This window comes from Antechinus flavipes, chromosome 3 (assembly GCF_016432865.1).
Source record: "Antechinus flavipes isolate AdamAnt ecotype Samford, QLD, Australia chromosome 3, AdamAnt_v2, whole genome shotgun sequence".
Classification (NCBI taxonomy): domain Eukaryota; kingdom Metazoa; phylum Chordata; class Mammalia; order Dasyuromorphia; family Dasyuridae; genus Antechinus; species Antechinus flavipes.
The window spans coordinates 120,216,123-120,360,301 of record NC_067400.1 but is presented as its reverse complement, the minus strand read 5'-3'; the positions used below and the strand labels follow the sequence as shown (position 1 = coordinate 120,360,301).

General features: G+C 34.4%; 2 protein-coding genes across 8 annotated transcripts; one reads left to right on the top strand and one right to left on the bottom strand.

Moving 5' to 3' along the window:
• Positions 1 to 33,952: 33,952 nt before the first annotated feature.
• Positions 33,953 to 91,601, bottom strand: UCHL3 (ubiquitin C-terminal hydrolase L3). Of its 7 annotated transcripts, XM_051983929.1 has the most exons (9): positions 91,473 to 91,601; positions 81,875 to 82,031; positions 80,924 to 81,009; positions 77,095 to 77,142; positions 71,351 to 71,464; positions 48,916 to 49,107; positions 44,751 to 44,826; positions 37,053 to 37,111; positions 33,953 to 34,194 (listed from the first exon to the last, which is right to left on the bottom strand). In XM_051983929.1, the coding sequence occupies exons 1-9, from the start codon at positions 91,545 to 91,547 to the stop codon at positions 34,111 to 34,113; spliced, it is 891 nt and encodes a 296-aa protein (XP_051839889.1). In that variant the 5' UTR covers positions 91,548 to 91,601; the 3' UTR covers positions 33,953 to 34,110. The 7 variants fall into 7 exon arrangements, 5 of the variants coding, with proteins under 5 accessions (XP_051839889.1, XP_051839891.1, XP_051839890.1 ...); XM_051983931.1 differs by lacking the exon at positions 48,916 to 49,107; XM_051983930.1 differs by lacking the exon at positions 71,351 to 71,464.
• Positions 91,602 to 132,851: 41,250 nt separating this feature from the next.
• Positions 132,852 to 142,042, top strand: COMMD6 (COMM domain containing 6). The gene is made up of 4 exons (XM_051983934.1): positions 132,852 to 132,944; positions 133,039 to 133,050; positions 140,553 to 140,705; positions 141,880 to 142,042. Exons 1-4 carry the CDS (start codon positions 132,867 to 132,869, stop codon positions 141,928 to 141,930), a joined length of 294 nt encoding a protein of 97 aa, XP_051839894.1. The 5' UTR covers positions 132,852 to 132,866; the 3' UTR covers positions 141,931 to 142,042.
• The last annotated feature ends 2,137 nt before the right edge of the window (positions 142,043 to 144,179 follow it).

Here is a 144,179-nt window from a genome sequence, read left to right as displayed (position 1 = left end):
ACAAATTTATACTGGGCCTGGAATCAAGAACACTCAAGTTCAAATCTGGCTTCAGACATAAACAAGCTGTTTCATCTTGGGAAGGTCACTTTACCATGTTTGTCTCAGTTTCCTCATCTGTAAAATGAACTGAAGAAAGAAGTGGCAAACCATTCCTATCTTTGCCAAAAAAATCTCAAGTGGGGTCACAAAGCGTAGACTGTGACTGAACTATACAAGAAAACCCAATTTTAGCTTATCCATGTAATTTCTTTGGTATCCTCTTATTTCTACCACATAACCAAGACAAATGGAATCGATTCTTTTAAAAACATAACTACATTTTACAAAATAAATAATTCTTAACTTCTTTGTTGATTTTTAAAACTAAGGAATTCGGAGCTTCTATGCTGATCGCCAGATCTGTCAAAAGGATAAGATATTGAGTTTATAATGGAGATAATAAACCAATATGACATCAAACTCTAAGCTTCAATTTATGGTTTGGCTCCATTTTAAAAAAGCTTTAAGAACTGCAAGCCTGGTTCTTTTGAAGGAAGAACCAGGCTTGCAATTCTTAAAGCTCTTATAACATGGTTAAACTAAGACACTATTAGTTATAAAAGTAATATTTACAACTAATTACAAGATTTGGGAAAAAAAAAAGAATAGAAAGAAAAAAGTCGAGGCAAAATCAATAATGGAGGTTATGTGGTGTGGGATAATGAAGACTGAATATAACAGCTAGGTTGTAGTCCCAACTCTGTTGGATTGACTATGTGACCAACCATGTGACTGTTGTATCGATTCTGTGAACTTTATTATGAAATCAAGCTGACTTAACCTACCACCAATTTATATTTACAACCCCCACTGGGCCTCATTTGCTGCAATCTTTCTACTCTGTTCTTAGATATTCCTTATTTCTTCCTCTGGACAGTTGCTTCAAGATTTTATCTTATTTCCTTTCTCTCCAGTCCTATTCCTCCTACTTACAGTAGATGACATGGTCTCTTATTTTACACTGATGCTAAGTTCTCTTCCAGTTCCCAAAATATATACAAAACCGGAAGGGTGGCAAGTGGAAGAGGGACTCAAAACCAAGGCTAAATATCAATTTGTTATTCCGTCATTTCAGTTATGTCAGAGTCTTCATGGCACCATTTTGGTTTGGAGGGAGATTTTTTTGGCAAAAATACTGGAATGGTTTGCCATTTCCTTCTCCAGCTTATGTTACAGATAAGGAATGCTGGCAAATAAGGTTAAGTGACTTGTCCAAAGTCACACAGCTAGTAAATGTTTGAGGCTAAATTTGAACTCATGAAGATAAGGCTTCCAAATTCCCAACCCAGTGCTCTAGCTACTACATCACCTAACTGTCCTAACTAGTATGCTGCAACAACAGTATCAGTAAAGTTGGGCCTTGAGATTTCTGACCTCCTTCCCTAACTGATCGTAAGACATCTCTCCTTAGATCTCATCTGTATCTCTAATTCACTAGACCCAAATATATATTGGTTTTTTTCCTCCCTAAACTGAATCCTCTTTCTCATCAGACTCTTTCTGATTGTCATGTCCTTTGTCTTCAGCATTTTTTTTTTCTTCTGTGAGGGCTGACCTTAGATCCTCTCAGAATTGTCCGTGTGTTTTCCTCAAAGTAATTTTCTCTGAGGAGGTACTCTGTCAAAGGTAATCTCAGATTTAGATCTGCTGATTGTACATGTATGGCCTATATCTGATTGCTTGATGTCTTGGGGAAGAAGGAGGAAGGAGAAAAGAGGAAAGAATTTGGAGCTCAAAATGAACAAAAATGAATGTTGAAAACTATCTTTACATGTAATTGGGAAAAAAATACTATTAAGAGAAAAAAAAAGAATTAGATGTGTGTTTCTGTTGCTTTTAGATTTTGTGGAAAGGAGTCAAAATGCAGACAATTCTGAAAAAGCAGTCCCTCAGAGAAAAGTACTTATTCAAGGCAAAGATCCCAGTGGTTCTTAGTTCCCAACAGCTAATTTACTAATAATGGTTTTTAGGAATTTGAGTTTGATAGCTTTGAAACCCCAATAACTCAAACTTTTTGGTGAACATAGGACATTAGTCTATTTGTGGTATGTCTGACAAAAATGTTAATTTTGGTCTGTCACCTTAAGATAGAGATGAGTCACTTCACAAAAAGCTACCCAGCTTTCAGACTGGACAGAGGCGACAGAAGAATAGAAAACAGAATCATCTGAGCTCAGACAAAAGAAGCACAGCTACGACTATCCCTTCCCCCACTCCACCTCTCACCCCATGCTTGAAGAGGGCTGAGCTCAGACAAGCCCAACTGAGAACTGTGAGAAGAGAGGCTCAGAACTTGGACTGTCTGCCCCGTACTCTTTGAAAGGAGCCAAGCCCAGCTGAGCTCATGAGAAGATAGCTCACAAGCAAGAAAACAGCCAGACTCAGAGGTGAGAGAAAAGCTTCAGAGCTTGTCTTGTCCCCTACTAAGCTGCCTAGGGGAAGGCAGGCTTTGCATGTGCTGTTTGAATTGAGCTGATTGGAGAATCAAAAATGTGCAAGATTTTTCTTCCCCTCTCCTCTTGCTTCCTCTTTTCACCCTCCCTCCTATGTATTCTGCCACATATGTGACACAAGACTAAAGCAAGTTTGGAACTGAACTCTCTGCTTCCTGCTCAATGCTAGAAGGACTTGGAACTTTGGTATTATCCAACAAACACTGGGTATTCCCTTTGTCCTTCCCCTGCCCTCTGACCGTGGCAGGTGAGGCAGAACGCTGTCAGTTTAAAGAGACAATTTCCAACTTACTCTCTTCCTTTAACTCTCTTGCTCATTAACAACCTGATTTTTTTTTTTTTTCTCTTACGGGATGTGGAGAATAACTGGAACACTTTCTCCCTGATACCTTTGACTCTCTTAGGTGAATATCAACTCACCTAAGCAAGCTTGTTCCTCTCCCCCCAACCTCTTTTCCACATTGTGTTCCTTTTCCCAAATAGGTGACCAAACATCATTCTCAAGGTGGATATGTTTAGGCTTAAAGGCATCCTTTGCATTCTACAGTTCTAGATCCATCAGATAGGGCTCACTGGAAGTATAAACGCCGCTGGAAGAAGGAATGAAGATGTTTGGTTGATACAGAACTGAGACAAAATGTAGATTGCTTATTTATCTGGGTCCACAAACTGCTTTATATTCTACTGAGGTTTAAGTATCACCCTCCTGAGATACTGTACAGTAGTTCTTAAGTTAATGAGTTTTGGTTTAAGCTGTCTGTTCAAATGCTCTGAGTCTTTGTGTCTTTGAACATTATGTTTATGTGTAGAAAAATAAATACTGCCTCATGCCTCATTCATAGTGTACGTTGAGTACTTTTGTATTACCCTTCTCACTTTGGGGAGATTCTAGATATGTGATAAATAAGTCTTCCCCAGGGCACAAGGATAAAGGACACAATGAACCAAAGAATATGAGAATAGGGAACTTGGCACCTTTCATTAGAGGCAAGTTTTTCCAGAAATGAAAGAATCCCATGGATATAGAACTTGAATCCAAGTCTCCTTGACTATAAAATGATTCCCTATTCATGCCATGATTCTTCTGTCCTTCCTGGATGTCTCTGGTGGAAAGCAGAAATGAGGTTGCATTGACTTTGGAATGAATGCTGAGATATGTGTTTCTATTGTTTTATAATTCTCTCCCAATTTAAAAAAAATTTTTTTTGTTTCAATGCTGAGTTCCTGTCTGGTAAAATGCAAGCTGAATTTAGATGACTTTAGAAGTTCCTAAGAAAATAAATGGACACTGGGAAGTAGCTGATATTCATTGTAATTATCATCCAAGATAATTCCTCATTGAATTCTTTTTACATGTCAATCTAGAGTTGAATGAAAAAAAAGTTGCATTTGTAATTTAGGAAATTGAATTGAGCAATTATATTATAAATCAGTAATTAAGAAATTTAATGTTGTTTAAGAAGTAGAAGAATGGGCTAAAGGAATAGTTTAGATATGAAAAACCCAGAAGTAATATATAAATATAATAAACTAGTATTTAATTGACCCAAAAATATGAACTACTGGAGTCAAAGAAAGAGAGGTTACTCAACCAATCAATCAATGCAAGGCAGATGGAAAGGATTAGTACTTATTCCCTGTTAAGATATAAGATTAAATAAGAAACAATATAAAATAAAAAATACTTTTCAGAACTGATACTTGTCAATTTAGACCAACAATCTGGTAACTTCAACAATATTTCTTAATGCTTTTTTAATTCTTTGTAATTTCTGTATGACTGTAGGACTGTTTCTACTACTCAGTCTTATCATTTATAGACTGACATCATTCACAGTACCAGTATCACCTGAGTTTAGTTGATTTGGTCCATGTACTACATGGGAACTTCATGGATATACTTCTGCCTTAGCCCAAAATCTGAAGCCTTCTCTCATTTCTATTAGGAGGTAGACAGGACCTCCTATAAATATTCTTAATGCTTCTAGCCTTACCAAATTGGTCTCCATCTATGACCTAAGGATTTGCATCTTCAATATAGATATAATGTCAAGGACAAATCCCTGAAGCTCTTTGGTAATTGTTCATTTTTTCTATCAGGTTTCAGCCATCCTTTGATGATATCTGTGGCACACTCTATCAGATTATTCCTTGATTTAGAATTTAACTAATAATCTGAGCCCATGCCCATATAATTTTTAACTTATTTCCTCTACCACCAACAACTTTTTTTCTTACCTATAATGGGCCTCAGTTTGCTTAGAAAGTTCTTGACAGAAATAAAGGGTTTGACAATTGGGTTTATTTTTTTCTTTAATCTTATTTAATATTTTTCCCAATTGCTTGTAAAAACAATTTTAACATTCTTTTCCCAGAAAAAATTTGAACTTCAAATTCTCTCCTTCCTCTCTCCCTCCACTGACAAGTTGAGCAATAGCTAAGTTATACATAATAGATCAAACAATATTGCTGTAACTGTACAATTTTCTCCTGGTTCTGCTCATTGCACTTCACTTCTGTATGTGTAAGTCTTTCCATGTTTTTCTGAGAATATCCTGCTCATCATTTCTTAAAGCACAATAGCATTCCATCACAATCACATATAAGAACTTGTTCAATAATTTTCCTGTTGAAGGGAAATTTCCAATTCTTTGCCATCCCTAAAAGAACAGCTATAAATATTTTTGTACACATAAGTTTGGCAATTAATATTCAATTTCCCCTTTATCTGGGAATCTCTCTGGAGATAAGAAAGTTCCATAGATTTTAGCAATAAAGTATGGTTTAGTAATCATTGGTCTTTCATCCAGTAGATGCTTTTCTAACTATTTTACATTCCCTGAAAGAGGCCAGAACATAATACATAATCAATTCATTTTCCTCATCATATTCAGTAGATACCAAAAACTACTGTCCTCTACCGAAGTATGCTGGCTTATACTAGCTTCTGAGAGCCTTTTGGTAATTTTCCTTAGGAACATTTGCACTTCAAAAATTAGCAAACACTATAAATTATGGCTTGATTTATTGCTTTGTTGGTTGTCTAGTCACTTAAGGAAGTGATAGAAAAATGTTAATAATACAGATTGAAATTAAAAGTACATCAATTATTTATAGTGATGCCTTGAATCACATTTTCCAGGTTTGTTAGCAGGATTTATGCTTGGGGGATAGGAGAAGGTGGAGGTAGAAGGGAGGCAGAAAGAAACATGTTCAAATATGACCCACTAATGAAATTCTAGCAGTATTTAAACAGATAGTTTTAGCTTGAGCTCAACACTCCATCAATATCCTGGATGAGCCCTAACAAAATGTAATCCAATTTCCATTTGGTAATCTGTGGCACAAAGCCCATTTGAGTGAGGATCTTCTTATTTGTGGAGATTGATTTTTCAATGCTCGCCCCCCCACCCCAAATAAGGGGCAGACCTAATGAGAGCTTGAAAAAGGACAGATACTGGCCTTCTGGTTTTCAGCTTTGAGAGAGAAGACACTTGTTTCCAACATCTCTTCAGATTTCTGAAGGAAGAGAAAAACTCTGGGAAGAAGCTGACTAGAGGCCCATTTACTTCCCCTAAGATTTCCAAAGGCATCTAAATTCAGCCTGTGCCTGATGAACAAACCAGGCAAGAAGCATTCACTGAAGTAGTAAATAAAATATTTAATCAGAACAAAATTGCAAAACAAACACTAGAAAAATACATCTCAATATCCTTTCCAAAATGACTACCAACTCATTCATCGCTAATTTCCACCAGAATAACCAAGGAAAACAGATGTCTAGGAATCAATCTATGAACTTTTATGAGGAAGATGCTGGACAAGAGGAGGCCAGGTAAAGAAAGCCTTATTCCCTGGTCAACTGACTTAACCAAGATTATTCAGTCAGCAAGTAGCAGATCTAGAATGTGAAACTCAAATTCAAATTTAAACTCCAAATTCATTGCTCTGTCCCCTCCTCCATAATGTCTCCATTTTTTCCTATTATATGCAATAAGAAATAACTTAACATTTTGTTTTCTGAAATGTTCTATCAAAATATCAAAATGTTCTGTCAAAATCCATTAAATCTGCCTATTGCCCATTGTAATTGTGTAAATCTCTGTTTCAAATGTTCTCACACTGGACCATATTTAATGGCATCAAGTAAAATGTTCTCTTTTCTAAAATATAATCATTCTCTGGGAGCAGTTTCTTGGGGAGCTTCTGGAGGCAGCCTTCGTTTCAGTTCAAATCAATAATCACCTCAAATACAGCCAGCTGTTAAAAGTCCAATCCTTTATTGTCTCTTCCAAAATAGCCCGGTTAGCTTTCCTGGGTTTTGAGAGCTTTTGTTGCTAGTCCTTTGCCTCTGACAGCTTCAGCCTCCAGCTCCCTCTGAATCCAAAACCTCCAGCCAGCACAAAGATGGAATATCGAATGGATATGACTGCTCCTCTGAGAGTGGGCTTGTGGGAGTGACTTGTGAATCTCCTCCACTGAATCCTGAATTGTGAATCTCCCAAAGTCTCTAGTTGGCTTGTGGGAGCTCCTTATATATGATCTCTTAAAGGTGTGAACTCTAAAAGTGTGAGAGGTGTGACCTCTAATGTGTGAGCTAATGTGTGAACTCTCCCAAAGGTGTGAACTCCAAAGGTGTGAACCAAGTACATAAGCATTGTTTCTATCAATTCCAGTGACTTAGCACCCTGTTTCAAGTTCTGGCCCATAACAGTCAAGAGTACAAAGCAGTTAACACTTCCTTACCTCCCCAGTCTTACACACAAAAAAAATCAGTTTAATTTCCCTTTTTTTTCTTTCTTTCTTCCCTGTACGTAATTTTGTTGTATATTTGAAAGGAATAGCAAGTTGTACATAATAGATTTGCAGTTTCATATGCAATTTTTATTTTATTGTACTATCTTATGGAAATGCTTGTTTTATTACATAAATTAAAAATTAATTTTTTTTAAAGAAAAAAATTGGGGTAGCTATATGGTACAGTAAATAGAGCACCAGCCCTGAAATCAGGAGGATCTGAGTTCAAATCTGGCCTCAGACAGATATTTAATAGAGTCAAGTGTATTCTAAAATAGAATCATTCTTTGGATGATTAACACTTACTAACTGTGTTTCTCTGGATAAGTCACTTAACCCTAATTGCCTCCAAAAGAAAAGAAAAAAAATTAGATTTGAATGCATAAACTTTTCTTTAAAAGGGAAAAGTCACAAAAGAGCAACATTCTGTAACTTTAATTCAACAATCATTTATTAAATACCTGTGACATACAAGTCTTTATGGTAGGTTCTAGAAATAAAAAGATAAAAAGAGGACATTTCCTACCCTCAAAAAACTTACATTCTACTGTAGAAGTGAAAAGATACAAAACACACTATAAGTAAAAGGTAAATAGTAGTAGAGAAATCAAAAAGCTTCACATAGTAGGTGGCACTTGAGCTGAGCTTGAAAGAATGATGAAAAAAAGAGTCTGTTTCTAAACATAGGAGATATCTTTCAGGAATGTTCTAAGATACAGAATGTTAAGTTTGGGGAATAATTAATGTCACATTTGGCTGGGCAGTAAAGCCTATGAGGAACAATTATGTGTGAAAAGGATGTTGTCAGAAAAACCTGGGAAGACATGATTTAATACAGAATGAAGCAAGCAGAAGCAAGGGAACAATTATATAATAATAATATAATTATAAAGAATAACAACTTTGAAAGATGAAAGGATACCAATCAATGTAATAAATAATCACAATTCCAGAGATCTAATGATGAAACATATTAATCTTTCTCTTGACAGACAGGTAAGAGGTAGAGTGAGACTTTTTTTAAACAATAGCTATGGTGGGATTTTGTTTTGCTTGACTATGTATATTTATTACAAGAGTTTTAATTTTATTTTATTTTCCTTTATACAGAGAGAAAAATATTTTAATTGAAAATTTCTTTTTAAAGAACTCTAGATAATATAAAAGTACAGATATAATTTTTTTTTAAAGGAGTCCCTGATGCTAAGTGAAATGAGCAGGACCAGAAGATCATCGTACACAGCAACAACAATACTACATGATGATCAATTCAGATGGATGTGACTTTCCAACAACGAGATGATTGAGGCCAGTTTCAATGGTCTAGTTATGAAGAGAGCCATTTATATCCAGAGAAAGGACTGTGGAAACTGAGTGTGGATCATAATATAGCATTCTCATTCTTTTTGTTGCTGTTTGCTTGCATTTTGTTTTCTTATTCATTTTCTTTTTTGATCTGATTTTTCTTGTGCTGCAAGATAATTGTACAAATATGTTTATATATATTGTATTTAACATATATTTTAACTATACGTGTACTAGACTACTTGCCATCTAGGAGAGGGAGTGGGGAAGAGGAGGGGAAAATTTGGAACACAAGACTATGCAAGGATCAATGTTGAAAAGTTATTTATGCATATGTATTGAAAATAAAAAGCTTTAATAATTTTTTTTAAAAAGGAGTCATATTAAGGTTAAAAAACTTTGACCCAATTTGATGAGGGCCTTAAATATCAACCTGAAGTATACATGGAAGGAAGAAGGATCATTTAAATTTACTTTGCCTCACTATATTAAGGACTTGGCAGTGTGGGATGTAAGCAAAAGACTTTCCCTTTTAGTCCCAAAATTTAGTCCCAAATTAGGGACTAATTGTAGGTAAAGATTGATTACATGTATATTAGTCTCAGATGTTTTTAATTCCCTTTCCTTTTAACTATTTTCATGAGTAGCCAAATGCAGTTCATGTGGATAGAAATAGGGAATAGCAGCTAGATCAATATAGATATCTTTATTCTCTATCCAGTGGTCCTCAAACTACTGCCACAGGCCAGATGCAGCAGCTGAGGACATTTATCCCCCTCACCCAGGGCTATGAAGTTTCTTTATTTAAAGGCCCACAAAACAAAGTTTTTGTTTTTACTATAGTCCAGCCCTCCAACAGTCTGAGGAACAGTGAACTGGCCCCCTATTTAAAAAGTTTGAGGACCCCTGCATATATTATAGATAGATAGATGGATAGAGATAGAGGTATCTATACTATGGAATGATACAGAGAGATAGCTCTGATATTTAAACAGGAAACTCAGCTACAGGGACTGAAAGTTACAAAATGAAGATATTGTGCATTGATTATTTCTATTCCTATTTTATCTTAGTGTAAATAAAAAGTTTAAATTGGCTTACCTTGTATTCATGTGGAACACATCTGATCTCATTCCATCCCCATTTCACCATACCAAACTGCATTTTAAAAAATTCAATACCTCTAAAGGAGGCATGAATAATAAGCATTTGGAATGCTGGTAGAATTGCTTAGGGTTATTCAGATTGTGTAAACATGGTTATTCAGAAAGAAAAATAGGATTCCTGGCCCCTTTGAGTCAAAGATTTAGATAAAATTTATGCTGCATTTTTTCCTAATGAGCAGTAAGTTGGAAGTATAGTATTATTACAGGAAAGAAAAAAATTTCAATCAGTCTTGTAGAATTGTAGTCTGCTTACAAAAGCTATTTTGGGATTTTTCAAGTCAAACAAGTTTCGAGCCAGAAAGAGAGAAAAATACTTTATTTGTAGTAATGAAATATGTTCAGTTCATTCCATATTTCTGATAGGGCATCTGAGTTATTCAGATTATGAATATATGCCTTAGCTATTTTTTCTCCGAAAAATGCTTTAGACCTACTTTCAAATTAGCCAAAGCTGTAATACATAACCAAATTTGGTTAATAGGTAACTAAATTTTTTGGATACTTTCATTACAAGGGCAAGATTTAGACATTGTCCCACAGGGAATTTGCTCCTTATGTTACCTTTCCCAATAGCATTATTCTACTTCATTCCATCAGATTTTTATTCTAAATGATACCCTTCTAACTTTAAATGAGTCTACAGAAATTCTAATATTAAATTTTTCAAGGAATCACTTTTTTATTAGTTATCTAAGCATTTATTGGAATGGGAGGGAAGGAAATAAATACAGATTTTATCTTCCTAATACTAGACTGTGATCTGGAGGACAGGAGCTATCTTTTGCCTCTTCTTGTATCCTCAGCCCTTAGCACAATGTCAGGCACCTAGAAGGTACTTAATAAATATTTATTGAGCACTGGTGTTCAACTCATTCTAGATATTAGGAATGATTAGAGTCAGACCTTTCATTTTATTAGTTTTATTCATTTCAGCCAGCATTGCATTAAATGTATGTTGTTATTTATATCATCAGATTCTAGTTTACAAGACATTTTCTTTATATTTCACATTTTTCCCCTGAGGCAAGATATTCAGTAAGTTTTGATTAAGTGCTTACACCATTCTTATCATTAAGAATATAAAGACAATAACGAAATAATTCTTGTTCTCAAGGGCTGACATTCTGTCAGGAGGAAAGAGGAGCATGGAAATACTGTACAGAGAATGGTAACAACTCCAAGGACCAAGTGTAACGTTTTCTTCTCTAAAATATAATCATTCTCTGGGAGCAGTCTCTTGGGGGGCTTCTGGGAGCAGCCTTCGTTTCAGTTCTGTGTAATAATCACCTCAAATGCAGCCAGCTGTTAAAGTCCAGTCCTTTATTGTCTCTTCCAAAATAGCCCGGTTAGCTTTCCTTGGTTCCAAGAGCTCTTGTTGCTAGTCCTTTGCCTCTGACAGCTTCAGCCTCCAGCTCCCTCTGAATCCAAAACCTCCAGCCAGCACAATGGTGGAATATCGAATGGATCTGACTCCTCCTCTGACAGAGTGGGCTTGTGGGAGCTGTGACTTGTGAATCTTCTCCACTGAATCCTGACTTGTGAATCTCCCAAAGTCTCTAGTTGGCTAGTGGGAGCTCCTTATATATGATCTCTTAAAAGTGTGAACTCTAAAAGTGTGAGAGGTGTGACCTCTGTGTGAGCTAATATGTGAACTCTCCTAAAGGTGTGAACTCCAAAGGTGTGAACCAAGTACATAAGCATTGTTTCTATCAATTCCAGTGATCTGCACCCTGTTTCAAGTTCTGGCCCATAACATCTCCAGCTTTCTTTTGATTTAGAACATAGGTGGTTCTGACTCTCAAGGAGGTGGAACCCAAAAAAGAAGGTGATCACACCTTCCCTGACTGCTCAAAAAAGAAGAGAAAACACCATAAAAAGGTGGTGGTCACATCCTTCTGACTTCTCAGGAAGGGAGATGAAAACATCAAAAGAAAGGGAAAATCAAATCAGATTAGCAGGTTTCTGAAGGGGCTCACTTGATACAGGTATACATAAATCCATCAATATGGTAGGTATTACACATTGTCCATTAATTCATGTGCCAGGAATCCAATAATTCCTGCAAGGTTTGAAGTCCTGCAATAGTCTCATCAACAATTTTTCATCTCAAGCAATCCAATGATTCCTGCTGGTTTTCAAGTCCTGCAAAAGTCTTATCTTGTGTAAAAGAATCCATTGATTCCTGATGGTTTTCAAGTCCTGCAACAGTCTTTATCAACAATTTTTCATCTCAAGGAATTCAATGATTCCTGTTGATTTTCAAGTCCTGCAACAGTTTAATTCCTTCAGTGTCAGATGTTTTTTAGATCTTCTCCTTTGTTTTGAGGTTTTTTTCCTTTTCTGTTTCTCTCCAGGTGCTCATTGCCACCTATCTGTTTCCTTCTCCATCTGTTTCCTTCTCTGTCTGTAGGAATACAAGCAAACCCTCTCCTCCAGGCAGTTAACCTATCTAATTCTCTTCTATTTACCACTTTCTAAATCTCTCCTTATCATCTGGCAATTACATTGGAGCTGTTTGCACTGGACACTGCCCTGTTGGTTTAAAAAACCTGTATTCTCCTCAATTGTAATCCCTTTCTGTTATCTGATTGCTTTTTTGTTGGTTGATCATGTAATCCTTTTCTGCCATCTGATTGCTTTTTGGCTGATTGATCACATCAGAGTCCTAACCTTCTAAAGACTCTCTGGGTGTAAACTCAGCTGCCATCATTCCTCATCTGTCTTTTCTATGATATCTTGGAGCTGGGCCCTGCCTCTCATTTCCCTGGGGCAATCTACAATCTGAGGCCCAGTGGAAGCCCTTGTGGCATTTTGGACATGGGGTTTTGGGTTTTCGCTCACCTTGTCCTCTCACATATTTCCATATCTGCATTGGCCTCTCAGATGTCCAATCTTTCCACACTGAAAACGTCAAGTTTCTCTAGAAGTCCCTTGCCAGGAAGCCCATGGACCTTGTCTTTCCATGTTCATCATAGTCTGGGTATAAAAAGCACTTGTGCCCACTGTGGCACAGTATCTTATGATCTCTAAAGAAGCATCTTTGTGTAGTCCCCATATAATTCTTTTGCAAACCTCATTGGCATTTCCCTTAGCCAGATGTCTGGTCATTATTTCTGTAGCTACATTTTCTCCAGTGGTTCTTGTGACAGCTATTTGCAAATGTCCCACAAAATCCACAAAAGGTTCATTGGGACCTTGCTCTAATTTTTGTGAAGGCTTCCCCTTAATCTTTTTGTCCAGGGAGGGAACCCCAAGCTTTTATTGCAGCCTTAGAAATTTGTTCATACACTGTTATGGGAAAATTAATCTGTTCTGAATTCTCTCCATACTGACCTTCACCAGCTAGTTGGTCAAAAGTGATTTGTATATTAACTCCAGTTTGCCTATTGCATTGGGCTTGAATACTACATAATTCATGATACTCCAAAAGCCACAACAAGTTTTGTCCACGTTCTAAACATGTCCTTACTATGGATTTCTAGTCACTAGGGGTTAGGATTTCATAAGACAAATTATCTAGTAATATCTTAAAATAATATGATGTAGCCCCATAAAGAGTGTAACCCCTTTTCAAATCCTTATTTTTTTCCAAATCAAAAGGAGTGTATCTTCTCCTTTTTTGACCTGAAGAGTCAATCTCTTCAATCACAGGGTATGCATGTATTAAATCAGATATATCCTGTCCTTCAGGACTTAACTAATGTATTTTCTAATCTTGTCACAGGCTTCTTCATAGATGATTCTGTTTGTGTCACTGCCTCTCCCCCTCCTCCTTCTCCCTCCACCCATGAAGGGTTAATTGAGGGAGGAAGGTCAGGGGAATGATCTAATTTCTCCTGCTGTTTTTTCTTGTCTGATTCTTCATTCTTTTCACCTAGTTTAGTTTGCACATCCCTCTCATGCTATTTCTTCCTTTTCCTTATTCTAACACTTATATAATCCCCTAAAGCCAGTTGTATTAAATTATATGTATTAAGTGTGTCTTTGGAAATTGAGCCAGGTCCATTTTTATTGTAGAATTGACAAAGTTGCTCTCCTACTAATTTCCATTCCTCTAGATCCAATTCTTTTTTTCCATAGAGAACCAAGGAGATGTGTACTGTACAGTTTCTAAAAGTTCAGTGATCTGCTCCCAAATTATAATCAAGCCTTGGCTTTTCACAACCCTGACAATGCTCTCTACACATTTTCCTTGAAGAGAAGGCTGTTTTCTAAACATCTGTCCCATTTCAACTGAAATATTACTTTAGCCCTTAACAAAGTTCCCTTATTGTACTCACTCTAATTTCTGGGTCAGAGAGAATTTTCCACTGGATCAGGATCAAAGGCTTTTCTACTGAAATCAGGATTGGAGACTTTTCTACTGAAATCAGGATCGTGTCTGTCCATGTTCGGACACCAAAATGTAGTGTTCTCTTCTCTAAAATATAATCATTCTCTGGGAGCAGGTTTCTTGGGAGGCTTCTGGGAGCAGCCTTCATTTCAGTTTGTGTAATAATCACCTCAAATACTAGTTAATATTAATAATACTCAAAAACTAGCTGTTAAAGTCCAATCCTTTACTGTCTCTTCCAAAATAGCCCAGTTAGCTTTCCTTGGTTCTAAGAGCTCTTGTTGCTAGTCCTTTGCCTCTGACAGCTTCAGCCTCCAACTCCCTCTGAATCCAAACCCTCCAGCCAGCACAATGGTGGAATATTGAATGGATCTGACTCCTCCTCCGAGAGAGTGGGCTTGGGGAGTTGTGACGTGTGAATCTCCTCCACTGAATCCTGACTTGTAAATCTCCCAAAGTCTCTAATTGGCTTGTGGGAGCTCCTTATATATGATCTCTTAAAGATGTGAACTCTAACGTGTGAGCTAATGTGTGAACTCTCCCAAAGGTGTGAACTCCAAAGGTGTGAACCAAGTACACAAGCATTGTTTCTATAAATTTCTATGACCTAGTACGCTGTTTCAAGTTCTGGCCCATAACAACCAGGGAAGCCTTGAAAAGAACTAAAGGTTCTAAGAGATGAGAAAGAGCACATTCTAGACTTTCAGGATAGATGGTACAAAAGCATGGAAGTGAGAAATGAAATTTTGGCTGGAATGTAGAACAATGAGGAATAATATAAAATCAACCTACTGAGGTTTTGACCCTCCATAACTGTTAACTACAAATTCAGAGTATTTCTACTATACTATTTTACTTTTTTAAAAGGTACCTATTTGTTCATAATCATTGGGTGAAGACAATATATAAAATATCTGTGATGGTGTATGGGTATAATTTTTTAAAAATCCCAATGAGAGGTAAATTCTCAGATCTCAAAATCTATGATCAAAAGTTTGAACAAATGATTGCGTATTTGTCATTAACAGAGTTAAAGTACACTAATGTTAATGTAGGAGGGCACCAATCAATTTTTTTTTTTTATTCTTTCTTCCCTCGACCATTTTTTTGCCCTCACTTCTGGTTTGAGACTGACGCAGGGGAAATCCTCTGGCAGTTTAGGCTAGATAATGGATTAAAATGAGATTCTGGGAGGTCATTCAATAGTTAGCAAAAATAGATTTTATTTAGCCAAAACAGAAGAAGGATATTTAAGAAAGAGACGTACTAAGAAATCCTAGAGTTGATCCAGTTGAGTAAAGCTCACTTGCCTGAGTGGTCCATCACTATCTATAAAGCTAGCATCAGAGAGCTGGCCTAGAGCTCCTTGTGATTGCTTTCTACTCAGGTGACCAGCAAGAAAGGTTGTTTTAGAACCAAGATTTCTACCGTTTCCCACAAAAAGCCACAAAACTGTCTTGGGACTGATTGCCCCCTTTCTCCCTTCATATAGTTTCTTAGTTATCTAAGAACATATAAGTCCTACCTAAGTGGAGTTTGGAGCTCTTACCACCTAGTTACTATATCTTACCCTGATGATCAGAAACATTTCTATATAGAGACAAAGTATGTGTGGTAAAGGGTAAGAATTGGAGTAGGGAGCTACATACTGCTAATTTTTAGTGCCCTTATTTCCTTGTTATATATCCTTGCTGTGTAAGTGCAAAGTAAATTTTCTCAATGACTTACAAATATCTCATTTCATTCCAAAATCGAATCTAAACTAAGAGTTCTGGCATAAAGCCCTAACAGATAGTGACAACCTGAACCTTTAGTCTCCTTGAATCAACCAAGTCTCTAGGAGAATCTCAATTCTGATTAAAGAAAAGCTAACCTAACTTACATTGGAGAAGATGTTAGGATATTATTCATTCTACACCATCCATCCCTGCACCATAATAAGGATTCCAAATTAATTAAACAAATTTATTTTTATCACAATATAATTAAAATTAAGAATGTCTGGCATAGTGGTTAATGGGCTGAATTGGGAATCAAGAAGACCTGGGTTCAAATTCCATTGTGCCCACATACAACTACAGCAATACTCATATAGTCAGCTCAAAATTATTTATATTATGCTTACTCAAATACTCCAGTAGACCTGTGATTTCATTGGTGTTAATTCATTATGCATATCTCAAACCATCCATACTTGCTGTTGGAAACAGCTCCAATATCATCACTCTGTGTTTAGGTTCAATTTGGGGATTAGCCTAACAAACAAGGAATAAGGAACTTCTCTTGATGTTGCTCTCCCTCATCTCCAGATGGTCAGCAGTAGGAAATCATGAAAAATATTGTGGCCCACCAAGTTGCAAAGGCCTAGATTATATGGCTGGAGCTATAGTGGGTCTATAGCTTGGTACAATTTTGTTGCTTTGTACAGAAAGCTAATCCCTGGCACAGGGGAAGGAAGGAAAGAGGAACAGTAGACTTAATCCATGTTGTTAGAAAATGATGTAGCTATTAGTCTCATCATACTTTCCCATCCTTGAGGATTCCTATGCCCTGACATAAGCTCAACACATGTAGTTCACCCAACATGCTCAATTTCTCCTGACATGCCAAGACAATGATGAGACTGCATGGACTGTTCACTGATTATCTCTTTCTTTTATCCACATGTAATTCAAAATTCATTAGGATCATATCCCAGAAATATTTTAATAGCATCAATCCTTGTTAGCAAAAGTCAATTTTCTAATAATAAATTCAACCTTCTAAAAGGGGGTATGTATGATTCTTTTCTTAGTAGCTAATAGAACATAGAATGTTAAAGTTGTTAGGACATCAACTTCTCATCAAAAATAACAATCCCTTTTTCAATATCATTTATTTATTCAGTGACCATTGATTAGTTTATATATAAAGCACTAGGGATACAAAGGCCAAAAAAAAAAAAAAGTCCCTGTCCTTAAGGAGCTTACATTTTAGTGAAATGGGTGTGGAAAGAATATAATATGTACACAGAGAACAAATACAAGATAATTTAAGGCAGGAGATGTCCTAACAACAAAGGGGATCAGAAAAGGCTTTCAGTTAAAAGTATCATGAGTCACAATATGAAGGAAGCTCTAAAAGATGGAAATGAGAAGGGAGTACATTTCAGGTATGGAAGACGACCTATATAAAAGCATGAAAAAAGAAGATTGGATGTTGATTTGGAACACAATCAAGTGGACCAGTTTGACTGGAGCATGAAAGCATTGTGAAATAATTCTGGAAAGGAAAGCTTGAATATTCATTGATTACAATTATCAAATGTTAGAGCTGAGAGATAACCAAGACTAATCCCCCTCATTTTATAGGTAAGGAAATTGAGGTCCAAGTACCTAGTTCTTCTAGTTTCTAGTTCAATATTCTGTCCCTTGTGTTGATTTCCTCTCTGAATTTTTGACTGATATTGTTGTAGAAAAAATTTGCAATACTAAGTCCACATTCAATTCAATTTTGTTCAAAAAGTATATATTTGGTGCCCACTGTATACAAGGAACTCTGCAAGAATTTGAAGGTAGAGAAGCAAATATGCAAAAGTTCTGCCCTAAAGAATTTTACATTCTACTAGGACTGTACAAAACATAAATGGATAATTAAATACAATTTAATTATTAGAGAAGGGAATGGACACTAACAACTTTGGGATCAGAAAAAGGCTTAGTATATGGGGAGGGGGTACTTGAACTGAACTTTTAAAAAAAATAATTATAACTTTTTATTGATAGAACCCATGCCAGGGTAATTTTTTACGTTATCCCTTGCACTTACTTCTGTTCCGACTTTTCCCCTCCCTCCCTCCACCCCCTCCCCCAGATGGCAAGCAGTCCTATACATGTTAAATATGTCATAGTATATCCTAGATACAATATATGTGCGCAGAATTGAACAGCTCTCTTGTTGCACAGGAAGAATTGGATTCAGAAGGTAAAAACAACCCGGGAAGAAAAACAAAAATGCAAACAGTTTACATCCATTTCCCAGTGTTTTCTTTGAGTGTAACTGCTTCTGTCCATCCTTAATCAATTGAAACTGAGTTAGATCTTCTCTTTGTCAAAGAAATCCACTTCTATCAGAATACATCCGCATACAGTATCATTGTTGAAGTATCTAATGATCTCCTGGTTCTGCTCATTCCACTTAGCATCATTGAACTGAACTTTGAATGAAGTTAAGAAATCTAAGGATCTTGGATGAGGAAATAATACATCCCCAGTGTGGGGGACAGCCTGTGCAAAGGGATAGAGATAGAACATGGCGTCAATTTCTGGATACAGCTAGCAAGCCATCTTTTGTGTTGAAAGTCTGAGAATGTGAATGGGAACAATACTGTCCGGTCTTTAAGTTCCAGACTGAGGAAAGTTTGTAGCTTAGAAGCAATAGAGAGTTAATGAAGATTTCTGGGAAGAGTGATATGGTTAGATGTCTGTTAGAGGAATATTAATTTGGCAGCTGTGTGAAGGAAGGATAGATTGGAAACGGAAAGCCTGAAAGCAGTGAAAACAACTAGGAAATATTCTGGATTGTCTGAGGGTTGAGGTTCAGGACTGGAATGTAGCACAAATTCTCAAGGACCGTAAAATGCAATTAAAATCAATTTTACTCAGATTAAGGTGAAAAAGGATACAATTCCTAGCAGATAGAATGATTTCTCATTCACCACAGCAATGTCAATGTCAAGGACAGGTCAGAATTCCCCCCCAGAGTAGTAGAAGTTTGGCTAAAGTTTCTGAGGTCCACCTCTACATAGAATGAAATTTTTATACCCCAAATCATCCTGACTAATCAAGTTCTGAGGCCTAACTTGTTTCCTTAAAAGGCAACCACTACAGCCTAAAATAAATATTTTTCTTAATTCAGAAGGCTACAGCAATACTACACCTGAGGAATGATGAGTCCTTAAAATAGGATAGTGGTATTGTGAGTGGAAAGAAGGGAGCAGATTTGAGAGATGTAACATGGGACAATTAATTAATCAATATCTGACAATAACTTGCCATAGTTTTCTTTTGAAGGAGCAAGCATCTTTTGATTTCATGGCTGCAGTCATAGTTTACAGTGATCTTTGACCACAGAATTTAAAATTTAACACACTCTCTCTCTTTTTTTCTAGAAAGTGATGGGACCAGATGCCATGATCTTGAGTTCTTTTAATGATTCAAGCCAACTTTTACACTCTATTTCAATCTCAACAGGAGGCTTCTTAATTTTCTTCACTTTTACCATCACCTACATATCTCAGATTGTTGATGTTTCTCCTAGAAAAGTAAATTCTAGGTTTTGATTCATCCAGCCTGACATTTCACATGATGTATTCTGTGTATAAATTAGATAAATAAAGAGACAATATATAGCCTTAAAATACTTCCTTCCCAATATCAAACCATCAGTTGTTTCATATTTGGTTCTAGTGCTATATACTTTGATAAATACTGAGGGAAAAAAAGGAAAAAATTGTCCCTGCCTTTACAGGGTTATTACATAATGTGAGAGGAAAAATGTAAACAACTATGTATAAATAATATGTGTCCGTGTGTGTGTGTGTGTGTGTGTGTGTGTGTGTGTGTACATACACACAGGACCAAATGGAGATAATTAACAAAAGGAAAGCATTAGCATTAAGGGAACTGGGAAAAATTTCTTCCACAAGGAGAAATTTTAGTACCACTTTTTATGTTTAAATCATGAATTCATTTCAATCTTATCTTGGTATAGGATGTTAGAACTCACTATTTGGCAAAAACTGCTGGGAAAATTGGAAAATAGTATGGTAGACATTAAGCACTGACCAAAAACCTAACATCCTGGAGACTTTGGTTTTTTCAAACACTAGATTACTACAGTCATAGACTATTGTGTCTTGTGAACCTAACCTATTGTACTGATCCATTGCTCTGTTTCTTAGCCAGCACCAAATGGTTTTGATAACTGCTACTTTATAATATGGTTTTAGGTCTGGTACAGCTAGGCTACCTTCATTTACATTTTTTCATTAATTCCTTTGAAATTCTTGACCTTTTGTTCTTCCAGATGAATTTTGATACTGTTTTTACTAGCTCTATAAAATAATTTCTTGGTAATTTGATTCAAATGGCATTGAATAAGTAGATTAATTTAGGTAGAATTGTCATTTTTATTATATTAGCTGAGCCTACCCATGAGCACTTGATGTTCTTCCAAGTGATTAGATCTGATTTCATTTATGTGAAAAGTGTTTTGTAATTGTGTTCATGTAGTTCCTGTTTTGGCTTGTAGACTTCCAAATATTTTTTATTATCTACAGTTATTTTAAATGAAATTTCTCCTTCTATCTCTTGCTGCTGGATTTTGTTGGTAACATAAAGAAAAGCTGATGATTTTTGTGGATTTGTGTCCTGAAACTTTGCTAAAATTGTTAATTGTTTGTATTAGTTTTTTTAGTTGTACAAGGAGAAATTTTAACTAATTCTTAAAGGAAGCCAGGGAAGCTAGGAGGTAGAAAGAATGAAGAATGGAGAAAATTCTAGGCAGCCATTGAATATGCATGGGCTCTTGTAGAGTATGTGAAGGGGAGTAGCATAGAAGACTGGAAAGGTAGTAGGAGGTCAAGCAATGAAGGACTATAAAACCTAAGCAGAGAGATGTTATCACTTATTTCTGTATCTATGATCTCATCTTTCAGGATTATATACTGTCAATAAATGCCTTCTGTCACATATACATACAAGATACATACACATATGTTATTTATACATAGTTGTTTATATTTTCTCTCTCACATTAAGTTATAAGTTTGTAAGGGCTGAGAAAGTTTTTTCCTTTTCTTCCCAGCATTTCTAATCTTAAACTTTTTCCACTTGGGATGCCTTTTTGCCTGAAAAATTTTTGCACACTCTGGGTATATAGGTTTATAAGATAGTTATACAAAATAATTACAATAAATCATAAATAAATTTATTTTAAAACAACTCTTTGGTATACATGTAATAATAATTTCTTCAAATTTTGCATATTAATGAGATGGGTATATTTATTTTTACATAAAGAATTAAATCTTGGAAGAATATTTGATACCTTTTGCTGTTGCCAAATTTTTTACAATCCTCACATTCAGTTATGTGACCTCACAGTGAGTTGCAATCCACAATTTAAGAAGCCTTGGTATAGAGGAAAAAACCTCAGACTTGGATTTTGGGCTCTGGCACTGATTAGGATGACCTATTCTAGACAAACCTCTATCCCTTTCTGAAACTTAATGGTCTCATCTACAAAATAAGCATCCAAATGAATACATTTCTAAAAACAAGTTCAACTACATCACCTCAGAAGTGTTTATAGGGAAAGTGGTTTGTAAATTTTCAACTGTTAAAGAAAAATAAGCTATTGATTATGAGTCTAATAAAAAATTAACATTTAAAAACATTTAAAAATGTTTCTAAAGTCACATCTACAAAAGTACTGCACTTGTTTCATCTCTGAATTCTCTGAGACTACTACCAGTGAATACAAGCCCTAGCAGGTCCTACCAGACTGGAAAGGATTCATGTACAGTCCTGCTATTAAAACCAATCTGATTTCAAAGAGCTTTAATGTCTATTGTTTGAAGACTAGCCTGATTACTTTGGGAAAGGCTCCTCACTAGGTTGGATGCAAGGTCATGAATTTTTCTGACCACAGCAACTCCCACAGGCCACCTACACCACAGATGTCTTTTAATCTGCACTGATGAGGGACTAGCCACATTGATGTTTGGAGCATTGATGTGTAAGTGGTGCAGTGGACAGGGGAATGAGGAACACCTGAGTTTGAATCTTACCTCAGACAGGGGACTGCTATGTGACTCTTGGCAAGTCATTTACCCTTTGTAATTTAGGGATAATAACACCTACTTCATAGAATTGCTGTGAGAATTGAATTAGAAATTATTTGTAAAATACTTTGTAAAACTCAAAGTTTTTTTTTTTATTATTTAAGATCATGGAGAATATAATGCTTTGTCTTGGCAATTGGTCTTATTTTTTTCTGCTTATACATGTATATTAGCTTTTTTAAATACACATTTATTTTTTTTACTTTTTTTTCTTTTTTCTTTGTTTATTTATTATAGCTTTTTATTGACAGAACATATGCATGGGTAATTTTTCAACATTGTCTCATGCAATCACTTCTGTTCCAACTTTTCCCTTCCCTCCCTCCACTTCCTCCCCTAAATGGCAGGCAGTCTCATACATGTTAAAGTATATCTTAAATACAATATATGTATACACATCCATACAGTTCTCTTGTTGCACAAGAAAAATCAGATTCAGAAAGGTGAAAATAACTTGGGAAGAAACACAGAAATGCAAGTAGTTCACATTCTTAAATACACATTTCTTTATGAATCTTGTTGGGAAAGAAAAATCAGAATAAAAGGGAAAAAACTTTTTCCCCTCTTCAATGGAGTTGTTATTGATAAAAGAGTTGTAGAATACAATCTTGTGTCAAGACTAGGTACTACCCACATGTGCAAAAATGTTTGTGGCAGCCTTTTTTGTAGTGGCAAGAAACTGGAAACTGAGTGGATGCCCACCAGTTGGAAATGGCTGAATAAATTATGGTATATGAATGTTATGGAATATTATTGTTCTGTAAGAAATGATCAGCAGGATGGTTTTAGAGAGGCCTGGAGAGATTCACATGAATTGATGCTGAGTGAAGTGAGTGGAACTAGGAGATCATTATACACAGCAACAGCAAGATGGATGCGGCTCTTTCCAACAATGATGATTCAGGCCAGTTCCGCCATCTACCTCCAGAGAGAGAACTGTGGGAACTGAGTATGGACCACAACATAGTATTTTCACTTTTTTGTTATCAATTGCTTGCATTTTGTTTTCTTTCTCATTTTTTCCCTTTTTCATCTGATTTTTCTTATGTAGCAAGATAATTGCAGAAATATGTTGTTGGGAGTTCAAATGTTGGAGTTCTTGTTCTTCTCAAAACACAGCCGGTTTAGCTTAGAGCCCTCCGGATGCCTCCAAATCCAAAGGTTCTGTCCTTCAGCTTCTGCCTCTGCTTTCTTCAGCCTCCAACCAGCACAGAGATGGAATGAATCTCTTGTCTCCTTCTCTTGGGGCTCGGCTAGCTTTCTGGTGAGTCTTTCAGACCAGCTTGGTCTCAGTGGGGGGCATGCAGGAGCCCAGCCACCTACCACAGTGGTGTGAGATGAAGATGAATCTGGCTGTCCACTGAACTCTCCCTCGTAGCTTTATCCTTTGAAAACTCTTCGTCTGCCACCAGCCAGCCAAGCGGAATATATTCTGCCTTGCCTTGCCTCGGAGAGAGGGCTTCTGGCGTAACTCCACTGAAATCTGTCAAAGTGCTCTCTGCACCAGAGTCGCTCCTCTCAAATCCAGCTGAACTCTCTTCTGTGACCAGCCAGCCAAGAGGAAAATTGCATTCTCGAATAGCTCTCTCTCCTTATATGCGAATCTTCTGAGAGAATGGGATTATGGGTTTTCTCCCATAGTGCTCTCTGGCCCAAAGAGCTTTAAGGGAGGTGTGAACTCCCTTGAAGTTAGAAAGTTTACTTTGTGAAGCTAGCATACTTGTGAACTCCAATGAGTAAAGGTGTGAACACAAGCCTTGTATTAATTAGTTCTACTTAGTACCTTGTTTCAGGTTCTGGCCAAAATCTTCTTGTAAGATTAGATCAACTCTGATTAGTTAGCAGTTAGTAAGGATTCCAACAATATGTATACATATATTGGATTTAACATATATTTTAACATTTTTAACATATATTGGATTACTTGCCATCTAGGGAAGAGGTTGGGGAGGAGGGGAAAATTTGGAACACAAGGTTTTGCAATGGTAAATGTTGAAAAATTATTCATGCATATGTTTTGAAAATAAAAAGCTTTAAGAAAAAAGAGACATAGGTACTTAAATTTTTATCAACGGTTTAAATGCAACTGCCATTGGGTATCTGTAGAAATTTCCTCTATCACCAGTTTTGCTATCATCAATAAAAAGGGTAACAGTTGAATCATTCTGAAAGACTCCAAAGTAACGCTTTGAAGCCAGGTTAGTCACTCACCGAATCATCTCATCCACAGCAACTCTTCATGACAACATGAATAATAGAAAGTTCAAAAAAGGTGAAGGCACCAGCCTGAATCTCTTCTCTACCTCTATTTGCTCTTAATTTAGCAAGAGAAGAACAGGCACATTCTGCAGACATTCCATGCAGAGAAAGAATACAACCACTGGTTACTCCCTAAAAAGGGGCTAAAAGCCATCCTGAAATATTTGTAGGAACTAGGGCAACTCTATTTTCTATTGTAAACATGAAAAAGAAAAAAAAGATGGAGGCTCAAATAAAAAGGTAAATAATTAGCTTAAAACATCCATTCTTTAAAAGCTTATTTTGTATGAAAACCAGATTTTTTTCCAGGTTCCTTTAAAAACTATTGCAGTATTATTGTACTCTTATCTTAAATACCTCATATGTGCCCAATTACCAACCATAACAGAATATGGCACAGAGAGTCACTTTTTGTTGATTCATAGTTGAAATAGAGATAAGTATTTAAAGCATTTAGTTCATAAAAGAAATCAATCTCCTCATAAGAATGCATCTCTTAAATTATCTGCAGACCATGCTTTAGGCCTATTAGTAAGAAACTCAAATGGCCTGAATCCCTAATAACTAAGTGCATTGTAACTAAATGTGTATGTTGGGGAAGGGAGAGAGCAAGTAAATGATATGTTTTGGTTTCAAGTACTTATTATTTTATATGTGAAAGGAAAAAACACCCTAGTAAAATGAAGTTACAGGTTTTTCCTCAAAATGAGTTTTCTTCTTCAGTCCTCAGGGAAATTCCAACATAACCTTTTTATATTACTTTTTATTTTTCTGCCAATTGTCCATCATAGGTAGCTAAGCATAATGCTGCACAACTCCCCATTAGACAAGTTTTACAGCATTTTAAAAGCAGTCTGATTTACAGCCTCCAACTAAGCTTCTAGCCTTTCATGTCTAAGATATGAACAAACCCTCCAGCAATTTGCCTTTCATCCTGTAAGGCACAGAGCATGTGTAAGATGCCGAGAGCTCATGTTCTTTAGCTCATTTAATAAATGATAGTAAATAGAGACCTGCCATTAACTTTCAAGCCAACTAAGTGTATGCCATGATGAAAAATAATTTTCCCTCCTCAACAGAGTTGTTATTGATAAAAGAGTAAAACAATGCAGAATGTGTTTTTCACTTTGGTGAACAAGGATTTGCTTTTCATTCTTTTAATTTCCTTTCTCTTCTTCTTCTTCTTTTTTTTTTTTTTAATGGATTCAGGTATGTTCCCAAAATACTTTTCACTACAGTTGTGTATTTATTTACTTTTCAATATTTCAAATACTGGCAAACCAACCTTTTGGTGAGAAGCATGCCCAAACTTAATTAGGTGATACAGTAGTGGATGGAGTGCTGGTCTAAAGTCAGTCATCTTCCTGAGTTGAAATCTGGCCTTAGACATTTACTAGACATTGATTTAACCTGTTTACCTTAGTTTCCTCAATTGTATAATGGGGATTGTCATAGCATCAACCTCCCAACATAGTTATTATTTGTAAAATGCTCAACAATATCTTTTTATATAGTAGAAAATATTTATTCTTTCTTCCACCCCTTTAGTTTTAATTTTTTTAATTTAATTTTTTTTTTGCTTATACATGTATGCTAACTTTTTAAAATACACATTTCTTTATGAATCATATTGGGAGAGAAAAATCAGAACAAGAGGGAAAAATCACGAGAAAGGAAAAAAAAACAGAAAAAAGAAGTGAACGTAAGCATGTGTTGATTTACATTTAATCTTCACAGTTCTCTTTCTGGATGTAGATCTACCCCTTCTTTAGAATCCAGCTTCTTAAACTGTGGTTTGTGTACCCCTTAAGGGGTATCATATGAATGTGGGGGTCATGAAATTATGATTTATCATCAGTAAATGTTTGATTTGTATACCTATTTTATGTACCTATCTCCTCAGGGTCATGTAAAATTTTCTCAGGCAAAAAGGGGTCACCAGTCTGAAAAAAATTTAAGAAGCCTTGCTTTAGAAAATGGCCTATTATTGTTCATTGTCTTGATAGATTTCATAGGGATTTTCCAGAGCATAATCTCAATAAATTTGAAAATACCTTCATATAATGAAATATAAGAGGACTGGGGGGAAGGGGGCAGTTCAATTAATAATGTAAGTAAAAATAAATAAGAAAAATATGAAATATAGGACTTCTAAAATGCTACAATCCAGGACATCATCCACAAAATTCCAAGAAATACTGGTCATGTTACATGAGTAAAGCATCCAACTTTCTCCTATTTCTTTCCAAAGTGGAAAAAGGACTACCCTTGGTGTTTGAAGGCTCTCTCTACCCACTAATTTGCCATGTAACCTCTCTAAGGCTCAGTTTCCACTTCTCTAAAATGAGGGGATTGAATTAGATGATTTCTAAGCAGCTATTCCAACATTCCTGACCTATACCCAATAGTTTAGAGGAAGAGGAGCTCCAACATTCCCTGATCTATGTCCAATAGGAGTTTAGCTGTCTTCATGATGCTGACCTCAAGTAAGTAATGTTAACTTGTGCACATTGGTTTAGGAATAATTTATTTCCAGGCAGCTTTTCAGCAATGAAAACATGATAGGGTCAACATTTGAAAAGCTAAGGAGCAGAAAAAATAACAACTTTTGTTTTCTTAACTCAATCCTTCAGCCTACATATAAATCACCAGATGAAAGCATTTTGGTTTTCTTCTTATCAGGAAATCAGCATTTTCCACACTTAGTTATTATGATTAATTTCACTGGTAGTATTGTTCCAAGAGCACTGTGCAAACACTCATTTTTCTTTTTTTTTTCTTTTTTAAGTATATCCCAGGTCTTTTCTTTTTTAAGTATATCCCAGAGAATCTTGTCCTAAGATGAAAAACACTTAGACTAAAAGAAAATACTACACATTGTAAATATTCATTTTCTCTTTGAAATTCACTTTCTCTTGTAATGAACAAAGGTTCACACTCTAAATTGGTTTTATTTAATCTGGAATCCTTGATTAAATTTTTGATTTTATTTTAATCTTTGATTAAAAATACAGGAAATATATTTCATGAATTGTTGGTCAAACACAAAAGATCATATATCTCCTTTGCTTAATGTTTTCTTCCTGCATGTGGAATTTAAAAATCTACTTTTCTTAATATAAATTATATTAAAAAGAGATCTATTGAAACAGAAAGTTATATTTATCTTTATGGAAACGGGTTGGCTTTGTATTTCCTGTGACTATAAAATGAGAAGAGGAAAGAAAACCTTCAGGCTCCATGTTCTCTAACTCACCAGGGAGAGTTCACTGGCACAGTCAATTTGTGAATTTGGGGGTTAACTGACCAGTTATCAAATATGTTTTATGGTTAGCTTTTATAAGCATTTTTAACACTTGAGCAGTAGAAAAAATAATTTAATAGCTAATTATCAGCCTTTAAGGTCACTTGAAGAAAAATAAACAAAATAGCCATGCTTTTAATTTATACACAGACTTCTAGCAGAGGAATTAACCAACATGTACTGTCTAAACATGCATAAAAATCAATCATTTTTAAATGAATTCTTTTTGCTAAAATGTATTTTTGTAAAGCAAAGAAACTCCCCAAACCCCAAACTCTAAAACATACCACAACACTTGAAAATAGTTTTAACTTTTGTTCAAATATAAAATTTAAATTATGGAATAGGGAGAATAACTTCTAATTATATGATACCAAATAAGGGAAGAAAGTATTAAGTACTTACTATGTATACTAGAGATAAAAATACAATTATCAAAATAAATTCTTACCCTAAAAGAACTTACATTAAAATGGGGGAAAGATGGAAAATGGATGGGAGAGAATATGGAGGGGTGGGGCATGGTCTCACACTGGTGGAAAGATGTTAGTTATACTATATTCTATAAATATTATAAATAGACCACAACAAACCATAGTTTTTATATGGGCTTTATAGAGTCCTTAGAGGCATCTTTCTACATTTAATTCAAAGGAAGTAAATCCTTCTTTCTAGATTTACTGGTTTTACAAGTGATCAAATGCTTAACATATTCAGTATGTCAAATATACAGTATATAGAATCACAAATTTCACTACTCCTCTTGCAAATAATAAGGGAGAATCTACAGCTTTATTAAAATCATCTATTGAAATGTTTAATAAGAGAGACAAGGACAGAGCTCTGACATGTTACTAGACATTTCTCCACATTCATACTTTCAGCTTATTAACACATTTGAGAGTAGAGTCATTCTACCTGTTGTAATCCACCTTATTTAATGGAAAGAATATTAAAGTTGGAACCACAAGATACAGATTTGAATACAGGTTTTATATACAATCTTGGACAAGTAAGTTTTTTTCTGAGCCTCAGTCTCACACCTTTATATCAATTATGAAGTCTGTTAATTCTACCTCCAAAAGATGTCACTCATCTATCCTCCTACCTTTTACCTTAGTTTAGGTCATTTATCCTTTCTTCATTTCAGTTTTTCCATCTCTCAAATTAATTTGTGGGTTTGAAGTGAATTCAACGGTCCCTTCAAATCAAAAATTCATGATTTTATGATTTAATTATTGGTTTCTGGTTTCTCTTCTGTGATTAATTCTTCCATAGATCTGCCAAACTATTATGTCTAAAATGCAGATCTAACCAAGATTCTTCTCTATTTAAAAGTATCATCCTGTTTCAAAAGCAATGAAAACATGATAGGTTCAACAATTGAAAAGGTAAGGAGCAGAAAAAACTTTGTTTTTCTAATTCAACTCTTTAATCCACATATAAATTACCAGATGAAAGCATTTTGGGAAATTAGCATTCAGTATCTCCATATCAAACTCTGGTATGGCATACAAAGCTCACCAAAATGATTCCTATCTTTATTTCTAAACTTATTTCACACCCCTCCCTATTATGCAGCTTACATTTCAACCAAACTGCCCTGCTGGCTCTTCTCTGAACTCAACCTGGTTATCTTTTATTTCATATTTTTACACATGTAGACACCAAGTCTGGAAGGCTATTCTCTTTTTAACTTCAGCCTATAAACCTCTAGTCCCCTTCATGTTTCACCTCAAATACCATTTCCTTATAAAAACCTTTCCTGATTTGCCCCTTTTATTAAAGTTCTTTCTTTCCTAAAATAATCTTGTTTTCTTCTCAAAAAAATATGTAAAGTATTTCATAAAATCTTAAAGTGCTACATAAATGTTAAACACTTAGCTAGCTATCTGACCCTGAACCCTATTTGTTTCAGTTCTTCATTTCCAAAATGAGCTAGAGAAGGAAATGGCAAACCAATTCAGTAGCTTTGCCAACAAAATCTACAAATGGGATTAACAAGTGTCAGACATGATTGTAACAATTCAACAACTATATTATTATCTCTAAATGGTTTCTTTCTCATACACATTAAACTATAATCCTGAGAAGCATTTGTCTTTTCATCCTATATGATTAGCAGAGTGTTTTATACAAAGTGTTTTAATCAATGTTTAAAAATATATAACAATGAATTGAATAGAATTTGGAATCTGGATTCTTAAAATCCTGTGAGGAAGGTAAGCCATTATACAGAACACTGAAGTTGAGAGGTACTGGAATTTATCTTGTAAACAAAGAAAACTAATTAAGTCAAATAGACTAGTCTAAGAGCACATACATCATTTTATATCCATGGGTCCCTTCCCTCATTTTTTTCAAATAAGCATTTACTTTCAATTAATAAATATTATTCACCATAGTTTGCAATAGTTGTTCTATTACACAGTACATCACAAATTATTCAGCCATTTCCCAATCAATAAGGACACACTCTTCCACTTTTTCTTCTTCTATCATAAAGTTGAGCTATAAATATTTCCACATGTACAGTGTGCATACATACATGATGTCAAAAGTGAGAGGAAGGCCTCTGGAATGTTTACCTTATGGTAAATTTGGTTGGATGATCTTAGATGAGTTGTCATTTATACAAAAGGGGCAAGTATTGATGGGTTGTAATCTATCACTGAAGGGTACATCAAAATAAAACACGTGCATATCACATCAATTTGATTATCTGAGAATACCTAGATATCCTCAATATCTATACATACTTGATGTCCTTGGGGAATATACCCAGTAATGGTATTGCCTAGTTGAAGTGTTTGAATAGTTTGGCAGCTTTTCGCACAAAATTCCAATTAGTTTTCTGGAATAGCGAGATCACTTCATTGTTCCATCATTAAAGTACCTCTTTCCACAGTTTCTCCAACACTATTTGTCTTTTATTTTTGCCAATCTTATGAGTGTGAGGTAAAATATTATGATACCCCTGGCGATCCCATTCACTTTTAAAGTTTTGGTTAACACCCAAAAAGAGTCCCAAAGCTCTAATTCATACTTCTCAAGCACCAGTCAAAGCTGAAACACCAAACAGAACTCCTTTGGCTGCATTAAGTGACAAAATTGGTAAAGAGAATATCCAAGTAAAACAAATTCAAACACCACCTGATTCTGGGAAACTGAACAGTGAGAATCAATCTAAAAAGGCTGTTGTAACTGATAAAACTATTGATGATTCAATTGATGCTGTGATTGCTAGAGCTTGTGCTGAACATGAACCAGATCCCTTTGAATTTTCCTCAGGCTCAGAATCAGAAGGAGAAATTTTTACTAGTCCTAAAAGGATTTCTGTTTCAGAGACTACCACTCCCAAACCCTCAGTATCTTCCAACAGTTTCAATAAGGCCAGATCCACACTTATCACTCCTTCAGGATATTTCATGGACAATGGATGATTCCATTGATGAGGTTATTCGAAAAGCAAACATGGGAACTCCTTCGAATGTCCCCACTCAAAAAAAAAAAAAAAAAACCACACTCTGACCTTTTACTGGAGCTCCAGATCTGTAGGGAAAGGCAGAATAGGTGAAGAAAAAGCAATAGGCCTTGGAGCTAAAGGAAAAATACTCAATCCCTATCTCTCATGGTATTGTCTGTTCTTCCTTGAGCAAAGGCCCATTTGGCACCATCCTAGCTTCTATTCCTATCTCAACCAATTTCTTTCCATTCACTTTCCACTTATCCCTAGCTGGAGGCTATTCACTGCCCCCCTTTAAAAAATATTCCTTAGTTTCTTGCCTTCATTACCTGGTGAAGCTGCTCTCTCTGGCGGGAATGCCCTCTGTACCTACGGAATTCCTTCCTATCTAGCCTTTAAAACACATCCCAATATTAGAAATCTCTTACCCTGAAGGAAAGTAGGAAGGCAGGGAATATAAGGAAGGAGGCTAGTGGAAAAGAGGGTATACTGAGGAAAAGGGTAGTCAGTAACTTTCGAGGAAGGTCAGGGTGAAAGGAGAGAATAGAATAAACAAGAGAGTAAATAGCAATAGTAATTGTGAAAAGAATTTTGAAGCGAGTTCTCTGATGGAGTTTTCAATTCTCAAATGTATAGGGAACCGAGTCAAATTTATAAAAATAAGAACCATTCCCCAATTGATAAGTGACTAAAAGTCATTTGAACTATACCCAAAGGACTATAAAATCATGCATATCCATTGACTTAACAGTACCATTACCAGGCATGAATCCCAAGAGATTAAAAAAAAAAAGTCAAAGGATGTATCTACATAAAACATATATAGCAACTTTTTTGTGGTGGCAAAGAAATGGAAATTGAGGAGATGCCCATCAATTGAGGAATGGCTGAATAAATTGTTGTTTGGGATAATGAGTTAATATTATTGTTCTATGGGAAATGAGCAGGATGCTCAGAAAAACTTGGAAAGTCTTCCATGTAATCAAGCAAAATGAGATGTACTGTGTACAGAGCAATAGCAATGTTGTGGGAGGGTTAGCTGTGAATGATTTTGGTATTCTCATCAATACAATGATCCAAGACTACTTTGAAGGACTTAAAATGATTATCCAGAGAAAGAACTAATTTTATCTGAATAGAGATTGAAACTTACTTTTATTTTCTTGAGTTTTTTTTGTTTTTTTTTTTTTTTGGGGGGGGGTTGTAGGGATTTTTTTTTGAGGCAACATTACTTTTATGGAATATGTTTTGCTTAACTTCACATGTACCTTCTCAATGGTGGGGGAGAGGGGATGAGAAGGAAGGGAAAGAATCTAGAATTCAGAAGTTTTTTTAAAACTATTTTATATGTAACTGAGGGAAATAAAAAAATTAAATGAAAAAAAAAAAAAAGCAAAACATCCCAAAAGGGATATCCCTGAGGACCTTTCCTGAACCCCACTGTCAATAATGATTTTTTATCCAATTAGGAAGCACATAAAATTTTTCTTCTCATACCTCTTATGCTTTTATCACATATTATCTTGATAAGGTCATTTGCTATAGTGAGAAGAGCATAGGAATTATAAACAGAAGACCAACTAAGTCTCACTACATAAGCAAGGCATTTAAATTCTCAGAGTTCATTTATTCAACTGAAAAACAGGGGTGATAGCAACATTTACAATACCTATCTCTGGCTGTGAGCTAAGTACTTTGTAACTTTAAAGCAGTTAATGAATAACCATTAAGCATTTACTGAGTATCAAGCAATGAGCCCAAGTGCTCAAGATACAATAAAAAAAAAAAAAAAAGTCCCTGCCCTGAAAGAGCTTATATGGTGGAATCATCCTGTACATGGCATTAAAGTGGAGAGGGAAAACATTAGTAACCTACAGGAGGAGGAGTCAGGAAATGGTTCATGCAATAAGTAGCACATGGTGAAAGTTTTAAAGGGAGCTAGCAGGTCCAAGAGTAATAACCAAAGAGGGACAGTACACAAAAAATGGAAACTGCCCTGCAAAAGCAAAGAAATGGGCAACATAATGTGTACAAGAACCAGCACATCTGGGTCTATTTATCTGAACCACAGTGTGAAGAAAAAGAATAATGTGTATTAAGTCTGGAAGGACTGGCTGAAGCCTGATTAAATAGGCCTTTTATACAAGAGAAGGCTGTACCTCATCCTAGAAATGAGACATGTACTCACTGAAGCTTTCTGGGAAAGAAAATGATAAGGTCAGATCTGGCTTTAAGATTACTTTGGCATCTGGATATAGGATAGATTGTAGAAAAGAGCTTTGAGGTGAGAAGATTAGGAGGCTACTATAACAGTTCAGGTGAGAGGGATGAGAACCTAAATTAGGGTGGTAACCATGTAAGGAGAAAGATATGAGATATGGTTGGTACTAAAATAGACAAAATTTGGCAAATGACTGGATGTGAAAGGAATCAAAGAAAAGTGAGGGGCTGAGAATGCTTCTAGAGCCATGGAGTGCAGTGACTGGAAGAGTGGTGATTATCTTAATAGAAATGGATGTTAAGAGCAGGTAGCGCTTGAGGACATAGAAGAGAAAATTTTGGACATGAATCTGAGATTCCTATGGAAAGTGTCTCATGTGAAGTCGGTAAAATGGAATTGGAGCTCAGGAGACAAACTAGATCTGAGTCACTTATGCACAGAGATGATGACTAAACCCATTGCACAGGATGATAGCACTGAAAGGACGATAGTTATTCTTTCATAAGGCATACAGAGAGGTTGGAATCTGTGGCAATGGAGGAGATATCCACAGCAATGAAATCATATGCCTTTAAATTAATTCAAATATTGTATTTGTATAAACTATCTTGACATTCATCATACTGAGGCACAAAAAGTGCAACTGTGAGTGCCATTTATGTTATTTTGATTTATGTAGAACAGCTGATTTTCCATACATGAGAGAAAAAAGGACACAAAATACAGATTAATTCAAAGTTTAATCCACATAAACTATTATTGGTCAGTATCATCAATATAATCATGAAAATATCAAAATTTGTGAGTACTGGCGTATGGCAGGAGGAATTTTATTTTTGTTACAAATAATACAGTACTGGTGTTTTCACTATGCATAAACTATGCTGCAGAAAGAGCAATTGCATTAAATCTTAATTCTTCTGGGTCACGTTCCATGAACTTCTTGCAAACTTCTATGGCATCCTATAAATGAAAGACATAAAGATACAATATCTCAGTTTATAAACAAAAACACTTTCACCAACAAAGGCAGCTGCTAAGTAAACACTTTGTTATTTTAATTTATACAAGTCATATACAGTAGACTGTTGGTATCTTGAAAATCAGACTAAAATCGACTTATTTCTGTATTTCTACAGCCTGACAGAATTACTACAGGAGTTAAAAGCAATGTCAAAACAGAAGCTGCTCATGAATACAGAGAGGAATAGCAGCAAGGAGCAAGAGAAAGCTAACAGCACTTTTGAGGTTTAATTAGCAATATTGATTTACCCTAGTAGCATATTATAACAAATTCAAAATTCAGAGACTACTATACTTAGCTTATATACTGGTACAAGAAATGAGGGGCTGACTAGATGATAAGACTGGAGAACAAATTAGGTTAATAATCTTTAAGAGTGAATGGTAATAATGCTAGTAAAACCTTTGACTTCAACAAATTCCTGAAAAACTCAATTCCTCTTGCCACCCAACTTTATCACTCCATACTCTCCACTTATTCTCTTAAGAGCTTTCTGTAACTCATTCCTTTGATGCTATTTTTCGGGTCCTTAGCTACAAAAAACACCTTTAAACTAGGATATGCTGGAGCCTATAAAAACTAGCTCTGTTTTCAGTATGAGCATATTTATACTTTAGAAACTGAGAAGAGTTGGTTAAAAATCATGGCTACTTTACTTGCTTTTATTGATTATCAAGACATTAAGAAAGTGAGAGAAAATGTTACTAATGCAGATAAAATTTAAAAGTATATTATGAATACATTTTTTGGGAGGGCAAGTTGTTAAATATCTGTTGGTTAAACTTATCAAATGAATAAAATGGGTTTTTAAAATGTAATTTCTTTAAACTGTACTTTGTGAGCAGAGCTTTAACGTACTATGTCAAATGTTTATGTTCTGACTACAAACATTTACATATAATATTCTTCATTTGTTGAGAGGCAGTGTAATACTGTAAATATAATATCAATCCTACAGCCAAGAGGACCTGGATTCAAAACCTGTTTCAAGTATATGTTAGGTATGTAATTATAGACAAGTCCTCATATCAAAAAGCTCCCAACAACTATCTAAAAAATAGGTTATAAAGATGCTAATCTGATATTGGTAGAACGAGCATTCATGGTGAGAACTCCTAACATAAATGAAATTAGAAGTTTGGATGCAAAAACTCAGTGGCACCTCCTGAAAAGCAATGTTTTTTTCCTCTTAAGTCTGGTGAATTGGGGTTTTCCTATACTTGATTTAATTGGTTTAGGTGATCCACATCATCTTTGGCTCAAAGTGGTCTATGAACAGAAAAATTTAAGAACTGCTATCTTAGACTACTTATTTTAAAGCAATTATACTATTTTTTTTTTAGTACTATTAAATCTTTTAAAGTATTATAGTAACAGTTGAAAACAGAACAGAGACTCTTCATATCTCCCAGATTTCAATCTTCTTATGCTCTGTTTTTCTGATTCCCAAAGAGCTTAAGTTGAGAGGCTTGGTGACACTGCAAGGGTAATCCCATGTACATTGGCTAAGTTATTAGTAGGCATGTGTGTGTGTATAGATGGTAAAGGTGGGATAGAACATATTGTGGAAGGAAGGCTATGCTGGATCAAGCAAGGTGTTTTTTGTTCTATAATATTTCCTACAAAAAATTCTATCAATCAGAAACTCATGTGGATCAATAAATTCTCCTTTTAAAAAGGAGGAAAGGAGGATAGAAATGGGTAGAGATGAAGACAATGAACAACAAAAGACTGAGGTTCATGAGGGCATAGTGTGTCCAAAAGTTAGACACGAAGAGGCAGGTAGTAGAAGGGCTTAGGGGAAAAAGGCAGAAATTCAAAAAAGGACAAACTTCCTAATTTTCCCAGGACCCAAGTGGCAACTAAAAAAGTGCTACCATAAATTACCAAGACCAGAAATAAAACTATACATGCTATTATCTAAAAATTCTAAAAGAAATTATTTCACTTTAAAACTTGTCATTATTTGTCTACCTTAATATGTTATAAAAGAATACATTAAGTAGATATTTAGAAAATACCAACCAAAAGATCCACCTTTACGTCTCACTCCAAATCTAGCATGGACACTCAATAAATGTTCATTCTGATATTTTTAAGTTAAAAAATAAATTGAAAAATTACTCTGCAACATCAGAATAGCTGGGGGTCCTTTAAAAAACCACATTAAAGTAGTATGTGTTCTCATCATGTAGGTACTTCCCTAAATAGTACAATCAGCAACCTGTTCAATCCTTATCCTGTGAGCTTCTTGTCTGCTTTCACTCACGAATCCTCCAAGCATGTCCAGGCAGTGTGCTTAAAACTTCCTCATGTTACATAGTTACCAGTGGATATACATGAGCTATCCATCTGTTGCTATTTGCTGCTCTTGATACATGATGACTAACTTATCACTGCCTCTGAGTTAAATATTTCTGATGAGATTATTTATATCACTCTTGGGTATAATTCTTTCCTGATAATGTTGTATCATACTCATACCTACTATGCGTCATTGTGTTTAGCAGTTATTGCTTGATAGTTTATCATCTGTCAAACATAAAAATGTTTAAAAACACAATAGGACTTCTTAGTTATGCAAGTCTCCAAATCAAATGTAATATTTTCACCCCATTTGGGATCCGGTAAATACTCTTTTACTTCAAATATACTTTCGCTGCCAAGTGACAATTTCATTTTGGTCTTCAAAAAATCGCAAGATCCTGAAAGCATGACAGAATAACAAGAAAGCTACAAAAACAAATATCTTTCTCAAGTTAATTTTATTTAAAGTTGATTTTAAAAGTCTTCTTACCTCTAATAAAGTATCATCACTAGTTTTCCCATGGTTAATTGGAAATGGCTTGCGTCCATCTAAGAAAATAAAATTATTTAATACTCAGCTGAGCTCAGTGATTGACATTCAATTCCTATTTTCTTCAATTACAGACAATTAGGTAATTGTAAACAATGTATAGCATTAATTTTATCCTGCATAGTTAAAATAAAACTAAGCGCCATTTGAAACAAAATCATTTACATTTTATCATTTACAATTATTAGTTCTTTTCTTCCTGATTTAAGAACTGACAATTAATAAAAATATAACTTGTTAGAAAAATAATTTAACTTTTTTGGAAAAAATACACATTGTAACAGAATATGTTTGTCTAATAAAAATTGTTATATAGTCGTTAATATTATCTTTATGTACATTGTTTTTACACAAAATGTCAAAGTGTCTACAGTAAGCAAAGATATTACTTTGAATTCCTCAAAAGAGCCCAAAAGTTTCTTCATGGGAGATGCTCACTGTCTCCCCTGATGCAGCCGTACCACTTCATAAGCTGGTAGCCATCCTTTTGGTATTAAACCGATCTGAATTTAGGCTGGTGTTCAAATAGGAAAGCAAACCACTATCAAGCCCATGCTTGAACCCTTCCAGTTAGAATGTATCAACCAAAACTCCCAAAATAAGACAAATGAGAACTTAATGGCCTTAATTTTTAAATCAATCCAAAGAAAAATATTTACTATGTCCTGGAAAGCATTAGAGTGTTGCCTCTAATATATCAAGCAGAGAAAGTAAACCCCAAACTTAGTAGCTCTTAACCAAAAGTATACAATAGAATTAATTTTCAATCACCTGGTCCAGTGAAATACAGCACAACAGAGCTAAGAGGATAAAGGAGAAAACTACAGCTAGACATAAAAAAGCACTAGTAGCTTTAAGGGCTCAAGTTACATACAAATAGCTAAATAAACATCATTCTTGAGGTTTTTTTTTTTTGTTTGTTTGTTTTTTTTGACCTGTGATTGTCTACACAGTAGTAAAGAAATGGCAACCTCTTGGCAGTTTCGTGTTAGAGAAGGGTCCAGGGCATTGAGGGGATTAGTGACTTGCCCATCACTTAACAGTCAGGATGTTTATCAGAGACATAACCCAAGTCTTTGGCCTCTGCATCCAGCTATCTCTGCTCTAAGCACTGCTTCTTACAGGCATACGAGACACAGAGGCGGGCATATGTGTAGTCAAGAGGAGGCTATGGTGCTTTGGTGTCAGAAAAGACCTGCTCAGGTTCGAGTCTTGCCTCTATACTGACCGCCTCAGGAAAGCCCTTCTAAATCTCCTATAGCTGACCTGTATCAATTAGCGTTTCCTTAAAGCAGTAAAATCACCAGCCTAGCATGCATGTATGTAGACACACACACACACATATACAGCATGAAAATTCTAAGAGTCTTACAATAGTAAATTCAGTAATAGGAAAGGTTTCTACAGAACCTAATATTAACTACAAGAGACATAGATTTGTTGGAGAAAGAAAGGGAAAAGGGTGTTTGTTTTAAAAGCTATTCCCTGAATAAATTTTTCCTCCTCAGATCTATCAAAGCACTCTGCCTTTCTCCTACACATATAATTCAATATGATTTTTTAGTTATTCATGTTTCTGTCATATCTACTACTAGTTTTTAAACTCAGAGAACCTGCTCTTTCTCTGCTTTGTATTGCATAATCAATATCCACAGAGTAAAATAGCTAAGATTTCACTTTGTATTATATCAGTTATAATGTTAAGGCAAAATTTAAATCAGAACACTAAATGGTGACTCAAATTGTCTTGGCCAGATTTATACTCTCATTAGCTTTACTGAATGCAAAATTCTTCATTCAGCAATGACAAATTCAACTTTTTTATGTAAAAATAAAAATATCCCCAAATTCCATGTGATTTTTAAAAACTTTTATATAAACTGACATATAAAATAAGATCTTGAAATGCAATATGTAAACATGCTTAAAACTTCTGATAGTTCACTGCTGCTCCTCAATTTTGGTTCAACATGATATTTCATTTTACCAGTATATATTTTTCATATTTGAAAATCATATTTGATTTTATGTTTTTATGTCAAAACTGTTCAAATTACTTTCCATGGCATTCAATAAATTTTTAACTAATCTAATAACTCAATTATTAAGGGTGAATTGTTAACATTTGTAAAATCCATAAGAGGGATCAATTTTCATAACTATTAAACAGGAAATGCTTTATTGTTTGCATTTCCTACTCAGTTTTTTGGGGGTAGTCTTGTCTAATGTCATATACTGCAATATGACTTAAACTTTGTAAAATATCCTTTTATGTCAAGGGATTTTTTGAACATAAAAGAAGCTTTATTATGTTAGCAGCCTGTATGGTATGATCTTTTACTCTTATTTTTAAATTTTTAAATAAAAAAAAATAGGAAATACAAATAATGTTGATCTCTCCCCCCAAAGACTCAAAATTTCTTTCTGCTGACTTTAATTCACTGTCATTTATTTATTAAGAATTGTAAATTGAATTGTTTGATAACCTCAGTTCACACTGTCTAAAGGACATGGCAAACTATCTTATTCCATAATATTTTGATTCTGATATTTTAGAGCCTTTGTGAGAAACACTATCAGCAGAATAAATCAAATAAAGTGGACATGATTTATCACCTTTATTTTAATAATTTTAACATCATGTTAAAATTGGACATATACTACCTTATTAAAAAGGGTAAAGACTGTCATCCCAGAAACTTTAGAGGCGACTCTGTCATCCCTCACAAAATGAACAAGTAGTATGAATAAAGTTTAGATGGAAATGCTTACAACTGGATTCTTTAAATCAGCATAATGCACAGCAAATTCTGCTTACTTTCTGGTGTCAATAACCACCGATAACCCAATTACTTGATTCCTAAACTATTTCTAGTCATAAACCATTAAATGAATAAGAAAATTTAATATTTGTATTTCTTTAAAAGATGCCTAAAATTAATAAGAAATAGAAAACTTAAAGTGTAAAAATATTATTAAATATTAAGTGTTAAAACTACCAGAATACAGAAAAATTCATGAAGATATCTCATAGAAAATAAAAGGAGGTGACAGAACTCTGAACCACATATGCTTAGAAGAGCAATCTCTAGATTCTGGAAGGAGCTGGTGATATCCAGATATCTCTGCTGCAGGATCTTGTCCTTAGCTGTTTTAGAGGAGCAGAGAGATGACTAAGAGTAAGGAAAAAGACCATGGATTGTGATTTCAAGGTTCCCTGCACCCATCTAGTAACTGGTATCAGAAATTCCACAAATTCCACAAAAAGTTTCCTTCTACTCTTAGAGACTAAATACCTTAAAATGAAAAGTCAATTGAGGGAATTTATTACAAGAAATTCTTTCATTCCAAAATATGGTCAATTACTTTATGAGAAAATAACCTTTAATTATCTTTCCTGAAATAAAGGATACTGAATGGTAGAAGTCTAGAGCTATCCAGAAATGCAAATTAATCTTAAATGAGCCTCTTTTTTCCCCTCCAACACTTTAAATGAAGAGGATAGGTAGGGTAGTACCTTCTGCTTTTTGATCACAGCTAGAGATCCAGGAACATCAGCTAGGGAAAAAGAAGAAAAGGAAGACAAGCCTTTCCCAGGACTACCAACCCTTCCCAAAACAAGGACTCAAGGTACATACATTAATACAGAAAAGAGGTAATAAAGACCTGGACTCTATTTACATCTGGATGATGCTACCTCCAACCAGTTGGGATCTGAAATACTACAGATTTTCAAAGTTCTACTCTTCACTTTCCCTTTATTTTAAGCCTCCTCCAAGGCAACATTTCTGACCTTCTTTACTAAAAAAAGTCTCTACACTCAGGAAAGTTCCTTCTACCCCTGGACTTCTCACCCTGCAAACATTCTTTTTTTTTTCCCTGCAATCTCTTCCAGAAATCAGCTGGCTGCTCCCAGAACTTCCCAACCCAAGCCAATCATGGATTCTTTGCTCCTCCAGTTGCATTCATGAATCTGGACTTTCTCTACCATGCCCTGAAAAGAGTATTCTCTTTCTTTTCTCTTCCTCCTCTTTTTCAGCTTCCTTTTATGGGCCCACTTCCCCCATTTGAATATAACTCACTCAGCTAGAGGAGCTTCAGAGAAATGTAACCAAGAATGAAAGAATTCTAACTGACTTAGATTTGTTTGGGATTAACCAGGACACAAGTTTAACTATCCAAGCACTGTTTAAGTGCTAATATTTATATTGATGCTATGCTGTTATAATTCTAAATATAAAGTGTATACTAGAACTGATGTTGCAAGGGAGGGCCAAGTCCAACTATGGAAAGCTATAGACTTCTTAAGATGAAGCTCCATTTCACAACCTTAATTTCCTACTAGATACCTGGAACTGAATGTCCCACAGATATTTCAATCTTAATCTAACCAAAACTGAACTCTCAATTATCTTTCCCCTCAAGCCTTCCACTCTTCCTAACTTTCCAGTAACTCAAGGTGTTATCCTTGATTCCTCACTCTCTCCTCACCCACATATCCAATCTGCTCCCATCTTCTGTTGATTCTATCTTTATGATTATCTACATTTTCTCTCTGTCCCCTTCTCTCTTACAACAGTCACCACTCTGATGCAGGCCCTTATCTCTTCAGATTTAGATTACTTCAATAGCTTGGTGTTTAGTCTCCTTGATTCAAGTTTTTCTCCACAAATATGCCTTCTAATCAAAGTGATCTTCTTAAAGCTCAGGTCTGACCATATCACCCTCTCGATTCAATAAATTCTAAGGGCTCACAATCATTGCTCTCAAGCTTCCTTCATGTCTCAGCCAAAATCTGACCTTCTATAAGAAGCCCCTCTTAAAACTGCTTACCACTAGAGTTATCTTTCTGATTATCTCCAATTTACCTTGTCTATATTTTGTTTGTACAGAGATATCTCCCTCATTAGACTGTCAACTCCTTGGGATTGGGGACTTTTTAGTCTCTTTTCTATCTTCACTGCTTCACACAGAGCTTGGCATATAGTAGGCATTTAATAAATCCTTGTCGATTTAACTTGTTAGATATCTTTACACACTAGCCAAAAGTACTTTTTGGGAAGAATTCTTGTCTCAGGAAGGACTGAATCTACTGTGTGTTTTGAATGGAGCATGGCTGCAACAGGACAAACAGTAGGAAGTCAAAGTAAAAATAACTAAGGGAAAATCATGATTCTCAGACCATCTTCAGGAGGAAAGAATAGCTTTGTCTATATTTTGATGGTGGAGATGAGCTTAGAGGGAACAGCCAATTTATCTGTGATACACTTGGCTATAGAAGTTTACCAGTAACCTCTCCTTTATATTCTTTTCTCTTTTTCAATAATCAGGATTCCTGTCTATTTTTTATCCTCAGGAATCTTTCTTATTCTTCAAGAATTGCTGATAGTGGTTCTACAATCATACTTACAAATTCTTTCTACATCCTAAGATGCTATGAGGAGCTAGAGACCAAAAATCAAAGAGCTACCGGCTCTCTCTTGATATCTACCATGATTATTTTATTTTTTCAACTGAAGATCAGTTCACCACTTCATGAATAAAACAAAACAGAAGACAGAAATCCAGTTTTCCATAATTCTAGTAATCAGTCATTTAAAGCTTTGTCATTGCTAGTCATGCTATACATCTACTCTAAGCAACAAGTGTATTCCTTATTGCCTTTTTGGCTTAACTGAAATGCTGTAAAGAATCCTTTATTCAATTTCAACAAACATCTATTGTCTGCCTATTATGACTATGAGGCACTGAGAAGGGAAAACAATAATTAAAACATGGACTCAAGCTTACAAACAAGTTGGAATAGCTATCATTCTTAGAATTTTCCATGAGCCCAATTTCATTCTGAGATTTAGCTTTCCTGATCCCATTAGTGCAGTAACACACTTTTATATTTATCTTTTATTTTATGACGCTCCTTTGATATTCAAGAAAGATCTTTGCTAATTAGAGAGGTCTCCCTAGAAGCAAGTTTCTCTTTTTCTTCTCCAACAATATACTTTTTTCCCCCCAAATTATTATACTGTTAGAATCTTTATCCCCCCCTGGTCTTTGGAATTATGCTAGTTTAGAGTATGGTTTTGACTATGCCCAGCACATAAACAGTGGCTAATGTGAATTCTAAAATGACACAGCCCCTTCTCCCAAGATTTCCATAATTTCTACTTCACCAATCAGTTCTTTCTTACTACTCAGAATTAAGCTGATTTAAAGTAGTTTTCTATATTGCTTTTTAAAAAATGTTTCTAGGGGATGAAATCATCAGTAAGTCAAATCAAGAAATTATGACATGCTAGTTTTTTAAAAAAGAATGGAATTTGTAGCAAAACAATGAGACCAAGCTTGCCAGCTGTATAATGTGTATTTAAAAATCTCAATGCTCTGCAAGTAAGTGCTTTCCTCTTTGTATCATCTGTATCTTCTTTCTGAATAGGCTTTCTATAATAGAGCCCTAAAAAACAAAAACAAAAAAAAAAACACACTCGTTTCTCCTTTTTGCTCACTCAAATATACTCTTTGCTTTTAACCTGAGGTTCATGAACTTCCATATAGCTACATACTTTGCATTAAGAAAGATATGCTTCTTTCCCTTAAGACCTCTTTTTAAGCATGATGCAAACATTTCCATTATCATATTTGAGTCATTAGCCCCATCTTTTCAAGTTCTGGATGATACAGAAAATAATAGTATTTCAATGCATACTATAGAATAAGAAAGTAAAACATCCCCAATAAGTATTCATCCTATTGAGGTGAAGCAAGTCAACTCAACAAACATTAGTTACTATGTTAAGCAATGGGACTACAAAGATAAAAATGAAATGACTACTGCTTTAAGAGCCTTTTTTTAAAAAATGGATCAAGGTCAAATGCCTATATGGACTCAGACTCTGTAAAGGGCTGCATTTAAGAACAGCCTTAAATGTTAAGTGTTAAGTACTCAAACAGAGTAGCCTTACTGCAACAGAACTAATTGTATGAGAATGTGAATTAAGATAAAGGAAAGAATATGACTGAAATTAAGGATGGCTCTTTTGATTTTATACCTTATCGAACACCAATTCATGCTCCTAAAAATTTAATCAAAAAAATCAGATCCTGATAATAGGTCATACCATATGATAACATCACACATAAAAGCCTGATAACTAACTGTGGATACTGTCATACATGAAATCCTGTCAACTTTAATGTAAAATTATATTCTAAAATTTGTTTTTTCATTCATTCAATTATCTTGTGATAAAGTCTTGGGATTATCACCAGTCAAGATTAAACCAGTATGTCCATATAGAGATATTAACTTACTAAATAATTAAATCCAAGTTTTAGAATGATTCACAGCAATTTCCGGTAATGGTGTTTTGTTTCCTGATCTACTATAGTACAAAGGCGGTGCTGACATCCTTGAATTTAAGTTTCTTAGACTTAAAACAATTCTATTTTTTCCTGATTAATTAAAAAAAAAACTTAAAAGGAAAACTTAGCAGACACTGTGATAACGTTATAGGTCGATTAATGAACTGAAATAAACAATGAATAAATATCAACTTTAATAGCAACACTTTCTCAGGAATGTAGATATTTTTAACTCCCTTTCCCCTTTCCCTTGCCAAGATAAATTAAAGTAGTTCTTACCTAATTCATAGAGATGCCCATCTACATGAACTAATGCAATAAAATGCAGATCTACTTTTTCATCTATACTTGGTGCCTGAAATAAGAGGAAAAATACATATTATGTGCATGAGTAGTCACATTATTCAATCAAACCAAACATCAATATGAAAAAATACATATTTAATGACACAAAACAGAGCATTCTGTTGGTGCCAGAACTAGACATGGAAAGAGCGTCTTTCTACTTAATTTCACTGTGTCCATACAATTCTGCAAGAGGTAAACTACAATAAAGGCATATTGCTCCAAAGTATATCCCTTTTACCATTTAGTCTTTTATTAAGGTCCCTCGAACAAAAGTCTTTGGTTTTCTCTAGAAAATTAATCAGTGCTAGGAATTTAGATATTCTTTTTCAATTAGAAATTTTTATGAAATAAAGATAAAGCAAAAGTAATACTGTGAAATCATTTGGGAAAACTTCAGGTAATCTATAAAACAAAATTATATTTTCACTTAATCACTCTTTAAGTCTTGCTTCTTGAATACCTTAAAAAAAAACTAGCAGGATCACAAGGAGAAAAGAAATTCTCCAGGCAGGTCATCCTAGATCCAAGAAGTATAAGAACAAATAGGTATATAAGAACCTAAATTTTTTACAAAATGAAGAAATCTGCGCAGTTTAACTCAAAAGGTTATTATGAAGAAAGCACTTTGTAAACCTTAAAGTACTTAATAATTTATGTTATTACTGTTGCTGCTATTGTGACTTTTTAGGGGAGGGCAAGAACAAATTCAATCCCAGTAAACCAGTAACATGTTCATTTGACCTATTAGATAAATTTTTATGCTAAATCAGAATGACAAATCCAAGAATAAAATTATAATCAATGATTCCTCCACCCTACTTAAATCTAAATGACTAATTTTCAGCTTCCCTAAGAAATTAAAATACAATTATATTTAAAATCAATTAGTGTTATATGTTCATATTTTCTATTGTAACTATCAACTTAGGACCAATTAAGTATTACTAGACAAAACTGTATGATTTGCAATAGAATAACAGGCATTATTTTTGCTATTAAAGGTATACTGAAGACAAAAGTTAAAAAGAAAAAACATTCAAAACATGGACAAATAAAAATATATTTTATACAATTTAAGGCATTTTGTGGTAAATTCTGATATCTTTGATCTAAAAAATATAGTTAGCCATATGCTAAATTTCATTGATAATTTTAAAATTTTATACTAAATAGTCATTTGGGGATAGAAGTCTAAAAGTATAGATAGTATTACATCTTTGCAACATGCAAAAAATATCATGCAGTATCTTTTACAGAACTCATAAATATTTTAGGGTATTTTATTTTTCTCACTGTCTCCATAATGATATAAGGATGTTAATAAAAGAGAATGCCATTTAAATATTTCATGATGATAAAGCATATCATCAAGTTATTTAAGATTATTAAAGAAAGAGGAAAGTAAAAAAGCATTTATTGAGTGACTACTTTATGCCAGGCACTACACTATTTAGCATTTTACAAATACCTCATTTAAGAAATTCCATATCTCAAAAGCTAGGGCTAACTCTAAAGTAAAAAACAGTCACATCAAAAAACAATAGCTAGTGGACTGCTTAGATTGGCCAAAAAAAAAAAAAAAAAAAAAAAAAAAAGCTTATGACTTATTAAATTAATCTTAGTTAACAGACCATATGACCACTAAATTTCTTTCCAACTCTAAATCCATCATCATCCTAAGAATCTCCTTCCTCCCACCTTTACTTTATGAATGACAAAATCGAGATACAAAAGAGGAATTTCTCTCCCAGTAACCCAGTCTATTAATGATATTTAGGTTTCCTTACTCCAGGGTCTAGATTTTCTTGACTATTTGGAAACAGCATTTGAACTCCTAAAATGATTAAACCAAATCTTAGGATTCACACTTCTTTAATAATAGAATAAGAATGGTCAAGTGAGCAACTTTTTCATCAAAGTATATTACTGTGTTGACACTGAATCTGTAACATAATGCTTTTCGCCAACAAACATGCAGAGTTGGCTATGAGCTGCTAATGGGGGAAAAAAATCTACCAAAATTTAAAACTTTTCTTGATTTGTTTGACAAAATTATTCTCCCAACCCCAAGTTTATTCTTCTCATTTTTGAAGCTATGCATTTTCCAAAATATTTTTTGTGTTGTCATTTAAAGGCATTAAAACCAAGAAATTGAGGAGTAGGAGGAGGAAACACTTCATATGCAAAAAAAAAAAAATCTCTCTCAAACTTAGCTATGGCTTTAATATTCCATTAAGTACTGGCTTTAAATTTCAAAACCAAAACCAAAACCAGAAAAGACAAAACACCTTTTAATATATTCAAAATGATAATTAAATTTAAACAATGGAGATGTGAAAAAGCCTAAGTGCCTATCAAATCCTTCCTAGTTGGCCAACCTCAATTACAACAATATTCCGAAATACTTTTGAAGAGGAAAAAATCTACAACTATAAGCACTTGTTAAATGCCTATTATGTGCCAAGTACTATGTTAGGCTCTTTACAAATATCTCATTTGAAGAATCAAACATTTCACCATATCAATAAAAGTAAAAGCAAATAAGCAAAATGTATACTGTTACTTCTAGAATGCCTTCAGTTTCAAAAAAGTCGTAATTTAGCTCAAAGGCCAAAAAGTAATTTTGTCAATTTCTTTTAATCATATTTTTACACAACTTCCCTGAGAATATACAATGAATTCCTACATTTAAAAACAGAATGACTTAAATGAATGTTAACTTTTAAGCAAAAGGAAAATAAAGCAAATATGCAATGAAAGATGTTTATGAAAACTTTAAATAAATTTTATGAGAAAATAAGATCTCAGTGAAAGTAGAATGAAATTAAATCCAATATGATATAAAGCAATGGTCCCAAATTCTAAAATTTCATTTTGGTTTAAGGATTGTTCAAGCACACCAGATACTGAATTTGACTTTCATTTAGCATGAAATCTACAGCCTAGTTCCTGGCTTCAAAAACAGGACTCTGTTTCAGTCCTTGGCAGCTATACCAACAATAGATCATTAAACAAAGATGGGCACCCCCATGTTTATAGCAAATTCTACTGCATGGCTCCTCTGGTGACACATGCCAGAAAATATCTAGACTCCACTCTATAGTCTCAGGGGAAAGAAGTTTGACACTAACTTTTCATTTATTTTTTAAGTCTAGGCTAAATATATCAACACCTACATTCTCCATTTAACTTCTTAGAATCATCATTTATGTTTACTTGTAACGTTCTTACATAGTAACATAAACCAAAACTTGAAATACAAGTTTTGAAGGAGGGGTCAGCCATGCAGAAAGGCAATGGTGAGGGGTAGTCATTGTGACTGTTCAGTTCTCCTCTATTATTTTAATAGCTATGCCAGAGTATGTCACTTTCCCTAAGAATGCAGGAATAAACAGTTATGGTTTTGTTTTTTGTTTTTACAGTTTTTTTGCTATTAGTAGCTTAACAAAGAGATTTGAAATGTGGGAACATTTAATAAGAAGAAAATCTTCACCTCCACCCTGGATAAGATCTTTAGAAACTAAATAGGAAGGGAAGATCAGATAAAGATAAAATCAAGTACCTGAGGCACCTCAGGGAATCACATCTTAGACGAAAACACCCTACACCATGAAGGATTCAGACTGAGGACAGAATAAGTAAAGTGACCCCCAGGATGAGCATGGCAGAAGACTAAAGTCATGTTCAATAACATGAAAAAATAAAAACAAAGTTACTGATGGCAAAGAACTTAGAAGCTGCAAAGCATTTGTTGATCAGTGTCAACTAAAAGAAACCAGAAAGATGAGGTGCGGAAGAATATAGATTGACTTTTGAGAGCTTACAGAAACTTGAATATCATGAATGTCGATCAATACTTTTCAAAAGATATTGGCAGGCCATGGAGTGGAAAGATGGATGCTCACCAAGATGACGGCACAAAAGTCAAGCTAGACAGCAAAGCATAAACAGATGTATGCTTGCAATCTCGTGTGGGGAAGGGAAAGCTAATGGTTAAGAAAACCAAGAGAAAAGCATCTTGAAGACTGAAGGAGCGTAAGTGGCAATGGACTGTCCTGATCACGGGAAGAAGATTTGGAAGATTGACTACACTTACAACAGAATGAAGCCCCACAGACGGCAGGCGTAAGAAGGGCCGCCAGCGACGAAGACGGAGAGATGGGCTGGTAGCCTTTGCTGGACCTACATGGTTACGTTTGACCCAGGGCAGGGATGCATGGTGACACAATGGTGAGGCCTTCGTTCTGCAGTGGCTAGAATGAGGCTGGGATGAGGATGGCGAGGACGACTACATAGATATTAAAAAAGAGAACATTTACTTAGACCACATTAACGGGTTAACAATTTTTATCCCTAATAGGCAACATAATGTCACACTTCAATTCAAAGGGTCTGGTACTTTTAATCAAATAGCCTAGTAAAAGATTCTGGTTAAAGGAGGAAAAAAAAAAAAAAAAGGAAAATATTTGACATTTAAGATGTGGCTACCTAAGTGCTCTTGCTTCTCTTTAAGATGTTTTATGAGAACATACTCAAAACATTTATGCAATTTTACTTTGTCTACTGCATAAAGATTTCTATGAAATGGAAAAACAAGTAAGCCAGATAGAAATATTTTATCAAACTGAAAACCCCCCATCAGTCCCAACAGCACACCTGTGATGGAGTGAGTGCAGCACAAAAGGGCAAGGTATCCAAAGCAGGTGAGAATTCTAAGGAAAAAAATCCAGATAAAACTTCTGAAGTAGATCACACATATACAAATTATTCTCTTGTACAAGTATGGTTGCTTAGGTTCTCATGGAAACAAAACTGCCTCTTTCTTTGCACATGACATTTAACTTGGCCTACTTTTGTTAAATGAGAGAAGAGTAAAGAATTTACTGTTACCAAATGGAGTCAGACCTTGATGAGGGAAGAAGTTTGACTTTCTTTCTAGGCCTAATACAACTCCCAGGGTAGTAGAGGACCATCATGTTTAAAGAAGCAAGAAGTTAAATTTGGACTTCAGTGTGCTCATATGTAAAATGAGAGGTTTGGTTTTGATGGCCTCTTAAGTTCCCTTATTTTACTTCTAAAATCCTACAGTCTATTCCAGCAAACACATATCATCAACTGTTTGCTATGGACAAGGGATTGTGGTCTAGTGGTCAAACTACAAACTAGCCCCTGTGGTCAAAGAACTTACTTTCTATTTAGTCAAAATACTCACTCATTAGATGAAGTTTTAACTGTTAACCTTGATATGCTAACAGAAGCTTGATTTCTGACCTAATGGCAGAGTTTAATCATTAGTTTAATATTAGTCAATTAAATTAATAATTATTAATAAATAAAATCATTACTTTGGTAATAAGTTTAATAATTAGAAGCAATATTATATGTTATAAACTAAATTTATAATGAACGTGTAGTTCTATAGTAAGCATGAAAAAACACAGTATTAACATTGACAATCCATTGATTAATACTAATAACATGCTTTACCAACTACAACATAGTTAACAAACTTTTGAATGTAAGCAACACAATTATTTTAAAAAAAAACTGCACTACTACTTTGGCCACAAGGAAAAGCTGCAGGATTTTTCAGGCTCCATAATTAGAATCACTGTATGAAAATTGGAGATACTGAGTTTGAAAAAACCAAAACTTTAGTGGGAGAAGAACTGTTGTTCTATTAGTTTAAAGGTTGATATGTAAATGAAGGGTTCTAAGTTATAAAGAGATGGACTCTAGCTTAATATAAGGAACACTTCCTAAAGTTAATCCTTTCTAAAAAGTGAATGGGCAAAACATTTCTCCAATTAAATAGAACTAATAAATCAGAGCTTCGAATGGTCAAGGTTATTGGAGAGGGAATTTTTTCTCATTTCAGGTAAGAGTTGGACTAGATTTAAAAATCTCAAACTCTAAGATCCTATTTATAAATATTTAATGAATCTGTAGAGCATTATCCTTGTGATATAGGGGCACAATAAATTACATCATACTTGCTTATTGTCAAGAACAGATAATTTGCAGATTCATAAAAAGCTAGATTTGCAGCTAGAAAAGACTACAGACATTATCTAGTCTAGGCCCTAATTTTACAGAAAAGAAAACTGAGGCCCAGAGAAATGAAATAATTTATCCAAAATGACACACATGCTAAATGGGACAGTGGAGATTAGAACTCAGGTCTTGGCATACTAAATACAATAGACAGTCCATTGCATCAAGTCATCAAACAAACTTTTAAAGGATGGCTTATTTTTACACTGTTCTATATAGGATGATGAAGATAACATTTCTGACTGTTAAAAGTTAAAACCTGCTAATACAACCATATTCTCCCCCCCGCAAAAAAAATCTTCATCAAATATTATTCATGAAATGACTGACTTGAATCTGATTGCAGCCAAAGCAAACATAAATGATCTTTATGGGAAAACAATTAGTATCCCTGATTTTATTAATATGTCCTAGTCAAATTGGCTTCAAATAATCACCAAAGATAAGACTTAAATGTCTAATGAAGACTTCATCAATTTATTCTCATTCTTATTTTCCCAGTAGTTCATTATCTCTTATCATCTCTAAATGTAATTTATTTGTAAAGGATGGGGCAAGACTTAGTAAGTATGAAAGAGCTTTTCTGTGTTGCCCCTATTTCTGATGCAACCAAAAGCCCAATTCATTATGAAGAGAAAGAATGGCAAAAGGAGAAAGGTAGGAAAAATAGGCAAGTGTTCAGTGATGACCTAGTTTCAAATCTTTATCACTATTCGCTTATACACTGCAGGAGGTTCTTAATTGGTCTCCTTATTTCCAATCTCTCTCCTATCTAATCCATTCTTTATATAGCTGTCAAAATAATATTCATAAAGCATAGCTCTTTACATGGCACAACTGTATTAAAAATCTTAAGTGGCTCTCCTATTTTAAAAATAAAATATAATTCTTCAGCTTTGTGGTTAAGGTCCTTCATAATGTGGGTTTGTCTTCTTTTTTAGCCCAATTTCCATGACTCCCCTTCCTATATTGTAGTTGAAATAGTCTATTACTCATTTTCCCAAACTGTTCTCCTGCTTCTATACATAGGCAATTTGGAATCAGAACAACTCACCTACAATACATTTCTAACATTTTAACAGACCGTCTATAAAAATGTTTTTAGTCTCAGGAATTGGGTATTAAGGCAAACTCCTAGAAAACAATCAACATGCCTAGAATTACTGTAATCATAAATACTTGTGTATGCCATTTTTATTAAGTACCTAACTATATCACTAAAGGATTTGTGTGCTTTAAGATTATCTACATTTTCCCAGGTATAGTGAAAAATTCACTCTTTTAAAGTGATATTGTTATCAATGAAAATGTAACTACAAGGCAGTGTGATGTAGTACAAAGCTTCTTGAACTGTGGTTTCCAACTCCATAAGGGATCACATAACTGAATAAGGTAGCAAAAAATTTGGCAACAGTAAGATTTCTGAATGCAGCAACCAAAAATTAAACGTGTAATGAATCTGAGAGGTTTCTGGCAGTATTTGCCCATGATGTATTATGCAACTTCACTGCAGTCTTAATTCTGAACACAATACTTGCACACCCTGCACAAACACCACCAGAAACACCTTAGCTCAGATTCAAGACAGGGTCACAAAGAAATTTTTTAGGCAAAAAGAGATAGCTAACAGAAAAAGAAAAAGTTTAAGCCCCAATCTAGTAGAAAGAAATGAAACTTTTAGTTTATAAGACATAGATTCAAAAATATATTACAACAGGAAAAGTAAACAAGTACCCCTCCAAATAAGTTTCCTCATCTGTAAAAAAGAGGGTAATACTTACTCTTCCATTACTACCACAAAGGTTTACTGTGAAGAAACACTTTGTAAATGGTACTGTGCTATATAAAATAAGCTGAAACTCTTATCATGACATAAGGAAGTTACTGGGATATAAATTCAATTCTATATATAAATCATGTGAATCTTTAGTGTAATAAATATTTTTAAGAGAAAAGAGGATGCAAAATTAACTATACAATGTTTCCTCAGTGTTTCACTAGAACTCTGTTCCCTTTGTTTCTGCTTCTTGCAGCTAAATGAGGACTATAAATTATATGTTGGACACAACTCATTGTGCCCCCAATTGGGGTCTTCTTGGCAAAGATACTGGAGTAATTTGCCATTTCCTTCAGAATTAAATGACTTTCCAAGGTCACATGGTAGTGTCTGAGATCAGATTTTTATTCAGGAAGATGAATCTCCCACACTTTGGGCTCTTTACTCTATCCACCTCTATGGCTTAGATGCCCCAATAGTAATAATAGCAACTAGGCTATCATATTTTAACACTTCCAAATCACTTTACAAAAATTATTTCATTTTATCCCCACAATAACCATGGAAGGTAGGTGCAATTTATCTTCATTTTCAGATAATGAAATTCAAGTAGAGGTTAAATGACTTGCCTATGAACACACACCTAGTTAAGTATCTGAGGCCATATTTGAATTTAGATCTTTCTGACTATGAGCTCAGTATTCTATTTACTAGATCACCTAAACATCTCATATAAGCTATCAATGCAATTTTAAAAAATAAATAATATCTTAAGAAACACTTTCAAAAACAATTTGAAGCTCATGCCACAAACCACAGATTTAAATAAGAACAAAGTTCATCTGTTGAACAACATTGCATAGAAGGACTCATGATCATTCCAACAGATAAAGAAACTGACAAAATGTGCTATTTAGGAATCTAAAAATTCTAAAAGCTTTTTTCTTGGAATTACAAAAATTAAATTCAAACACACCAACTAGACCATTGTACTAATTATTAGACCAATAATTGTGACCAGAAGTATTGCCACTAGAAGATTATTTTCAAAGATAAAAGCTTAAATTATAATTCAATTCATAAAAATACAGTGAGAACTGTGTGCGCTACTTAACAGTTACTGTCATTCTTTGATGGAATGGTAATATCCTCAATATGTATAGTCCTTTCCACTGTAGAAACAGACAACTTTCTAATTCTGTGAGATTTTGACTATGTAAATCTTTTAAAGTTATATTAAAAGGATTGGAGTCTTTCCTCTGGTCCTTAATTGTCCTATCTATTCAATTGCTCCCTCTCAATCTCCTTTGTTAGATGTTTTTATCTGTGTCTTGCCCAGTTATTGAAGGTGTATCTTTGAAGGTCCTCTTCTGAGCTAGCTGCTCAACTTTCTTTATATTGTTTTACATAAGCTTTAGCCCATCAGCTTCCAATGTCACATTTCAAGAGAGATATTCCATAGCTATCTCAAACTCATTAAGTCCAATTCTCTTTCCCCACAAGCAGTCTCTTACTGCTGCCTTTCCTATTATTGCTGAGGGCAACACCACCTTGCCAATCCCCAAGTTCATACTCTGGCTGCTATCCTCAATCCTTCATTTGTACCAAGATATATCTATAGTTCCTACCTTCACAACTTCTCTTATATGTACACACACACATACCCAAAGACATGTACATATACTATATGTGGATATTCCCTTCTCTTTTGGTCAAAATATCTCCATCCTAGTTCCAGGTTTGTTGTCTCTTGTCTAGCCTAGTGCAATAGCTTTCTAATCCATTTCCCTGCTTAAACTCTCTTCCCACTTCAAACCATCTTCCACTTAGCCAACAAAGTAATTTTCTTAATGGGTAGATTTGACCATGTCAAATCCCCTTTTTTTTCAATGAACTCCCATTACCTGCAAACGTGGTTTCCTTCTAACTTGCCAGTATTCTTATACTTTACTCTCGTCTATACATCCCATATTACAGCAACACTGGACTCCTTTTAGTTCTTGAACATGACACTTAATATCCTATACCTGTACCTTTGTTCTATTTATTCTCCCAAACTTCAGAGTTAACCCTCCTATTGCCTGGCACACAGCAGGCACTATCTGAATGTTAAGTATTGTTATCTCTGCCTCCTAGTTTACCCGATTACTTTCAAAACTCAGGCCAAAGTCTTCCTTTGTACTTCTACCTATCCCCCAGTTACTACTACCTTTCCCTTTCAAAAAGATCTTTCTCTACTCTGTATCTCTCTCATATATAATCTAATTCTTTACATATTGTCTCCTTGAGGGCAGGGATTATGTTTTTCTCTTTCTTTGTATTCTTAATGCTTAATGCAGTGCTTGAGATTTAATAAAGATCATAACCATTTGATTTGACTATCAGTACAAAAAATAAATTTATTTGTTAAATCAGATTCCCACTATGCGATTACCTGATAATAAAGGTCACTGATGTCTTTTACTAGAATTCTTAAATACAAATCATTGTTAGCAATATGTTGGCTACAGCATATGCCTAATATGCTTCTTTTTTGTTCATCTACAATTCAGCTAAATTCTAATTATGATTCTTCTGAGAACATAGTGTTCCATGAATTGCAATCATACATATCATCCAAAAACTACTGATGTGAAAAAGCTCAGGATCATAAAAAGTACGGCTCCTCTATTTTTACTTTGATAAAGTTAAAATAAAATTATTGGGTTTTTTGAAAAAAGGAATGAGGGAGTTTAATATTCTTAAACTTTCCATAATCTTTAGAAGGACAAAAGCATTCACCTTCTGGGGAGTCAGTTTTATAGTCTTGATACAGAATTCTAATGTACCAAACATTCATTTCATCAGAAGTTAAAATATTGTGAGTGACGGATTTATTAATATTATTTGTGGAACCATTTTTTCCCATTCCTCTTCCCCATCTCCCCACCAACTATCTAGTAAAATATACTGCCACAGCAGAACAATAATACAGGCTTATGGCTGCAATATTAATTTTCAATAGAGTATAACTTTAGTAACCATTTTGGATTAAGATATATAGCACAGGCCCTCTGAATGCCGAATGATTCAATATTGGAATATTAAAATGCAGTTCAATTATTTGAACCTTTGGTGAAAATCTGTCTGCAAGAAAATATTCAGGAGTTATTTTTATGCATTTTAGTTCTGGCTTAATTTCTCTGGTAGCCTAAGATATTGGATACTTTGTTTATTTACAATGTTTCTTCAGATTCAAAGACATCTAGTGAATATGTGTGATAATTAAGAGACCTGATAATGTATGCTAACATCTTTCCCGAAAAGATTGTACATTTACAGATTTTCTTTTGGTCGATGGCTGTTACTTAAGTTTATAAGACTTGTTATTTATAGTTCTTTTTGGTCACAGGCTGCAAAATTGTTTAAGTTGAGAAAATTCTTGAAAAGGAATAGCAGATGTTGAGTTTCCTTTTTTGCTTACAAAAGATAGTAGAAAAAAATGACAAATATATAGTCTAAGCAAAATTTGAAAAGATAAGCGAATATATGCATCTTTTCCTTTACATCTGCATGAATTTTAAAAATGATCCAGTCCAACCCGTTCATTTTACAAGTGAAAAAAACTGAGTACTGAACTAGGTCTGATATTCCAGGACACATACATGGGTAAATAGTGGCAGGGCTAGAATCTAAGAGCCTAGTTTACTAGTCCAGTGCTGTTTCTATTATCCTTTGTTACCTCACACTAATTATACTGCATGTAATCTAAAAGTTATTTACAAATATTTACTAATATTATGACTTGGCAGAGCAGAGTCCCTATTCCTGAAGAGAATTTTCATACATCTGCATGAATTTTAAAAATGATCCAGTCCAACCCGTTCATTTTACAAGTGAAAAAAACTGAGTACTGAACTAGGTCTGATATTCCAGGACACATACATGGGTAAATAGTGGCAGGGCTAGAATCTAAGAGCCTCGTTTACTAGTCCAGTGCTGTTTCTATTATCCTCTGTTACCTCACACTAATTACACTGCATGTAATCTAAAAGTTATTTACAAATATTTACTAATATTATGACTTGGCAGAGCAGAGTCCCTATTCCTGAAGAGAATTTTCACATTCAGTTTTTTATCTTGAATTTTTCTTCAAATAGCAGGAGGTTCTTCCATTGAGGGCAAAATTAAGTTTCACCTAGTATTTAATTTGCCTATCATAAGTATTTCTCTGAGAACATGAACAGATATGTGAATTTCAACAGGGAATAAGAATAAACCTAATCTTCAGATATATCAGTATGGACAAACATTGAAAAGTGGTTGCTAAAATATATTGTCTCAAATTACAAAATCAATATTCTTCACTAAGAAACTGATTGGCCATGAATATGTTATAATAACTTGGCTCTAAATTTTTCTAAAAATAGAATCAAGGAAATTCATTGTGGCCGAGCCCCAAAGAATTTCTTTATTTATATCATATCCTGTTATTAAGGAAAATGTCATTAGAAAACATGTAATTTAATGTACAATAAAGGATTTTTACTTGGTAGGACACCTAAAATTTTTTCAGAATCTAGATAGTTTTGTATAACTAAGAATAACAAATGGCTTACAAGTAAGAGTTTATAGCTTAACAGAAAAAACAAATACTGTAAATCCTGAAGATAGAGCAGTAATTACAGTATAATTGTAAATAGGAGTTTAAATCTTATTATTTCTTTGTAATAGTATTCAAATGTTAGATATACGCATCCTTTAAGACATATAATACTGAGAGCTATTATTCAATATAAAATGATATTATTATAAATACAAATACAAATATAAATATAGCATTACCAATAACAATGAGGGATATCAATAATAGCAAAAATAGTTACATTCATTTATTAGTAATTCATTTGTGTTTTATCATTTTAAAAGAAATATTAAAAGCAAAAGAATGCTCAGAGGAAGGCGAACAGGGTGATGACAGCTGAGGAAAGTGAAGCAGCTGGAAGTGCAATGGTGGCCCAGGGCAACACGTCTGAGTGGGGTTTGAACTCAGGTCTTTTAGATGCCAGCACTCTACCCATAGTACCAGTGAACTGTCCAGAGAAAAGACTATCAATAAAGAAAAGGAGTGCTAGAAAGTTAAAAAGGATCAAAATGGGGAAAAGCTCATTAGATCAGGAAAACTTTTGAGAAAGCAGCCTCGGCTGAATGACAGAAAGAAAAACCAGGCTGCAAAAGTGGCAAAGAGATTGAGAGGAGAGAAGGGAGGAGACCCAGATTGTGAACTGCCTTCTCAGGTGATGAGCCAGATCAGAAGCGTGGTTGTGGCTATCAGCAACAGCTCAGCAGTTGGGGACAAGGAGACAAAACAAAATGGCAGGGGTGATGCCTCAATCTAGGGACAGGTTAGAATAAAGTCACTGTTCATGGAGAGGGTTTTCCATTGGCAATGGGGAACTTCTCTGTGGGAGATAGTGATGAAGGAGCTGAGTCTGCATCTGAATTAGGTGAATCAAGGAAGGAATTTTCCAAATTGCCACAAGTTTTTCAGTGAAATATGAGGCAAAGTCCTCAGCTGAGAGAGTGGGAGAAAGAGGAGCCCTGGGATGTTGGAGAAGAGATGAAATGTTTGGAAAATGAACTAAGGGAAGTGGAACAAAGCCTTGCTACAAAAAAGGTGGGGGAGGAGATGTAATGTGTATCTGTAGTGGGACCAGTCAATAGGGTTTCATGATACTCTCCAACTCCATTCAGCAGCCTGTGGACTGGAGGAAACACAGAAGATAATGAGAGTAATCCAAAGCTAAGGTTTGGCAGGACGAGACAAAAAACAATGAGATCCTGAACTAAGGTTGAGATCCCATGACTGAACAGAAGGGAACCTCTCATTTTTCCCTCTAAATTCTTCAAAACTTTTCTATTTCTTTTTTATCACTCCATCTCTTTCAGCCACCCAAGTTCATAACAAGATCTTTAATTTTTTCCTCTTATACTGCTATCAAGTCTTGTCAATTCTGCACCTACAACTTGTCTAGAATCTTACTCTTTTTCTCTATTCATATGGGCATTACTCATGACTTAAGATTCTTATCATCTCCAACAGTCTCTTAATTATACTTCAGGTTTCTGGCCTCTCCTCTCTTCCATTTCATTTTTCACTTTTCAAAATAATTTTTGTATTCCAAAACACAGATCTAGCTATGTTACTTCTCTGCTCAAGAAATTCCAGTGGCACCCAATAACCTCTAGAACAAAATACTAAATCAGTGGGCATTTAAAACCATTAATAACTCAGCTCTCAGATAGACTCACTGTACTTTTTCCTCTTATGAATACATTTCAGACAAACCAGCCTACCTGTGGTCCTCTGAACTCAATACTAACTCCTGCTTCTATGTCTGAACAAGCTGTCCACATGCTCAGATTTCTTTACTTCCTCATCTCTAAACTTTTTAAATCTTTAGCTTCTTTTAAAATTGCTATCTCCATGTTTTGCATAATTTCATAAGTACCTTCTTAATAGAGTGGGAAGGAAAGAGAATCTAGAATTCAAAAGTTTTAAAAACAAATATAAAAAGTTGTTTTACATATAACTAGGGAAAATAAAAGTATTCAACATATAAACAACAAAAAGATGTGTGCTATTTCCTATAAGGAAGTCTTTCAAGAACCTATTGGCCCTTTCTCCCTCATCTTATCTCTTTTATTAACTTTCTACTTTCATCTTCTTATCTTCTCTGTTGATGATCTATTTTTCATTTTGTCTTTTACTATTCAACAAATATCTGATGAAGTACATTGGCTTAAATATGAGACAGAGATGATTCTAGCTTATCACAAGTCAAATAACTTGATGTTTGTGTGAAACAGCAACTCAAAATAACTAATAGAATCATAAGCTATGTTAGTGAAACTATGTTTATACTAAGAAAAGTAACAGTCCCATGATAGCAAAATTCCATCTGGATTTATGATGTTGTTCTAGACATAGCACCTGTGAAGGGACAGTGACAAAGATTTGAGAACAGGACAACCTGAATGGTGAAGAGATTCAAATCATGTCATATGAGGACCACCTTAAGGAACTAGGAATTAATCTACTGAAAAAAGATGATTTAGAATTGTCTTCAAATATATGAAAGAACATGTGGAAGATAACAGACCCAAGAATTAGAAAGAACCTTAAGAACATATCTTGTCCCTAAACTTAAGTCAAATTCCCTTATCTCATGGGTACAAATTATAAGCCAACAGATATAAAGAAGAATTTTGAAACAATAAGATCTGCCTTGAAACACAAAAGACTGAACTGTAGTTTGCTCTTTGTATCTGGAAGCATTTGAGCAGTACCTCTTGGAGACAAGATTTCTACATTGAATGGATGATTGAACTAGCAGACTTTTATTTTCCATCCAACTTCTATGCTTTGCAGCAAGTTTTCTGTTGCCCAAATGACTGACAGCAAGTGGGCAAACAAAGAGCTGTTCTTCATCCATACTTGAATAGTTAGGTGGGCACTTCCAACATTGTAGCAGATCACATCTCATTCAGGATCATTTTTATTTCAATCTTATTACAAATCTTGCAGAGATGATCCATCTAATGCATCATTTCTGGCCTTTAAAAGTATTTCATAGAGGCCAACTAAATACTAGGGTTGCTTTTCTATTGTCTTTGATTCTTCCTATATGCCTGGCTGACCTTTTTTGATTATCTATGTTCTTTGTTAATCCTTTAGTGTCAATTCTTGCATGCAACTCATTATTTGCAAAAGGATTAACACCCATCACACATCTTCCCGTGGTCATATACAATACTGATTCTTCTGAGATCCTTGGTGTTTCAAAATAAATAGCCATAAAGCATGACCAGGAGAATGGTGTTTGTAGCAGCAAGCAACCTGGGATAACTGGAAGTCCTACAAAATTTCCCCCAAGTGGTCCTGCCTAAAATCCTCCTATTCAATTCTGGTCCCAGATCATTTGTTCAACAGCCTCACTTATATGAAATGTACATGCATACACATCTGTATGTCTCTCTCTCTATATAAGTATGGACCAATTCAATGGGCTGCTAGATTAGCTGAATATTTTAATCTGTGCAAGATATGTTCTTTATTTGCTTTGTTTTTCCAGTGAGTGGTTGAACCAGTCTCTCTTAGATAACCACAAATTTCATTGAGACAGCCTTATAGTATGCTGGAGATCAATGCAATTAGAACAATTTCATCTGCAATTAGGAATATCTGGAGAACCTTACCATTTATAGAGAATTCTTCTACTTGGAATCTTAAGGACCAATGGTGACGCATGCCTCCCTCTTCTTGACAGAGTGGTGTTGGACTATAGGTGCAGAATGAGGCATATTGTCAGTAATAGCCAATGTGTTGAATTGTTCTGCTTAGCTGTATTTTGTTATAAGAGTTGGAAAGCAACAGCAACATAGGAAATGAAACATTTTTTTAAGTGTCTGAACTCAAAGCAATACTTGTTCATGTGGCATACACTGTAGTTGAGCTTGTCTCTCTGTCTAATGCTTCACTTGCTACCAATCAACACTAAGAGTATTTCTGAACAGTTTTCCATATAACCATACTTGTTATTTAATTTTGCAAAATGTTATGTGGGTAGGGAAAACATCTTGTTTTAGTACTCGTAAGTCTAACAATCTAAACAATCAAAGGCTTTTAAAAAATCAACAAACAATAAACATAGTTGAGATTTACCAACTACATCTCTCAATATTATATAATTGTGATGTTATCTACAAGGGACTTTTAAAATTTTCATTAAAGATCTAGTTGATCCATTTACAGACCACTTTTGAAAGCTTTTTTTAATAAGTAATAGCTGAAATCACCTCAACCATCTTTTTTTTTTTTTTGGTAAAAAATATCATTTGTAATTTTTTCTCCTTTCTTTTGGAACCTCTTACTCTTTAGGGAATCTTAAAAATCAATTCTCCCTAAATCATGTCAAAACCAGGATGGATATCTCCTATACCTAACCGAATTTAACTGAGAGGGAGTCATCATTTTGATAATAAAAAGAAATCATTGGGAGATGTTTTGGTTCTTATTTGTTTGCTGTTCTTGTTAATCTAAAAGTGCTTTAGGGATTATTAGTATTGCTAGCTCTTTCCAAAGTTTTCTTCATACTTCTTTTCTTCTTAAATGTTTTTCAATATTTTGTGTATTATTATTTGGTATTTCCTCTCCTTATTCGCCTTTATTTTTTCTTTACAAAAAAGACTTCATTCTAAATGGGCTGCCAAGTTTCTTCACATGGCATGGAGATTGAATGTCTGCTGGCTGAGGTGCTCTCTGAGCATTTTTGACCTCTGTTGTGGTGAAAACTTTGTACTGGTTAAACTTCTCTAAGAAATGGTGATACAATCAATATAATCTTGTTTATTTCTTAATTGTTTTGGAGTCAGTAGAGGTTGGAGCTGAAGTTTCATACAGCATGAAGTTCTCCTATATTGTTTAAAAATTCTTCTACATTGTAGTATTTGTTCATTCATCCATCAAGTGTTTTCTATTAAGTTCTCATGTGCAAAAGTACTGTGACAAGTTGTGGGAATAAAAAAAGAAAATCTATGCCCTCAAAAAATTAAATGATACTAAGGTTTAGAGGAATTATATGAGAAAAGTAATTAAAGTATTCCTTTTGACTCAGTGATCCTACTACTAAGCATATACCCCCAAGAAATTCAATGACAGAAAGGTTTCACATATACTAAAATATTCAATCCATTTTTTCATGACAGGGAAAAAAAATGGTAATGAGTGGGTGCTTACTGGGCAACTGTTGAAAAAACTGTTATATAAATGTAGGATACTATATGCATTATAAATAAGGACAAAAGAGAATTCAGTAAAATATGGAAAAACTTGTATAAATTGATGCTAAATAAAATAAGCAGAAACAGAAAAACAATTACATAATTTTAAAATATAAATGAAAACTTGAACAAGTAAACCTAGATTAACTGCACTGACAAATCTTATTCCTTGATAAATGACTATTCCTTCCTCTCTAAAGTGAAATGGATGTAAACTATTTCTATATTGTAAGATGTGGATGCTTGCTTGATTTTGCTTAACTGGTTTACTTTTATAAGGAAGAATTCCATGGTAGAGAAGGAGATAAACAATGGGAAATTATTAGTTTTTTTTTTTTTTTTTTTTAAGAAATCAACAACACTTTAAAAAAAAAAAAAATCAACGGGACAGGAACAGCTAGATGGTGCAGTGGACAAGAGAACTAGCTTTGAAGTCAGAAGATCCTGGATTCAAATCTGGCCTTCACACTTACTAGCTTTGTGACCTTGGGCAAGTAACTTAACCCCAATTGCCTCACCAAAATAAATGGGACCTAGCAACTTCCCCTACTGAAATTATATTTCATGATGAGAACTGCAACTCATTTTCTAATACTCTCCTTAAAAATGGGCAGGGGATACTATTTCTACTACTCTTAAATATTCAGATTACCCCTAAAAATTAATCACCTATCTTCATAGAGGATGATTAAAGTAACACTACTGGAAGGAATTTGGATTAAAATAACACTACTGGAATTCTAAGTATCTGAAATTTTTCAAGCATATAAAGGATGCTTATGGATAGCATGTGAAAGAGATGAGACTGTTTTCTGTGGTCCCAAAGAAGTAACAGGTATGGATTACCAAAAAAACCAAACAAAAACAAATTTAGGCTTGTCAGGAAAAAAAAAAATCTTAACCAGAAATGTCAGAAATAGAATGGGCTGCCTGGGGAGGATGGGTTCATCTTCCTTGGAAATCTTTAAGCAGCTGATGACTTCTCTGGTACATTATAGTGGGATTTCCTTTTATATGTAGATTCTAAATGACTTGAGGTCCCTTCCAAAACTCAAACTCTGAAATATTTTTAGATTTCCTTCAGATTCTGTTCACTTTAGTGTTTTTTCTCCTACTCAAGCGACTTATGTTAACTTGTTATTTAGCAATTTCACCCTTCATTTTCTGATCTGTTTTTAACTTTTGTATTGGTCCCATTTGTCAGCTACTAATGAAATATGACGACATATGTATCTAAGCTTGTTATTTACATAAGATTACACATACTATTATATAGTATAAAAGGAAAATGAAAAAAATTCCAATATCTTGAAGGGAAATGACTATTTTGAAAAATATCTTGTAAAGGAATAAGCAAAAATGAGATTTTTATCCCAAAAATGTACAACTATATTTAGAATCTAGGTAATTTTGAATTACTTTCTGGTTTTTAAAAGAAAGTATTAGTCCAAAATACTGAATTAATTTTTTTTTTTAAATTAAGGTTTAAGTTCAAATAAGTAAAATTAAACCCATGGAAGAGAAAGTGAAAAAATAAATAAATATAGGATATATGTCAAAATATATAAACTACCAACACATATTCCAAGGAAAAGTTGGATAATGGCAAGTTTTTCCTCCTTGACATTTCTCAAGTTAATAAAATCAGAATACCCAAAAACTCAAAAAAATTTCTTGAGACATTACTTCCAAACATTTAAAATTTTATCATCAGTTTACCATTACCAAATTAAAAAAAAAAAAAAAACCCACTATTTATACAGTGTCTCAACAACCTCCTCAAACTTACAGTCATCAATGTGTCAACTATTTCCTCACAATTCATTTTTATAACTTTAGGCTAATCTCTTCCTCTCCCTTACAAGATTCTCATTTATTCCAAGTAAATCCAGTTTCACAATCTCTAGAGATCTTTTGTCATTCCCAAGTCCAAAAAAGAGAAAAAGGGAGAAAGGACATAAAAATTGCTATTTTTAGTTATTTCTTTTCCTGAAGTAAATCATTGTGTGTAAGAATTATTTCTGGCAAAGTCATTTGATGAAATGCACCTGTATATTTTCTTTTAAAGTAAATAGTAATTTAAAACAATGATTCACTTCTATTTTCAAAATCATAAGATTGGCAAGAAGAGGCTCCTGATCCTTTCTATGACAAGACAATAAAATAACCTTAAAAAAGAAGATGCCATATGATTGTAACTAATCATCAATGACAAACAATGAGAAGATTGTAACTAATCATCAATTTAGTATAAAGTATTATTTCACAGAATAGAATTATTATGGTAAAACACAAGTGTAGAAACTTATTAAAATGTAAACTAGTCTAGTTCTAATAGCCATTCACTTGCTCTACACTCTGACCAATTCTGATCTTTCCCATAAAATGGCATGCATACCCATTGTAAATAGTCACTCACACTCTATAGGGGAAGAGAAAAGGAGTCCAGAAGGAAGAGATGCAAAGAAGCAGGAAAAGAGAGTAAAAGGCAAAATTAATGAGTTATCCCAGTGTCACAAATTTTTATCTCTTTGAAGCAAAATTAAAATCATCAAAAAGAAATACAAACTATTGCAACCCATCTCAAAGTCTTAAATGAAATAGCATGTAAAAAGAATACAATTAAGAATGAAGGAAAACAAAGAAAACTATAAAAAAGTAGATTATTTCAGTACTTGCCAAACTAAACTATAACAATTTAAATTATATATGACACTTTTCATCAGAGTTCTATTTACTGTTCCATCTGTCTCCCTCAGGATAATTAGGAACTAAAAAAACCATTTAATTATATGTTGACTATTTTTCTTCCTAAACATCCTTCCTTGCTTCTAAGGGAGAAAAAAACAAATACTTTAAAAAAGCAACTTGAGAAATTCTAGAGCTACAACCTCAATAGTTTGGAACAAATATAAGTGACTTTTATAAAAATTCAACTCAATTGTGAATTTTTATCTATTTTTTACTTAATTATGTAATCATGGACCATTTTAATAACTTTTAATTAATAAAAAATCAGCTCAATTTTCTACAAATACAAAAATTACTTGAGTAAAATGACACTGAATAAAAGAGTAATGTATATCTAATTATTTTCACTACTGGCATAAACACCTCATGCTCCAGTCCTCTCATTCCTTCCCCCCCCCCCACCCTTCCATTTATTTCAGAAAAACAAATGTGAGAACAAGTATTATATAGTTCCTGGGTTACAATAGGTACTTAATAAAAGCTTCATTTACCAAAAAAAAAAAAAAAAAAGGAATTTACTCTAAAACCAAGTAAAAAAGAATAGTAATTTGTACAAATTAGCAATTGCTCATCTATCCAATAAAATTAAATAGCCATTGTAGCAATTATTAAATATTAACTTACTTTCACTTGATATCTTTTTAAGGTCATACCAATGAAACATGTAGCTTCTCTCATCTTTAACAACAGATGGTCTTTAGATTTTAAATAATCTAATTTGAGAAAAATAACAAAGAAAAACCACCAAACAAGCTATATAATTCAAGACTACTGATGCCTTTCTGGAAGAAGGAACTGTCTCAGATGCTAGTAAAGCTAAGAAACAACAATTTATTCACTACTCTATGAAACTTTACTCATTAATTTCACCACAAATCCACAGTAGATGTTTTGAAATCAGTGAATTCTACTACATTTAATTATTCAACACTCCAGAAGCAATATTTGAACCTTTGTGAAATTATATATCAATAAAATGTATCTAGGATTCCTAAGAAGATATACTAAAATAGGCATAAGAACACAAGAGAGCCAGAAAACTATGAAATGCTACAAAAAGTAATTCATTAATTAGCAGATGTAACCATATAAACCAAATAAGAATATGAAGAGAAGTTACCGAGATCATCCCAAATTTCACAGATGAGAAAAATGAGAACCAAAAAGATTAAATAATTTATCTAAAATTATGTAAATAAATGACAAAGAAATTTAAATTCAGAGCTCTTGCCAATTCCACTAAATGGCTTTTCTCTTAATGATGAAATTTAGCAAGGATAAATATGAAGTCTTGAATTTCTGATTTGCTTGCTTTCCTAACTGTATAACTTGGAATTACATTTTAGAAAAGTGAACGAAATGTCCATACTTTTTGATTCAGTTGATTCCAGTGCTAGGCATATAAAGAGACTAATGGTCCCCTGTAAAACAAAAATATTCACAACGGCATTTTGTAATAAAGAACTAAATATAATGCAGATGCCCATCCACTCAAGACTAGATAAACAAATCATGGCATCTGAATGTTTAATGAATAATTTACTTTAGCAAATTATAAATATTAACTCAGAAGTAGAAATACTAACATAAACTGATAAGAATGAAGTAAACAGAACCAGGAAAATAATGCATATAACGTATGTAAATATAAATGGAACAAGGAAGGATGGTAGAAGAAGAGGTCTGAAACTGAAAGCAGTATAATGAAGCTTTGGGAAACTAACAACATAGCACTTACTATGTGCTAGACATTCTAAGAGCATTTAAAATGATCTCATGTGATCTTCATGATAACCCTGAGAGGTGGGAATTATTATTATCCTCATTTTATATGAGGAAATTGAGATTGTAACTTGTCTAGAAATTATCTAAGGTTGCATTTGAACTCAGATTTTTCTGCTTCTATCCCCACTGAGCTATCCCAAAGAATTGAGAAAACACATCTCCCTAACCTACACATCTCCCTAAACTCTTTTCAGAGGTGGAATACTAGGGATATGAAATATTACACATATACACAATAGACAAAGTTGATGTGTTATTTGTCTGAACTTCCTTTTTTCCTCTTTTTAAATTATTTTGACAAAGAACAGTACGCTAACTGGGGAGAATATTTTTGGAAAGAAGTCATATATAAAAACAAAGATAATTTTTTTAAAAAGCGTTTGTGGAGTTTTTTTAAAATCAGTTGCAGAAATAAAAGATGAGGAAGATTTAGATGACATTTCTTGTTAAAAAAAAAAATTGTCAAGGGGTTTTATATAGACATATACTTATCCTAAGTTTATAGTATGTCATAGGTACCAAAAATCCTCCTGATTTCCACTAACTTTTAAATTTTATCTTTGGATTGTTCATATATCCTCATCTATGCTGTAAAATAAATATCATTTTTAAAGGAGATATGGACAAGAAATATAGAAGATAGAAACGCATGGATGTGTTATAAAACATAATTAAAGGCAGTGCCAGATAGACAGATAACAAACTATGACAGATTTTGAGGTAAGGCAAAAAGAATAAGTCAGAAAACTCCAAGAATAGTATTTTAAATTGGAAACTAAAAAATTTTACAATAGTAATTTTCACATTAAGTAGGTTTTTGTGTTGGGCAAACCTTGAAAATTTTCAAACTAATCTTTGGAGAGAATGCAGTTAATTGAGATAGGAAAGAGAATGAAAATAGGAATTAAAAAATAAAAACATAGGTTGGAAGACCAAGGATTTTTAATTTTTTTATCATAATTTTCTTCCCAATTCAATTATTTCAACTTTTAAAAAGAAGATTGATAGTTGTTTAAATGCTTAAAATTCAAAGTAATGAAACTTCCTTCTGTGGACATGTTAAAAAAATGGATAAATATTTTAAATCAGCATATTAGAGTAGAAATAATAACAAGTACTTCTACAGCACTTGAAGGTATCCAAAGTTCTACACAAATACTCGTTGTGAACCTCACAAGAATAAGTCCTATTATTATTACCATTTCACAGATCAGGGAATTTCAAAAGCAAGGAAGTCTGAGCAGGATTTGAACTTTAATTCAAGAAGACTCAAGGTCAATATCTATCCACTACACCACCTAAATGCCTCAGAAAAATCTGGAATGACAAGCAAACTTTATTTTCAAATTCTGACTCTAATATTGACTGAACCTTTTGAGGAAGTTACTTCTCTTAGTTCCTAATCTGTAAAATGGAGATAGTTGTATTAACGATTATTAATAGGATTGTTTTAAAAGAAGCATGTAGTAAATCTTAAAATGCTTTAAAAAAAAAAAAGTCAGTATTATAATGTCAGAATTTACTATCTCTCTACTTTTAGGGAGAAATAAAGTTTAAACCATTCCGCTCCAAGATTCTATTATTACTCATCAAAGATGTTATTTATTCCTCCTAACAATCAGTCCTATTTCCACACCATTCTAGTCAGTACTATCTCCTTCTTCTGTACACATATGACCCTTGAGTCACTGGACAAATATACAGCTTTTTGTAATCGAGGTCTCATAAACAGCTACAATAACTCATGTCAAAGATTCATTTTAAGTTATAATTAAGATCACACTGTTAGAATATACAATTTTCTGTTAACATAACACTTGAATCAGATTTTATTTTTTCATGAAATGCATATTAAACAGGGAAATCTCAAAAATTCAGGAAGCCAGGTGGCACCATAGTGCACAGTACTGAGTCTAGAGTCAGTAAGAGCTAACTTCAAATTCAACCTCAAATAAAATTAACTGTGTAAAGTTACAAGTAACTTAACTGAACCTATTTTCTTCACCCACTAGGGTTGCTGTGAGGATTCAAATTAGATATTTGTAAAGCACTTATCCCAGTACCTGCCAAATAGTATGGAACTACATAAGTGTTAGCTATTATTATTTATTCAAAGGTAATTCTATTATTCTATTATTTATTCAAAGGTAATAACCAATAATTGAAATACTTCAACTTGAGTATTATTATAGAAAGAACCTGAACATACAATGCTCAGTCAAGTATGTTAAAAACCAAATAATGTTTTAAAACTTACCTTCAAGAGAGATATGTTGCAGCTCTCAAATACTGTTATGCAGAATCAGCATTTTTTAATAATAACTTTCTTTTGTGAAAGCAATAGCCTTATAACTAAAGCTCCAATTTATTAACTTTTAAATATAAAATCACCCACAAATTGGTTTCAATAGTTTACTGGGAGGCTTCCAGGATTAAAAAGCTTAATTCCTCTATCTTGATTTTTGTCTCTAAGGCAATAACTAGTTTACTACTTAATTATTTCTTTCAGATATGAACATATTTCATAAATGTAAGCCTAGAGCACACTAGCTATTCTGAAATATTTTAGGAGTAAAATAGATAAATGTATACAAATACACATAAAATGGTGACAGGAGATTTAAAAATCAGCTTTTAAGACTTAGTTTAACCATTTTAACATCTGGGACAACTTTCTTCATATTATCCTCACTCCTCACTAAATTACATTAATAAATACCAAATCTCCAGCACCACCTTTTGGGGACTTGTTTTCTGCTAAATTCAAGACAGATCTATGGTAAGCTTAAGTATACTATAATACTTTCAATTTCCATACCACTGAAATTGTTCCTTCATGAAATCCCATTGTCTGCTTCCCCTCATCCTGCCTTTCAGCCTGTTCTCCTACCACATCACAGGCTATGGAGCTGGACAGGACTTTCAGAGATCATCTATGTCAACATTGTTGTTTTATAAATGAATGCAGTGAGGGGAAATGACTTGAGAAGCCGTGTGTGTAACAGCAGAAGGACTGGAGAATCTGAAGTCCAGTTGGTAAGTGTTTATTAAGCACCTACTGAGTGCCAGTCACTGATACTCGCTTTGTGACCCTGGGCAAGTTACTTGACCTCTCTGCGTCTCCCTTTCTTCATCTGTAAAACAGGGACACCCAACAGTTATTCTGAGGATACATGTAAAGTGCTTTTTCAAAGCTTAAAGCATTATACAAATTGTCAGTCACTATTATTATTGCCCAAAGTCACACAGCAAGTAAGAAGTAGGGCTGGGAGATAATTACGTCATCTGTCACAGATGATCAGCTACAAAAGTAATACAAACCCACATGGTTATATTATTGGTAACTTTACTATAAACAGAAGATGAATTTTGAGTAACACATTTTGATATGAGGAGGTTCCTGACCAAAGAGGCCAAATTGCCTTAATCTTTCACCAACAATAAGCACAGGGATCAGTAGTGCATGTGGGGTTCACCAAAAAGGGTGACCGCCCCCCTCTTATCCAGAGGAATGTTTCAAGTCCTATTTCTTCTACAAAATAACTTGTTTTAAATTTTGTAATGTTAGAGAAAGCAATGATTGTAGTGACATAAGCTCCAAGCTTGGAGGCAGGAGAAATCTTGCCTTCAAATCCTGGCTTTCCTACTTATTAAACTAGATCATTAGTAAGTCACCTGTGCCAGTCTCTTGGGCTCTTAAGTCTCAGTTTCTGCATCTGTAAAATGGTGATAACAGTACTTGCATTAGCCACCTTAAATTTAAAATACAAAAATCATTTTGTAAACCTATCACTACATAAAAGTCGGTTCTTATTCCTAAGTCAGCTAAGAAGTCTAAAATTTCTAGTTTACAACTCTTGGTGTATTCAATGCCAAATTCTAATGCATTTATTCCCAATCTCTTAATATTTAAAGATATTATGAGCTCCCTTTTAAGGATGAGGAAACTGAGATTAAGCGACTTCCCTATGGTCATAGTCCTAGTAAATGTTAGAAATGGGATTCAAATGGAAGTCTCCTGACTTCCAGATCAGCACTCTTTCCACTACACCATATTGCCTTCTTGGTTAAGAATCCTTTTGGTATTTAATTACATTCATTAGAGTTAGAAATGACATATTTGAGATCATCTCTTCTAACTTCGTTCTTCTAGCAATAAGGATACTAAGGACAAAGAAGGAAAAGTTGAGTTGTTTAGGGGTCACGCTGCTAGTTCTTGGCAGAACTGAGCTGGAAGGGATTATGAGTCTAGCCCTTATGTACAATGAATGGATCTCCTCCACAATATCCCCAAAAGTCACCCAAGCTCAATCTGAAAACCACCCCTGACTGTGGCACACACCTCAACATGGCAGTCCATATGACTTTCAGGTGGCTTTAATTGTTGAAGAACGTTTTCTAATGAGCTGAAATTTGCCTCCCAGTAACTTCCACTCTTCGGTCCCAGTTCTGCCCCCTGGAAACAAAGAGAAGTCTAATCCCTCTTCCATATGAAAGGCCTTCAAATATTTGACAGTATATATTTTTTCTCCCCAAACCCCAATCCCTCTCCTTCATTCCCCATGCCCCACCAAGCCTTCATAAAGACCACAAATTCAATTCTAGAAAGGACCTCAGTTAATCTCTTCCAACTGGCCCAAAACATAGAAGGCCCAGAGAGGTAAAATTATAAGATAATAAATAAATCTTTATTCAATTCTGGTCCAGAGCTTAGCACAGTGCTTGGCACATAGCAGGTGCTAAATAATTGTTTATTCATTGATTAATTGATTATTTGTCTTTGCAAAAATTTAGCATTCTTTCTACTGCATTGTCTTTTCTAGAATAAACATTACCTTATCTTTGTTTCTCATGACATTATTTAAAGCTTCTGTGCCATACTAAATTGTTCCACTTTGGTAACTTTAATTTTGACAACCACCCTTTAAAAATTTGACATCCAACTTTTAACAAATATTTATTAATCTTAACAATGTCAAAGGCACTAGAACAGAATTTAATATAATACATGGTCTGACCAATGCAGGGGAACTAACCTCCCCGCGCTGGGGAACACTATATTTTTATCAATACTAATACAATATTAAGATTGCCTTTACATGGTTTATCCAAATCATGTGTACTAATGGATTAGCTCTGTGAGCTGTCTATTCAACCACATATTAGCATGAACAAATATATTCTTCATCCATTAGTTTTTTCCTGTGTGATTAGTTGGGCCAAACTCTCTTCACTCATAAGTCTCATTTAAGAGCCTCTGCAATGTTGCAGTATTTGATGAAATCAACATAATATTATCTATAAACAGAAGAATCTGACAGACCTTACCATACACAGGAAATCTCTCTTCATTCTGAATTTTTTATACTAGACATCCCTCATGCTAATGACAAATTATCTTTGCAAAGCAAATTTCTCCCAGTTTTAAGTTTATTTGATACTATTAATCAGAATAAAGTTATCTCTGTTGTTATACCTTTTAAAAGAATCTTGTATGATTCTGCAATATATCTCTAAGAGATATTTGACTGAAAGAAAACCTTATTAAGGTGTCATTTTCTACTAAATATGATACTCTTGAACAGTAAACAACCAAAAAGCAGAATAGGATCTAATGAATAATGAAGTGGTCCTAGAACTGAGTTAGGAAAAAAGTTAAGATTGCCTTTGAGAAATTTAACATTTCTATTAATGACCCAAAGCTTCTCCTAGAAATGAAGCTCAAGATCCTTTTAAAACAATCTTCTTCCATTAAGGTTATATGGCTGCAAATTAGGAAATATTAGTGTCCAATAAACGGAGGGTTAGGATTATCCAAATAACAATAGAAAAGGTATGGTGTTCATTAACTACAACACATTCACCTTAGGGTTTTTTGTTTTGTTTTTGCTATTGTTCTTTTTGAGAGGCAATTGGGGTTAGGGACTTGCCCAGGATCACACAACTAATAAGTGTTAGGTATCTGAAGACAAATTTGGACTCTAGGGCTGGTGTTAAACCACTGCGCCATCTCAGTGCCCCATACAAAACATTTTAAACAAAGGATTGTGCAAAGGGATGTATGTCTACAAAAACCTAATTCACTTATTTTACAGATGAGGAAACTGTGGCACAGAGAGGTTAAATTTTTTGCCCATAATCACCTGGGCAGTGCTTGGATTCAAATTCAGACTTTAGGGCTTCAAAGTAAAGCCCTAAATCTTCTTTTACTAATACTAATACCCAGTGGACAATCTGCATGCTCCACTAATAGCGCATGACATGCAATGTCAAAATATCCTATGGCATTCCTGTTGAATGGGCCTTTTGTACCAGGGTTGCAAGAAACACAAATAAGAGTCACACAGGATGGACAAGCACGGATGGGCTGCAATCTGCATCATTGGAAGGATTACTCAAATTGTTAACATTATAGATACATCAAATATCAAAGAAAAAAGCTGCAAATTTTCTTATTTTTACTGTTATCTTCCCTTGATCACTCTTTCTAGTTTTATTTTGCCAAAAATTAAAAGACAAAAACAAAACAGCATTTCAATAAGGAATGCATAAAGTGAAATCTGTAGCCAAAATGTTAGAATTGAGGCCAACACCACTCAAAATCAGACCCATATTCTATGAACTTTTAAGATGTGTTATAGAAGATCTCCAGGATAACAAAAACACAAGTTTTCTAAAGAAAAGGTTTCTTTTCTGATTTTTTACATGTCATAAGGAAAAATATATTTTTAATATTATATTCTCTCTGATAAAGTAACTTCAACATGATACACTCTACTAAATTTGGGATAGGGCCCTCAGGAAAGTTTATAGTTGATATACTAAAAAAAATCCTAGTCATAAACTATCTCTATTAAAACATTTATAACCTGCTATAGGGCTTAGCACAGTGTCTGGCACATATTAAGATCTTAATAAGTATTTGCTAACTTGTTAATTTGACTTACAGCAAGGCCACCCTGAAATTACCATGGTCAAAAACAAAAGACACCCCCCCAAATTTTTTTAAATGTAAAAGTTGACTATACTTTAGAGATCTTATTAACATTTGATGTTATAAAAACTATGTTCACTGAACTTGTGAATAATACCAAACAGTGAGAAAGAACTGGTATTTTAGAAGAGAATATTATAATTCAAAATAGTCCTGATAACAAATCACAATCCTAAGGGACAAAGAAAAAATACACTACTCACCTTCTAACAAATTTGTGATACTTATATTACAGAATAAATATATTTTTGGACTTGATCAGTAAGGGAATCTGCTTTGCTTGAATATCCATATATGTTGAGATCTTTTTTTTTTCTTTAGTGTCTTCATGTGTATGGGGGGGAAGGGAGTCCTACATATTTGTTTTTAATGAGGGAGTAGGAGGAAGACAGATTAAGAGCTTGTTAAGAAAAATGTTAAAACAAAAAAAATCTAGAAATTAGATTTTAGAAAAGTGATTACATATATAAAATGGCTGGTTATGCAAAGTAATCCGAATTCAGAGGTCATATAAATTGAAATTCAAAATCAATATAAAATATCCTGGTTTTATTCCAAGCAAGCCTCCTCTAGCCACTGTATTCAGGGTGATTGCGCTACTTAAACCCTAAAATACAATTTCTCTAGCCATGTTTCAAGTACTCCTATGTCTTACTTATGTATGTGAGACATTTATATGTCTCACATACAAATACCCTCCTTTCTTCCTGAATAGGTCTTCCTCTCCCTCCTCAAATATCCCTACAGCAATTTGTCTGGATCTAACTCATTCCTCTCAACCATACTCTATTTTGTACTACCTATATAGCTGTGTGTGTTATAACCTCTGTATAAAGTCTTCTGCTTGAAAGGGATACATCTGAAAGACATCTTTGCATCTCCAGTGTCTTACACATAAACAGTTACTTAATGTGTATTAAGTTGAACTAAATTCTCAATTTATGATAGTAATAGGTTTTCAATATTATCTTATTAAGTACCCAGGACTCTGGGGAAAAAAATATGAGGGGAGGAATCTGAGGCTCAAAAAAGTTCAGTAACTTGCTTAGAGTTACACAATAAGTGTCTAAGGTAAGATTTGAACACACTCTTGAATGAGTCCAGGTAGTTTCCATTATATCACAACATATTTCATATAAACTATGTCTACTCTCAAATAAAATTCAAGTTAAATCAAATTATACTAAATCAAAAAATTATACATATACATTCACACATATAGTACACATTCTCCTTTAGAATACAAAGATGACAGTATTCATGGTATAGCTGAATATCCTAGTCTATGCTCCATCTATCTGCCAGCCTCTTCCAAGAATGCCCTTCCTCCCTGGATTTTAAACTACCAAACTCTATTGATCCTTCAAGTTCCAGCTCAAGGCCTTCCCCTATTTAAATCTAGAACAATTTTTCTCTTTGCTGCAATCTTACCACTCATCAATGTTACTCATTTGGACACTGATTTATATTGTCCTGTGTCATTACAAACAACTATTTGTCTACTAGGTCTTTTCCATTATCAACTCCCCCATCTGCTCCCATATGTGTTTCTTAAGGCCAAAGGCTAGATCTTAAATTTCTTGGGTACTCAAGTATATGTTGAATTGAACATCTGTGAAAGCAATTTTATCACTTCAAACAAGAAATAAATTAGGCCATTACATTTTTTTCTTCCTCAAAATGATTCTGTGATAATTGTGATAACTATCTGTATTACTACTAGCCTATTATTGGTGAAAAACAAAAATTCAAAAAACTTATATAATCTACTTAAAATTACATAAAGAAATATAAGGTAGAGATTACACATTTCATCAAGCTCTTATCTTTTGTTTAAGCTATTTAGATTTGACATTTTCTTATGCAACAAAGCTATTTAACTGGTAAGAAGCCCAACACTGGGAAAAAACAAAAAGTGTCAAAAGCAATAGACCCCTCTACTTGAAAGCAAACCCCAAGAAGTAACTCCCAAGGGTTGCAATACAGAAGAACAGAAAAGGTCCTGGATTTAGAATTAGAAGACCTACTTTCAATTCTGCCACTAACTATTTGAGGCCTAGAGAGTTTGGGTGACTTGTCCAAAGTTATTTTTAAGTAACTTTGTATAAGTCACAAACTCTCTGGACCTCAGTTTCCTCATCTGTAAAATACAAGGCTTAGACTGGATAACCTCCAAGGTCCCTTCCAGCTCTAAATGTTAAGAATTCAGGACTTATATCCATAAGAGGCAACTAGGACAAATATTCAGATTTCTAGAAAATATCAACCTCCATCATGAACATTCAATGCCATATTTTTGTTCAAGGGAAAGAGCTATTTTAATCCTACCTACTCAAAAATTGTATACTTATATGACAATTATGTCAGTCAATATATTGTTTTAGTTAGATATTATTTATCCTAGAAAACCATGTTTTAAAATGATATTTTTAAAAGCACAAAAACTACAGGTTTTAGAAACTATTCAATTAGGGGGGGAAAAAATGGTGCATCTTATACTCACATTGCCCAAGGCCTCGGAAAATTAATGAATGCTTCATAGTAGATTTAACAATAATAGTCATATTTTTTGATTTACAACACACATTAGAGACATAATCTCATTTGTCTCTAATAATAGCTCTTTTGTATCCAACTAAGGGGAGGTGGCAAGAGACAAGTATCACTACTAGAAAGTCCTATAAAGGTACCATATATCTGGAATCATCTTTCACATACAGAGAAGAAAATTATATGCCACCTGGACATACTTACCACAGCATGGTAATCAATACGATTGGTATAAACAACTGGACAAAAAATGTGAAGTATGAGATGCCAAAGTATCATACTGCTACTTAGAGAAGCATGCACTTGGAAGACTTTATGAACAAGTCTAAATGATGTAAGATCCTTGTGGTGTTCTACAGCTATAGTTCATATAACAAGTCAATTATTAAAATTAATAATAATATAGTCATTAATCAATTACATTAACATATAAAATTAGAAAAAAGGCAATTTTCTTGCCATTGATGGCAAGAGATAGTTAAGTTCAGAAGCTAAATTAAGACAAAAAATAGGGAAAGAATAATATAGGAAATATAAAATACCTCTGTCTGACCTTCATGGGCACTCGATTCATGAGTAACTCGAATAGCCTGAAATAAGAACACATGGCATTTATGGAACAATTACCACATTTTAGTTTTATAAATGATAAATAAAGATAATGTTAAGGTTATAAGACTTGTAAACAAAACTCAATCAGGGTAGACATGGAAATAACTGGGGAATAATTTCATTTTGCTTGGTCCCAGGATGGAGAACTAGGATTAATCAGTAAAAGTTGGAAAAGAAAACTTTTGCTAACAACTATCACTATACAAAAAATGAAACAATGCCTCATGATATACTAATAGAACATGGAGATGAAAAGAACCTTAGAGCTATTAGGATTGTAGATCTACAACACACACAGATAGAGATACGTTAGAGATCATGGAGCCAAAAGCCCTCATTTTAGAAATGAAGGAACTGATCCCCAAAGAGGTAAAGGACCTTCCCAAGAACACAATTAATAAGAAACAGGGATGGAATTTGAATTAAGGTTCTCTTTCCACTGTACCATACTCAACCCTCCATTTTACAGGTAAAAAAGTTGAAGCCCAAAAAAATAAAGTGATAAACTTGACGTCGTTAGGCAGAGGCAGGATGAATAAACTTGTTGGGTATATTCTAGTGGACATTACACATTTGCAGTGCTGGATGACCTCTGAAGACCTTTCCAAAAATCTAAAAGGCTGCTTTATAGCATCAGACAAGTATCTTAGCTAAAATACTAAGTAATCCCAGACCCAGAGAAAAAGCTGTCTTGTTTGCTGGAAATTAGAAAAACAATAAAATCTTTAATAATTTTTAAACATAAACAACATATACTTATCTTACATTAATGAAACTACTTCATCAACAAATCATCTTATTCTGAATACTACAGCAGAGTTGGTGGTGTTTATTTTAGACCCTACTCAATGAAACATAAGAGAGGTGCTAATGCCAAAAGGACTCACCTCACTGTGTTGCATTTAAAGATAAACAAGCTATGCTCCAAGACAGGTCATTTGTTCTTATAAATGCAATGTCATCAAATACTTTCAAGTGTGGTGGTGTAAATAGGTATTTCTCTGGTAGTGAAGAATTTAAACTTTAGAGTTAAAAAGTGGCTCTTAACAGTAACTCAAGATTATTTACAAACTCCAGAGTGGCAATAAGAACAATAGATTTGAAGACAAAGGACCTGAATTCTAATCCTGGCTCTGTAACTTACTATCTTCATGATCTTGGGCAAGCCAATTAACCTCTTTAGGACCTCTGCTTTCTTACCTGTAAAACAAGTGGTACAGACTAAATGATCTATAAAGTCTCACTGTGCTCATGATCCTATGAAAACTCTAAAAAGATCTCTTCATGCCAATAACCCACCATTAAGTGCACTGTACCCCCTACAACAATTTTGGTCATTGTCACTTCTCTTTATTTTGAAAAAAGGAAGAAGAGGAAAAAAGAAATACAGAACATGGACATATTTTGATGTGGAAGATGTTGTATACTTGAACGTATACCTACGTACACCTATGTTTATATAGGTGTCATTATTACATTAATTCATGCAAATCCTATAAAAGAAAAATGATAGAAAAGAACATCAACAAATCATTTAAAAAATAAACATAAAAAGAAAAAACAGTTATAAAGATGACATAGACAAGCAGGAAAAGTTTGGAACCACCATGTTAATTTGAACTATTAAAAAACATTTAAAATGCTTAGCATGCTATTTGCAGCTTTTTCAGAATAAAAAAAAATCATAAGTGTGCTGGCATTCAGAAATAACATGATCAAATCAACACATTACTGAGTGCTTATTATGGATGTTAGGATAGGTTGGATATTCACAGAACTAGGTCTCTGGACTTAAGAAACTTGTAATCTGTGTTAATAAGTGTTACTTTTCAGAAGGCAACACATACGTAATACTACATGATAAATAAGAAAATTCAAACACTATTAATAAATTCAAATTTATCAGTTGTATATAAAAAAAGACTCAGTTTTAAGTTCTACAGTCACATAAATCACTGAAATACTGAAAAAGTAGAATTATATAACCCATTTTTCAAACAAAAATAGGAATAGTCTAGGAAAAACTGAGAATATGTACTAATTAGGGAATGAATTAGTTTATGGTCTAATACCTGACTTTAAAATACTTGTTTCTACCTCTCTTTTACAGATAAGTTATGAAATGCTATTGAAAATAAAGAATATTGTCAGACAAATATTTGTTTAAGGAAGAGAATGGTAAAAAAGAGAAGGGAAGAAGAAAATACTCATGTATTAAAACTTAATAGAACAAGTTACTTTTATGTCCCAGTAATAGAGAAAAGTAGACTGGAACAATTTTTTTTTTTTTAATGCTAGATGGAACATGAAACAGTTACAACCCTCTAAGGTACTAGACTGGGTCAAATAAACATTTTCTGCAACACAGAGCATTACCTAGCACAAACTATTACCTTTTCCCACAATATACATGTATCCTTGGAAGAAGTCTGCAGAATCCCCCCTCCTCTCACTTCTACCCACTGAGCAGTGAGCATGAAGACTATTTCAGGATCAAGCTAAAATGGTACCAGTTCAACTGGTGTAGAAAAAAGGTGACCAGAGGATGGGAGAGAGAAAGGGAGGAGGATGAGGGTAGGGAGAGAGACACGACAGAGGGAGGGTAAGAGAAAGAGAGAGAGAGAGAGAGAGAGAGAGAGAGAGAGAGAGAGAGAGAGAGAGAAAGGGAGAGGAAATAAAGAGATAAAGACACAAAAAGACAGACAGAGAGAGGAAAAAGAGAGACAGACAGACAGAGGGAGGGAGAGTGAGAGAGGAAGTGTGTATGTGTGAGAGAGCGAGAGCGAGAGAGAGAGAGGTAGAGTCAGGTTTAAGAGGGACTTCAAATAAAAGTTTTGGAAAGATGGAACTAACCCTCGAGAACAGGTATTGGTTTTTCTCCTCTTTCCTTTTTTTTTTTTTTTTTAAAGAAGCCACCTTAATGAAACTATGATTTACATTCTCTTTGGTGACTTTGCTGACTTATGTTGAGATTGTAATGCTCTAAAACCTGGTGGTCTTTTTCAAATGAACTGCTATCAAACCATGCTTCTCCCATCTTGTGTTTCTGATCTTTCTTCCTTAACTCTCCTTCCTTGGGCCCCAGGGACTGGTCCACCAGTTTTATTTTGCATTCCTATCACTTGTTGCTTCCAATCAGGGTTGCTTCCAACTTTCCTTGACCTACTGAAGAAACAGAATCCACAAAGAAATGGAATAAAAAGGCACCTTCTTATGGACCTTTTTCTTCCTTTTCTGTGATTTATATCCCACCAAGAAAAACAAAGTTACACCTAAATTATGGGCATTTATATAAAAGTGAACAAGTTTTAACCACAAGGAAAATCTGATTCATGTTCTCTTAAGCACTATTACAGAAGTTAAGATGAGAGCTATAGGGCCAAGAACATCAAAGAGCTATAGAGTGTTTAGATGAAGTGTGCCAAAATGGGAAAGGAATAGGAATACTGCTGAGGTGACCAATGCTAGGACTGAAGTTGCCAGTAGCGGTGGTAAGGAGCAAATAAGAGAGAAAGAACTAGGAGTTTACCTTTCCCTCCTTCAATACCACCACCAATGCTGTTGCCTCAGGCCTTGACTTGGAGTAGTACCTGACAGTGGCCAGGGGAAGAGAGGAAAGGTGTATTACGCATGGCCATTGGTAGGTAAGAGCAATACCTCTTGAATATAGTTACAAATGATTTATACAGAAATATATATAAATTGTCCTTTTGGAAGAATTCACCAATACATGAAAAATAATAATAAAAAGGTACTGACTTCATATTTTTCTAGGTATCTGGCTCTTTCTTCAGGACTCATACTTAGAGATTCTTCCAAGAACTTTTTCAATGTTGATCCAGATTCTAAAAATATTAAAAATGACAATGAGAAATTTCTATGAGCCTTAACTTAGAAAGCAGATTTAGCATACACAGTTGTAAAGTGATTGAAGAATTATTTTTTTTTCTAGGCTCCAGAAGATAAGAGTTAAAGAGAAAGAGATTTTTAGTTCATTATAAGGAAGAAATTACCTATCAATTAGAGCAAGAGGTGAGAATGAATGATCACTTTTTAATTTTTAGATTTGGTGATGCTATTACATGAAATTCTCTTCCTGTCTTAAATTCTTCTATAAGTAAACTGGGCAACTGAGCATATATTTTTAAAAATCTACTTTTAATAGAATATAAGCAAAAAGTAAAAATTTAGTCACTAACATTGTTATCACTGATATTCAATTAATTGCTCTGAGAGAACAATAAGCTGTTTAAAGGTGGTATGGTTTACTTTTGTGAAATTAAAAAAATTAACACAATATTGTTATAATACCAGCACTTTTTCAAAAGAATATTAAACTATAGAGAACACATTGAAGAAGAAAATGGAATTCTAAGATAAATTCATCATACCACCTTTTAATGTTATTCAGAACAATGTTTAGTACACAGTAAATGCTTAATAAATACTTTTTTCCTTCTTTCTCCCTTTAGGTTGTACTTTTGAAAGAACATGTTATCTGTAGAACTTTAGGAAGGAAAAATAAAGTAATGTTCAAACACTGACTTCCCTTTTGCAAAAAAAAATTAGAAAAGAAAAGAAAAAAATACTTTATTCTGTCTAACCACAGTTCTAAGTTAAAGTAAAGAAGAATTAGAGCACCACCTACTGTTCAAATCAATTAATTTAAAACTACAAAGAAAAAAATACCAGGAGAGAGAAATTATTTACCAAAATTCATTTTGTCTTTGTTGTTAGCAATAGCATGGATCAGTCCAATTGTTCCACAGGCATTACTGATGGTTTGCTTCATGAAATATACTGATTCTGTGACGTCTTGTCCTTCTGATTTTATTTTTTCTTCCTCTTCTATTCTGAATACTTCATACTATTGTTTTGTTGTTTTAAAAAAAAAAAAAGGAAAAAAGGTCAACATTCTATAGATAGAAAACAATATTACATTCATATTAAACACAGAAATTCACCAGTTATTTCTATACCATGGATTAATAATTTCTTGAAACAAAATTAAGCTTCAACCCCCTATTACTCAAAATGTAAGAGCCTAAGAAAGCTATTTTAAACTTGTTTTTTAAAAAAAATTAAAAATTTACACAATTTTTTAAAGTTAAAAGTTTGCCTTTGCAGAATTAATCCAAAAAAGGAAAAAAAAAGGTCAATATATAGAGAAAATTTCAGGAACCTCTCCCTTCCTAGTTGCTACTAGTAAAGTTAAGCAGTGATCTAGCATGCTGCTTAGCAAATAACAAGGGGAAAAGTTAGAAAATAGAAAAGGAGAAACAAGAAAGAAAGAGAAAAGGGAAACGTTAGTACATATAGTAGGGAGTGAAATAATGTCATCAATTGGCTCAGGTGCAACTCAGCTTGGCCAAGTATCATTGACTAGACTGACTAGAGAAAGTCTGAAATGCTGATGTTAAACTTATTCTGCATTAACTTGTTTTGTCCACTCAACTCTTCAGCAAACTACACAGAGGGAGAAAAGGGAAAAGGGGGAAAGGGAAGGAAAAAGGAAGGAAACAAGTATTCATTAACGTATATAATATGTACCAGATACTATGCTAAATGCTTTACATTGTTATTTAATCTCATAACAATCCTGAGATATAGAGAATATTCTTATATTCACTTTACAAATGAGGACACAGAGGTAGAAAAAAATAAGTGACTTCCAAAGTCACATGGCGATTAAATGTCTAAGGTCAGATATTAATTTGGGTCTTCCTGACTCCAAGCCCAATGCTCTATCCACTATGTCATCTACCTACTCTATCAAGGAGTACTTGATGTTGAGAGCTGCCCTAATTTAACCAAGTTATGACTGTCATATTAGAACTGTTTTTCTTCCAGAAATTAGCATAGTACTTTGAAAACAAAGCATAAGAAACATTAAGTGAACTAAAGTTGAAATTCCTTGAACATATATATACCATTTTATTGAACATCATCATCATCATCATCACTGGCTACATATACATATCACCTAGAAGAAAAATTTTAATGTTGCGATATTATAATAATAAATGAATGTTTTTATAAATAAAATGTTTAAATTATTATACTCTTAACAAGTAGTTTTGAAAGGAAGAAACCTAAACTATAAACAACAATAGGAAAAGCTTCTTCAAACCATTAAGTACTGTGAATTAAAGCAACCCCGAGATTCCATTTCGTACCCATCAGATTTTCAAAGATGACAAAGAAAATGGCAAATGTTAGAGGAGAGAAGCTACAGGAAAACAGGCACACTAATGCAGTTAGTGGAGCTATGAATTAATCCAGTCATTCTAGAAAGAGATTTAGAATCGTGGTCCAGGAGTACCAAGCTGTATCATATCTTTTGGATAAGTGATAGTACAAATAGGCCTATAACCTAAAGAGATCAAAGAGGAAAATGACCTCTATCATACATACAATGATATTTATAAAAACTCTTTTATATATAGCAGCCAAAAACTGGAAATTAAGAGAGTGCCCATTTATGGGAGAATGGCTAAACAAGCATGGCATAGAAATATTATAAAATATTGTTCCTCATTGAACACAGCAACAGCAAAATTATATGACAATCAATTCTGACAGGACTTGGCTCTTTTCACCAATGAGATGATTCAGGCCAGTTCCAACAGACTTGTGATGATGAGAGCCAGTTTACCCAGAGAAAGGACTGTGGATCACAACAAAGTACTTTCACTTTTTTTTTGTTTTTTGCTTGTGTTTTGTTTTCTTTCTCATTTTTTCCCTTTTTTGATCCAATTTCTCTTGTGCAACATAATAATTTGGAAGTATATATAGAAATGCATGTATAACATATATTTAATTATTAGGGGAGGAGGTGAGGGAAGGAAAAAATTTGGAACCCAAGGTTTTGCAAGGATGAATGTTAAAAATTATCCATACTTAAGTTTTGAAAATAAAAAAGCTTTAACAACAAAAAAAAAAAAAAGTCAGAAAAGAAAGAAATACTGTTCCCTAAGAAATAACTGTTTTGGAGAAAACTAAGAAGATTTACAGGAAACTTACTAGAAAAGGAAGTAATATATACTCTCAAACCACAGGCAGAGGGTAGTTGTTGTAGGAGTAACATTCTATCCGTTTTTCCATGAAAGACAGTGAGGTTACCCTTGGGATCTAATTGGCTCAGGGGCCTTAAAGACTCATCATACTTCCTACCTGGCAGAGCCTACCAGGGGTCCTCAAACTACGGCCTGCGGGCCAGATGCAGCAGCTGAGGACGATTATCCCCCTCACCCAGGGCTATGAAGTTTCTTTATTTAAAAGCCCACAAAACAAAAGTTTTTGTTTTTACCTTAGTCCAGCCCTCCAACAGTCTGAGGGTGAACTGGCCCCCTATTTAAAAAGTCTGAAGACCCCCTGGCACTCCTAACTGTTGGCTATCTGAGGATTGGTCAGGCCAAGATAATAACTCAGGCAAGAAAGTTTTACTCAGTTGATCAATGTGAGGTTGTTGAATATGGTCCTGCAACCAAATGTCCTTTTGTTAACTGCTAAATCACCTACAGGTTCCAATATTTAACATGAACTATCAGAGATCCAATTTAGTCCTAGACCAGAACAGTAGAATGCCTATTTCAGAATTTAAATGATTTAAAAGTACTTAAGAAAAATATTTCTTTTTGAAGAATTTTCTTAATTTTAAGAATTACACCAGTCAAAGGACAGAGACTATTAATGAGTGAGATTTCCAAATAATTCCAAGTGTTCCAGTCATCCTAATCTAGGATCAACATACTCTAAGTGGTGAAGCTGACTTCAGAATCTAACTTGGAAATTTTTCAGAATCTTAACTCAAAGGAAATGAAAGGTATTTTGACCAAGTTATTTTCTTCTTTATGTTCAGAGAAATTTCCAATAAAGTTCTCTTAAAACTAAGTCTAAAAAAAAGTGTCACACTCCCTTAAAAGTTAAAACCTTTTTTCATTTAGATTTAATAAGCTATATTCTCAACATATGGAAGAACTCCTCACTAAGTCAGTAAATTGTCTACAATTAATGAGGTAGATTTTCTTTAGAGGAATACATAAAGCAAATTTTCAAAATATGTTTCCAATCTCTAAAATTCAAAAGATCCCTATCAAAGTCTCTTAAAACTGGAATGGAAATAATTTTATATACTTATTAGGAATAAAAACCAATTAACACCTCTCAATTGTATTAAGAATAATTATTAAAGAAGTTTATTTGAGGTAAAGAAGATTATTTGGAGATTAATGTCTACTTTCCTAAAACCAAGACCTCTGAATTCTATTAAGGAAGGCTCTGGTAGAAGAAATAGCCCCATAAAATTAGGCTCCTTTCAGGAAAAGGACTCAAGCTCAGAGGGCTGACATAACTTCCTAATCTTCTGAATTCAAACGGTGTTAAAAATTCTGCCCCAGGAGTTCTCTGATGCTTGACTGATGGAAAACAATTGGCAGGTGAGATAAGTGAGTTTCACTGGACTAAATCAACTCAAGGTGTCCTCATAGTAACCTTGTCAAATATCCTCCTGCTATGGGTAAGTAAATATAGTGTTAATTTTTGAAAGATCTAAGAGTGTCTGTCTCATTTTGTTCCAAAAACGGAACATAAACTTCCAGAGCACTGGTCAAACACAGAATAACTGGAACAATTGGTATGATCATGCAGGACTAGAAATGCATGATATTGCTAAAAGAGAGCATGGGCAATGCAGAGCAAAGTGAAATAGAATTAGTTTTTAGGGGGAGGTAGGGTGCTTTCCTGGAAATAAAAGGATAGTATAAGTGTCCCCCAAACTCTAAAGAAAAAAAGAAAAGGCAGAGGCCTATTATGAAGAAAACTTTGTATTCCTCCCCTGACCCTTACCAATGAAGCTCCCAGGGATGTGAAGTCCTGGCTGATGGCCAGGGAACACTAAGTGGGTGGTGATACGTTTAATTCTCCATGGCCTGCGATGAGGATCATTGACTATGCAGTATGTGCCTTTTCCACAGTCTTGATGTTCCTGGTACAGCTGCTACTTAGATCGTTTTTTTTGTTTTTTGTTTTTGCAAGAATTTACTATAAATTTTTTTAAAGTAGCCAATTGCCCACCACAAAAACTCAGGCCTTAGTTCTTCCTGGGATCCTCCCAAATTCAGTCACTCTTTCAGGGAACTGTTTTGCTTTGTTGTGTTTCAGTTTTACTTCATTAGATCCTAAAAGAAGATTCACTGTCTTCCTCAGAATGTTTAGACTTATTTTTCAAAGAATATTTATTATACAGGGATAGCCAGGTGGTTCAATGGATAGAGTGACAAGCCTAAAGTCTGAAAGACTCATTTTCCTGAGTTCAAATCTGGCTTCAGATATTGTCTAGCTATGTGATCCTGAGCATGTCACTTAATCCTGTTTGCCTCAGTTTCCTCATCTATAAAATGAACTGGAGAAGGAGAAGTCAAACCATTCAATTATGACTACCAAGAAAACCCTTCACAAAGAGATGGACACAACTGATATGAATGAATGAACAACTCTTTCTGAGGCACTGTTAAGCAACTTGGAGATAGACATACACACACCAATAGATGTATATATGTATGTGTATGCACATACCCACAGATCCACATAAAAATATAAATTGCACATACATATAAAACTTTCCTGTATTCAACCAACTTAAATCATACAGTTCAATGTAATTTCTAAATGTAATGCCCAGAACTGAACACAATACTCTTTCTGGCCAAGACCTAACAAAGGTACAAAAGTATAGCAGGTCTGTCACTCCCTTAGTCCTAGAATCTCTGCCTTAGAGATCACAATAGCTTTTTTAGCTTCCACATTACTATGGACTCACTGAGCTTGGAGGGTACAATAATCTCATCTTTTTTCAGACAAGTTAGTATTTCCTCAATATTGTATTTTAAGTCAATTTTTTGCATCCAAATTGACATTTATCTCTACTGCATTTTTACTTTCTTTTAGCTCTATGTTCATTTTTATATTTGCTTTTGACAAGTTTCTGGTCTGATTATACATAGAAAGATAATAAAGGAAGAAATCTACCAATAAAGAATAATTCCTTATCTGATAATATATACACAATTTTATTTTGTGTGATGTTATTCAGTTTTTACTATAACGAGCACTTTACAAGCTTGAAGCTTCTGCATCATTTATAAGACTTTCACCCTTCTTCTAATCCATATTTTCCATACATATTTTGCTGCTTTGCCTAAAACATTCATATCTTTGCAGTAAAATCATATAGTATTCAAAGTATATTTAACTTAATTTGGGGGTCTCATCAAGTTCTTAATAGGATTTCTCTGCCTCTTCATTCTCTGAAACATACTAGCACATTATAGTTATCTTCATGGCAGTTTTTTTGTAAATATTTAGCACTACAATATCAAATAATCTAAGAAATGATGTTTCTTGCTATATTTGGACTTAAAACAAAAACAAATCCCACCAAATACTTTGTTTACCTCTCTTAGAAGGAACTTGTCATCATCTAGATATTTTTGTTGGAAGATGACTCTGGTGTTAACTGCTAAACTATCTTCAGAAAATTGTAAAACTTCCTTCATGACTGTGATTTTCTCTTTAAAACAAAAACCCACTTTTAAAATATTTTCCTGACAGTGAACTATAGAATGCTACAGTCTCCAAAGAACTAAAATTGAGGTTTACCCCAGAGGCAATGGAACATAATACAAGAGCCAAGAAATTATGAAGGAAAAACAGAAATGTGAGTTAAAATTAAGGTAGACCAGTTCTATAGCAAGCACAAAGGTTAGTCAAGAGCCTCTGTGTGCTCTGTTGGCATTCTTGAGATGTCAAGAGAAGGTGACAAACAGCTTGCATTAAGTGGAAGCTCTGTGTAAATTTATAGCACATTATGGACAAGAGTTGTGCAAATGGGTAGGATAGATAGATTGTGATATCTAATTCTGAAGGGAGTAAAGTTCATAAATAAGACTGCAGCTACATCTAAGCATATTTTATATGTTATTAGACGCAATATTCTAGCCTGTCAAAATCTTTTAGGATTCTAGTATTCAAGGTGATACTTTCCCTCTTTGCCTTATGGCCTCTGCTCACCTGAAAAAAATGTCAAATAAGCCTTTATCAAGGAAATGGATGAAATATAGAACCATGCCACTAAAGATATCTTTCCAAGTCAACATCAAATCATTTCATTCAATCTGTTCTAAATCAACAAACTATATTATTGTCTAGTTCCTAGATTTTCATCTTTTGTACAAAAAGAAATGAAAATAAATGCAAATTACAAATATTAAATAATACACCAACTCATCAATAACTAGAGAACAAAAAATACAACCACAAAGCTTCATCTCATAACCATCACATTAGCAAAGGGGACAAAAGATTAAAACAAATGTTAAAAGACCTTTAAGACAGACACACTAATGTACTAACACAATAGTTCTAGAAAATAATTTGGAACTATTCTAAAAATCACTGACCTATATCTACTTTTTAAATTTCTGAGGTCCCTCAAGAGGATTGAGGAAAGAAAAGATCTATTCTATTTAAACATACACACACATACACACCTTACTGTAGCCCAACTTTTATAATAAAAAAGAACTGGAAACAGTGGGTAAGCATCAACTGGAAAATATCAGAACAAAGTGTCCTATAAGAAAGAACTGAAATAATATTGTGCTATAACAAACAACAAATATAAAGAAACTTGGGAAGACTTTATGAGGTAATGCAATGTAAAATAAGCAGAATAAAAAGAAACTTTATTCAAGGACCATAACAACATAAAGGAAAATAACACTAAGACATTAGAACTTCAATGAATGACCAATTTTGGATTCAAAGGACTGATGATGAAATTAACCTTTCAACTCTTGAGACAAGAAATGACAAATTCTAGGGACAGAATGAGACACACAACACACTTGATGTTTTACTTCATTGTTATGAGAAAGCTTTCTATTACTTCAAAGAAGACAAATCATTGAAAAAATGACAGCACTTTTTAACTAAAAGAAAGTTCAAATATTTTTAAAAGAACAAGAGACTTTAAAAAACTTCAGTAAATTCAGAATTCCCCAGAGATACCAATTTAGTAACACTATCAAAAAAAAAAAAAAAAAAAAAAAAGGCAATGGTTAGTCCAGCATGACCTGATTCTTGTGATTTCCATCTTCCTTTTTACATATCCACTAGCCATCTCTTTAATATAGTCTAGAACTTTGCCAAGAACCAGAGTAAAACTAAATGTTATACAACTTGTAAATTCTACTTTTTCTTTTCCTTTCTCTTTCTAAAAAAATAAAATAAAATAAAATAAAAAATAAATCAGGAAAATATTAGTCATTCTTTCCACGCCAGTGCTTGTCCCAATTACCATTTTCTTTTAAAAACCACTGACAGTGGCTAAGTTGTCAGTGGTATTCAACAATTCTTTTATTTACAAAGTATAATTCATCTGGGTCACTTGTAGGAAGAACTCAATTCCTCTTGTTCCATGTACTTTGTGCATTTATATCTAAACATCTAAGTTTTCCTCCAAGTGTCTTTCTTGGACACTACCACATGTGAACTTGTGGATTTCATCATTCCTATTCTTTTTCCTCTACTGTTGCTACTCTCTGTGAAGGGTGGATAACTTAGGGGATGAAGAATCATTCTTTTCCCATATGATTACTCTTAGGAAATTCTAAGAAATAACAAAAAGAAATAGCAGTTTAGTTCTTTAAGTAAAGAATTGCTTTCCTTTAGATGTGGAAAATTTACTTTCTTATTGCTAAGAATCTTCTCAAAGAAGAGCAGATCAGATGGCATTCAAGAAACCAACTATTAAGATGTGCGATGTTCTCTTGGAATCCAGACTTTACACTTGTTTGCTTTTCTCCACCTACTTACTTCTGTCCACAAGAATCCCACACCTGATATCTCTCAAAACTACTCTACCTTCATGGTCTTGATCTCTAACACTCTCCTGTCTGACCACAACAACCTGTCCTTTCTCCTCCCACTCTTGTCTCGCTTTTTCACTGTCACTGTGAACACCAACTCTTTGACTTCTCTCAATTACTTTTATGTAAGTCCAATTTTGACTTCACTTCCATTCTTGATTCTTCATCCAATATGATCCCCATAGTTAGACATTTCAAGATGTTTTTTTTTTTTCTTTCACTATACACTCCTCCCTTACACAGCCACAACTCTTCATGAAGTTTACTATCTATTTACTCTGATTCTAAATAGTTCAACAGAACTTCACTGGAAAAAGTCAGGAAATTAAGGCAAATGTGCCCATTACAAATGAATGCTATATATCTAAACTTCTCAGTAATTGTTTCTTCTATAGTAGATGTTATCAAAACCTAAGCAATCATTCCAAACTTTTTTTCAAATCAATAGTTAGGCTGGTTCTCCTCTGCTTTTCACCTATTATATTGAAAAAAATCAAGGTTAAGTTCTTTCAAATTCCACATTCTCTCTCAAAATTTATCTGTATTTCTTTATAGAGAAAAGCTCCCTGCCTCCTTTCCAAGATTAACCCCATCATATATATTAATTCCAGTCTCTATAGAACTTTGTCCCAATTTTTGTCTTCCAATTTAAATCTTCAACTTCCTATAAACTCCAACTTCAACTCCAACTCCACTACAACTCCTACAAAAACACTTTGAGAAGTCACCAATGACCTCTCAATCAGTATTTTTCTTGGTCCTCAGCCTCCTTGACCTTGATTCTCTAGTTTTGGATTGTTTCTTGGGTTTAGTACACACATGGTAAATATAGTATGGAATATCTTATCAAAAATTTGAACACAGATTTGAAATCTATAAAATTACAATTTTACATATGATAAAAATGACCCAAAAGTTAAAAAACTATTAAGGCTCTGGGTAACTTCTCTAAAATTGTATGTTGCAGAGGTGGTGTCCCCTGGAATTAATTTTCATATGTTCAAATATAACAGCTGATATTTACATAGCATTTTAAAGTTTACAAAGCATTTTATATACATTCTTTCATTTAATGTCCCATTTCTATGAGTTATTACAAGTAATTGGTCCACACTTTGCAGATAAGAAAACTGAGGTTCACAGAAAATAAGCAATTTGACCATTGTCACAAAATTAGTATGTATCAGAAGGAATGATCTGAACCCAGGTCTTCCTGATTTCAGGTTTCCATTCTATCCCATTATCACATACTGCCTCTCAGAAGGATAATAACTGCTAATTTTAGGAAAACAAATGATATCTACTTTTTAAAAAGTTTTAATTTCACAATAAAGAAGCATTTTGTTTTGACCAGTACCTTTGTCATAGCTAACATTTACCTTTTCTGTAATTGGAAAGAGAAGTAATACTGCACAAACTGGTCGTGGCACCATGCTAAGGAGTTCAGGTTCCATACCATACACATCAACAAATTGCCAGTTGGGATGTAGACCTAATTGTTTAAGAAACTGTTAAAAAAGAAAAAAAAAAGTATATTATTAGTAGGAAAATCTTCAAAAAAGTACTTAAACTTTTAAGATCATGAGTTAGGCACTGTATATAATAGAAAAAAAGCTGTTCAGCTTCACACATCCCATTGTATCCAAAGCAGTAGCATGTGAGTATTTTAAGATGAGCTAGATGAATGAAAATCAAAATCAATTTTTACCACCATCAACAACTTACCAATTTGTATTCTGCATCACTTTTTTCTGAACCATGCTTTAAATTACACTTAAAACCTAAAAAGCTTCTCTCTCTAGAACATTTAAATAATATTATTGTGATAGTAATCTGTTAAGTTTTTCCCTTCTCAAAATAAGATAAGGTTCACATCTCAGCTCTAATATTAACCAGCTGGCTCATCTGGGACAAATTACTGAATTTCTCTGGATCTTAGTTTTCTCATCTGTCAAATGAAGAGTATGTATTTGGGTATATGTATTAAGATGGAAAGTCTTGCTACAGATTTTATTTTTGTTTGATATTTGATGTCAAATATCAAAATATTTATAGCAACACTTTTTTGGGGTAGCAAATAACTAAAAACCATGTGGATTTCCTTCAACTGGGTTATGGATGAACAAACTATAATAATATGAAGACAATGGATGTTACTGTACTGTAAGAAACAATGAATATGAGGAATTCAAAGAAACATGTAAAAACTGATAAATAGAACTAGGGAAATAATACATAAAATAATTATAATAATAAATAAAACTGAATATTATACATAATTATCACAATTTTCATCACAAGAGATGATAATACCTTCTTCTTCCTTTTTGCTTTTTGTTAACCTAAAGATTCATCCTATTCCTCTTAGTCCTGAAATCCTCTCTCAATCATCAGCTTGTGTATTAACTTTCTCCCCAACATTTCCCCCAATCCCCAACCCACTGAAGGTATACAATGATGGTTGATTTTTTCTTTTTTTTAAGTTAAGTACCTAGTACCTATCAGGTAATAAAAACAATCTAAGGACTATAGAGAGAGAGTAAAGAGCAGAGGCTGTAATGGGCTGAGGCTTGAGTTGATGCACTGAGGTCCCAAGCACATGAGGCTAAATAGTAATTGGACCATACTCTATTAATATATAAGCTTGGAGAAAGAATGGCCCCCACCCACTCTTTGTGCAAGTCCTGATGTGTTGTATAGGAAATGACGATTTTGGTGGGTGGAGGCAGGGGAGTGGAAAAGGAAGGGGAGGAGAGACTTTTGGGATTGCCATTGCCACGGTCGGCTCGGCTCCCGTCTCTCTCTCTTAGCTGGCTTCCTGTCGCAGCTGCCCATATTTGCTATCGCAATCTTTATTCACCTCTTCACTTCAATAAATATTGAAGATTTTTCCCTTAACCTGAATTCCTGACTCCGGCTGATTTTAAATACGCGGTCATTACAAGAGGCTACCACAATATCCTAGAAGAGGCAAGGTTCTCATTAATTCTACACCCCAATTTTTCTCTCTTATTAAGAATTAGATCCACAATAGAATTTCCTTTTACTGGTTTTCCACCTTTTGAAAGAATTGTCATTCATATAAGATAAGAAATTATCTGTTTTGTTTTGAGCAAAGGAATTCAAGGAATGTCCATGACCTCCCTTCATTTCTATGTCATTTCTTTGGGGAAGGTTTCTAATCTGGTTCTTGAACTAATCAATTTGCTCTTTCTACGTAATACATAATACACTCTGAATTACACAATAGCTTGTTATTTCTTCTGTGGTTAATCTCATTGAGATGATCTCCTTTCTTTTAATATACAAGCATCTTGGGCCATTTGTGTTTTTCTCAGCTCTGTTCATGATTCATTTTTATCAGGTAAATGTACTAGTATCCTCTTCTGTTCTCTCTTATGTAATAGTATTCTTCCTAATATTGTATCTATTCTTCTCTATGACAACAGGACTGTCAGATTTTTTGCTGGCAGTTTTCTCCTCTTTGACTTTTAATTTAATTTAATTGTCTTTCTGATTAGAGCTATGAATTGATTCAACCATTCTGGAGAGCAATTTAGAACTATATCCAAAGAGTTATCAAACTATGCATATTCTTTGGTCTGGCAGTAGTTCCCAAAGAGATCATAAAGGAGGGAAAAGAACCCACATATGCAAAAATGTTTGTGGCAGCCTTTTTGTAGTGACAAGGAACTGGAAACTGAATGGCTGTCCATCAGTTGGAGAATGGCTGAATAAGTTACGGTCTATGAATATTATGGAATACTATTGTTCTGTAAGAAACAACCAGCAGGATGATTTCAGAGAGAACTGGAAAGACTCACATGAACTAATGCCAAGTAAAATGAGCAGAACCAAGAGATCATTGTATACAGCAACAGCACGATTATACAACGATCAATTCTGATGGATGTGGCTCTCATCAACAATGAGATGATTCAGGCCAGTTCCACTGGCCTTGCGATGAAGAAAGCCATCTGCACCCGCAAGAGGACAGTGGGAACTGAATGTAGAGTCCACTGTAGAGGGTCACAGACAGTGGAGGACAATGCCTGGTTCAGCTCTCATCTCCCCTTGGGGTGTCTCAGCCTTTCAGAGAAATTAGGGGGAGTGACAAACTGTGTTCTACTTGAAGCAGAGACACTTACAGTAAAAGAGGTATTTACATAATAATAACAGGGTGCTTATAGTTAACACATGCTCAGTGTGCTATGGTGATGTAGTTTTACTAGGGTAGTTAGGACTGAGAGAACTTGAAATAAAGGGATTCTATATTTGACCATGTATGTGGGTCCCTGTCTCATCACTCCTCCACTAAGACCAAGGACTCAGGCTGGTCCTGAGATCCTCCAGAGAACTAGTCCAGATGGTGTATTTTGGTGCCACAGTGTCAGGGCTCTAGAAAGCACAGTACAGATCACAATATAGTATTTTTACTTTTTGTTGTTGTTTGCTTGCATTTTGTTTTCTCTCTCATTTTTTTCCTTTTTGATCTGATTTTTCTTATGTAGCATATTTGTGGAAATATGTATAAAAGAATTGCACACGTCTAACATTTTAAAAGTATGAAAAAAAGTTGACAATTAAAAGTTGAAACTTGTTTTACCAATGATCATAGCCATACACAAAAGGAATCCCTACTATAACATCATTCAGTCTTTAGAAGATCTCTAAGGAGGTAGAATCAACTCTTTTTGGGAGTAGCTCATTTTGATTTTGGATAACTGATCAATAGGAAGTTTTCCTTAATAACAAGACTTAATTGGCTTTTGTGAAGCGTATAACTATTACTCCTGCTTTGGTCCACCGAAGTTAAACAGAATAAAATTAATCCCTCTTCCACATGATAGCCCTTCAAATACTTGAAGACAAACTACCATGTTCCTATTTGAGTCTGCTCTTTTCTAGGCTAAACATATTTAGTTCTTTCAGCAAATCTTCATGTATAATGAACACAAAGTTTCAGCTGTCTTGGTTGCTATCCTCTGGACACTTTCCACAATTTATCAATATCCTTCTGATGCCAAAAATTCAATTCAAATGAGATCTGACAAGGACCAGAAAAAAACCACCTCTCTTTCTCAAAACTATGCTTCTTTTACTGCAGCCTTACATCTAAATAGCTTTTTTAATTTAAAAAAGTATTATTAATATTAAGCCGATTTTGGTTAAAAAGCCATTTTAATACCTATCTTTGGGGATGGGAGAAATGGGTATTCTAAAAAGCATGGCAAAAAAGTTATCAAACCTATATTCTTAAAATACTTTTTAAAAATACATTATCAGATCACTTTGGTAATTATGATTTTAATTGTAATTTGAAATCTGATAAAACAATTATTCAAGTGCAAATGTTGTTTCATTATTTTCCTTAATATTCTTTCCTATGAATTGTTAATACTATTGGTTTATCTTAATATATAAAATATTAGATTGATATTTAGATTATATAGAATTAAATCTAGAAACCTGTGTAATAGTAATTTTAGAAGATCAAGCTGAAGACACAGATTTGCATCAACAGATTCAATTTTCTTACTTACTAGAAGTTTCTTATTCTAATGAAATCACAGGTACAAACAACAACAAAAACAAATCATTATTATAACTCCTGATTTTCTGCAGGTAGCTGAAACACTGAAATTGATCCCTCGTTCTCGTTCTAAATGTCTCTATTGTTTTTTGACAAATTTCCTATAGACAATATGAGTTATGTTTTTAAGTCAACTTGTAACTCCTTTCAATTCTGTAGTTATTTAATTCTTTTCCACTAAATAAAATAAACATTAATTTTGTTTTTTACTCACCCATATCTGTCTTTTCTATTTATTCAATCCAGAGTATAATTTACCACCTTTAGAAAAGGTGATAGAAAGGTAGAAAGATTCACTGTTCTACCACCTTTAAATAATAGGAACTACCTGATGTTTTTTTCTTCCTTTCCCATTCATTTTCTCCACTGTGCTTCCTTTAATTAGATATCAAAATAGTCCTTTAATTCTCTTCTATGAGACTAGGAGATAGCTGTCAATTTGTTATGTAATTTTGATAGTAATCCACTCATTTTAAAGGGAAAAATGTTAAATCAGATCTACTTTTCTACTCTTCTGATTGCCATCTTTACAAACAATTTGAATATATTCTAATTCAACAATATTTATTTATACTCATCAAGTAATTCTACCTTTTTAAAGAACTATTTGTTTTCATGTTTTTGCTCTGCCCTTTACTGTATATAAATTGGATAAATCAGTTTGTTTCGCCTGAGCCCCCACTTTCCTCAGTAGACATTTGGGGTCGAGGGTAGACTCTCTAAAAGGGAATAAGCATTTATGTGATTCCCTCAATATTTCTTAAAATAGATTGAACAGAAATCACTTTTATTGTAGTCTTTGTTATACTAAGTGCCTTGCATACTATCCTAATAAAAATTAGTATTGATAAATGTTACTAAACTGAAATTCTTGAAAAATAATCAACAAGCACTTATTAAGGACCTAACATGTACCAGATAAAACTAGTAATACCCTTGCTCCTTAATGATTTTATATTCTAACAAGGGAGAAAGAGGCACATGTATGGGTACGCACAAAAAACACACAAAAGATGGGTATGGTTCTAGCAGTTGGAAGGTTCAGGAAAGTTCTCATGTAGAAAGGCTGGTGCTCAAGCAGTTCTGAAAAAAACTCATGTTTCGAAGGATAGAGACAAAAAAGAAGGACACTGCAAGCATAGGAGACAATCAGTACAAAGACACAGAGATATAAAATAAAATCTCATGTCTGAGAGATAGCAAGAAAGCCAGTTTTGTTGGATCATAGAGCACATGAAAGGGGCATGTTGATTTATAAGGTAGATTGAGATCAGGTTGTAAAATGTAACAAGGAAGTTTACATTTGATGTTAATAGCAATAAGGAGTCACTGGAATTTCTTAAGAGGAAGAAAGTGTGACATAGATCTGTATGTAAAGAAAACCATTTTGGTATTTTTGAAGAAGATTGAGTAGGAAGAAGTAAGAATTAGGACACTATTGCAATAATCTAGAGGAGATGTGAGTAGGGGCTGAATAAAGGAGATCCATGAGAGACGTGGAAATAAAGATAGCAAGATTTGGCAACTGAATATATGGAAAGGTGGCATGGGGCAGTTTGTACAGGGAAGACAGAATGCATCATGGAGAAAACTAAAAGTAAGCAGTGATGTGTTGGAAACAAGAACCACAACTGATAATCACAGGGGAGAGATGGGACTCTCCACAGAGCTAATCATATGTGAATACAACTAACTATTTAGAAAAATAAAAATAGGCCTAAATAATAGGAGAGATGGTTGGAGTACAATATAACAAAATGGCAATGCTAATGAAATAAATTTACAGATTCAGAGCTATACCAAATATTATGAGACTAGAAAAAATAATAAAGTGCTTAAGGATCATAGTGTAGTCTTCCTTGTTTCATGGATTATCATGGACAAAGAATGCATCACCCCACCAACCTACTACTGATAAGCCTCTTGGTATTTAGCAAGGATAATATGCTAAACAGCAGACATACTGTCCTTAAATCTATAATTCAAAATCTTCCTAGATTAGTAGAACCCACCAAGCATTACACTTTATTGTCAAGACCTCTGAAATACTAGTCACCTCTATGCCACAAAAAGACACGAAAGTAGGACTTTTGTGGAGGGTGGCCCAGTCCAAGGCAGTAGATTAGCATCTTTCTTTAGAATATAATACATCTCAATGAATTCATCTCAGCTATGAAAACATTCTCTTCAACTATTAACTTTGAAGGCTAGAGTCTTTTTAATGGACCTCCACACTACCCTTCAGACTGCTAAAAGATAATGTAATCATTGCATGTATACAGGGTTGAAAAAGACCTTAGGTAGAGAGACTATCCTAAACCACCAATGTGTACTGAGGAAAGTGGGGGCTCAGGTGAAATGAACTGATTCATCCAATTTATATACAGTAAAAGGCAGAACAAAAACATTAATTCAGCACTTCTAGCTTCAACTGTCAAGTGTGTGTATATATTTTGTGTACGGGGAAGTGTGTATGTATCAAAAAAATGGCCTCTGGTAATCCAAAAATTCTTAGAAGAGTAAATTTTCACAGATCTTTCATAACATGAGAGAGAGCATAAAGTAGAGCTAACCTCAGAGTCAAAAAGGCCAGGATTCAAGTTCTTCCTCTCATACCACCTGTCACGAACTTCCAAGTGCCTCAGGTACCTCTAAGATTTTAAGCTAAAGAAGGTAGCAAGCTATATTGGCAGAGAGAATTTGCTTAGTTAGGAGTTCATTGTATCAAAGAAATTACAATTATTCCTTTTTCACTTATCCCTATTTCAAAATATAAAACCAAGCAAGAAATAAACACTTAAAAGGGAACCAGTTTCACAAGGAGCTCATGATTGATAATGATCAAAGAAGCTGATGGTGGCACTCATCATCACAGATGTGGGAAGGTAAAGAGAATAAAGTAAAAGAGAAATAGGCAGAGAAATAAAGTTCTACTTTTCTTGTAAGATTAAGATTATGCCAGAAAACATGAAATAAAGAAATTGAGTATTTCTCAAGAGTCAAGCATACTTACACAGTTAAGTGAATTCTTGTAAGACAAAAACCAGGAGCTATTAAGTAAGCTATGATATTCATCATATATAATTAACAAGTTCTGTGGATTAAAATACTCATATGCAGATTCTAGTTGCAATGTGGCATAGTAGAAAAAGTATTTTAGTCCTAATTCTGACAATATGTAAATTCAGACAAATCAATATCTTTGGGCCTCTACTTTTTTTCATTTACAATATAAGGGACTTGAACTAGAAATTAACCAGATATAAAATGACTGTATTAGAATAATATCCAAGTACCCATAATTTAATTCAGTGGTTAAACGATTTATAAAAAATTGTCTGAGAAAAGACATAAAATTCACTAAAGAATAAAGAAATTTTGCAGTGTTAAAAGATAACTATGTTAATTATTATTAGTTACCAAAAACTAATGGTATAGAAGAATAGCACCTGTTGACTAAGAAGATAACAAAAGGTTTAAATCTTGAGCACTTTGAGTCAAGTGATTAGAGTGTAAGTTTTTCCTAGGAGTTTGGCTTTTGTGAAAAGGCAAAGTGATGTAGGATGATAGGCTAAAGGGGAAGCAATGCTCAAAAAAGGGTGGGTTTTTGTTGTTGTTGTTGGGTTTTGCTGAAACAATTGGCATTAAGTGACTTGTCCAGGGTCACCTGACTTTAGGGTTGATGTCTATTCACTGCATCACCTAGCTGCCCCCAAATAAGAGTGTTTTAAGAAAGGGAAACCTAAACATGTTTGCAGGTAGCAGAGAAAAACCAATAGATTGGGGAGGAAGATTTTTTTTTTTTTTTTAATGAATGAGACTTTAAGTTTAATATTTACAAATTTCTTTAGGATGTGTTGTTTATTTTTCACTTATAAATAATAAATATCAAAATTAAGATGTTGGACAATTCTTTTCTTCAAACCCTTTTGGCCTAGACAGGATTACAGTTTTTGTTATAAGATAAAATTTCTATATTTAGACCAATCTTTATTATGTCTGAGAAATTCAGTCTCTTAAGAGATTTAAGATAAAATAAAAATCAAATTTAAAATAGGGAGAAAGAAGGGTACTAATGGCTCCAAGTCCTCAGTGTTTCCAAAAATTCATCCTGCAACAACATCAAATCTGAGACACTTTTACTCAATACATCCTGTCCCTTGGGTACCTCTCTCCTGAAGACCCCCTTTTAGATTCACTATCTTAGGAAGGGCCCAGAGCAGATACCTAATCATTTCCCACCTGTAGTAAGGACTTCATCATGCCCTACCCCATCATCACTCTTCTATATTCCCCCTTCTGCTTTTTTATTTCTTACCCCCACGTGTTGGCTTCCTCTATTAGATTAGAAGATCCTTAAGGGACGCGGCTATTTTTGCCTTTTTTTGTATTCTTAGTGCTCAGCACAATGTCTGGCATATGCTAAGTGGTGTTCAATAAATATTTATTGACTGATTGACAAAGTAAACTACAGCAGAACTCCATATTATAACTCATGTTACAACTAGAAAACAATCTGTATTGGATGCAATTAGAACATTTGTGTGACTTTCTCTATCAAAAGTAAACAACATATAAGTAGCAGAGGAGGCAGAAGGTAGGTTAATCCAAGGCCAAGGTTTAGCAAGACATTAGTAGTAACAGGACAACCATGCAAGGGATTTGAGAGCTGAGTACAATAAATGTTCAAATTGTTTAACTACAGGATGGAAATTTAAAAAGAGAAAGTGAGATTAAAGCAAATATGATGACCTAAGAGAGGGAAGGGCAAGTGGGCTGGAATGATTGGAGATCAGTGAGAGTGAATAGATTATGGAAGGATGAAGTACAGCAAAGCTGTAAAGTTAGGTTATAGTAGGTTCACATCATATAAATAAAAGACTAAATCATGTTCAGATCAAGAGTATGACCAACATTTTGTATGGCTGAGATAAAAGTTAAAGTCATCCTTGAGAAGATGGGAGATCAAAGTGTTTGTGAGAACAGCAACTTACCCAAGTGTAAAAGTAGGAGTTGGATTGAAGAAAAAAACTATGATACTAAATATTGAAGAAAATATAACACCCATTTCTATTAAGTGCGCTCACACAACTCCCAAATGCACACACTTTCACAACGAGTAGAAAATATAGGAATGGACCATTCTTTAAAATACATCTCTCTAGATAGATAGAGCTATGTAGAGAAATAGATAAAAAGATATACACATACATGTATGGAAATATATATATATATCTACTATGTGTACATATTTATAAACATGTAAATATGTATCTCAAGAACATCAAATATAATGTTAACTCATTTCCAATAAAATTGGGATGAAAAAAGGAAGCCCACTGTCATCACTTCTACTTGACGATATTAGAAATGTCTGCTAAAGCAGGAAAACAAAAGAAATCAGAGAACTGAGCATAAAGAAAATTTTCATTTTTCATTTCATAAGAGCATTTTAAAGAATCCTAGAGAGTCAAACTAAAAATTAAATTAAGCAACTTAAGCATACTTGCAGAACAGAAACCATATAATCACCATCATTTCTATATAATACCCAGCAAGAGAAAGAAAAATTCTATTAAAAAAAATACTGCTGGTAAAACAATGTTCTATTTTTTTGAAATAAACTATCTTCTGACAAATAAATCATATGATAGCTTAGGTGCACTAAGTGTAATATTCTTCTCTAAAATGTAATATTCTCTTGTTGGGTTTTCTTGGGGTCTCTGGAGACAGCCTTAGTTTCAGTTCAGTAATCACCCCAAATATAGCCAGGTATTAAAGTCCAAACCCTTTATTGTCTCTTTCAAAGTCTTGTCTCCTTCACTTGGGGCTTGGCTAGTTTTTCTAGAGGTCCATCTCTCTCCTTGGTTCCAAAAGGTTCTGCTCCCACCTGCTTTCTCTGGCTTCTGAATCTCCTGACTGAATCCTGGCCGAGGCTCTTGAGAGCTTCTAATGCATTTGTGTGTCTGGCCCTGAGAGTTCTTGTTTATATGCCCCACACTGAGTATACGCCAATCATTATATCACTAGGAAACCATTATTTGTTGTAGGATTAAATCAATGCTAAACTAGATTTAACTACTGTCTCCTCAATGCCACTTAGAACCTTATTTCAAGTTCTGGCCCATAACATCTCCTAGTAGGATTAAATCAATCATACTGTGAGCCATGCTAAATTAGATAACTATTGTCTCTATCAATTCCATCAACTTGTAAGAAACTTTTGTTTCAAGTTCAGAGTTCTGGCTCATAACACATAAGTACTTATAACTTAACTAATACTCAGAGCATGCCATTTTCTTAATTCAATAAAATTCCTAAATCAAGAATGAAAAGTAGTAATATGTTTGATTTCTTATTTCCCACAAAACTTGTGTGCTTTTCTATTTTCAGATAGTTGTAAGTTAATTTCAATTACAGAACTATATTAAGACATATACAAATATTATAGTTTCAAAAACAGGTATAAATAATTGTAAATAATTATAGAAATAGCTATCTTGGTCTACCTTATCCAATCAACCAAAGCACCTGTTGATACTGTCACTCAAGCAATGATACTATAAAACATCTTTAAGATCAGAAGCAGAAAAAACTAAGAAAACAGAAGACCTTGAAGAAGCTCACCACAAGCAATCAACTCTCACCCCTCAAAATCTATCTTTAAGGTAGAAGACTCTATTCATATGCTAAGTTTTTACCCTCAAATTCACCCTTCAACTTTTTTTTCTTTAACTTTCCTAGATTATGCATTCATTCCCTTTAAACTTCTACTAATTAAATTAAAATTAAATTCATTTATATGTTACAAATAACAAATAATCTTGAAAGGATTAAAAGTTATCCATTATCATATTTTTCTGAATTAGTTAAATCTAATCGTTTCCCTCTAGTAACTTGCTATCATAATATACATTAAAGAAATAAAAATTTTGATTGTGAAAAGGAAGCACATTGAAAAGTTGAGTAGAACTGAGTGTAGTTCCAAAATGGGGGTTTAGGGCAAATTGAGAGTACCAGAATTTCTATTTTACAACTCCATAGTGTAATTACCATGTATTATTGTATATTATACAATTATTTACTTTTATGTCTTATCATTGTACTATACTGTATGCTCTATATTGCATTCTACTATCTTGTCATCATCAGGGCCCAGCCTTAGTTAAACTTAAGTTTTAGTGCCTCCCTCAGTATTTTGTACACAGTAAGCACTATATAAATTTTTAAAGGAGTAAGATGAGCACCTGGCAAGAAAAGCTACTACTCTTTAACCCAACAATTTCACAACTGGGTGTTCAATTTAAGAAAATAAATGGCAAAAAAGGCATATATATTCTAAAACAGTGATAGCAGAACTCTTTGTTAAGAGCAAAAACTGTAAACAACGTGAATGCCCATCAGATGGGGGAAGGCTGAGCAATTAATGGTATGTGAATGTAGTAAAATATTATTACACCCAAGAAATAATGAATATGAGAAATTCAGACATATTAGACTTTTTTGAAGGGATACAGAAGAAATGTTTATGTGAAAGAAAGTGTTTTAGAAAGACTTTTTAAAGAAAAAAAAAGGGGGGGTATTAGGAAGTGAAAAAGCAATACAGATTTGGAATGGAAAGTAAACGCCAACTAATTCCCAGAAAGAGGGAAGAAAGTATTTTCTTTATTCTCTTTATGTATTCAAGACCTTTAGTTAAGGCTAATAAAAACCATAACTCATTTATGTAGTGCTAAATTTAAGGATGACAAAAAAACTTTGAAAATTCAACTATAATAGGTTACCTATATTCAATTACACAAATATTTGTTGATTAGTCTAAGAAAATAACAATAAACTAATAATACTTTCACTGGGAATATGAAATTGATTTTCAAAAAAAAATAGAAAAGAATTCTTAGAACACTATTTGTCATTTGAGAATGGTATACAGCAGTAAATCCTTATGATAAATAAAACTTTTTTATTTTTAACAAAGTCAGGAAGTTTGGGGAAAAGATCCAGTCTTCTTAGTTTTAGATTGGTAGTATATGCAACATGGCTTCAGACATGGTAAGAACAAGCTGAAGAGAGGGCTGACCTTCTGGGAATCCTAGGATCCTGCCAAATGAGTCAGTTGTGTTCTGTTTCTATTTCACTCAAAGAGGAAGATCATTGAGCCAAAGCAAGCTACAAAGTTAGGGCAATAGCTTACCTAGACAGAAAGAATTACTGACCTGCTACGTGCAAATTAATATCATGACTCTTAATATTTCAATTATTTTTAAAAATAAAATGTCACATATTGAAGGAATTAGGGTAGGTAATGAATAAACAAAACTATCATTCTCTGCATAGCATATGATTGGCACATTTAGAGAATCCTAGAGAAGTAATTAAAAACTACTACAAACAATAACTTTAACAAAGTTGCAAGATATAAAACAAACCCATAAATCATCAGCATTTCTATATTACCAACAAAGCTCAGCAGCAAGAACTAGAAAGAGAAACCCCATTTAAAATAACTGTAGATAATATAAAATATTTGGGACTCTTCCTGCCAAAACAAACCTATAAACTATATGAACACAATTACAAAAATCTTCACACAAAAAAGCTAAACAACTGGAAGAATATCAAATGCTCATGGATAGGCTGAGCTAATATTTAATCTACTTATTCAGTACAATAATCAAACTGCCAAGAAGTTACTTTATAGAGGTAGAAAAAAATAACAAAATTCATCTAAGAACAAAAGGTCAAGAATGTCAAGGGAATTAAGAGAAAAAAATGCAAAGGAAGGTGGCCTAGCCTTACCAGATCTAAAACTACATATTACAAAGTAGTGATCAACAAAACCATTTGGTATTGGCTAAGAAATAGAGTAGAGGATCAGGGGAATAGATTAGGTTCCCAAGACACAATAGTCATTAACTTATAGTAATCTAGTGATTGATAAACCTAAAGATTCCATTTTCTGGCATAAGAATTCATTATTTGACAAAAGCTGATGGGAAAAGTAGAAGATAGTATGGCAGAAACTAGGCATTGAGTCATATCTTACACTCTATACCAGGATAAAATCAAAATGGGTTCATGATTTAGACATAAAGGATGATAAAGCAAATCAGAAGAACAAGGGATTGGTTACCTCTCACATATGTGGAGAGGAATGTATGGCTAAAGAACTAAAGAATATTATGAAATGCAAAATGGGTAATTTTAATTACATGAAATTAAAATTTTTTTGCCCAAAGTCAATGCAGTCAAAATTAAAAGGGAAGCAGAAAGCTGGGGGGGGGGGGGGAACTATTTCTGATAAAGGCCTCATTTCTGTCTTTTTTTTTTTTGGGGGGGGGGGGGGAAGAAGGCTGAGGCAATCAGGGTTAAGTGACTTGCCCAGGATGGGTTAAGTGTCTGAGGCCAGATTTGAACTTGGGTTCTCCTGATTTTAGGATTGGTGCTCTATCCACTGCACCATCTAACTGCCCCCCTCATTTCTAAAATATATAGAGAACTGACTCAAATTCATACTAGAAGCTATTCCCCAAATGATGGTCAAAGGATACGAACAGACAATCTTCAGATGAAGAATTAGAGCTATTTCTTGTCATATGGAAACATGCTCTAAATCACTATTGATTCAAGAAATGAAAATTAAAACAATTTTTGAGGTACCACTAAATACCTTTCAGATTGGAGAAGATAATGATAAATATTGGAGAGGATGTGGGAAAACTGGGGACTAATAAGTTGTTGATGGAATTGTAAACTGATCCAATCATTCTGGAGAGCAATTTGGAACTATGGCCAAAGGGCTATCAAACTGTTTGCATACCCTTTGATCCAGCAGTGTCTCTACTGGGCCAAAGAGATCATAAAAAAGGAAAAGGACCCACATGTGCAAAAATGTTTGTAGCAGCCCCTTTTGTAGTGGCAAAGAAGTAGAAATACAATAATATAATCAGAGATCTTTGAAATATGATAGTCATGATCTTTTTTTTGTTTTGGGGTGGCATTTGGATCATCCAATGATTCTTAAATTTGGAATATAAGATTTTGCAAAAGTGAACATTGAAAGCCATCTTTGTATATACTTGGAAATATACTATCAAAAAAAAATATTGTTAAAAAAAAAACTGAAGTATTACACTGAAATGTACCCTTGATAAACATAATCTACTAAACTATCATTAATTGGGAAATTGAAGGAGAAACTAACTATTGTGCCTTGTGAACCTAATCTATTCCCTTGATCCTCTACTCTATTTCTTAGCCAATACCAAATAGTTTTGTTGACCACTACTTTGTAATATGTAGTTTTAGATCTGGTAAGGCTAGGCCTCCTTCCTTTGCATTTTTTTTCTCTTACTTTAGGGGGAAAATATAAGAACCTCAAAAATTGTTTTAATTTTCATTTCTTTAATCAATAGTGATTTAGAGCATGTTTCCATATGACTAGAAATGGCTCTAATTCTTCATCTGAAAATTGTCTGTTCATATCCTTTGACCATCAATTGGAGAATAGCTTCTAGTATGAATTTAAGTCAGTTCTCAATATATTTTAGAAATGAGGGGGGCAGCTAGATGGCGCAGTGAATAGAGCACCAACCCTGAAATCAGGAGAACCCAAGTTCAAATCTGGCCTCAGACACTTAACCCATCCTGGGCAACTGGAAACTACAGTATCATTTTTTCCCAATCTCTTAAGAGTCAGAGGGCAACCAGAAAACATTTAAGAATTAAGTATTTGATTTTAATGGGAAAGGGGAATAATACAAGTATTTCCTAAAAATAATAACATAATCAGAATCATAGAGAATCAAAGACAGGTCTCAGAAATGAGTTTGCTTAAGAGAACAAAAAGAAAGGGAAGGGGAGAAAAGATACATCTGAAAGAAAAAATGAGGTAATTTATCTTACATAACCGTGGAATTCAATAAGACGAGGGGGAGTCAGGCATCACATGAACCTCACTTTTATCTAGGACACATATAGTTTGGTATAGAAATATATTTAACTCAAAAAGGAAACAGGAAAAAAAGGGGGGACAGTGGAAAAAGGGGAATGAGAGGATAGATCTAAGGAGAAATTGATCATAACAAAAACAAACCCTAAATTCAAACAGGGCTACATGAAGAAGACTTTAAAAGTCAAGAAGTTTAAGCTAAGAACTTTTAGAGTAATTCTGGTTGGGGACAAAGAAGAGGGGCTGAGAAGTAGAAACTTCATCAAATACAAAGCATTAGTGTTGAGCACACTTCTATCTGATGTTTCTCTTCTATATAAAGAAGGGCTAGGAAACAAAAAAAATAATAATAGAGGAAAATACATAAAATTAACAAGTTTTTGAGGGGCTTTCAAGAACAGAGCTAAAAAGCCATATTTTCCCAACATCCCCCTCCAAATTATTTTAAAATAACACATCAACTTTAATTTTGGAGCAGCAAAGCCAAAAAAAAAAAAAAAAAAAAGTTGAGGTGAAACATAATTCCAGTGCAAGACAACTTAAAGAAGTGTCAGAGAATTCTGTGACAATGGGTCCAGGAGCATATGTGGAAACAACAACTTCTCTGTAAGACTTAGCAGAAGCAATAAAATAGTAGAAACCTCAGAAACTTTCAGTCCAAAGACAGTAAAAGGATTGTGCAAGTGATCAGAAAAAGATTTTGGGAGACCCTATGCTAGCACTCAGCACAGGAAAGAAATCAAAAGAATGAAAATATAAGAAGAAAACTTGAAAGATCTCATAGGAAAGTTTAAGGAGAGATAATTTAAGAATTACTGGACTACCAGAGAGTCATGATCAGAGAGAGTCCAGATGTTATAATTCAAGAAATTATCAAGGAAAATTGCCCCATTTTTCTAGAATCAGACAGTAAAATAGAAATTCATTGAACAACTCCAATAAAGATCCCAAAACGTAAACTGAACACCAGAGCTCTCAGCTCAAAAAGAAACTCTGTCAAGCAGTCATAAAGAAACTAAGTATCATGGAGATAGGGTCAAGATTACACATGATTTGGCAAGTAACAGGGTAAGGGACTTGGAATATGATATTCTGGAAGGCAAAGGAGCTAGAATTACCACTAACAATAACTTACCCAGCAAAATTGAGTATAATTCTTTAGGGGGAAAAAAATTACACATTCAATGCAATAGAAGACTTTTAAGTATTCTTGATAAAAAGACAAGAAATGAAGAGAAAATCTGACTTTCAAATTTAAGGCTTAAGAGAAGTAAATATGTAGTTAAATGGTGCAGTGGCAGTGTATAGAGCACTGGCCCTAGAGTTGGAAGGACCAGAGTTCAAATCTGACCTCAGACACTTAACACTTCTTAACTGTGTAATCCTGGGCAAATCACTTAATCCCAAATGCCTCCCCCCCCTCCCAAAAAAGATAAGTATAATAGAGAATTCATCAAGAAATCTGGTAAGATTAAACTATATGGAGATATGAGACATATAACTCCTAAGAACTTGTACAGGGAATGGGAGTGAGTTGATTATGTTGTGATGATCTAAAAAAATCCAACTAATGGATGGGCAAGAAAAAGGGATGTACTAGGAGAAGGGGAAGAGAGAGGAAGAATTAGGGAAAATTATGTCGCATAAAAGAGGTACAAAGAAGAACTTTTACAATAGAGGAGAAAATGTAGGGGAAACAACACCTGAATCCCACTCTCAACTAAACTGCTTCAAAGGGAAAAACTATAGGGCATAGTGGATAGAATAAGGAGAATTTTGGCCAAGTCACTTAACCTCAATTGCTTCTAGAAAGGTGGGTGGAAAAAAGGAAGAAGGGAAGGGAGAGAAAGAAAGATCGAGGGAGGGAGGGAGGGAGGGAGGGAGGAAGGGAGAGAGGAGGAACAGGGGAAAAAGGGACAGAAGTCTATCTTACTCAAAAGGCAAGGAGATAAACGAAAGGTAAGAGAGTGACAGAAAAAAATGAAGAGAGGCAGTGTTTGGAAACAAAACTAACTTTTGGGGAGGGACAGGGTAAAAAGAAAGAAAAAAACATAGGCAAAAAAACAGGATGGAGGGAAATGTGCAATTGGTAGTCATAACTGGGTATGTTAATGGAATGAACTTAACCTTAAAGCAGAAGCAGGTAGCAACCAGAATCCAACTATATAGTATTTATAAGAACCACACTTGGAGACGGAAACACAAATAAAGGGTTCAAACAAAATCTATTATGCTTCAGTATGAAAAAAAGGCAAAGGTCATGGTCATCTCGGGCAAAATAAAAGTAAAGTAGATCTAATTAAAAGAAATAATCAGGGAAACTGCATTTTCCTAAGAATTACCATAGGCAATGGAGTAATAAATTCTAAACATATATGTAATTCTAAACATATATGTACCAAATGGCAGAGTAGCCAAATTCTTAAAGGAAAGTTTAATGTGTTACAGGAGTAGACAGTAAAGTTATACTAGTGGGAGACCTCACCTTTCCCCTCTTAAAAGAGTTATATAAATCTAACCAGAAAATAAATAATAAAAAGTTATGGTGATGAATAAAATTTTAGAAAAGTTAGACATAATAGAGTTCCATAGAAAACTGAATGGAAATAGAAAGGAGTCTACCTTTTTTTCTTGACTATACATGGCACCTTCACAAAAACTGATCATGTATTAAGACATAAATGCCTCACAAACAAATGCAGAAAAGCAGAAATATTAAATGCACCCTTTACATATCATAATGTAATTTTGCATTAAATAAGTGGCTGTGGAAACACAGATTAAAAATTAAATGGAAACTAAGTAATATAATCTTAAAGACTGAATCAGTCAAAGAACAAATCATAGGAACGATCACTTCATCAACAATAATGACGATGAGACAATATACCAAAATTTAGGGGACGCAGTCAAAGCAGTACTTAGGAGATAATATTTATCTCTAAAATTTGATATTAATAAAGAGAAGATCAATGAACTGGGCATGCAGTTGCTTTTCTGAATACAAAGGTATGTAATCATCTCTATTAAAAATTATCTTGTTAGATGCACTCTACCATTGTAATCTATGGAGATCTTTCTAAATCCTGATTCTGTTATTCAAAAGATTAGCTCTCCCTCCCAGCATCCTCTAGCCTACCAAATCTAAAAAACATTCAAACTAAGCCTTCATCAAATTGAGAAAAATGCTCAACAGAAGACAAGAACAAAAATTAAATTATTACAGACATCATAAATATTGACATCTGTATACCATTCAGAAATCACCTATACCTAAAATTCATTCTACCTTTCTCAATTTTGTCCACAAAAATAACAAGACAATGAAATGTCTTCTTAAAATCCAATTATGCTATGTCTGTGGAATTTCCCTGATCTGCCAGTCTAGCAACACTGTCCAAAAAAAAAAAAGGAGAGAAGTCAGTCCAGTTTAACTTGTTCTTTAATGAAACTATTCTGGCTCGTAGGCCATCAGTGCTTTCTTTCCAAATGTCCATAAACCATCCTTTTAATAATCCATTCTAGAGTTTAAACAGGAATCAATTCTACCATTTAAAGAATCCTTTATCCCCACCTTTTAAAAACTGGATGGCATTTAGCTTTCTCCAGCAGCACAGCGCGAATCTTTCATGCTCCATGATTTCTTAAACATCACCATGAGCTCAGCACTAATACATATTACAATTTCAATATCCTGGAATGCATAATTCATCCCGACTTGATGACTTGAAATCATTGAAAGCAATATGATGCTCCATCACTTCATTTATCTGCAGTTTAAGTTTACTATTAATCATTTTTGTTTTATGAAGGATATTGTTGTAAAGTAAGAATAACAGAAGCAAAATAGTTGAGTAATACTGGATTCTTTCTGCCACTATCCTCATTCAATCAATTCCAGATAACATACCTATCCAGTTTAATCTTCAACATAATTTTAAAAGATTTTTTTTTTAACGACCTCAGCATTTAAGATAAGCCTCAGGATAGTTCTGTGCTTATTTCTTACTTGTTTAAAAAAAATGTCCCTTCTTTTGTATTCATTTCCAGTTACCTGTGCTTAGTTCCACTGACAACTTTAAGAGTTGTTCAATGTATTTTGTGTATCCCTAATACTTTCTTCGGACAGGCAGCCCTTTTCTTCTTCCATCACTCATTTTTATTAATAACAATTACCTTCTGCAGCACATCCCATTCCTATTCAATCAACTTACCCTTACAGAATCTTACAGCATGCAACCATATCTGTCTTTTCTCTAAAGTCTGAGACCCAGCCTCCCAAGTCTTACGATAGGTGCCAGCCTATGGTTTGTTTTTATGTTGTTCTTGTTTTTAAAACAGAGAACTTCCTATCACTTCTATTTTATCTACTAAATTCAAATTCAAATTTGCACTTCCCTTTGTGATTTCATTTTTCAGAACATGGAAGAAGTCATCATCATTCAAGACAACTATTTTTCAGCTGGCTGAACAAATGGTGGTTTTTAGTAAAAAGAACACTCCAGTAGATAGCTGAACAGATAATTTAAGCTCCCCTATCACTACCATATCTATCTGTACCAGAACTCATTATCTGGGTGCTCTATAGCATTATTTCCACTATAGTATTACCTCTTTTACGCCATTGTTTAAATATTCTTTAACAATTTTCCCTCAAAAATTTCCATATAAATTTATATATTAATTGCTTTTTAACCAAAATGTTCCTTCTAAGGGTCGACCTCTGAGAACCAAATTGTAGTCAGTAACCTATAATTTAGAATTTACCTTCTTTGTGCAAAGACCTCTTGCGGATTGTTACACAAAATCTGTGCATCTGTATAGACTGCCAAGGCATATTGCTGACCTTTTTTCTCGATGTTATATAAATTACTATGAATCTCTCCCACTTTTCAAATTACTATGCTGCATCTGCCAACCATGCATCTACTATTGTCTGCAGAATCTGTTTCTGTCCTATCTGGCTTAACAGTTAAATCAAACAGTTTTCTTCCCCTCCATTTCAGTTTTAAGCCCTTAAATGGTTGGGGGGCCAAGGGGCAGAAGAAAGGGAGCGTAGCAGCACATATCAAGTGCTGCCTTTCAATAAATCATAATGCAGTAACTTTAGGGCTTCCTGTTCTCCAAAATTAAGGTCTCTCCATACTAGGCCATGTGGGAATCAAAAACCATTGCAACCTTCTAATCTTCAGAGTAGAAAGGGTAAATAAGATGAGGAAGGCTTGAAGGCAAAAATAAGTAAAAAGATTCTAAGATTCTAGCTATTCTAAATTAATTTCTATATAATTCACTCAAAATGATTTATTATATGACATTTTGCTATACACTAGAAGAAACTAAAATAATTGAAATATGATCCCTGCCCTAAGTTTATTTAGTAGCAAAAAATAAAATACATAGACAAATATGTAATACTATATAGAATATAAAAGAGGTCCTAAGCAAGATGAAAAAAACAGAAAAGATTATTTCTGATTAAACAATCAGAGAAGTCTTAATGAAGGAAACAGCATTTGATATATGGGCATATTTTCAAAAAGCAAAAATGGGAAAGGGTAATCCAGGCAAAGGAAATGGCAAGGGAAAAAAGTCACAAACTATTATAGAAAGCAATCTGGTATTATAACCAAAAATTAACTCAACTATGCATACCCTTTGACCTTGACCCAATGATACCACTAACTAGAACTATATCCAAAAGAAATCAAGCAAGGATAAAAAAGAATCCATATTTGCAAAATATTTATAGCAGCTCATTTCATTTTGATGGCAAAGACCTGGAAACTAAATAAGTGTCCATCAGTTGGGGGAATGGCCGACCAAATTACGGTAGATATAATGGAACACTACTATGCCAAAAGAAATGATAAAAGTGACGATTCAAAAAATCTGCAGCAGAAACAGAGAACAATTTACACTATTACAACTTTGTAAAAACAAACTATGAAAAAACAAGAACTTTAAACACAATGACCAACAATTTCATGATGTGGCATGCTACTTGCCTCTTAATAAACTCAGGATATAGAATGATAGTGACATTTATATTTCTTATATGCTCCAAGAAGGAATTTGTTTTCTGTGATTACACATATTTATTTTAAGAGTTTTGGCAGCTAGGTGACACAATGGATAGAGTGCAAGGCCTGAAATTAGTCGAGTTCAAACCTTGCCTCTGATACTTCCTAGCTGTATAATCTCTCAATAAATCTCTTAACTCCATTTGCCTCAGTCTCTTTATCTATAAAATGGGGACAATAATAGCCTCTACCTTAGGGATGTTGTGAGCATCAAATGAGACAATAATTGTAATATACTTGGAACAGTGCCTGATAAAAAGTAAGTATTATATAAATGTTAATTATTATTCTAAATTTAATTTCAAAAAAAAGAGGCAAGCAAGCATTAAACTATTATAGTAGTGTAGCTTGGTTGAATGGAGTGTGTATAGAAAGGTAAAGAAACAGGGCTAGAAAAGCAGGGAGATGACAGAGTGGGGCTTTAGCCAGGCTTAAGAATAAGGAGTCACTGAAAGATATTGGGCAGAGGCGTAACATGTTCATAGCTGAGCATAAGGAAATTAATTTTGTATTATAGAATGGATGAGTAGGAAATACTTACAACGTACCACACAAGGATGATTAAGAATCTAGAGAAATTATGGAGACAGAATAACAGGATAAGGGAACTGACCAGATATAAATGAGAGGTGAGAATAGGAAGTCAAAAAATAACTGAGAAATTTTACATGGGGAAGAGGAAAAAAAAAAAAAAAAAGAACAGTAAATGAATGTAAGCCTCTAGACTTTTATGGTAATTGCAACAGATTTTGGAGAGAACTTGATGCTTTTTAAAAAATTACACTAGATTAATTAAATAATTAAATGTAATTTAAAAATATTTTTTAAAAATTAAATTGTAAATTATTGAGGTGTGAAAGAAATAGATAAGGCAAATGTTGACACTACCTGGATTTCAACAAGTCATTTAACAAAATCTCTTTAGGATTCTCTGAGAGAACAAGAAGACCATGAGGCAGAGGGAGGTGGGGGTGGGGATGAATGAAAATGTTAACAGGCTGATTTGCAGCAAGAGAACAGTGTGCACAAAGCGTGTTGAATGATGTCCATCTTGAGAGAAATATCTAGTGTGACACAAATCTCTGCTTAATTAAATCTCTCAAGCATTTTTATCAAAATCTCAGATAAAGTATGTTCTTTAAATCTTAGGCCAACATAAAAGTCAAAGGAATAGCTAATAAACTAGATTTTTTTAAAAAATAAGGATTCAAAAGTTCTAAGAGGGAAAGCTGTGTAAAACTAATAAGGACAAAGCCCACATTTGGAGTTTTGGTTTTTTTTTAATAATTATGTAAATACAAAATGAGGAAAATGACAGATAGTTCATCTGAAAGAGTTTGGGAGTTTTGGTAGACTACAATTAAGTGGACAAGGTAAAAGATTAAAAAATAAAAACAATGCAGCATTAAAATAATTTTTTTTCCTTGGGTAAAATAAATGAAAGTTCACTTATACTAATGTAGGCACATCTGGAATACTATAATCAAATCAAATCAACAAGCATTTATTAAGCACCTACTAAGTTCCAGATACTGTTCTAATAAGCTCTGGACATAGAAAGGTCTGAACAAAAAACAAACAAAACCTAAAAGTCCATTCTCTCAAGGAGCTCACAGTCTAATTGGGGGAAACTACCTACAATGATTGGAGATAATTTTAAAGGGAAGGCATTAAGATAATGAAAGACTAAAAAAGCCATCTTGCAGAAGTTAGAACTTAAGTTGACATTTGAGGAAAATCAATGAAACCAGGAAGCAGAAATGATGAGGCGAACATGAAAATGCCTAGAGTACGGAAAAGAAATAGCAGGAGTGTGGATCACAGAATATGTGAGAATAAATAAGGTCAATTCTGGACACTTACTAAAAATCTGGAGGTTTTCCATTAAGAAGTGACTTGGATTGTCGAGAGGCCAAAAAAATTACACAAAGATTTTTTTTTTTAAATCTAGGTCATTATAAGACTGTGAGGAACAGTCCCTATCTTTGAAAGTATGCCATGTAGAAGCAGCTAGTTGGTGCAATAGAAAAGAGCACAGGCCTTAAGTCAGGAGGACCTGAGTTCGAATTTGACCGCAGACACTTGACATTTCCTAGCTGTGTGACCCTAGGCAAGTTACTTAACCCCAAATACCTCAGTCCAAAAAAAAAAAAAAAAGTATGCCATGTGAAGAGTCTATATATTCTATGTAAGAGAACTAAGACTAATAAAGAGATCATATGGATACAAATACAAATTGTTCAAAAATAGCAGCTCTTGATACCTGACATGAAAATTAAAGAAATGATAAAAATAATTCTGAAAAAAAACTATTACTATTATTTCCCTGAACTAGAAGTACATTTGCCCAACACTGCAGTTCGAGACAAAATAAACCAGTATCAGGCTTTCTAGCCTCATCTTTATTCAATCACATATCTTTTCCCACTAGGTTTATTTCCTCAAAGTTATAACCTTATTACAGAATCAAGACGTTTTATAATTAAGATCACCTAAGAAAAAGGTCAAGTGTTAATTATATGACATTAAATGATTCAGAAATTATATAATCATGCCTAATTGTAAAAAGCTAAAAAGTAGTTTCACATTCAATCTTAAATAGCATGTTAAAATCAGTAATGTCAATCCTGTTCTAATCCTGTCATGAAAAAAAAGACAAAAATACAAAATTGTAGCTTTGTAGCAATTCTAAAATTCTATGAACTAGGAATTTCAATAGCTATGAAACATGGGTCAGAATTGGTTTGAAATAAAAAATCATTTGCTGGATACTATGCTGATTCAGAACAGAAAAAAAAAAAAAAAACCCTTTTTTGTTGTTTTCCTAGATAACCTATAGAAAATATAACTGTCTTGGGGGATGAGGGAAATTTTTTAAAATCTATGCGCTGGAGTTGGGTTTTTTAAAAATTTTTTTTTAAATTAATTTCTTATTTAATTAAATATAAAATAAAAAATAATAGAAAAAAGACAGAAAAGGAAAAACAAAACAAAACACTCTTATATCCAGCAGTACATCAAAAAGGATTCAAAGTATATAACAATAAACTTCCATTTCAATAAAGTGTGTGTGTTTGCATATCACATATCACACATATATCTCAGAGGAAATTATGTTCATGAGTGTCCATCTTTTGTGTGCTTCCTTGGAAGGTTATTCTGCTGAGCACTTTCAACTTTATTCTTTTTTTTTGGAGTTGTTTTAAATAGGGGTTTAAAAAATAGATCATGGGAGAAGCAAAATAAATCCTGAATATTTTCATATATAATTTCTAAAGAAATTTTTTAAAATTCTGAATACTTCAGTTATTTAAAATCAGGAAACAAAAGCGAAGATGCATGAAAATTGGTCAATGTAAAATTTTTCTAACTGGTAATATTCACAAATAGAGATGTAAATTTTCAAATAACACCAGAATACTGTTGTTTAGTGCACGAAAAACCATGGCATTGAGCCGTTTAAAAAAATGATTTTAAAATAAAATTCACCCTCCTAATATGAAACAATAGTTAAGTATAGTGTAAACGGCAAAAAACACTTTTCGACTACCTATTCCAGAAACCAAACGTGGCCTATGCTCCTCATACTTCCACATGCTCTAGAATCTTTTCAGAAACTACCCTACTTCACAGATTTAACAGCTCCAAGTCCTCAACCTTTGAATGAATAAAAAAGGGGGTGGGGCAGTCTCCAAGGAACAGACAAGTTTTCAATCAAGGTTTAGTAGTAAGAGAGTGCTAAAGCCAAATTTACCAATTTAGACATTTGGGAGGAGAAAAGTGGGGCGGAGCAGAAAACAAGGTGTGTCGATGAGGGCATGGGAAGATGCGGAGGTGATTTCACCGTGTCGGAGGTGACTCAGGAGATGAGTTTACAGGGCTTGAAGAGTGGGAAACTCATTCCCCCTTACCAAAAAAAGGCATTTAAAGGCAATTACGGAGTCCGACCCCAGCAAGAGGTAACGAAGAAGGATGGGGGGGAGGAAGGGGTTTCACAGCTGGGGAGTGAACCGGAGAAGGCAGGCTTATTGGAAAGAGAGGCCGAGGCCGGGGGATATATTCAAGGGCCCGGTCACTGCCAAGACCAAGGAAGGGGGCGGTAAAGGCTAGAAAGAGGAGCCTCCGAGGGGACTACCAGCGGGAGGAGGCCTCGGCGGAACGAAGTCCCAACCACTGGGGGAGGCGTGGAGCAGCCTGGAGGCCGGGCGGGCGGAGGGACGAAGCACTCGAGGCTCCCCGGCTACAACTCACTCACCTGGTTGGTGACCTGAAACGGAAAAAGAAAACGTGGTTCAGGCATCCATTGCTCGGGCTCCTAGGCCCCCTCCGCCCAGCCCGACCCAGCCCGACCGAGCCCGACCCGCCAGCCCGTCGCTCACCTCGGGATTGGCCTCCAGAGGTAGCCAGCGGTGAGTCTCCATGGCCGGTTTGCTTAGCTTTCGCCTCCGTCTCCCGGCTCAAGCTCTGACAGCCACAGGCACCCTCGCGGCTTCCGCCCCCGCGCCTCCTGACCCGGGGCCAGCCCAACCCACCCTCTTCGTGGGGAGGGGAATGAAGAAAAACAAGGCTGAGTTACGTAAGCCTCTCGTCACCACGTTTGGTTCCCTGCGTGACTTCTCGGTCTGATCAAAATCTCTAACTTCAATGAAGTCAGAAAGAAAAAGTCGAAGCTCAGGAACAGGGAAAAATGATCCTGAATTCGTAGATCTCTCCCCTTGGGCATATGACACTTGGGCTCTCCCAAGTCCCCGAGGCAGAGTAAGCCGCTTCTACGCACGCGCCTGCCCTGCGCCGCGTGGTCTCCGGCTCCCTCTTCTTTTCTGCTCTAGCCACTATTCGGAGGCGCTAGGGGGCGCGCGCCTCCTCTTCTGTCTCTAGAAGGATCTAATCTGCTTGCCGGAATAGGCTGTAGACACTAGAGGGCGATCGTTCCTTTTTGACTTTTCCCTTCCTCGGGGGAAATTTAAGAAGGAATAGTTGATATCTGTTACAAGTAGGGTCTAGGCGCGTTGAGCCCCAGGTTTCTCGACTCTCGCTACACTATTGTGTGTATTTTTTTCCCCTGGAGAATCCGAACGAGTGACGAGGAGTGGGGTGCCTCCTAACACCACAGAAGGAGAGACCCTCTGTCAGCCTGCTTTATATAAACAAAAATCCTCAAGGGGGGAAGAGGGGGAGAAGGGCGGGGAGAACAGGTCTTAGTGCTCAGGGAAAATCAAAGGAGTTCAAGGAGAGGAACGTAAAGGAAGTCAGCCATCTAGCAAAAAAACGGTTTCAAAAATTGCTGCTCCCCATTGCATTCAAAATCACTTCTATTGGCTCTTATCAATAAAGTGCCCATAACCTGCCTTAAAGGAATCTGCTGCATCACCCCAAATGACTTCTACAAAGTAACTTAACCCCGAAAAGATAGGAAATCTGTGCATTAGCAAGAGGATACTGGGTGTATTCAGGGTATATTAATATATTCCTGCAACATCAAATTGGAAACAAGGCCAGAGAAATGCCATTCTCTGAGATTAAATAAGCATAAAACTAATTGAGATTGTCTGCAGAAGTAATTCACCCTTAAGGGAGAATTTGTGAATGATGAGATCAGGATTTAAATGTAATTGATATAAAATGAAATGTCATCAATTATAACTCGTCTAAGAAAATTCCTTGACAGAAGTGGCAATTTCTTTTCAGGGACTCTAGAAAAATGCAAAGAAATAAGAATTTGTCAGTTTAGGCTAGGCAAATTCTGATGATCCTTTTAATGATTTTTTAAAAATCTTTTCTTCCCAAGACACAGACATCACTCCTTCCCACTTCAGTAAATTTTTTCCCATTCTCTCCCTCCTGTCCTGCCCCCTCCCAACCAGTCAATTGTCAAATCTTCCTTATTCTATCTCAATACATCTATCTCATCTGCTCTCTTCTCTACTCACTGGGGCAGCCACCATTCAAATAACTTTTGCTCGCTACTTTAGTAGGCTTCTACTTTAGAAAGGCTTCAACTTTCCTCTAAACCCTCCCCAATCCAATCTCCATAGGAATGATAAATCAATAGTTTAACACTATAGTATATGTCTGACCAAGTCACTCCTCTGATCAAGATGTTTTAGTGTTGTTTGTTCCCTTTTAATCCCAGGAAAAAGAGGGAATGTGATGGCCATTCAAACTTGTCCCTTATTGCTCCACAATGGCTGCCTCACCCCTTAAATCCCCTTTGCAGCTACCTAGTAATCTCTGCCTAAAAATGCATCCACCCTAAAACTGAAATTTCTAGGGATAATAACCTACCTGAACTCAGTCTTCAATCTCTAGACTGCTCTAGAATGCTTGCTCTGGAGTTAATAAACTTCAGCCATTTCCGTTTTCATGCCTTACATGTCCTTGAACTCACTAAGACCTGCCTTCCTGCAAATGACACTGCTTGAAGATTTCTTGCTACCCTATGCCATTTCCAGAATCTCCCACTACCACTATCATTCAGTAAACTCTACTCTTTTGAACTTCTTTGAAAACATATTTATGACTCAAACAAGATTCTAGTAGCTGTTACCAACTGACATCCAGGACTCTCATCTCCTTCCTGCATAAATTCAGTACCTCACTCAGTCTTTCTTTTCTCCCCAATAATAAAAGACTTCAATATACATTGTGTTAATCCTTCAAACACTCTAATTTACCAGTTTTTCAATTTATTCATTATTGATAACCTACTCCTTGACCCCACCTCAGCAGAAAGTCATACTCTTGATTTTCCCTTCACTCAGAAAAGTTTCACTTCCATGTTCATAAAGTCTGAAATTCCTTTATCAGAGTCATAATCTATTGTCATTCCACCTCTTCCTTGGCTTTTCAACCCTTAACTCCTCTATTTTCCCTCTATACTCTCCATCCCTTCAGTTCTTTTCCAGAGTTTCACCCTATGTTACCTACGCACATCTCTGTTCCCCATCTTGATCCCTGGAAAACCAGTTGAACTCTAAACACTCCTCATTTTTCAGTCTTTTGCCCCTTTTTTCTATCAACAATGTGCTGCATCAAACCTCAATTTTGTATTGCACTCAATTTCCTCCACTACTATTCATAATCAACTGAATAAAATGGGCAAAAATCATGACCCTGCTGACTGGGTCCACTATAAATTTGTCACCCATTATCAACTGGGCTGTCATTCAAACAAGGCAATTCTTTTCTGCCTAAAGAGATCAGTCTGCCTCCCTCAACACATTTTCCAAATCTTTTCAAATCTTCCATGGCTCACCCTCCCTCTACCCTTTGAGCTAAGAACTTTGACATATTTCATTGAAAAAGTTGACCTAGAACTCGCTCCTCTTGATGTGATCTCACATCATTCAGATGTTTCCCTTCCATCTCCTGTATGGAGTGAAAAAAAAAAAAAAAGCTGTTCTTTTAGTCAAGGCAAATTCTCTACATATTTTTAAAATGTTGATTAATTAATTCCCTATTATCTTCTCCAACAGTTTGGCCCCTTTTAGTCTTTTCACTCTAACTCACCTTCCATTATCTGCCAGTTATTTCTCTGCCTACAAACATAGAGATGTGTTCTCCATCCTCAAAAAACCCTTATTTAATTCATTCATCTCTGATCACTATTGTCAATTATCTTTCCTGGTTTTGTTGGCTAAACTTCTTGAGATTATCTATAATTGCTGCCTCCACTTTATTTCCTCTCCCTCTCTGCTTAATTCTCTGTAGTTTGACTTCCAGCATCATAATTTAACTGAAACTGCTTTTTCCAAAGTCACTAATGATCTTTTGAATGCCAAAACTAAGGGTTTTTTTCTCAGTTTTCAGCACTGACCTCTCTGTATCCTTTGAGATTGTCAGTTACCTTCTTTTGATAATGTCTTCTCTTTAGATTTTGAGAACCCATTCTTTCCTAGTTACCTTTACCTACCTGTCTGACTGCTCATCTCCTTTTCTGAATCTTTATCCAAGTCACTCCCACTGATCATGAGTGTACCCCAAGGATCGGACCTGAGCCCTTTTCTCCTATACTTTTTTCTTTAATGAGTTTTCATTTCTCATGGTTTTACCTATCATTGAGTTGATTCTCAATCCTCCCCTCTCTAGACCTCTAGAGTCATGTCACTAACTTACCTTACACTCAACATGTCCAAAATGAATGTTATTTTTACCTCCCCTGAACCTCCTCTCTTCCTAAGTTCCTTATTACTGTTGAAGGTGCCATCATTCTTTCAGGCACCAGGTCAAAAGCCAGGTGTCCTTCTCAACTCCTCATTGTCTCTTTACTATCTCCAAACAATTCCCAAGTTCTGTGAATTCTACCAATTTTAAGACACACTATATATGTGCCCCCCTTTTCTCCTCTGACTCTGCAACTACACTGGTATGGGCCCTGGTATAGGTCCAGTTGCCTTATACCTGGATTATAGAAAGTGTTTTATCCTGGTATAAGGATTGTAATAACCTTGTCACTAAACTCTCCCTACTCCATGCCATTCTGACTCAAGTGATGACAAACAAGTAAAACCAAAGTCTTCAAGCCCTATATAAGAATCCCCCACTGGTGTATATTTACTTAGAAAACCACATATTAACATTATCTGTGTTTTATTATATTTGTATTTGCTTTGTTAAATATTTCCTAATTATGTCTTACTCTGATGCAGGCTGTTCTTGAGAGTGTTGAGGACCTCAGAGGCTACTAAACCCTACATAAGAATCTCTCCCTGATGTATATTTACTTAGAAAACCACATATTAACATTTGTATTTGTATTTACTTTGTTAAATATTTAATATATTTATAAGATTTAATAAATATTTAATGTTAAACACTTTTGGGGGTGTTGATTACCCCTCATAGCCAGCTGCTAATCCAGGTTTGACATCTCTATTATACTCAGCTGTCAAAATGATCTTCCTAAAGCATGGCTCCAACCATGTCAACTCTTTATTCAAAAGACTTCACCGGCTTCCTATTGACTCCAGAATCAAATAGAAAAATCCTCTTTGGCATTCAGTCTTTCATAACATACACTCTCTCTCCCCTTCCTCAACACACCCCCCATTCTAGTCTCATACTTTACTTACTCCCTGCTACATATTCTCTGATGGAGTCACACAACACAATACTTAGCTCTCAAATGTGTCTTTTCACTGGTTGCTCTTCATACCTAGAATTCTCTCTTTCCTCACCTCTTGCTGCCTGTCTTCCCTTATTTCCTTCAGGACCCAGGAAAAATCCTACCTTCTTCAATGCTTTTCCAAATTCCTCTTTAATGCTAGTGCCTTGCCTCTAATAAAATTATCTCTAATTTTTTGTACATATATACACACATATATACATATCTTGATTGTAAATAATTGCATGTTGTCTTTTCTCTTAGATTATAAATAAATGCAGTAATCACTTAAGAAATGTTATTGAGAATGGTAAAAGAAAAAGCTCCTAGAAGGGGAAAAACTGTTCATACAACTAATTAAACTCCTTTGTCTTTTTTCTAAATGGGTGATTTTGTGGGAAGCCAGCAAGCATACTAGAGAAATACATTTATGTACATAATTTATATATTTGAAGCCAAATTTATTGAAGGATACACAAGTGACTAGACTTGTCATGGCTTGACAAGACATGACTTATCATTGCTGATAAGGCCAAGTTGCTAGCTCTCTCTATGCCTTCTTTCTTGATCATGTCCTTTTCCAGCTCGTAAAGTACCAATGTGATCTAGGCTGCCCAATCCCAAGTACAATGGGTGGGCCTGGATCATAGGGTGACAGCTGCAAAATGGTTCCCCAGCCTTCTTATATGCAGGAAAAATTCTATTTCTAATGTAGGTTGCTGTTTTGTATGGGATTTCATCTCCCTACCCTTTACCCCTTTAAAATTTATGTCTCAAGGCAACAAGAAGATTATGTGATGATCAATTCTGACAGACTTGGCTCTTTTCAATAATGAGGTAATTCAGGCCAGTTCCAATAGACTTGTGATGGAGAGAGCCATCAGCATCCAGAAAGGATTGTGGGAACTGAGTGTGGATCACAATACAGTATTTTCATTCTTTTTGTTGTTGTTTGCTTGCATTTTATTTTCTCTCTCTTTTTTGCCTTTTTGATCTGATTTCTCAGCACCATAATTGTGGAAATATACATAGAAGAATTGCAAATGTTTAGCATATATTAGATTACTTGCTGTCTAGGGGAGAAGGGTAGAGGGAAGGGAGAGAAAAAATTTGGATCACAAGGTTTTGCAAGGATGAATATTGAAAACTATGCATATGTTCTGAAAATAAAAAGTTCTAATAAAAGAAGAAAAAGAAAAAAGGAAGGAAGGGAGAAAGAAAGGGAGGAAAGAAGGAAGGAAGGAAGGAAAGTAAGAAGGAAGGAAGAAAGGGAGGAAGGAAGGAAGAAAGAAAGGAAAGAAGGAAGGAAGAAAGAAATGATGGAAAGAAGGAAGAAAGAAAGGAAGGAAGGAAGGAAGGAAGGAAGGAAGGAAGGAAGGAAGGAAGGAAGAGAGGGAGGGGAGGGAGACCCTTACCCAAAATGATTACTCAGAGATCACTCAAAATAGAAAGCAGAAAGGTTGTTTATTAAACCTCCAGGGGATGAGCCGTCCCATCACGAGATAAGGGAAAGAGAAAGCTAGTGGTAAGATGGCTAAAGAAATAGTAAAGATACACAGCTTTTATACAAGAGATTATATCACAAGTAATAGAGCATTGCGGGAGGGGGGGGGGAGGGGGGAGAGAGGTATCTAATTGGTTGTTGCTATCTGGAGAGATTGGAATAGAAGGATAGAAGGTTTCTGTTTTCCCCAAATCACCTGATTTCTAGGAAACAGAAAATCAGGTCTTCAGGCTTCAGATAATTAAGCAGACAGTGGTCAAGCTAATAGACTAAATATAGATAAATATCAAATACTAATAAATGTCATCAGCTCAAGTTAAGTAAATATGTTTATAGCTGGCCAAGCTTCAAGTAAATATGGGCCTGCACGAATTCACATATTCCTGTAAGTTTTTTACCTTATCTCTCTATTCTACATGGAAGGAAAGAAGGAAGGAAGGAAGGAAGGAAGGAAGGAAGGAAGGAAGGAAGGAAGGAAGGAAGGAAGGAAGGAAGGAAGGAAGGAAGGAAGGAAGGAAGGAAGGAAGGAAGGAAGGAAGGAAGGAAGGAAGGAAGGAAGGAAGGAAGGAAGGAAGAAAAAAGAAAATTTATGTCTCATGGAGTTCAGGAGAACCAAACACCAGACTTTAACTTGGGAATCCAAATGGTAGGAATCTAGCAGGGGATGGTGTGTTGCTATGCTGTGCTACAAGCAGTCATTACCTCTCCTTATTGTGTATATTATCTCTTGCCTCAGCCTTTCATGAATGGCTTGGTTTTCCTTTCAGTTGGTTAAGGAAGAGAAAATGTTTCATGTCTCATAGCAGCCCCGATTCATCATAGCCTCCTGTCAAAACAATTGACTTGTTTTTGTAGAAATATCTAAATTGAAGTCTTCTCTCATTACTCAGGGGAATGGTAAAACTGAACCAACAATTTTCCCATATGGGACTCTTATCCCCCAGTCTGGAAAAGTTGCCCTGATGAACATGTATCACAGTGAAAAAAATTCACTTCTCTGTCAGGTTTCCCTTTTCCCTCATCATCTTTCTCTGTTACATTTGACTAATGAAACACATAGATTAGTAACCATACTTATACTAAAAAAAGAAAAGGAAAAGGAAAAAAAAAAGCAAACAACAAAATATTAAGAAATGAGGATCGAGGGGGGGGAGGGAGAATTAGGAGACAGTATACTTCTTTCTAGAAAGGAGGGATGGGGAAGAAGGAAATAAGAAATCAGCAGTTTCTTCTCCTTATGAATTTTGCAAAGAGATAATCTACTGAGACATGTTCAAAATGACAACTTCATAGCTACGTGATCTCTTCCATTTCCAGGCCAATAGCTCTCCAAAGTCTCTGCTTTCCCATTCTCCTGCTATGTTTGCTTCCACTGGGACTACTTCCTTACAGTACCTCTTATTCAGTCCTGTTTTCCCTATTTATATGCTTCTATTGACACCTGGTGCAAATAACAGTCATTATAGTTACCACCCTACCTTCTATCACCTATATTCTCCTCCATATGGTTTATTCCAGTGGTGTCTAATGCAAATAGTGGCAAATAGCCACTACTCAGAACATAACAATCCCTCTAGGCTACCCATTGGCTTAGTTTTTAAACTGTTTTATTATCTGTTTTATTGTATTTTTATTTATTTTGTTAAATATTTCCCAATTACATTTTAATCTGGTTCTGGCCCCATGGAATGCAGCTATAAAAAACTCTAAGCTCTATAAAAATGTACTTAATCGTCCCACAAATGCTGGGTATATTTATAGGAAAGTATGTCCCAGGTTTATGAAGGAAATCTTTTTTAATCTATTGTTCTCACTATATCATCTTAATAAATGCCTTTGCTTTGAGCTGATGCTGGTTCCTGACTATTAAAGGTAAGGTCACTGATAGGGGCTCATTAGCTATTGTTTTAGGAAGTCAGATCTTGTGATTAGCATGCCCCTAGGGAAATCTAACCAGCAAACTTGTGAATGCCAAATTATGGAAGAAAGGACTCAAAGCAGGCCAAAGCAGGTACTATATAAAATAAAGTTTGTTTAAATAATTAACATCTTAGTAAAATTTCTCTGTATACTTTAGTAATTCCACACTGAGCAAGTTTTGGTCAAAAAACAGGCCCAGACACAAACATTTTTTTTTTCTCTTAAAATAGGTTTTGCCCTGAGAAAGCAAGAACTAATTAGAAAGAATAAAAAACTCATAAGCAAGGCATTCAATATTTTAACAACATGGAAAGAGTTTCTGTAAAATTGTACAGAAACTTTTTATAAAATGTGGATATAACGTAATATATGCATATATTTTTCTTAACTCTTTTAATTGTCAAATTTTGATTTTTTTTTTAAGCAAATAAAAAGATAGTCATTCAAGACAGATAAGGGTTTTTCTTTTTTTTTTTTTAATTGCTAAACAGTTTAATTCAATCACAACAGCCTCTTGAGGTTAGGAAAGATGTCGAAAGACAGGGTCTTTAACAAATATGGCTAATTTTTAAATACTTGCTCCCTTGTTAATAATTGGCATGCATTTTAATTTGAAAGAGTCACTAAATAAAGACTGATGATGGCATATAGAAAATAGTGTCTGATTGACTAAGAAGATGGTGACTTTGGAGGTACACATAAAAACAACAATGTCAATCAGGTAGGGAGACAATTAAATTTGACAGTTGAGGGAGAGCTGAAGGAAGGAGTTATTTTTATGGGGCAGAGAAAGGGCCATGACATCATGGAAGTGATGCCAGGACATGCAAATCAATGAGATTTAAGTAAGGGAGGGCTAGTAGCCATCTGGGTCCAGTGGCAAGATATAGATCAGGATGATGGTTCTGGATTAGCTGATAGTAAAGTTAGCATTGGAACCTAAAAGATACCTGACCTGGAAAGGAAAATTGAATATTTGAGGAAAATAAGAATTTAAAGGAAAATAAGAATTCATAAAAGTAGAGATGTGAGAGAGAGAATATGAAATTCCAGGAATAGCTAATAGTCTAGTTTGATTGGAATGTAAAGTATGTGAAGGGGAGTAATGTGAATTAATGATGGAAAGGAAACTTGGAGCCACTTTATGAAGTCTTAAAAGCCAAAGGAATCTATGTATGATCCAGAGGCAATGGGTAGCTGCTGAAAGTTGTAGTTGTTTTTTTGGTTTTGTTCATTATTTATAATATCTTTTATTTTTCTTTTAAATAGGATTTTTCTTCCAATTACATATAAAGACAATTTTTAAAATTAATTTTTATATAAAATTTTGAGTTGTAAATTTTTCCCTCTCCCTTCTTCCTCCCTAAGTAAGTTGATATGTAAATGTATATATCTATATATACATATAGATATGCAGTCATGTAAAAAATATATATATATATAACTATTAGTCATATTGTGAAAGAAGAAACAGAAGAAAAGAGGAAAAAACACAGAAATAAAATGAAAATAGTATGCTTCAATCTTCAATTGATCAACTAATGTTTCAAAAGTATGCATCAGTTCTTTCTCTGGATATAAATAGTATTTTCTATCTCATAATCTTTTTGACTTGTCTTGGATCATTGTATTTTTGAGAAGACTTAAATCAATCATACTTAATCATTAAACAACGTTGCTAATTCTGTGTACAATATTTTCCTGGTTTTGCTCCCTTCACTTTGCCTTAGCTGCTGAAAATTTTTTCAAAGAAAAGTGTTTAAGGATGGACCTGACTCAAATCAATCTCCTAATAGTTTAGGTACAACATTTAACAAGATAAGACAATTGTAAAATGGAGAATTACTCTGACATAGCATCAGAAGGTTGTACAACAGCAACAATTTTATATGATGATCAATTCTTTTTTTTTTTTAAATAACTTTTTTATTGACAGAACCCATGCCAGGGTAATTTTTTACAGCATTATCTCTTGCACTCACTTCTGTTCCAATTTTTCCCCTTCCTCCTCCACCCCATCCCCGACATGGCAAGCAGTCCTTTATATGTTAAATAGGTTACAGTATAGCCTAGATAAAATATATGTGTGCAGAACCGAACAATTCTCTTGTTGCACAGGGAGAATTGGATTCAGAAGATAAAAAATAACCTGGGAAGAAAAACAAAAATGCAAGCAGTTTATATTCATTTCCCAGTGTTCTTTCTTTGAGTGTAGCAATTGATCCTTGATCAATTGAAACTGAATTAGCTCTCTTTATCGAAGAGATCCACTTCCATCAGAATACATCCTCATCCAGTATATGATGATCAATTCTTATGGACATGGCTCTTTTCAGTGATTCAGGCCAGTTCCAATGTTCTTATGATGGAGAGAGCCTGAGAGAGGACTGTGGGAACTGAGTATAGATCACAACATTGCATTTTCACTTTTTGTTGTTACTTTTCTCATTTTTCCCCCTTTTTTTGATCTGATTTTTCTTGTGCAGCATGAAAATTGTGGGAAAATGTGTAGAAAAATGCCCATGTTTAACATATATATTGGATTACTTGCCATATGGTGGGGGAGAAGGGAGGGAAAAAAAATTGGAACACAAGAATTTGCAAGGGTGAATGTTGAAAACTATGCATGTGTTTTGAAAATAAAAAGTTTTATAAAAATAAATTAAAAAAAAGAAATCCCCCAAAAAGAAAAAAAATGAAGGTTGTATAAAAAGGATGCTCTAGTGATTCAGCAGAAACTTCCCATCCCTTGTTTTCCACAAGCATCAAAGAACACCTGGAACTCCTTGGAGCTGTTTTGTATTCAAGTGATGAGGAAATTAATTCACACAGCTTGAGTCTTTTATTGCCTGGGCCAATCAAGTCTCAAGGATGGCTTCAATACCTTTTAAGGAAAATTTGGCCTAACTTTCATGAGTGAAATGATTAGATCATTATTCCCATTATCTTCCACGCTTTGTAGGTAAGGGCCTTATGATTTAGAGTAGAGGAAAATATAACCCTCATTGCTACCTAGAACCAAATTAAAATGTAATTGGGAAATGTTTAACAAAATAAAGTTACACTACCATAAAGACAATTGTTTTCTAAGGAAGCTTGAGGCATCTGTTTCTATTTTAGTTTGTACCAGTTATAAAGGACCTTCCATCACTTAATTGAGTTTAGAATTGTTACTCCTTAACTCTAACCTTTCTCCACCTAACTTCTCTATTACTGCTGAGAACACCACCATCGTCCTAGTCTGAACCTTCTGTTATCAGCATTAACTCCTCACTGGCTCTCACCCTTCATATTCAATCTCATCAATACCTATCAATTTCATCTTGGCCTGTTTTGCCACTGCCTTTCTCTGCTAGGGATTGTATGTTGCTAATGCAGGGGCCTAATTCTGCATTAATATACTAGCACCGGCTAGTTCACCATAGTCAATAAGGTCAGGAACTGCCCCAAATGGCAACTCCAAAGGATTCTGAGCAATCATCTTAGAGCTGATGTGCAGTGACCACCCTCTTCAAAGCAGGAAATTCTTCCTCTGTTGGTTGGTCCCAATAAAGAGACCAGGATCCCATATCCACAAGGATATCACCAAGACTGGTAATGTCCAAATCAGGATCACTCACCTATGCTTGGAGAAAGACATAAAGCAATCCAAAAAAAAAAAAAAAAATGAAGATAAAGACTTTTAGTCCAGTATTTGTGTTTTATCTATAGCCTTTTCTGCTTCTTTCTGCTGTTTTTTTTCCCCACAATTGAGGAGAAAGCCTTGGGTTTGAGTCACAGTTCTCATATTGGACTTTTCCACACTGAATACCAGTATCCATGTGGCAAGGCAAGTTTTGGACAGCAGTACAATTTATGGAAATAATGTTTTTGTTTATATATGTATGTATGTATGCACACACACACACATATATATAATATATGTAAATATAAATTCCATTTCTGATGGCATTCCTCAGAAAACTCTCCAATCTTCAAGTATTCTTAAATATTTAAAAGTGCTGACACACATGTGAGTTCGGGGCAGACTTGCAATTTCAGTAAACTCTTAAGTAATGGTAGTAATACTACAAATATTACTGGCTTAACTCACTTAATTTCACTTCTAGAGGCATAAATGTATGTCACTACTACCTTGAGGTGGGTAATAGTCAAAATAAGATAATAACTAATGTAAAAGTGAAGGTTTCTATTAGGATAGTAACAGTGTTAGTGAAAAGTAGGGGAGAGTTGTGAGAGAATTTGTGGAAATAGAATTAATAGGACATGGCTATTGATTGCATAGATGAGATACTGAAGGGTGGGTGAGAGAAAAATCAGACAACCAACAATGGAATAACTGGGAGGATTACGGTGCTCTTAAAAGAAAGAAGGAAATGTGGAGGAGTAGGTTTAAAAGACAGAAGATGTTGAATTCAATTTTGGTTAAGTCGAGTTTGAGAAGCCCATGGGACATTTAGATCAGTTTCTTAACGGTTTCTATAGAGAGTTTTCTGGAGAAAGGAGGTGGTCTGTGATTATGAAAGGCAGAAAAAAAAAATCCCTTCTTTATCTTCACGAACCTTTACAATCCTACTTATTTTATTTTATGCATTTAAAAACATTATTTTGAGAAGGGTTTCATCAGATTGCCAAAGGTGGCTATGATATAGAATAGGTTAAGAAACTTGATTGAGATAGTGACATCCAGTAAAGTAAGTAGCTGAATTTAATCTGAAGACCTGAGTTTAAATTTGTTTTAAAAATAATAACAACTTGGGACAGCAAGGTTGCACAGTGTATAGAGCACCAGCCCTGAAGTCAGGAGGACTTGAGTTCAAATCTAATCTCAGACATTTAACACTTCCTAGCTGTGTAATCCCGGACAAAGCACTTAACCCCAATTGCCTCAACAACAAAAATATTTTAAAGACTGGAAAAAAGACAGTAACTTATCTGAGCTCTCCCCAAAATCCCTCTGAACACCATTAAATAATACCATAAAACAATTCCTAGAGCAGCAGAATCAACAAAAAGATGAGGTGAAATAATTTTCCAGTCAAAGACAATTTAAGTCAGCAGGAGTGGTCTGTCACACCAGAATAAGAATGGAGCACAGTCCAGCACAGACCAGGTAGGCTTTGAGAGCCACTGAAATCAGCAGCAGCACTTTACATAGGGAACTCTCAGCTCCCAGCTGTTAAGGGGGTCGAACAGTTGGCCAAATGAGTATAGAAATATGTTACTTGACAAGAAAGTAGCAGGGGAAGGAAATAAGAGCACAGGGTGGTGACAGAAGAGAGGGCAGATTGGGGGAGGGGGTAGTCAGAAGCAAAACACTTTTGAGGAGAGGGACTGGTTAAAAGGAGAATGAATAGAATACATGGGGGAGGGGTGGGAATAGTATGAAGGGAAATACAGTTAGAAGTAGTAACTGTGAAAAAAAATTTTGAAGCAAGTTTCTTTTAGTTTCATTTCTCAAACATATAGAGCTGAGTCAAATTTATAACTATAAGAGTCATTCATAAGAACAGTTTCAGATGAAGTAATCAAAGTTAATTATAGCAACATCATTCTATATATATATACATACATATATATATATATACATATATATATATATATATATATATACCAGATATATCATGGATATATATAGCCATAATAAAAAAAAAAAAAGTTCTCACTATTGCTTGAGAAATGCAAATTTAAAAAATTTGAGAGCGACTTCATACCTATTATATTGGCTAATAGGCCAGAAAAGGAAAATGACAACTATTGGAAGAGATGTGAGAAAAACGATGTATTAATGTATCCTTGTTGGATTTGTGAACTGATTCAGCTATTTTGTAGAGCAATTTGGAACTATGCCCAAAGGACTATATAATATCATGCATACCTTTTGACCTAGCAGTATCACTATTGCTCTGTATCCCAAAAGATATATAAAACAAAAAAGGAAAGGACCTATATGTACAAAAATATTTATAAGAGCATTTTTCTGATGGCAAAGAATTGGAAATTGAGGGAATGCCCATTAATTAGGGGATGCCCATTAATTGGGGAATGGCTGAACAAATATTGTTCTATAATTATAATGGAATAGGATGCTCAGAATAAACTGGAAGGACTTCCATGAGCTGATACAAAGTGAAATGTACTCTACATAAATTAACAACAATAGTATAAGATAATCAGCTACCAATGACTTATCTATTGTCAACAATATAATGATTCAAGACCACTCTGACTTATGATGAAAAATGCTATCCACTCCCCAGAGAAAGAACTAATAGTATCCGAGTACAGATTGAAGAATACTTTATTCTATTTTTCTTGGGGTTTTTTGTCTTTTCTTTAACATCATGATTACTATGGGAATGTTTTGCATGGCTATACATGCATGACCTATAATGAATTGCTTGTCTTCTCAATGAACGGGTTGGGGAGGAAGGAAAGAATTTGGAACACAAAATAAAAAAAAGATTTTAAAATTATTTTTACATGTAATTGGAGTGAAATAAAATACTAAATACATTTTTAAATTTGTATTTTATATTTTTTTTGCTATTTTAAGCTTGACTAACACCAGCAAATGTAAATATGGAAATATACAAAGAGGAACAGAAAATAAAAATGGTACATGAAAACTGTAGTCTCCACTTAGGAGAGCTCAAAGAGGAAGCTAGATGGCAGTATTCGACTTGGGGGTGGGGGGTGGGAAGGAGGGGGTCAGGAAGTCCTAGATTCAAATACAGCCCAGCATACTAGCTGTATGCAAGAGGCAAGTCACTTAGTCAATTTAAGTGTCTTTTGAGGAAGACTTCTAATTAGAGGGTCGAGGGTATGGGGATAATGGAGAACTCCCAGGATTGTTGTGAGAATAAAAGGAGTTAACATTTATAAAGTGCTTTGCAAACTTGTTTTGTCTTAACTATATATGAAACAGGTTAGCTCCCAAACTTGTTTGTTCTCGTTTTTAGGTTGGAATCTCCACTCTGCTACATACAAATTGTTAGACTTTGGGAATAGTGATTTACCTTTCGCCATAAAAAGTGGATTTTGTTTAAGTGATGATCTCTAACGTCACCCACTGAACCTAAGTAACTGGTCTCTGAAGTTTAAATAGTTTAGAACTTCAATGAAGTCTACTACTTCTTTCCCAGCGATAGATTCAGAACGTTATGGGAACTACGCACGGGCAATAGGTTAGGAAAGATGAGGCTTGGAAATGAGCCCCTTCTCTGAGCAGCCGCGTCTGGGGCACCACCCCTGAGGCAAGAGCTCAGCCAACTTCAACTAAGCACGAGTGGGAGATGGGAGGATGTAGCTTGTAGCTACAGTCTTTTCACGGAGCTCTTAAAGTTGCTCATGCGCAGGCTTTCTTTTCCCAGAGTAGGACGAATTCAAGTAGAGTACTCAAGGATAAAGAAGGGTGAGGAGGGACCTGATTCAAATACTTCCTCTTTTTCCTTTTCCGGAAGAATAACGCCTAAGTATTTTTTTCTTTCACATAGATGGAATAATAACTCTTTTTCACTGGGATTTTGCTGAGGGAAAAAAAAATAAGAAAAACTTTTAGATATGGAACGTTGCATTCCCCCCGCATCTTGGGTCTGTCCAGAGCCGTGACGAAAGCGGAAATGGCTACGGACTGTCAGAGCCTCTTAGAACTGACAATGGAGGGGTTGTGTCAGCCGCCGCAGGAGGTCAGATCCGAGGTGAGGACGGACTGGGAAGGGTGGACTGAGGGGAGCCTGGCCGGCTCGGCAATCGGACTGGTTATCTCTAAACTATTTCTTGTTTCCTTTGCAGGTAACTAATCAGGTGAGTAGTCTTCCTGGCCCCGCCCACTTCCATCTTTCCCCTCATAGCTCCTCCTTGTCTCCGCCCCTCTCATCCCCGTTCCCTTGGATTCAGACTCTGAGGCCTTGCTGTGGCTTCCCATCTCCCTTTATAAAGTCCTTGTTCTGACCACTCCATGCTCCTGTTTCCTGCCTCTGAGCCTTTACCCTAGCTGTGCCCCATTCCCCTCCTTTCTGGCTTCCTCCAAGCCCTAGCTCACATCCCTTCTCCCACCCACCCCCACCCCACTTGTTCCGAAATTCTCTTCCATCTATTCTGTGCCTTGGATGTGTAAAATTATTGACATCTTGTCTCCCTCAGTAGAACTTGCATTTTTATTTGTATCCCAATAGCTTGGCCCAGGGCCTCTCACGAAAGAGCACTTGTCCATTGACTGCCAGTGGAGACTTCTGTGATATTTCTTCCACTTATACCTGCCTTAATATTAGTTACTCTGTCATTTCAATTCATAACCTTCCCCCCATTTAGAATTCATTTAGAATTATACTCTGATTAAAATGCCCTCTTCCAACACTCTTAGTTTAGTGCAGTGGTCCTCAAAGTGTAGTCCAAAGAATTGTTGGGGTCTCTGAAACCCTTTCAGAGATTCTACAAATTCAAAATTTCTAATATAACAAATAGCTATAAATATAACCCATGTGAACAAAAACTCTTTGAACAGATCCTCGATAGTTTTTAAACAACATGAAGATACTGAGAACAAAAGTTTGAGAACCACTGGTTTAGTGTATGACATTTCCTTTAATGTTGTTGGGCTATGGACAATCTCAATTCTAGGTTTTGATTTTGCAGTTTACTCTGCATATAAGTAAAATAAAAAAAATAATGTTGGGCTATATCTAATAACCTATTGGATTCCAGAATATAAAATCTGAAGTAAGATTGAACTATCCTTTAAGTATTGCAAATTTTATTTCCTTGTACTGGAATGTTTTGGAATTACTTGCCTTGTGGTTATAATCTTGCACGTGGCATTATTTGTTTTTTAAATTTTTAAATAACACACACAGGTGGGGGTTTTTAAGTGAGTTTGAGTCTTGCTCTTAGCACAGATCATAGGCTAACAGGATATACAACTGGAAGAAACCTTGACAACTATCCAATTCAACAGCCTCCTTTCATACAGGAAGAAATTATTACAAGCTTTTTCTAGTATGTAATACTGGAAAGTAACTTGTCATTCCTTGCCTTGTTTTTTAGTAGAATTTCTCTTACTTATTGATAGTTTTTCTTGTTTCCTGTCAGCACAGCACAATTGTTTGTTTTTCTGTACCTTCATTGTTTTCATTTTAATATGAGACTCATATGAGAGCAAAACTTGAAACAGAACAGGCAAGACTGTGATTTTCCTTAAGGCTTTGATGTTCTTATCTCACATCTTAGTAAGACTGAGTTCCATGCTGCTTAGTTTCTTTCTTTCATGGTGACATACCCCATTTTGTCTTGGAAGGCTACATATGAAAATAAATTTATGAGTTCTGGCAGGACTTGCCAAACTGTGAAGTCATCAGATGTAGGCCTAGTAGCAAATTATTTCTGTTTTCTAAGGAATCAACTTAGCTAAATTCACAGAGGTTTCTCACAAAAAGGTACTCCATTTTGAAGACAAGTGTGAAGGAAAGATAAGGAAAATATTAGAATTCACCAGACTCCTTACAGTGTCCATGTTTGTGTCTATTTGTCTACAAGCACTAACTTTGAAGTAACTAGGCCATTTAAATATTAGCTCTTATTACCATCACTGTTACTCGTGGATAAATACTTCAATTCTGAATTTTGGTTTTGTTATCTATAAAATTAAGGCACTGGATAAGATGATCCCGGGGCTGCTCTTCAACTGTTTTGAGGGCCTTGTAGCATGGGAAGAATTCCAGGAAAATTGGCCATCTGTTCTACTATATTTGAAGAGCATCCTGTGGTTTACATTTAATAAATATCCTACTATCCATTTTTTCACACCTACTTTGTAAAGCATCTGAATAGGTCTTTTAGAAGAGGCTACAAATTTTATTTTTCTAATAAATGACATCTTTTATTTTGCTGCATAGTCTTACAAAAGCCAGTCATTCCTAGAATGTTTGCCAAAGATGGTAGCAGATTGAAATGTCTGTGGCACTTGATGACTATTTGTCACCTCTATTTCATTAATTGCAAAGTCATGATTAGGGCCTGGGTTTTCAGGTTCTTAGCCCAGAACTCATTCCCACTGTGCAACTTTCTTTAGGTAATAGAATAGCTTTAAGCAGTAGCTTTCTCTGTTCTCTTTATCAAGCATGTTTACATAGGCAAATATTGACTGTAGAAAAGTTGACTGTGTTGTTTTTATAATAATATAATAGCACCACTTCTGTTATGCTTTAAAGTTTACAAAGCGTTTTGCTCACAACAGTCTTGTGAGTTTAGTATAATGTAAGTATTACTTTTGTTTTTGAAAGGAGAAAACTGACTTAGGGGAAAGAAGTTACTTATGGTTGCATACTTGGGATATAATTTTCATCATACCCAGGTCATCTAACTTGAAATTCAATGTTTTTTAATAATATTATAACACTATATGTATATGTAATATAATGGTTATATATATAATATATGATAATATAATAGTATATGTAATACCTAATAATATAATAGCATTTATATAATAATCTAATAATCTGACTATACTATATGTTTTTTGAAGTAAAGTCTAATGCCCTTTTACCCATAGCTCCAATTTGTCAAATACTGGTTTATATTTCTTTGTAATTATTGTAGAAGGTAGTATCTTGAGCTTGATAATGTTGATAGTATATGATTACAAGAATGATAGTCCCTTTCTTGGAATGCCACTAGCCATTTTCACAAGTTATAAAATATTGTTATCAGAGCTAATCCTAGTTGTATAACTCAACATTTTGCTTGATTGTATTTCTCAAATAATGTAATATTTGCAAAGTGCTTAGCACATTGTCTAGCATATAGTAGGTGCTATATAAATGCTTATTCTCCCCTTTCCATTTACAAATTTGAAACTTTCTTATGTTTTTAATATTATAAAATTTTTAGATAGGATGTAATGTGATAAAGTTGTTAATTAAATGGATCTTTTTTCTTTGTGTACAGTTAATACCTCCAGAGTTCCAAGTTGAATGCTAAAAGGAATTTGTTCTTTTTACAGTTGTTGAATCATGGATATGTTTTAAAATTCTTCAAAAAACCACATGGCACTTAGGTCACATATGGCAGGACATGTTTCTGCTTTTGAAACTTCAGATTTTGTACAACAATAGTAAAATACCCATCTCCTTTACAAATCTTTCAGTGCTATCTTCCAACTGCTTGTGCATCATCTTTGGGCCCTCAAATTCTCCTGCTAAGGCTACTTCTTCCTAAATCACTTGAACATAGATTTCCAAGGCTGGTGTGAGATCAGTTCTGTGTAGGTTTTTCTGTGCTCCAGTAATGCTTCATGAAATCAGAATTGCAACCCAGATTTTCTCATTCTTTGTGTAGTGCTGCTATTATTTTCCTACTTCTTATCCATCTTTTTATGTAAAAAATACCACACAAGTTACACACAAGCCAATATTAGAGGAACCTAAAGAAAAAACTATATGAGTATCTAATTCAAAAAAAATTACTATTTCTATTTCTAGAATAGATTCTCACTTTTCTACAAATGCAAAAACATGAATCTACTGAAGTGAAGAGTATTTTTTAACGATCTTTTCTAGTTTTTCAGAGTACATTAGAAAGGGGGAAGAAAGTAGACATAAGGAAGAACCTAGTAAAAGTTCTCTTTCACTATGGACATGTCTTATATACAGAGGTGTACTTTAGAAGTATTTTTTTCCCTTTAGTGTTCAAGTACATCATACTATTTCTCTCATGTCTTTCTCGTTATTGTTTTCCTGGATCTTTGCATCAGTTCATATGTCATCTCTCATTTCTGTATTTTCTGAATATAGAGAGTAGATTGATTGGTAGAGTATATATTGGATATATGCTAGGAACTGCTAAGCACTAGGAATACAAACAAATGAAAAATTAAAGCCTCTACCCTCAAGACACATTCTAATGGGGGAAAGCAAGACATAAATGGATTCTGAAAAGAGAGAATAGAAGGTAGAGAAGTGATTGAGTGCAGCCTCAAGGGCCCAGCAAGATAAGGTAAAAGCTTACCTGTCAAAGTCCAGAGTTTTTCCAGGGGCAGAATCTAAAGTTTTCGTGTCAGGATAAAGGGATATTTATGATTTCTTATAGCACAGAAATATTTGATTACATTAATGTATGATATCATCTGTTTTAAAATACATTAGGGTTTGTTTTCAGCACAACTTCCAACAAAAATTGCATTAAGAATAATTTTAGATATAATTGAGCTCCTTTGGTGGGCTAGTGTTTCTGAAAATAGGATGTGTGCAGTTATATCACAGTAAAGCTCTCTTTTCTCCTTTCACTGCTGTATGAAGAATTTGTTGGTAAGTTTTGTTGGCTAAAGCCTGTTGTTTTTAATCTATAAAGCCTCTGATTGTAAATAGGATAATTTTATGTTATCTGCTCATCAAGCTTAATTAAGCATGCTTAGAAATGTGATTTAAACAATAACTCGCTTCTTCAATATAGAGTTACAAGAGGAACCATCCATTTGGATACTTAGAGTCCTGGGATGATTCTTTAATGAGGGCCTGTATGGGGTGGAAGTGGGGGGAGCAGTTAATCTTTAAAAAAAGTTTATTATTATCATTTTTCAAATAACAATAAGTCTGTCCCTCTCATTGCTACCCTGCCCCTCTACTAGAGCATTTCTTCAAAAATGAAAACCAAATCTCTCTCTCTCCCCATCCTTTCCTTCCTCCCTGCTCACATACACATACAATCATACACATACACACACACACACACACACACACACACACACCAAATTGTCTTAAAAGGTGGTTATATTTGTGTTTGGATAAATTTCATGTATATGTGTGTATACGTAAATATACATCTATGCATATATGTGTGTGTGTCTACAATAATTTTAGACATATTTCCATATTAGTCATGTTTTGAAGGTAAAAAATCTGTATAAAAGGGAAAAACTCCAAGAAACAAAAAGCAGACAATTTTTTTTTAATGTGAAAATAGTATGCTTCAATCTGCATTCGGTCTCCAAAATTCTTTCTCTGGATGCAGATGGCATTTTCTATCCCAAGTCTGTTAGAATTGTCTTGGATCACTATATTACTAATAAGAGCTAAGTAATAGTTGATCATCATATGAACGTTGCTGTGTACAACATTCTTCCGGTCATGCATCAGTTCATGTAAGTTTCTCTAGGCCTCTCTGAAATCATCCTGCTGATCATTTCTTATAGAACAATAATATCCTATATTTTTTATATTTATTTATATACTATTAATATACATTTATATACTATAACTTACTCAGCATTCCCCTGCTGATGGGCATCCACTCAGTTTCCAGTTTGTTGCCACAAAAAGAGCCGCTACAAATAGTTTTGCAGGTGTGGGTCCTTTTCCCACTTTTATGATCTCGTTGGGGTTACTAACCCAGGAATAAGACTGCTGGATTAGAGTGTACAGTTTTTAGCCCTTTGGGGATAGTCCCAAATTGTAAAGCCCTCTCTTTTATAACTAGAGCCATATGATATAAATTAATAAAAGAAACTGCTCTCTTCACAAGAAAATTACCATCCTTATTATCAAATCTTTTTGTGTTTTCATCTTCTATAATTCTGAAGTGTTTAACTCTGGAAGGTAGATCCTTTGTCTTCCATGATATTGTACTTTTAGAATTTTTCTCTGATTGTTCCTTCACTATCTTCTTTTCCTAGCTCTTCATTGTTCTCCTATTGCTGAAATGTAGTGGGCATTGTCTAAAGTTCTCTCTTAAACTGGCTTCTTCTTTTTCTATATTTTCTTCTTTGGGAATCTCATCCATTCCTTTCAATTATCCTGTTTCAATTACCATCTCTTCAGATGACTTTCTATCTTCAACCTCTACCAGTAGTTCTAATGCTATATATCTAAATGTCTGTTGGATAGCTTTAATACTGTAGTAAACTGTCCTTTTTCCTATTGGTGGTAAGTTTATTGGTACAGACTATATGTCCCATCTTTTTTTTATCTCCAGTGCTATAAACATAATAGGTGAAATACTAATTGAATTGAATGTTTGGGAGACTATCTGTAAAATTTTGGTGTCAACATTGTTGTCAGTAATTGCCACAGCTCATCTCTGGTAGTTCTTGGTGCCAGTTTGTGCAATTAAAATTTAGTGAGCATCTGTTTTCTATGTGCAAGACATTGTACAAGGTACTATTGCTGCACAGTGACAAACAGTCCCAGACCTTATAGAATTTAGAATACTGTCATTGAGGTAAGACAGCAACAAATAACTTTATTATAATATGTAACAAGAATATTTAATGAGACATAGAATGGTACTTGGGGATAACAATGATCCTATATTCTAACAAGTATGACGTCTCCAATGTTCTTTTTTTTTTCCTCATGTCCACATAAAACTCAATAAGTGGATTTGAAATAGGACCCAGGACTTCAGTAGTAGCTTTGACTCAGATTGTCTCAGAGACAAATAGGGACAACTGCTGGGCTGAATTCTCCCATACCTTTCTTCCCAGAAAAGTTTTCCTTCCTTTTATGCAGAAATAGTGCTTGTCTATCAAGCAAGCAGAGGTATTTGATGTACCCAGGAATAAAAACTACAGTTTACGTTGGCCTACTGTAAACTAAGAAAATGCCGAACTATGATAAAAATTTGATAATGAGACTTTCTCTATGAAGAGAAATCCAAAACTAACTCTTCTGTTTCCCAGTATACCTCCTTGAGCTCAAGTGATACTCAAAATGTAAAAGCAAAATTAAAGCTCAACTTATAAAAATTGGCGAGGCTATTCCTTTCTCCCACCTCAATTACTAATGCATCTACTATAGGCTTTTGTGTGTATGTATCTGTTGCTTTATGTAATTTTTGACAACATTGTTGTCAGAGTATTCCAGGTCTGCTACTAACTCGTGTAACTTCTCTTCTGGGGAACTCTGTGTCCTCAACTGTAAAATGAAGGTTTTGGGCAAAGTAATCACCAAGCTCTAAAAAAATCAATGATTCTTCCTTATGTTTCTTATCACTACTCTCCAGATTTTTGAGTTGAACAGTATTCTTTTTTAATTAAATTAAAGAGAGGAAAAAACTTAATAATGACTAGTTCTTCAAAATAGTAATTCTGCATTTGGGGGCTTATAAATGAATTTAAATTTTTTCCTAGATCAAAAAAGGAGAATTGGTCTTGAGTATAAATGTGTATGTGATATAAAGTTTCAAGTTTATTCATTGGCTAATTTTTCCATATTATCTTTATAAATATTGAGTTGAAATAAAAAAAAAAAAGTTGTTGTGGGAGAAATAGAATTAAATAGCTTTCAAAACAAATGTACTTCTTTTTGTTACAGCTTCTAGACCTTCAGTGGAAAATGGGTATGGCAGTGAGTTCAGACAGTTGCAAATCTCTTAAGTCTCCTTATGTTGCAGTGACACTTAAAGTGGCAGATCAATCAGGCCAGATTACAAACAAGTCCTTTGAAATGACAATTCCACAATTTCAGGTTTGTCACTAAATTATTTTGAATTTGAGTTTTCTTCTAGGATGTTGTTGCTTTTAAAAAGCACAGGATTTTTTTTTTTTTCATTACAGAGGAAGTGTTGTTCTGATTTTAAAATATATAAATGTTTATTATTTTAAAATAATTCATTGAAATATATTTAATATATTAATATACAGAATCTCCAAAATATTTTTAACTAGGTATTTGACAAAATATATTTACAACGATGTTCTGTGTGAAAGAAGTCTTAATTGAACTTTGACATCTGACTAAAATTTGAAACACTTTGATTTTTTATGGATATATTTAACCAGTGTTCATTTTTTGTATGGGGTAGATACACCAAAGATTGACTTTCCTCCCAGACTTTCTGCAGGAAATCTAAGCAGAATTCAACTTAGACTCAAATTGTACTGACTTAACATTTTTCTGATAGAGCTTGTGCCAATTTCAAGCATCAAAATTTGAGTGGCTTTTTATTAAATACTTGTATGAACGCTATGAATCTGAGGATATGCTTTCAAAATGTTTGAAGCCACTTCCCATCAACATTTAACTGTTTGGATGGCTTCATTTTTTATTTACCACTGGTTTTTAAGATTTAATTTCTAAAAATCCACTTGGCAAATGCAAAGATCATATTCCAATAACATTTGCTGACATTGTATATGTTTTTGTAAATGTATAAGTAATTGTGAACAAAACAACTAAAGTCACTGAAATATTACAAATGAAACTAAGAAGAATGATTCCAAAGATTTGTTTTCAAGAACAAGTTTTCACATACTCCCAATGTCACTTTAATTACTTATTATAAACCATGTTTTTTGTAGTATGGATTTATCTTAGAGTCCCATTTCAAAACAAAACATCCTGATCAAGAATACATTTTTATTAATATTGACCTCTTTAAAAAAAGACTAATCCTTGGATTAAGATAATAGGCTATGCTTTTGTATACTCTTAAATCTCGGTCAGAAAATGTAATTTTAATGTTATCAAATTAGCTAGCAGAAATCCCTATCCAAGTTTCAGATTTGGCTTAATGATGTATTGTTATGTAAATTTAAATCCATATTGAAGCTTGACATATTAATAAACTCCAGTTAAATTTGACAAAACAACTTAAATATGAATACAAATTGAACATTATTTTCTTTTTTTTTCTTTCCAGTACTTCTTCAAGCAGTTCAAAGAAATGGCTGCTGTGATTGAAACTGTGTAAGAGCAGCATCCTTTGTTGTCAATTTCCCATAACCTTTGTAAGATGATGTGTGTCATTTGATGTAAATACAATTGCATAATGATTAAATGCTATTTGTTAAAGGAAGATATAATTTCTTGGTCATTTTCATAGGGTAAGATAATACTTCATTCATGTATTAGACTGTTCCAGAATCTCATATCATCTAAATAAATTGGTATTGAAAATTACAAGTAAGCTTGACAAAAAAAGAAACTTAAATAAGGTAATTCAAAAGAATATGTAATAATTTGGAGGATATGTGAAATAGTTGATGATAAGAGAAGATAGAACAAAATAACTTACTTAAGAAATTGAGATTCAAAAAGTAGCTTGATCAAAATAGAAATCTATGAAGCTGTCAACATATCAGACACTGGACAAAACTTTCTTTAGATGGTGGCACAAGCAGAGATTAGTTGGGCTCATTTAGAACAATTGATGCAAATTATTCTAAGTTCTTTGCCTTGGAGATAGAAAAAGATTTTATTGATTCATCTCAGTAACTGATGTAATTTGAGCAAAGATATAGAGTTGGAAAGTTAGACAGAATAACTGCCAATGAATTTTAAACAAAGCTCAGGAAGTATCTGCATGATACCATAGTTAAGAAATGATATTGTTTGAGTTTGTTACTCAGCAAGGGTATTTGTATTCAAAATGCTTATACATTTTTCCTTATGCTTCAGTGATAGGATTGTAGATTTAGAACTAGAAGGGACTTTTGAGATCAACTAGTTCAACCCCCATTTGAAATCCAGGGAGTTTGTAATTTGCACAGAGTCACATTGATAGGAAGTGAGAGTCAAAATTTGAACCTAGGTCCTCTGACTCTAAATCCAGTACTCTTTTCATTGGACTATTACTACTGTGGTCTATATACTGGGAATGTAAGGAGCTGAAAGTTAGGAAAGTTTGACTGATCTCTTTTCTACCACTGAGTCACTTCTTAGATTAAGACATTTAATCTTTTTGTTATCTTATTTGTAAAGTGGGAGTGTTGGACTGAATCTCTTAATTCCTTTCTACCTATAAAATTTATAGTCATAGGAAAACCTGAATTTCTCTTGTTATTATTGATGAATAGTTTTTCTGAACTTAAAGTTTTATATGATAGATAAAGCAAAAAAACTACATTCATTTCTGAAACCGAAACTTTAGATCCATTGGTGTTTTCAAAAAGGTGCATGATTGGAATGCTTTGTTTTCAAGTGATAGCATGGAAAACATTTTGTACCACAAATTTGAAAATATTTGAAATTTAGAAACTTGACTTCCTCCCCGCCCTCCCCCCCCCAAAAAAAAGTTGCATATCTTTCAAAGAAACTATCCTTGTGTAAATTGGTGGCAAAATGCTTAGTCATTCCATCTGAAAAGTGACTCCTCATAGAATCCATTCTGATGTGCCTGTACTGCCTCCCCATTTATCACATCCATGGAACTGATGACATTTGAGTTGGACCTTGAATGAGAAAAATGATTTAAATAAATAGAATTTTTGGACCAGGGTTGGGAGTAGTGGAGAAGAATCTATTTTGGACACCTGAGAATATTGTATGCAAATATGCTTTGATAGGAAAAATCAAGATGAGTTTGGGAATTGTGAAATTTAATTGGAAGTTATTATATGTATAGGTAAATAGGGCAAAATATTACTAGAGACAGATTGGATTGCAAAAGGCCTTGAATACCAAGGTAAGCTGTTTTTATTTTATCTGGGTCAGTGAGAAGCCACTTAAGATTTTTGAACAAGGGAATGATGTAATGAAATTTGTGCATTAGAATCATTTGAATCATCTGGCCTCTGAATCAAATACTATTTCTCTGGAAGAAATATAATAGGTTGGAAATGGGAGAGATTAGAGACTGGGAGAGCATTTAGGAGACTATTACAGCAGTGCAAACAAAGGAATAATGAGGACCTGGTCTCAAGTATTTCAGTAGGAATGGGTAGGGAGTAGCCACAAGAATACAGCTTCAAAATCAACTTTGAACATTAGTCTATACTATGCTGCTGAAATTTACCAACAGAAATTCATTTAAAAATTTGGAAATTAAAAGATTTGATGAAGAAAGCTGTTGTTATATGTGACGTCTGAGTTAGCTCCCTCTTGACCTCAGTATCAGCCAGAATCAGGATCAGCAAAAGTCCTTGGTCTATAGGGGGAGAAGTAAAGGAGACAGACAAACCTCCATGAGGCTTGCCACCAACCTCCTCTCTCCTGGGTGTC

Excerpts from the sequence above, each read along its gene's own strand:
- UCHL3 (XM_051983929.1), bottom strand. The coding sequence starts at position 91,547 with ATGGAACCTGAACTCCTTAGCATGGTGCCACGACCAGTTTGTGCAGTA. Across the intron at positions 71,465-77,094 it reads CCCATGAAGGTCAGACAGAG|GGGGCAGAACTGGGACCGAA; the intron begins GTATTTTATATT and ends CTTTGTTTCCAG. Across the intron at positions 44,827-48,915 it reads CTGTGGGGCTTCATTCTGTT|GCACCAAGTATAGATGAAAA; the intron begins GTAAGTGTAGTC and ends CTCTTATTTCAG.
- COMMD6 (XM_051983934.1), top strand. The coding sequence starts at position 132,867 with ATGGCTACGGACTGTCAGAGCCTCTTAGAACTGACAATGGAGGGGTTG. Across the intron at positions 140,706-141,879 it reads TGACAATTCCACAATTTCAG|TACTTCTTCAAGCAGTTCAA; the intron begins GTTTGTCACTAA and ends TTTTCTTTCCAG.